The following is a 144,179-nucleotide window of genomic DNA, read 5'->3' on the forward strand; positions in this document are numbered from 1 at the left end:
TTTCACTAGCAGTGCTACATGCTCCAAAAACACTAGCCAATACTACATTTTAGTCATTTTAGCAGACGCTCTTATCCAGAGCGACTTACAGTTAGTGAGTGCATACATTTTCATACTGGTCCCCCTGGCCCCCCCCGTGGGAATCGAACCCACAACCCTGGCGTTGCAAAGCGCCATGCTCTACCATCTGAGCCACAGGGGGCCAGGAGATGCTGGACCATGTTAAATTACTAAAAGGTTTGTACAAAAAATTGAAGATAAGCCAAAGCTTAATAAATTAAGTCATTAATTAAATTACTATCCCTCTAGAGCAGGGCTCCTGAACCCTGTTCCTGGAGAACTAACCTACTGTAGGTTTTCGCTAACCCCAGTGATACCTAACCTGAATCAGTTTATCAACCAGCCGATTATTAGAATTAGGTTCGCTAGAGTAGGGTTGGAGCAAAAACCTACAGGACGCTAGCTCTCCAGGAAGAGGGTTGGAGCAAAAACCTACAGGACGGTAGCTCTCCAGGAACAGGGTTGGAGCAAAAACCTACAGGACGGTAGCTCTCCAGGAACAGGGTTGGAGCAAAAACCTACAGGACGGTAGCTCTCCAGGAACAGGGTTGGAGCAAAAACCTACAGGACGGTAGCTCTCCAGGAACAGGGTTGGAGCAAAAACCTACAGGACGGTAGCTCTCCAGGAAGAGGGTTAGAGACCCCTGCTTTTGGGAATGACGTCACCATTACTGTACATAAAAATCCATGTTGGCATTCCTATCATGATCACCTCTACATGTGTATGTTTTTCAGGAATAATCTGAACTGCAATATGCTCAGTCCATAGGGCTGACTGATCTGACGTTGGAATGTCAATCTCTTTTTCCATAAATATCCAGGGCACGTAAGAGAAGCCTTTATCTTGAATAAGCTGGAAAACCTCACTCAATTGCACAAAGCCTTTTGACTTCTCCTTGATCACTAGGAGTCAACTCATTTTCAGGAACACAAATCTCAGATGGCATCCAATATGTAAGACATTGACCAACAACATAGGCCCTTTTGGCCCGACAACATACTAATATCTGAGCTCTAGTTGGATAGCTGCCCCGACAACATACTAATATCTGAGCTCTAGTTGGATATCTGCGCTCTGGTTGGATAGCTGCCCCGGCAACATACTAATATCTGCGCTCTGGTTGGATAGCTGCCCCGGCAACATACTAATATCTGCGCTCTGGTTGGATAGCTGCCCCGGCAACATACTAATATCTGCGCTCTGGTTGGATAGCTGCCCCGGCAACATACTAATATCTGAGCTCTCATTGGATAGCTGCCTCTTGCATCCACCTCCTTTATTAGGTGCCAATCTTACGAACCAGGAAGTTTCTTCAAAATAAATGTTTCTTCTTAAAAATTCAAGTGATGCTCAAAGTATGACATTGCTTAAGGGTAGGGTTAAGGTTCGGGAAAGTGGTTAAATCGTTTGTCATGTTTTGGCCCACAGAAATTTGGGGGCCTGTGTCACGCCTCGCATCTAACAACTTGGGAAAATGCCTTTGCTGGATAGGTTGAGTGTTGGTGCAAGGACACTATGTTATGAGTAGGGTCGCAAAATTCCAGTAACAATATTCCCTGGTTTTCCAGAAAACCTGGTTGAAAGACTTGGTTCCTGCTTATTCCCTTCTGATTCCGTGAATCTTCCAACCGGGATTTTCTAGAAAACCTTTGAAAGTTACCAGAATTTTGCAACCCTAGTTATTGGTACACTGTTTAGTGAGGACACTGGAGTAAATACTTCTATTCAACAGGGTGTCATTGTGACCATTGCTAGAATTCAATCAAATACTGTATGCTTTACCGTAAAGGTGTGTCGTTGAGAAATAGGGTTGATTCTGAGCTAAGAAATACTCCTTTAATTTCATTCACTTATACGGCACATTATAAAGCATTCCCATTCCCCAGGTTTGAATCTTCCTTGCCACATTATAAAGCATTCCCATTCCCCAGGTTTGAATCTTCCTTGACACATTATAAAGCATTCCCATTCCCCAGGTTTGAATCTTCCTTGACACATTATAAAGCATTCCCATTCCCCAGGTTTGAATCTTCCTTGACACATTATAAAGCATTCCCATTCCCCAGGTTTGAATCTTCCTTGACACATTATAAAGCATTCCCATTCCCCAGGTTTGAATATTCCTTGTCACATTATAAAGCATTCCCATTCCCCAGGTTTGAATCTTCCTTGTCACATTATAAAGCATTCCCATTCCCCAGGTTTGAATCTTCCTTGCCAGTGAGGCGTCAAGAGAAATGAAGTAAAAATCAAGAAAACAGTCATTCAGTAAAAAAGTTGACAGAGAATAAATATAGAGAATTCAGGCCATATAAGTCGTCTCTATGAAAAAGCTTTTAATAGCTTAATATTCTCACACGGCCTCAAATGCTGCTTAGAATTCAGGTGCCAAAAAGGAAAACAGAATAAGTAATATCCTGCTCTATCCTTAGTTTATGATGATTCTTGACTCTACGTTTTGAGCTAGTGAATCAACCAGTTCAAACTTCCATTGCAAGTCTTGAAAAACCAACACGCTAAAATCCCACATAAGCACCATTTCACATGAACAGGAAGTTTTATCATCCCCAAAACTCTTGTTTGTGGGTTGCAATGAGTATAGTATCTGCTTGGAGCCTGCAGTGGTTTGCACTGTTGGAGGACTCAATTGCAACAGAACATTCCCTCACAATGAAACATTTTTATGGTCCCCAATATTTTCTCTCAAATCCCTGAATATGATGCCTCTGCCAGCTGTTTTCCTGTTGCGGTGAGCTCCCAGATATATTTCAGTCAGGCCTTCTCAACAGCCATGTCCTCAACGACTGCATTTCAAATCACTGATCTCTGACTGCTACAAACCAGGAAACACAGGGGACTTGGGGGAAAAAAAGCTAACGATGACTTGCGTTGAACGCAAACAAAACAAAACAGGAAAGATGTTTGTAGTACTACTTACAGTATATTTTTGATGGACTTTGAGTAATCTGAGATTAAAATTGATTTCGGTGTTAGCCAATGAAAATGAGGAGGGTAAGAAACAAAAAAGGTCTTAAGAAACAGTTTTGTGATTCAAAATAAAGAATGCATGAGTAAACATTTTCAACGGTTGATCAAAACAAATTACTAGTGTCTATTAGAATAAATATAAAGCTAAACGTCATCTGCTCATAACCCATAGATGAAACCACTGACACAGCAACACTGGCCTAAGTAGCAGCTAGCAAGACTGAAATTGGTAGATATTTTATACTCCAATGATACTCCAGTGCCCTCATCTGGCAGTACTAAAAAGCCATTTTGACATCATGTAGACCTCACATGGTTGGCATATTTTTTTAAATAATTGCCTCCATTTGAGTGCGGCTTTTACAACAACTTTGCAAGAACGGTGGTGTGCAACAAAGGTTTAATGAACATGTAAATAAAATGCTTTCCCCCATTTCCAAAATACCATCCTATGGCCATACCTAAACAGAAAAACAGTAGTGATCCAACAGTTGGCAAAATATCATCTGATTTTATACTAGCCCAGGCCACGGTACATATATGTACAGTCATAAATTACTAATTTCGGGACCAGAACTGGGCTAGACATTGCCTTTACGACTCATCAATTGTTCCCAAAAATAATATCAGTCTTGGATGGTGTGTGGAATGTACTGGTTATATACATAAACAAGACAAAGCCTTGACATAACTCATAGCATCTGTGTTTGGGAGAATGCCACAGCCCTCGTCAAACTGGGTGCATTCAAATAGCTTTTAAAATAGTTCATCCAGAGCCATATACAGTACCAGTCAAAAGTTTGGAGACACCTACTCATTCAAGGAGTTTCCTTTATTTTTACATTGTAGAATAATAGTGAAGACATCAAAACTATGAAATAACACATATGGAATCATGTAGTAACCAAAAAAGTGTTAAACAAATCAAAATATATTTTATATATGAGATTCTTCAAATAGCCACCCTTTGCCTTGATGACAGCTTTGCACACTCTTGGCATTCTCTCAACCAGCTTCATGAGGTAGTCATCTGGAATGCATTTCAATTAACAGCTGTGCCTTCTTAAAAGTTAATTTGTGGAATTTATTTCCTTCTTAATGCGTTTCAGCCAATCAGTTGTGTTGTGAGAAGGTAGGAGTGGTATACAGAAGATAGCCCTATTTGGTAAAAGACCATGTCCATATTATGGCAAGAACAGCTCAAATAAGCAAAGAGAAACGACAGTCCATCATTACTTTAAGACATGAAGGTCAGTCAATACTGAACATTTCAAGAACTTTGAACATGCAGTCGCAAAAACCATCAAGCGCTATGATGAAACTGGCTCTCATGAGGACCGCCACAGGAATGGAAGACGCAGAGTTACTTCTGCTGCAGAGGATAAGTTCATTAGAGTTACCAGCCTCAGAAATTGCAGCCCAAATAAATGCTTCACAGAGCTCAAGTAACAGACTCAACATCAACTGTTCAGAGGAGACTGTGTGAATCAGGCCTTCATGGTCGAATTGCTGCAAAGAAACCACTACAAAAGGACACCAATAATAAGAAGAGACCTGCTTGGGCCAAGAAACAGGAGCAATGGACATTAGACCGGTGGAAATGTGTCCTTTGGTCTGGAGTCCAAATTTGAGATTTTTTCAAACCGCCGTCTCTTTGTGAGACGCGGTGTGGGTGAACGGATGATCTCTGCATGTGTAGCTCCCACCGTAAAGCATGGAGGAGTAGGTGTTATGGTGTGGGGGTGCTTTGCTGGTGACACGGTCTGTAATTTATTTAGAATTCAAGGCACACTTAACCAGCATGGCTACCACAGCATTCTGCAGCGATACGCCATCCCACCTGGTTTGGGCTTAGTGGGACTATCATTTGTTTTTCAACAGGACAATGACCAAACACACCTCCAGGCTGTGTATGGGCTATTTTACCAAGAAGGAGAGTGATGGAGTGCTGCAGCAGATGACCTGGCCTCCAATCCCCCGACCTTAACCCAATTGAGATGGTTTGGGATGAGTCGGACGGCAGAGTGAAGGAAAAGCAGCCAACAAGTGCTCAGCATATGTGGGAACTCCTTCAAGACTGTTGGAAAAGCATTCCAGGTGAAGCTGGTTGCGAGAATGCCAAGAGTGTGCAAAGCTGTCATCAAGGCAAAGGGTGGCTATTTGAAGAGTCTCAAATATAAAATATATTTTGATTTGTTTAACACTTTTTTGGTTACTACACGATTCCACATGTGTTATTTCATAGTTTTGATGTCTTCACTATTATTCTACAATGTAGAAAATAGTAAAAATTAAGAAAAACCCTTGAATGAGTAGGTGTGTCCAAACTTTTGACTGGTACTGTGTATACTGTACATTAATTATGTGTTCATGGCTCTGATTTAAGCTAAGTCAATAGTCAGTAACACTTTACTTAAAGCCTACAGGTATAATGTGAAGGACTCTGGGTAATCAATAATGAAGAGAGATCAGGATGGCTCAGTATTAGATGCTTTATTGACAAAGACAAGCGCAGACACGACCGGGCGCCCGGGAGAAAACTCCAGCACAGATCTCAAGTACATTTTCTCGAAGCCTTACTTCCATTACATCAGTGTTGTTGACATGAAACCACAGATACTATTAGCTTGTTAGTGGCTGGAGTGTACAGCAGGGCCTTCTCTCTTGACCTTGGGAGCAAACCCTCCCTAACTTAGACTCAATGGACTAATTACAAAGATGGAATCATTTTCAGAATCCACCTGTAGGATGACCCCACATTCTATGATAACAGAGAAAGTATTGTTTTTTTTTTCCTCTTTCTGAAGGCCAGTTGGACATCACTGCTCACTGTCCATTTGAGTTTACAAACAAAAACACACAGAGGCATATTTATATATGTTGAGAATGACAAATCCTTATGGTCTATTGGAAGTCACTATGACCCCGCCTCTAGGTCTAAGCCTTTATTGCATCCAATGGCAGCGAGGGCACCGAACTCTGACCTATGACTTTTCCAGACCCTTCAAATGCACTATGTAGCAGTTATAATGCATTGTAAGACTAATTTTTACAATGTCTTAAAATAATTTAATAATGATGCCGGACATTTTCAGTCAGTTTAAACGTTAATACATAGCGACATCCCATATTATAAGCCTTATTATATGAACTACAAGCTCATACACGCTTGGAACAAGTTATAACACTTTATTCCTGCACAGTTCTTGATTCACAGAAATCTATCAATCGTCCCCTAGCCTCTCTTTGGCTCAAAGATCTGATGCTGTTCCTAAAATGTTATATTTCATTCATTTGTGAAACAGCATATTGCTATGTTTAGTACAGTGAGGGAAAAAAGTATTTGATCCCCTGCTGATTTTGTACATTTGCACACTGACAAAGAAATGATCAGTCTAGAATTTTAATGATAGGTTTATTTGAACAGTGAGAGACAGAATAACAACAAACAATCCAGAAAAAACGCATGTCAAAAATTTTATACATTTATTTGCATTTTAATGAGGGAAATAAGTATTTGACCCCCTCTCAATCAGAAAGATTTCTGGCTCCCAGGTGTCTTTTATACAGGTAACGAGCTGAGATTAAGAGTATGCTCCTAAAGGGAGTGCTCCTAATCTCAGTTTGTTACCTGTATAAAAGACACCTGTCCACAGAAGCAATCAATCAATCAGATTCCAAACTCTCCACCATGGCCAAGACCAAAGAGCTCTCCAAGGATGTCAGGGACAAGATTGTAGACCTACACAAGGCTGGAATGGGCTACAAGACCATCGCCAAGCAGCTTGGTGAGAAGGTGACAACAGTTGGTGCGATTATTCGCAAATGGAGGAAACGCAAAAGAACTGCCAATCTCCCTCCGCCTGGGGCCCCATGCAAGATCTCACCTCGTGGAGTTGCAATGATCATGAGAACGGTGAGGAATCAGCCCAGAACTACACGGGAGGATCTTGTCAATGATCTCAAGGCAGCTGGGACCATAGTCACCAAGAAAACAATTGGTAACACACTATGCCGTGAAGGACTGAAATCCTCCAGCGCCCGCAAGGTCCCCCTGCTCAAGAAAGCACATATACATGCCCGTCTGAAGTTTGCCAATGAACATCTGAATGATTCAGAGGAGAACTGGGTGAAAGTGTTGTGGTCAGATGAGACCAACATTGAGCTCTTTGGCATCAACTCAACTCGCCATGTTTGGAGGAGGAGGAATGCTGCCTATGACCCCAAGAACACCATCCCCACAGTCAAACATGGAGGTGGAAACATTATGCTTTGGGGGTGTTTTTCTGCAAAGGGGACAGGACAACTTCACCGCATCAAAGGGACGATGGACAGGGGCATGTACTGTCAAATCTTGGGTGAGAACCTCCTTCCCTCAGCCAGGGCATTGAAAATGGGTCGTGGATGGGTATTCCAGCATGACAATGACCCAAAACACACGGCCAAGGCAACAAAGGAGTGGCTCAAGAAGAAGCACATTAAGGTCCTAGAGTGGCCTAGCCAGTCTCCAGACCTTAATCCCATAGAAAATCTGTGGAGGGAGCTGAAGGTTCGAGCTGCCAAACGTCAGCCTCGAAACCTTAATGACTTGGAGAAGATCTGCAAAGAGGAGTGGGACAAAATCCCTCCTGAGATGTGTGCAAACCTGGTGGCCAACTACAAGAAACGTCTGACCTCTGAGATTGCCAACAAGGGTTTTGCCACCAAGTACTAAGTCATGTTTTGCAGAGGGGTCAAATACTTATTTTCCTAATTAAAATGCAAATCAATTTATAACATTTTTGACATGTGTTTTTCTGTTTTTTTGTTGTTGTTATTCTGTCTCTCACTGTTCAAATAAACCTACCATTAAAATTATAGACTGATCATTTCTTTGTCAGTGGGCAAACGTACAAAATCAGCAGGGGATCAAATACTTTTTTCCCTCACTGTATATTGTAAAAAAGATAGAGGATTGTTAGTGTTTCCAATGACATCATACAGAGACACTGATGACATCAACTGGTGTGCATCATGTGTTTTTTCTAACCTTTGCCGGCTCATAGGTTGTTGTTGTTTTTAATCACATGATGCACACCAGATTATTAATTGAAAAAGGGTGCAAAAAATTGCAACAAGAGAAAATATTAAAAATTCTGAAAACAAATGAAAGCTACCATTCCATATTAGCTTGTAGCAGGAGAAGCCTTAACTTGGTCAAGACAAATAGCTCGATATAAGATATTGAGAGGAAGAAAGATATTTAAAAAGGAGTTGTTGATACTCCAAAAGGGAGCTGGACAATTGTCCAAAGAGACAACAGGTGGGCTAATAAGAGAGCACATGCAGTAGTAGTGGTTGCAAACATTTATTCATGTGATCAGCCAATACAACATAAGGGTGTTTTATACAGCAGTAGTTTACAAATCTATAATCTGTGTTAACACAGAACTAAAATCTTGCATAATTTGTTCAGCTGCGTGATTAACTTCTGTGTTCATGCATGTTAGAAATTGAGAGTTCAGGCAAAAACATCTGCACCCTCGCAAAAGCCTCTGAGAATAATATAGACGAATACGCTGATTCAGTGAGTGGGTTCATTTGGAAATGTATAGGAGATGTCCTACCCACTGTGACTATTAAAACCTACCCTAACCAGAAACCGTGGATAGATGGCAGCATTCGCGAAAAACTGAAAGCACGAACCACCGCATTTAACCATGGCAAGGTGACGGGGAATATGGCAGAATACAAACAGAGTGGTGGTTCCCTCCGCAAGGCAATCAAACAGGCAAAACGTCAATATCGAGACAAAGTGGAGTCGCAATTCAACGGCTCAGACACAAGATGTATGTGGCAGGGTCTACAGACAATCTGTCACGGTTTCTGCCGAGGCTGCTCCTTCTCCTTGTTCGGGCAGGCTTCGGCGGTCGTCGTCCCCGGAGTACTAGCTGCCACCGTTCGTTGTTTCTGTGTGTGTTTGGTTTGGTCTGTTTTGGTACACCTGTTGCTCATTTTGTCTTGATTGTGTCCTTTAAGTTCTTGTTGTTTCTGTCTTGTGGTTGTGTGTAGTTGTTCTATGTCAGCAGGTGTTGCCAGTCAGTTTGTGCTCTATTTTTATAGAGAGTCCGCACTGTTGTGCGTTTGTTGTATTTTTACGCTGAGTGCGTTATTTTCCTTGTTCTTCCGGCTCTGATTGTAGCCGTTCATTCTGTGGACTTTATTAAAGTATTTTGGACTTGCATCTGCATCCTGCATTTGATTCCACACCACACCTACGCCCGGCTCTGACATAACTACACACCATTCATGGAATCAGCAGGAGCAGCAGCAGCAACCGAGTCATGGGAGGAGCGCGTCCGCGGACAGGATGACAGGATAGCCCAGATCACCAACGCTCTACAGGGAGTAATGAATACCCTGCATCGCCTGGAGACCAGTTGGGCATCCACGCCTCCTCCCACAGGACCACCAGCACCGGTCAGTCCCTTAGTCCACGCTCCGGAACCCAATGGGATTCGGCTCTCGCTCCCGAGGGCGTATGATGGTACTGCTGCCGGGTGTCAAGGTTTCCTCCTACAAGTAGAACTCTACCTCGCCACCGTACACCCGGTGCCCTCGGGACACGAGAGCGTTTCCGCCCTCATCTCCTGTCTCACCGGCAAGGCGTTGGAGTGGGCCAACGCCGAATGGAGGAGAATAGACCCCGCGACGATCACCTATGCGGAGTTCTCCCGTCGCTTCAGGGCTGTATTCGACCATCCACCTGAGGGGAAGGTGGCGGGAGAACGTCTATTCTACCTCCGACAGGGGAAAGGAGCGCCCAGGAGTTTGCACTGGAGTTCCGGACTCTAGCGGCAGACGCAGGGTGGAATGAGCGGGCCCTCATAGACCACTTCCGCTGCAGCCTACGGGAGGACGTCCGTCATGAGTTGGCCTGCAGGGACACCACCCTCACGTTTGACCAGTTGGTAGACATGGCCATTCGCCTCGACACCCTGTTGGCCACCCGCGGACGTCCTGAGTGGGGGTCGTCCATTCCACCCTCCAGCACCTCCGAGCCTAGTCCTATGGAGCTCGGGGGTGCTGGCGCTAGAGAGGAGAGGAAAAGGAGCCCCAGGGGGACCAACCCCTGTACCTACTGTGGCCGTGGAGGACACACTGCGGCCAGGTGCTGGGGGGGGTCTCCTAGGGGGAGAGACGGCAGGCCACGCAGTGTGTCCTCAACGGCTCAGACACGAGACGTATGTGGCAGGGTCTACAGACAATCACGGACTACAATAGGAAAACCAGTGTCAAGTTGCGTCAATTCAAATCTGGTATAGGAACAAAAAGAGGTGAACACACGTCTTCTAAAATAGACTAGTATTTTAATTAATGCAAACACTTGAAATGGTAAATATGATGTTCGTATATACGGGCCCACTGAAAAACCATGCAGGGCAGACAGAGAACTGAGCTTTTGTTATAAGTTCTTCTTTAAATACTCTGACAGAGATAGTTCCCGCTCCCTGCTGGGCCTGTCAGAGTAGAGGCTGGGTGTGGTTTAAACTTACCCAACCTATCGATGGCGCACAGGCTGGTCCCAGCACCTTGGCGCTTCACTGTTGCCAGGCATTAGTTGTTATCTTTACAACTTGTCTCGAGTCAGCAACCTCAGACATAGTTTGTCCTTCTTTGTAGCAGAACACATGTCCTTGAGCGGTTTAACAAAGAGGCTGTGTGTGTGAGTCACAAGCCTGTCTCAGCCTACCCCCTAACGGTTCCTCACATTAATCACAGCTTGTTATGTTAAACAATCTATATCAGTACAGCACAAACCTATTATGTTTAATCATTAATGTATTCTTTCTAAGCTAGGCATCACATCTAGTTGTAAGAAAATAGATCCCCACACCAGCCACGTCGCGGTCACCGACGTCTTGCTGCCAGACAAGTTAAACAAGTTATTTGACCGCTTTGAGGATAACACAGTGCCACCGCCGCAGCCAGCTACCAAGAACTGTGGGCTCTCTTCTCCATGGCCGACGTGAGTAACACATTTAAACGTGTTAACCCTCGCAAGGCTGCTGGTCCAGACGGCATTCCTAACCGCGTCCTCAGAGCATGCGCAGACCAGCTGGCTGGTGTGTTTATGGACATATTCAATCTCGCCCTATCCCAGTCTGCTGTCCCCACTTGCTTCAAGATGTCCACCATTGTTCCTGTACCCAAGAAAGCAAAGGTAAAAGAAAGCAAAGGTAACTGAACTAAATGACTATCACCCCATAGCACTCACTTCTGTCATCATGAAGTGCTTTTTAGAGACTAGTCAAGGATCATATCACCTCCACCTTACCTGTCACCCTAGAACCACTTCAATCTGCTTACCGCCCCAATAGGTCCAATAGGTCCACAGATGATGCAATCGCCATCACACTGCACACTGCCCTATCCCATCTGGACAAGAGGAATACCTATGTAAGAATGCTGTTCATTGACTATAGCTCAGCATAGTACCCTCCAAGCTCATCATTAAGCTTGAGGTCCTGGGTCTCAACCCCGCTCTGTGCAATTGGGTCCTGGACTTCCTGACGGGCCACCCCCAGGTGGTGAAGGTAGGAAACAACATCTCCACTTCACTGATCCTCAACACTGGGGCCCCACAAGGGTGTGTGCTCAGCCCCCTCCTGTACTCCCTGTTCACCCATGACTGCGTAGCCATGCACGCCTCCAACTCAATCATCAAATTTGCAGACGACACAACAGTAGTAGGCTTGATTACCAACAACGATGAGACCGCCTACAGGGAGGAGGTGAGGGCTCTGGGAGTGTGGTGCCAGGAAAATAACCTCTCACTCAACGTCAACAAATCAAAGGAGATGATTGTGGACTTCAGGAAACAGCAGAGGGAGTACCCCCCTATCCACATCGACGGGACAGCAGTGGAGAAGGTGGAAAGTTTTAAGTTCCTTGGCGTACATATCACTGACAAACTGAAATGGTCCACCCACGCAGACAGTGTGGTGAAGAAGGTGCAACGGCGCCTCTTCAACCTCAGGAGGCTGAAGGAATTTGACTTGGCCCATAAGACCCTCACAAACTTTTACAGATGCACAATTGAGAGCATCGTGTCGGGCTGTATCACCGCCTGGTACCACAACTGCACCGCCCGCAACCGCAGGGCTCTCCAGAGGGTGGTCCTGTCTGCACAACGCATCACCGGGGGCAAACTACCCGCCCTCCAGGACACCTACAGCACCCGATGTCACAGGAAGGACAAAAATATAATCAAGGACAACTAACACCCGAGCCACTGCCTGTTCACCCAGCTATCATCCAGAAGGCGAGGTCAGTACAGGTGCATCAAAGCTGGGACCGAGAGACTGAAAAACAGCTTCTATCTCAAGGCCATCAGACTGTTAAACAGCCATCATTTTACATTTTAGTCATTTAGCAGACGCTCTTATCCAGAGCGACTTACAGTTAGTGAGTGCATACAATTTATTTTATTTTATTTTTTATACTGGCCCCCCGTGGGAAACGAACCCACAACCCTGGCGTTGCAAGCGCCATGCTCTACCAACTGAGCTACACGGGGCACAGAGGCGCTGCTGCCTACATACAGACTTGAAAATCACTGGCCACTTTAATAAATGGAACACTAGTCACTTTAATAATGCCACTTTAATAAGGTTTACATATCTTGCATTACTCGTCTCATATGTATATACTGTATTCTATACTATTGTAATAATGTTTACATATCTTGCATTATCTCATATGTACAGTGGGGAGAACAAGTATTTGATACACTGCCGATTTTGCAGGTTTTCCTACTTACAAAGCATGTAGAGGTCTGTAATTTTTATCATAGGTACACTTCAACTGTGAGAGACGGAATCTAAAACAAAAATCCAGAAAATCACATTGTATGATTTTTAAGTAATTAATTTGCATTTTATTGCATGACATAAGTATTTGATCACCTACCAACCAGTAAGAATTCCGGTTCTCACAGACCTGTTAGTTTTTCTTTAAGAAGCCCTCCTGTTCTCCACTCATTACCTGTATTAACTGCACCTGTTTGAACTCGTTACCTGTATAAAAGACACCTGTCCACACACTCAATCAAACAAACTCCAACCTCTCCACAATGGCCAAGACCAGAGAGCTGTGTGTGGACATCAGGGATACAATTGTAGACCTGCACAAGGCTGGGATGGGCTACAGGACAATAGGCAAGCAGCTTGGTGAGAAGGCAACAACTGTTGGCGCAATTATTAGAAAATGGAAGAAGTTCAAGATGACGGTCAATCGCCCTCTGTCTGGGGCTCCATGCAAGAACTCACCTCGTGGGGCATCAATGATCGTGAGGAAGGTGAGGGATAAGCCCAGAACTACACGGCAGGACCTGGTCAATGACCTGAAGAGAGCTGGGACCACAGTCTCAAAGAAAACCATTAGTAACACACTACGCCGTCATGGATTAAAATCCTGCAGCGCACGCAAGGTCCCCCTGCTCAAGCCAGCGCATGTTCAGGCCCGTCTGAAGTTTGCCAATGACCATCTGGATGATCCAGAGGAGGAATGGGAGAAGGTAATGTGGTCTGATGAGACAAAAATAGAGCTTTTTGTTCTAAACTCCACTCGCCGTGTTTGGAGGAAGAAGAAGGATGAGTACAACCCCAAGAACACCATCCCAACCGTGAAGCTTGGAGGTGGAAACATCATTCTTTGGCGATGCTTTTCTGCAAAGGGGACAGGACGACTGCACCGTATTGAGGGGAGGATGGATGGGGCCATGTATCGCGAGATCTTGGCCAACAACCTCCTTCCCTCAGTAAGAGCATTGAAGATGGGTCGTGGCTGGGTCTTCCAGCATGACAACGACCTGAAACACACAGCCAGGGCAACTAAGGAGTGGCTCCGTAAGAAGCATCTCAAGGTCCTGGAGTGGCCTAGCCAGTCTCCAGACCTGAACCCAATAGAAAATCTTTAGAGGGAGCTGAAAGTCCGTATTGCCCAGCGACAGCCCCGAAACCTGAAGGATCTGGAGAAGGTCTGTATGGCGGAGTGGGCCAAAATCCCTGCTGCAGTGTGTGCAAACCTGGTCAAGACCTACAGGAAACGTATGATCTCTGTAATTGCAATCAAAGGTTTCTGTACCAAATATTAAGTTCTGCTTTTCTGATGTATCAAATACTTATGTCATGCAATAAAATGCAAATTAATTACTTTAAAATCATACAATGTGATTTTCTGGATTTTTGTTTTAGATTCCGTCTCTCACAGTTGAAGTGTACCTATGATAAAAATTACAGACCTCTACATGCTTTGTAAGTAAGAAAACCTGCAAAATCGGCAGTGTATCAAATCCTTGTTCTCCCCACTGTATATACTGTATTCTATACTATCTATTGCATCTTAGCCTATGCCGCTCTGACAATGACATTGCTCATCCATATATTTATATATTCTTATTCCATTCCTTTACTTAGATTTGTGTGTATTAGATATTTGTTGTGGAACTGTTAGATATTACTTGCTAGATATTACTGCACTGTCAGAACTAGAAGCACAAGCATTTCGCTGCACTCGCAATAACATCTACTAACCATGTGTATGTGACCAATACATTTGATTTGATTTGATTTGAAAAGGAAACTCTCAGCCAATGCCCTGCCCCCCCCAGCCAGCCCGCCCACCCCAGCCAAAGCCCCGCCTCCAAGAGCTGTCGTACATTCAATTTGTACAGTGAATATATATACAGTGGGTATCATAAGTATTCACCCCACTGGGATCCTTTCACATTTTGTTGCATTACAAAGTGGGATTGAAATAGATTTGTTAATGATTGTTTATCATTTATCTACACAAAATACCATAAATGTCAAAGTGAAAAGAAAACTCTACTAATTTTTGCAAATTAAATAAATAACTAAAATATAGTTGTTGCGTAAATAATCATCCCCTTTGTTTAGGCAAACCTAAATTAGTTCAGGAGTAACATTTGGCTTAACAAATCACAAAAATTACATGGATTCACTCTGTGTGAAGTAATATGGGTTGACATGATGTTTTAACGACTACCCCTTCCGCTGTCCCCCATACATACAACTGTAAGGTTCCTCAGTCAAGTACTGAATTTCAAGCACAGACTAAAGACCAGGGAGCTTTTCGAAAGCCTCATAAATGAAGGGCAGTGATTGGTAGATGGGTAACAATAACAAATCAGACATTGAATCTCTCTTTAACCTCTACGGGATAGGTGACCCTTATACGGGACAGTTGTTGCTCAATATGCGATATGTGACTAGAATGGTGTTGTAAACAACAGCCAACTTTCCGGGACATAGACATGTCTTATATTGGCAGAAAGCTTACATTCTTGTTAATCTAACTGCAGTGTCCAATTTACAGTAGCTATTACAGCAAGAAAATACCATGCTATTGTTTGAGGATAGTGCACAACAACAAAACACTTTTATCACGGCAACTGGTTTGGTACATTCACCTCTGAAGGTAAATGATGTACTTACTTACATTCAGTAAACTTGCTCTGATTTGTCATCCTGAGGGTCCCAGAGATAAAATGTAGTGTAGTTTTGTTTGAAAAATCTATTTTTATATTCAAATGTAGGAACTGGGTTCTACAGTTTGACCTCTGACTCCACACCCACCTCGCCCAGCCATCTAGATGTGTGAGGGTTAGTGTCTTTGTAGTGATGTCATGTCATAGGATTGTGAGGACAGGGAAAGAGTTAAGAGATGAGTGGTTTGGGGCCATGAAGTCTACATTCCTTATGTCAAGGTAGATTACTGATGTTTAGAATAGCATGAGTGATGGGCAGGATACTGAATTGGGGTAAAGAGTGATGAACATCAAAGACAGGGAGCGCCCATGGAGACTTGCCAGATGTATGCCAGCAGAAAGGTAATAAAGGCTATATAAGGTAGAGTGTCTTCTTTGTTCAAGTTAGTTCGTAGCATCAAGGGCAAAGCTCTGGTCATTGTTGTCACGAACCCGGTACCGATCATTAAATAATTGCATGAACTTTCTACAAAGTGTCTCAGTATATCCTTGCATCCTTGATTCTTTGAAAACCCGAGAAACTCATCATAACAGTCTTTCCTGTAGGGAAGCTAATGGTCCATTATTTATGACATTCCTGGGAGTGTGCAAACTAAAATGTTGTATTACCATGGCATTTTTGTATGTTCTCTATAGTTATGTACTTGAAAACCAATTCGGCACATTTGGGAAAACTCATGGCAGACTTGATACAAAACATTGTGTAGTGAAGTAATTCTTCACTGGATCAGTCTGAAACTTTGCACACACACTGCTGCCATCTGGTGGACAACATCTAAATTACTTCTAGAATCCTACATCACTGTCTGGCCTTTCTCTTGCATTTTTTAAAATAGAAAACACGTTTATTATCTTTTACCAGATCTAATGTGTTATATTCTCCTACATTAATTTCACATTTCCAAGAGTGTGCATATCCTTGCTTCAGGTCCTGAGCTACAGTATGTCATTTTAGGTGAAAATGGAAAAAAAAGGGTCCGATCCTTAAGGGGTTTTAAGCATGGTCAAGTTAATAATGATGATGTATTGAACCACCCAGACACATCAAAGATACAGTCGTCCTTCTGAACTGAGCTGCAGGACAGGAAGGAAACTGGGTGAATACTTAAGATAGGTGCTGTAAACACCAGATAATCAGATAGGTACTGTAGACTCCAGATAGTCGGATAGGTACTGTAGACTCCAGATAGTCGGATAGGTACTGTAGACTCCAGATAGTCGGATAGGTACTGTAGACTCCAGATAGTCGGATAGGTACTGTAGACTCCAGATAGTCAGATAGGTACTGTAGACTCCAGATAGTCAGATAGGTACTGTAGACTCCAGATAGTCAGATAGGTACTGTAGACTCCAGATAGGATAGGTACTGTAGACTCCAGATAGTCAGATAGGTACTGTAGACTCCAGATAGTCAGATAGGTACTGTAGACTCCAGATAGTCAGATAGGTACTGTAGACTCCAGATAGTCAGATAGGTACTGTAGACTCCAGATAGTCAGATAGGTACTGTAGACTCCAGATAGTCAGATAGGTACTGTAGACTCCAGATAGTCAGATAGGTACTGTAGACTCCAGATAGTCAGATAGGTACTGTAGACTCCAGATAGTCAGATAGGTACTGTAGACTCCAGATAGTCAGATAGGTACTGTAGACTCCAGATAGTCGGATAGGTACTGTAGACTCCAGATAGTCGGATAGGTACTGTAGACTCCAGATAGTCGGATAGGTACTGTAGACTCCAGATAGTCAGATAGGTACTGTAGACTCCAGATAGTCAGATAGGTACTGTAGACTCCAGATAGTCAGATAGGTACTGTAGACTCCAGATAGTCGGATAGGTACTGTAGACTCCAGATAGTCAGATAGGTACTGTAGACTCCAGATAGTCAGATAGGTACTGTAGACTCCAGATAGTCAGATAGGTACTGTAGACTCCAGATAGTCAGATAGGTACTGTAGACTCCAGATAGTCAGATAGGTACTGTAGACTCCAGATAGTCAGATAGGTACTGTAGACTCCAGATAGTCAGATAGGTACTGTAGACTCCAGATAGTCAGATAGGTACTGTAGACTCCAGATAGTCAGATAGGTACTGTAGACTCCAGATAGTCAGATAGGTACTGTAGACTCCAGATAGTCAGATAGGTACTGTAGACTCCAGATAGTGAGATAGGTACTGTAGACTCCAGATAATCAGATAGGTACTGTAGACTCCAGATAATCAGATAGGTACTGTAGACTCCAGATAGTCAGATAGGTACTGTAGACATGTCTCAACAATTTTTTATATTTATTTCCCCCTTTTCATTACAGGCAGATATGAGAATACGGCACGCCACTGAACACACAATACAAATAGAGGAAGTATCATTCTTAATTACTGTCATACTGTGAGCCGTTGACAAAAATGGAAACAACAGGAAATATACATTAGGAAATATATACTGTTTATTCATTTTTCTACATCGTACCCTGACTCACACACAATATAATAGTCACATGAAGCACTTTTTCACCCACGTACTCAGGCAGGCTAGAAAGCACAGTGCATAAATGTAACTGGAACCAAAATAAGCCCAGCCCAGGTTTCCCCGATCCTAGTCTGAGACCCAGTGTATATGTTTATCAACCAACAGGAAACTGGTCAGTGATAATGTAGTGGTCCCATGACATCACCTCAATGTGCACTTCCAGTTCAAGTCAAGTCCATGCCTAAAACAAAGTTTTATTTTCACAATATCTAATCCAGCTGGAGTAAAATGCTGCATACACAATGGGCTTCCCAGACCAGGACTGAAGGAGAACTGGTCCATCCCCACAATGGGCTTCCCAGACCAGGACTGAAGGAGAACTGGTCCATCCCCACAATGGGCTTCCCAGACCAGGACTGAAGGAGAACTGGTCCATCGCCAATTCACCTTAAAGTTGCAATCAGCAGGAAAAAGATGAGGGACGGGGCTGGAGAAATGTAACCACTCAAATTCATAGACAGAGCTATGGACGCAATATATACGAGGCTACTTTGTTTACAAACATTGGGAGTGAAACAAGTTTATATTTTGGATTCTGATGGGATACGAAAGTTGAACTAAGCTCGTGAGGCATTTATAAGTTATATTCTTTAAGAATCAATGGGTTCATATCATTAATTTATAAGTCCTTAAATAGATGTAGCAACTGCTGATTGCCCCTTTAAACCTCTTGACCCCTGTTGGTTCTCTGTCATTGCTTGACGATAGAAGTTGTCCCTAACTTATATCCTTAACCAATACGAGAATATAAACCCATATCTGATCTGGGATCAGAGGATAAGGACAAATTCTACCTTCTCCTTATTGACCCTGTGTGGCCTAGTCTAGACCTTGGAGAGCAAGCCAGACTCGGGGGCGCTGGCCTTGATGATATTCTGGATCTCCTTGAATTTTGGGTGCTCCTTGTCGCCTACCAGCTGGAGGAGGACAGACTCACTGGTGGTGACAATGATCCCGGTGCGAGCCATTCGCTGAGAGAGATAGAAAGAGAGATAGATAGAGAGAGAGACAGATAGAAAGAGATAGAACGAGAGAGAAAGAGAGAGAGAGAGAGAGAGAGAGAGAGAGAGAAAGAGAGCGATAGAGAGAGAGAGAGAGAGAGAGAGAGAGAGAGAGAGAGAGAGAGAGAGAGAGAGAGAGAGAGACAGAGAGAAAGAAAGAAAGAGAGAGATAGAGAAAGAAAGAGAGAGAGATAGAAAGAGTGAAAGAGAGATAGAAGGAGTGAAAGAGAGACATAAAAAGCAAGAGAGAGATAGAAAGAGAAAGATAGAAAGAGAGAAAGAGAGAGATAGAAAGAGAGAGAGAGAAAGATAGAGAGATAGAAATAGAGAGAGATAGAAAGAGAAAGAGAGATAGAAAGAGAGATAGAAAGAGAGAGAGAGAAAGAGAGAGAGAGAGAAAGAGAGAGAGATAGAAAGAGAGAAAGAGAGAGAGAGAGAGAGATAGAAAGAGAGAGATAGAGAGAGAGATAGAAAGAGAGAGAGAGATAGAAAGAGAGAGATAGAAAGAGAGAGATAGAAAGAGAGAGATAGAAAGAGAGAGAGAAAATGAAGAGGAGGTGGGTCAGGTGAGGAATGTTATTTCGTGGCAAGTACCCACTAGCACTTCCTGAATTGACCGGAATTGAAATGGAATTGTTTAAATGGATTGCTGTTAGAAGCACCGTCTTTCACCATATAAATGTTGAAAATAACTTGTTGAAAATGTTTCAGCAGCATATATATTTGATGGAAATAGAGTCAAATAGCTTATTCACCCAATATCCCTTAGCTAACCTAGCAGAGCCGTCTTATCGCGATACCAATACCCTGTTGCTTTTTAATTTGCCGCATTCTTTGTTCACAAATGAAATCATGTAATATCACTGATTCATTCTCATTGACAGCCTGCGAGCTACCGGTCGCCTGCGAGCTAACATGTTGGAGACCCCCGCCCCCGTGCTAGTGTAATGTTTTCATATTACACTTGTATGATATTATGTAAATAATATGAACATGTGATAATATATGAACATATACATTTAAATAAAATACATGGAAATATGATACTTACCTCCAGTGCAAACATTCTGTCCATCATGCTGCGGGATGAGGTGGAGTCAGCCACGATGTGCACCTCGAAACCCCTCGCTTGCAGGTCCAGGGCTGTCTGCTGGATGCACACATGGGTCTGAGACAGACACACAGGTCGTCTGGGTTACTTATAGGAAGAGCTATGTTCAAAGTCCTGATGACAAAATGGCTACTAATAAGGACACATATTTGGTTATTAAGTGCATAGGTTCTAAAGTGTACTGTACTGGGATTTCACACTCTGTAGGCCAATCGGCTGCACCACTCAACTACACCCTTAGATGGCGGCAACATGTAAGAAGACAGTCTCCACCCCTGTACAATTTGAGTAGATTTTTGCAGATTGGATATACATTTACATTACATTTTAGTCATTTAGCAGACACTCTTATCCAGAGCGACTTACAGGAGCAATTAGGGTTAAAGTGCCTTGCTCAAGGGCACATCGACAGATTTTTCACCTGGTCGGCTCGGGGATCAGAACCAGCGACCTTTCGGTTACTGGCACAACGCTCTTAGCTACCTGCCGCCCTACTGTAAACCAGTGGTTTTTAACACAGGTGTGTCGCAAAACTTTTCCTAATCTTGATCTTTTTTCTTGGAACACTCACTTATAAAAAGTGTGGAATGCACCTGGAATTTTATTTGGGAGCACTAGTGGAGGTCAGATAAAACATTACATGGTACATGGTTACATCTGTGTGGTTGTTTCCAGTGTCCAGTGTGCTGAGGCTGTTGTTACATTTGTATCATTTAAGGGGTGTGCATCACAAGTCATTTGTATCATTTTTATGTTGCCTGTGGAAACCGTTAGCACCAGGCAAGTCTGATTAGGCTTAGCTGTCCTCACAGCCTCTGCTACAGAAACAAACGGAGCATGGCTTTGTGTCCGTGGTCGCATCTTTACCATGCAGAAAACCGCTCGTCTCTAGCACCACAAACCGTTCAAAACTAAACACCTACTTTACCGGAGCTAAAAAAAAAAATCTTGCTGGGGCGTGGATTCGCGGAACACTCTTAAAGGGTTACACACAAATTAATAATGAGTAAAGAACTATACTGAACAAAAACATAAACGCAACAATTTTACTGAGTTACAGTTCATATAAGGAAATCAGTCAATTGAAATACATTCATTAGGCCCTAATCTATGGATTGCACGTGACTGGGCAGGGGTGTAGCCATGGGTGGGCCTGGGAGGGTTTAGGTCCACCCACTGGGGAGCCAGGCCCAGCCAATCAGAATGAGTTTTTCCCCACAAAAGGGCTTTATTACAGACAGAAATACTCCTCAGTTTCATTAGCTGTCCGGGTGGCTGGTCTCAGACGATTCTGCAGGTGAAACCGCCGGATGTGGAGGTCCTGGGCTGGTGTGGTTACACGTGGTCTGCGGTTGAGAGGCCAATTGGCCAAATTCTCTAAAACGACGTTGGAGGCGGCTTATAGTAGAGAAATCAACATAAAATTATCTTGCAACAGCTCTGGTGGACATTCTTGCAGTCAGCATGCCAATTGCATGCTCCCTCAAAACTTGAGACATCTGTGGCATTGTGTTGTGTGACAGAACTGCACATTTTATTGTCCCCAGCACAAGGTGCACCTGTGTAACGATCATGCTGTTTAATCAGCTTTTTGATATGCCACACCTGTCAGGTGTATGGATTATCTTGGCAAAGGAGAAATGCTCAATAACAGGGATGTAAACAAATTTGTGCACAACATTTGAGAGAAATACGCTTTTTGTGCGTATGGAACATTTCTGGGATATTTTATTTCAGCTCTTGAAACATGGGACCAATACTTTACATGTTGCACTTATATCTTTGTTCAGTATATGAAAACTATGAAAATATTTCAAACAAACACTATTTAATTTATAAAAAAACGTATGGATCAGATGAGATGGAGGTCAATATCACTTAATAAATGAATAGGGAAATGTTAGGTGTTTTATCCCTTCAAGGTGTTTTACGGTTCAAAAAAAGGTTGGGAACCACTGGTGTTGGTTCACATCCTCTCAGATCTCCACAAGTGCAAATGGCGTACGGTCTGGGAGTCGATTTGGGATTCAAGGACAGTCTCCCTCTCTCTAAACCTTACCTCCACCCCGAACAGCACAACACTGCGGACCCCCGGCAGGGCGGCCAGGGCTGCCTCGGCCTCAGGCAGCACCATGGAGAACTTGGTCTTGGGGAACACCAGCCTGGCTCCAGTGATGTCCATCTCCTGCACCGTGCTGCCCAGGCCTTTGGGGTACTGCTCCGACACGATAACGGGAATCCCCAGGATACGAGCCCCCTGGAGCTACACAGTCGAGGGGATGGAGGGAGAGAGGGGAATATATACATGTCATATACAGATCTATGATCTTAATTTGAGCCAGTTTTCAACAGCAGGAAAATAATCCTGCAGCAACAGGAAATGTGAATTATTATGTGGATTATAATGAATGGACATTTTTTGTAGGGGCCGATAAATTTTTCGTAAGGGAAAATCGAGTCAAATTTCAAAGTGAAAATTACAAACTTCAGAAGCCTTTTTAAACCTCAAATACACAAGTTTTAAATGTCCTGTTTTACTTGCAACAGGGTGATTAAATTAAGATTCTACATCTGTATAATAATATATGCCATTCCGCAGACGTTTTTCTCCAAAGCCATTTACAGTAGTGCATGCATACGTTTTCGTAATGTAAAAGAGAGATGGAGAAGGAGAGAGAAAGGGAGATGGAGAAAGAGTATGGAAAAGGAGGAAAAGGGAGAGAGAGAGAGAGAGAGAGAGAGAGAGAGAGAGAGAGAGAGAGAGAGAGAGAGAGAGAGAGAGAGAGAGAGAGAGATACTGAACAAAAATATAAACACAACATGTAAAGTGTTCCTCTGTAGCTCAATTGGTAGAGCAATTGCGCTTGTAACGCCAGGGTAGTGGGTTCGATCCCCGGGACCACCCATACGTAAACATGTATGCGCACACGACTGTAAGTCCCTTTGGATAAAAGCGTCTGCTAAATGGCATATTATTAATTATTATTTTAAGTGTTGGTCCCATGTGTCATGAGCTGAAATAATCATAGTCACAAAAAGCCAGCCCAGGAGTGTGCAAAGCTGTCATCAAGGCAAAGGGTGGCTACTTTGAAGAATCTCACATATAAAATATATTTTGATTTGTTTAACACTTTTTTGGGGTTACTACATGATTCCATATGTGTTATTTCATAGTTTTGATGTCTTCACTATTATTCTACAATGTAGAAAATAGTAAAAAATAAAGAAAAACCCTTGAATGAGTAGGTGTGTCCAAACGTTTGACTGGTACTGTATGTATACACACACACACACACACACACACACACACACACACACACACACACACACACACACACACACACACACACAGTTCATGAACATGGGGCACACTGTCCTCTCTACCCTTCCCTCTCACTCTAACCTCCAGAGAAACATGGTTATGGGAACGTCAGAGGCTGACCCTGTATCTGGTCAGTTTCTCAACAGTAGACAGCCCAGTAACATGACCACGCGTCCTGCCCTCCCTCTCTGGTTGTGTCGCAAATGGCACCCTATTCCCTATATAGTGCACTACTTTTGACCAGAGTCCTATGTGGTGCACTATATAGGGAATAGGGTACCATTTGGGACAGTCTCCCTGTGTTTTCAAACAGGAAGAGACAGACAGTATGTATCATCATGTTAATGTGTGGGTGAGACCTGAGACAGACAGCGTGTATCATCATGTTAATGTGTGGGTGAGACCTGAGACAGACAGTATGTATCATCATGTTAAATAGTATGTTTAGCTAATTTGTAACATATTGTACGTTTAGCAAATTTGTAACATTTAATACGAATTGTAATTTGTAACATAGCCTACGATACGAAACGGATGATGGACATCCACAAATTAATACACACCATACGAAATGTAAAATATCATACTAAATGGAGTGTCTCGGATTTACATACAGAGTAATACGTAATGCTCTGAGACCTGGTTGTAGCCAATATGTAATTGGCAAATTTTTCATGCCTCTGACATGCGGTAATGATAAATAAGGGTGTAATAGCCTACAGTTTTCTTGACATTTTGTTTTCATTTTTGTGATAGGCTCACTATTTATTTTGCCAGGACGCCGGACCGCCTTGCCTGGAGGTAGGTATTAAAGAGGCTGTACAGTTATATTGACCCAAAGCGGTTTTGAGAGAAAAGAGTCCCCTTAATGGACAGAAAATAATGTATCATTTACATACAATATAATATAAATACACATATTGTTTAAATGTAAATTAACAACAGTGTATGAAAAGGGGGTCAATTTACCAGTCTCTGTCCCACACTGATGATGTCACCGAAGTATTTGATAGCTGGGCGGAATCTTTCCTGCATGTCACAGCAGAAGAAGGCCGTGGTGGCAGGGATCAGGTTCCCCAATATTGTCACCTGCATATAAAACAAATAGATGATTTATGGTTTTGCCATCATATTTTTATATTTAGCATACATTATCAATGACTGAGCTTTAATTGACTGCTTTGTCTTTGAGGAGAAATAAGTATTTATGGTATATTAACTATGTGTGTCTTTCAGTGGGGTTGGGATAAAGTGGAAGACGGATTTCCGTTGGACCTTGTGTAAAATTGGACAATAAAAGGAATCTTAATCGTAATATTTGACGTACTATGAAGTATAGTATCTACAGTATAATAGAAATGATAGAATTGAACGTTTTGGTTTGGTTCAGCTCCGTGGTGTATTCAGTAGATTACGGCTTAATGACAAGCACAACAAAAGAATCAGCGACATGCTTCTGATCCTTTTATACCAGCTCATCCCAGTACTGGTCAGGCATTTCACTTATTCTCTTTTTAATATCTCAATGCCACGGCAGAGTATTAATTTACTGAACATATCTTTAATATCACTATTGCTATTATAGACCAAAAATTAATAAGGAAGGGAGAAATAGTATTGTGACATCTCGACAAAGAAATACATTTGTCAGAGTTGAGTGATTCATTTGCCACTGTCTCTCCGTAACTTGGTTGTAATCGTACGATAAGATTTGAAAGATCTAGGTCCGGTTTACCAGACACGTTAAGCCCTGGATTAAAAAGCACTTTTAAACGGAGACTCTCCATTGATCATGCTTTTAGTCCAAGACTTACAGCTAGAATCCTTAAATTGGAACAATATCAAAGCATCCATGATATCAAAAGTATTGTTTTAATCATGTTTTGAGGATATACAGTGTTTGTTTACAAATATTGGAGTAAAACAAGCTTATATTTTGGGTTGTGATGGGGTACTACAGTTGAACTGGGAACATGAGGTATTTATAAGTTATATTCTTCAAGAATTGTAGTGTATCATAATGTATTTATGACCATCTTTTAACAGACATTGGACAGTAAGACTAGCCAATGGTTACAATAGGGGTTCAATTGATATCATTTTAAAAATATTGGTGTAAAGTACTTAAGTAAAAATACTTCAAAGTACTACTTAAGTATTTTTTTTTTGGTATCTGTACTTCATTACTCAACTACATTCCTAAAGAAAATAATGTACTTTTTACTCCATACATTTTCCCTGACACCCAAAAGTACTTGTTACATTTTGAATGCTTAGCAGACAGACAAATGGTCTAATTCACACCCTTATCAAGACAGACTCGCTAAACACAAATGCTTCATTTGTAAATGATGTCTTGAGTGTAGGTGTGCCCCTGGCTATCCATAAATTAAAAACAATTTAAAAGAAAATTGTGCCGTCTGGTTTGCTTAATAAAAGGACTTTGAAATGGTTTATACTTTTACTTTTGATACTTAAGTATATTTAAAACGAAATACTTTTAGACTTTTACTTAAGCATCATTTTACTGGGTGACTTTCACTTGAGTCATTTTCTATCAAGGTATCTTTACTTTTACTCAAGTATGACAATGGGGTACTTTTTCCACCACTCTAAAAAACAAGAGTGGTTATGGTAGTTTCATTGAACATATAATTGGTATTAGTTGAACGGTCCATCTACTTTTTTTGTTGAAAAGTGCCACTGCGAAAGACACAGACTGTCACAATTCTGACATGATTAGCATAAATTACTCAAAATCAGTACACCAAATATGGCCGTCATAGAGCATTGCTTTGGAATGGGTAGAGCATTGCTTTGAATGGGTAGAGCATTGCTTTGAAATGGGTAGAGCATTGCTTTGAAATGGGTAGAGCATTGCTTTGAAATGGGTAGGGCATTGCTTTGAAATGGGTAGAGCATTGCTTTGAATGGGTAGAGCATTGCTTTGAAATGGGTAGAGCATTGCTTTGAAATGGGTAGAGCATTGCTTTGAAATGGGTAGAGCATTGCTTTGAAATGGGTAGAGCATTGCTTTGAATGGGTAGAGCATTGCTTTGAATGGGTAGAGCATTGCTTTGGAATGGATAAAGCATTGCTTTGGAATGGGTAGAGCATTGTTTTGAAATGGGTAGAGCATTGCTTTGAATGGGTAGAGCATTGCTTTGAAATTGGTAGAGCATTGCTTTGAAATGGGTAAAGCATTGCTTTGGAATGGGTAGAGCATTGCTTTGAAATGGGTAGAGCATTGCTTTGGAATGGGTAGAGCATTGCTTTGAAATGGGTAGAGCATTGCTTTGAAATGGGTAGAGCATTGCTTTGAAATGGGTAGAGCATTGCTTTGGAATGGGTAGAGCATTGCTTTGAAATGGGTAGAGCATTGCTTTGGAATGGGTAGAGCATTGCTTTGAAATGGGTAGAGCATTGCTTTGGAATGGGTAGAGCATTGCTTTGGAATGGGTAGAGCATTGCTTTGAAATGGGTAGAGCATTGCTTTGAAATGGGTAGAGCATTGCTTTGAAATGGGTAGAGCATTGCTTTGAAATGGTTATGCCCACTTTTGTCATTCTATTTCTATGTTACTAAAGGTTCAATGGCGTTGTCATCTCTAGTGGTGCCAGTGGTTCCTTTGGGGGGGTTCTATTGACAGCTGCCATAGGAATCAGTAGTAAACCTCCCAAGGATTACACAAGGGTCGTTCTTGAATTGTAGTTGCATTTGCGTCCCTTTCCTTTGCAACCATGAAAAACACTTTAAATGACAAATAGTTACACATCAAACATGTTTTTGTTCATTTTGAACTCCCAATGGGCACACCGTGGTCGAATCAATGTTGTTTCCACTTCATTTCAATGAAATTACTTTGAACCAATGTGGAACAGACGTTGAATTGAAGTCTGTGGCCAGTGGGCTGTTTATTCATGATCAAACATTAGTCCTTTATGCTGTAAAACGTATGCATTGTTTAAAGTACTTAGGGTAAGCAAATTGGCTTGTCCCAGTAGTGATGTGTAGAGTTGTAGTGACATGTTTTGGGGATTTAGCAATATCTTTCAATTGTTTGTAATGCTAGAAAGTGAAAAGTATTTAATATATTGTATAGATGAATAAAAACAAAGAAGGCTATTAAAATACCACTAGTATAATATCTGTCCCTCAGTTTTATGACATTTGGTGTTAGCGCCTTGAAAATCACGCATTACAAAGATATACAAGAACCTTAAGCATTCCCTCCAGTGGCAAACTTATCGGGGGAGGGGTCTATTTTAAATAATACAATTATTAGCTAATCGCCCCTTTAGTATGTCATACATTTGAGGATTCCATTGACAATTTGGTGAATCTAAATCCAAAGTGTCACTTGGTGTTAGTCAATTTAAATGAAGGGAAAAAACATTGTGAGCAAAATTATAATTCACTTTATACAATTATGTTTAAGGGTTACTGACCTTACATTTCAGCATCTGTGGCCTCCATTTAGGAAAATACTCAATAACCAAAAATAATTAATTGGTGTTACCATCATTGGTGTTCCTACTGCTACTGCTGGCACAATGTTATCATAATGGTAAAAATCATTTAAAGTCATTAAGCTGCCATATTAGTTGATTTAGAATGGGACGATGTACCCAAACACATTCAAATAAATACAAATATAGAAGAAAAAAAAAGTTTTTCCCCCAGAATGCCATGCCCAAATGCCACCGCAATTCAAGAACGACCCACATTCCCATTCTTGTTAGATCAGTCACACTACAATTACAGCTTTGATGTTTTTTAAATGCCAACTTCTGCACGCCATGTTTAGGCAATACTGTTGGTGTTTGTAGCCCTTACTAATCAAAAGCAAATATGATGCATTTTTAAAAATGATTATTTAGCTCAGGCTACTGTATTAGTGAGACACAAATACAAGAGACATAGGGATACTGATACAAGTCTACGTTTGTTTTGGCCAGTTCACACTAAATAGGGTGTATTGGTAAAATAGCCTACTGTAGCAAAATAAAATGATTAATTTCCCTTCTACGGTAGTGTATGTAGAAAGTGATATCAGTAGGCTCGAAGGGCTTCGATTTTACAGTAGAAACATGACGTTAAATAAATAAATAATGACACCAAGTTGACAGATCATTTCCATGCATCTCTCTTCACTACCACCTACAGTACAGTAAAGACAGTCTAGATTCTAAACTAATTCAATATAAATGTAATAAATATGAAATATGACAAATTAAATACTATAATGAATGTTGGATGATAGCTAGTATTTCTAATTAACATTTGTAACGTTCGCCTACAACAAATTGTGTTTTTGTGACAGCGACCTTGCAGACAAGTAGGCCAAGCTACAAAACTCAGCCTCTATGAAACGTATTCAATTTGTCAAAGTACTGTAGCAGGTGTTGACTTTATGGGGATAATGTGCATCATTACATACAACATTTGCAATGAAAAAACGAAACGGTACAATCTTACATCCGTTTCCAAAGGTACAAATCGTAGCTTGCATTTCTCAGATATGATGAATCCTTTCGGCAAATCAATGTACTGTGCCCACTCGTCCGAATACAATTGAATCATGAATTTACGATGGAGGTCTATTTGGCGTCCGTAGATTGACAAAAACTTTTGAATGAGCACTTCATATCCAGAACCAACAGGCACAGAGGACGGCCGCGAGAACGCTGAAAATGAAAGTAAAACAGGGACATGATTGTTGTTGCTGTGACCATCCGCCATGATTCCAGTAGCTGTGTGTGTGCTGTGGATGCGTACAGAAGCGTGAGGCATGAGGCATTCAGGGAGGGCGCAATTGTACAGAATCTAGAAATGCGTTCGGTAGAACAGATAGGACTGTATAGTAGAGGGAAAGAGTAGCCTAGTGTTAGGCCTATACATTCGATTTCTATGGCTCAAACTTCTGAACATTAAACTATAGACTTACCGAATGTTTTTCCTTGAAATATAGTATTTTTTTTCCTTCTTCAAAATTAGGAGTTGAATTTGATCTCAATTTGCATGTGACATTATTGTTGGCTAACAGTAATATCTAACTATTTCTCAAGAGTATAATTTCACTTAACACAATTAATTGTATTTTTAATCCAATGTTGTGTGGTCTATATCAGTTTTTCCCAAATCCAGTCCTTGTGTTACACCCTGACAAACTCACCTGATTCAGCTCATTGAGGGCTGATGATTAGTTGACAAGTTGAATCAAGTGTGCTTGTCCAGGGTTACAACAAACATGTGTAATGGAAGATGGAGGACTGGAGTTGGGAAACACTGTCCTACATAATGTGTGCTGTTGGGGTTACTGGAGGACTGGAGTTGGGAAACACTGTCCTACATAATGTGTGCTGTTGGGGTTACTGGAAGACTGGAGTTGGGAAACACTGTCCTACATAATGTGTGCTGTTGGGGTTACTGGAGGGCTGGAGTTGGGAAACACTGTCCTACATAATGTGTGCTGTTTGGGTTACTGGAAGACTGGAGTTGGGAAACACTGTCCTACATAATGTGTGCTGTTGGGGTTACTGGAAGACTGGAGTTGGGAAACACTGCCCTACATAATGTGTGCTGTTTGGGTTACTGGAAGACTGGAGTTGGGAAACACTGTCCTACATAATGTGTGCTGTTGGGGTTACTGGAGGGCTGGAGTTGGGAAACACTGTCCTACATAATGTGTGCTGTTGGGGTTACTGGAGGGCTGGAGTTGGGAAACACTGTCCTACATAATGTGTGCTGTTGGGGTTACTGGAGGACTGGAGTTGGGAAACACTGGTCAATAGGATAAAGATTTACACTTTATGCAGTGTTCTAAAAAAACAACATCAAATGAAGAAGTGCCATTCTGTCTTCTATTACTGTGATAATAACTGACCGTTCCTAACTCTAATCTGGGTTGATGAAAGTGTATTGTCTGCATGCTTATCTGCTGTCTGTCTGCCACCTCTAATATCCAACCAATCAGTGAATAGACTAGCCCATATCAAGACGCTTCGGTACAGATTGTCATACTTGAGAGCACTTGGTCATTTTCTATAGTCTGAGTGCCAGTCTGTTTGTGCTGTCATGCCAAACAATGACAGCAATGTAATCGGCAAGAGCACATCTGGGACCAGGCTACATTTAGTTAACTGTGTCTGATTCAATGGAGACTAACAAACTGAAAAGAGATTAAATAGTTATTGTGAGCCCTCAAATTATTTAATCCGTTTCTAAATAAATTATGTGCTAACCAAAGTTCTATACAAATGAATTAAGAAGCGTTACTAATAACTAAGGTTGCAAAATTCCTGGAACTTTCAATACATTCGCTGGTTTTCCTGAAATCTTGGTTTGGAGGAATGCAGGATTTCTGGAAAAACAGGGAATTTATTGAAAGTTCCTGGAATTTTGCAACCCTACTAATCACACAGTACAGGTAAAACCACACACTCATCACTTTTTTAAAACATTTAATCATTCTTCCATGTCATGTTCACAATGGCACAGACTATTCCCATAATCAGCAAGGCTAAATATGTGTTCTAACAGTGTTAATCAAGGCTTCAATGATGACAACGGAAAACACAAATACAGCATATACGCCGCTGTTGGACCTCAATGGGTTAAAAACCCTGTGACAGCAGCTTGCAAGGTCCTCCCAGTGCACACAGTAAAAGTACCCTGAGAGAATCAACGCAACAGGTGGAATAGCTCGTAACATTTAAGCAGCTATAACGCTTTATTACTTGTTTGTAAGCATGCATCAGTCTTGTTATAAGGCCTGTAATATGTCTCTCTATGTATCATGTTTTCAACTGACAAAAATTTGAGATGATCATTATGAGATAAGACTTTATCACGGGGGGTCATACATGCTTATAACATGTTTTACGATGCATTATAACCACATCGTAATGCATTATACTTAACTGTCGGCGTTAAGTAAAGTGATACTGAACAGCTTTTACACAGCGAGACGTTAACAGACTGTCAGATCCCTCTGTTTGACTATTTACTGTTGTGTCCCTAAGACCCTAGCTGTTAATGGAAAATGAGCCGTCATATTTTCCATTTTGGAAAGATGGGTTTCGGGTAAAAGCAAAGATGACAAATGACAATAATATGGAGTGATATTAGTGCCACCAGAAATTGAATCTGAATTGAATAATTTTGAATTCGTATAAGGAAATTGAATCTGGTGGCACTAATATCACTCCATACTATTTATTAGTGACTATTAAGCCTAATCGCATGCTTCCCAGTCGAAAACAGTTTGCGCACATATTATGAGGAAATTTTTTGACTTTTTTGTTAGTTTTGGTGTTCGGCAGGTTTCTTTTTTGGCTGTTTGCGCACACAAAATATTTTATCGAGGCATTTCAGTAGCCGAAGTCTTGCCCCTTTTGTCGGTGATTGGTCAACAGTAGGGGTGTGAACTATGGAGGGGATTCTTCAATGAAGCGTTTACTGCCTTTCAATGAGAGAGACGAGAGCGCTCAGCAGCTAGGCCCCTACTGTCTCCAGTGCACTATTAGGTTTCATGCACATTTTTCCAATTCATACATCTTAGATGTAAAATTGCGCAACTAAGAACTCCTCAGCAAAAACGTCTAAATTAATGAAACATCTCTTGATTTATCTTAGATTAATTCAGACTATTTTGAGGAAGTGTTTCTGGCTATGTTGTTGCTACAGTGGCTCAAGAGGGACAAACAGCAGTAATATTGCCACTTTTTTTTTCAAATGTTTTAAGCAAAGGTCTCTAGGGAGTATGCGAGCACAGATGTTCACTTCACCTAGCTGAGTTCTGCTAGAAGCAAACAGAACCTATGTATACGGACACCTTTAGTGTCTGAACGATGAGTTGAAAATTGTGGTCCACATAACTCTGAAATGTGTTTTTGAAATTGTATTGACGTATCTGACATACACATATCGGACACACATTCACCCAAATTAAATAGTATCAAATTAAATGATAAACATAAATGCTGTTAAAAACCATTTTACAAAATGTTTAACATTTGTAATAATCAAAGTGTAATTAAACGTTACAGGACAGTAAAACAAGAGGTATTAGTGAAGCTAAAAATATTTTTTGCCCAGCTTTCTGCACAATGTGCGAATTGACTTCATTGCTATCATTCAATGTGCTTAAATTATCTGGAAATTATATTATAATCCTAGCTAGACTAATCATAAGTAGTGTTGTCACGATACCAGTATCGCGATAATACACTGAACAAAAATATAAACGCAACATGTAAAGTGCTGGTCCCATGTTTCATGAGCTGAAATACAAGATGCCAGAAATGTTCCATACACACAAAAAGCTTATTTCTTAAAAATGTTGTGCACAAATGTGTTTACAGCCCTGTTAGTGAGCATTTCTCCTTTGCCAAGATAATCCATCCACCTGACAGGTGTGGCATATCAATAAACTGATTAAACAGCATGATCATTACACTGGTGCACCTTGTGCTGGGGCAGCACTTAAAGGTCAAATGCCACGTGTCGAGGTGGGCGCTGGCAGCTGAGCAGAGAGAAAAGCCACCTCAGGTTTGAGAGAAGTGGGGCGGCGGTGCCAAGAGGAGGGGCGGCATAAGCTAATATGCTTATCGGGCAATTTGAATGCACAGAAATAGCGTGACGAGATCCTGAGGCCCATTGTGAGGCCCATTTCTTTTAAGGTGTCTGTGACCAACAGATTAATATCTGTATTCCCAGTCATGTGAAATCAATAGATTAGGGCCTATCCATTTCAATTGACTGATTTCGTTGAATTTATATGAACTCTAACTCAGTAAAATCTTTGAAATTTTTGCATGTTGAGTTTATATTTTTGTTCAGTATATTTTTGTTCAGTATATTTTTCTTCAGTATATTTTTCTTCAGTATATTTTTCTTCAGTACAGGAAGTAAGAAATCAAAGGAAACAAAACATGAAGCAGACTAAATGTCTTGAGGAAAACAGTCCTAATGTTGGAAAAAACTGCCTTGTGTTGTCACCCAGTCACATTTGTTTATTTTGCAAGCTATAGCACACAATATCTTACAGAAGTAGGTTTTAAAAGGACCATAGAGTTGAAATCTGCTTCGTGTTTTCTTTTTTTTCCAAGGAAAATCTGGTATCGTAGTATCGCGATGATGGTATCGTGACAACACTGATCATAAGGACTTGATATTCACAGTGAACGTCTGACATTGTAAACTATATTCTTCCTTACTTCCTCTGTAGCTCAGCTGGTAGAGCACGGCGCTTGTAACGCCAGGGTAGTGGGTTCGATCCCCGGCACCACCCATACGTAAAAATGTATGCGCACATGACTGTAAGTCGCTTTGGATAAAAGCGTCTGCTAAATGGCATATTATTACCAGACACATAACTGTAAGCGTTAAGTAAAGTGTTAATGAACAGCTTTTACACAGCGAGACGTTAACAGACTGTCCGATCCCTCTGTTTGACTATTTACTGTTGTGTCCCTAAGACCCTAGCTGTTAATGGAAAATGAGCCGTCATATTTTCCATTTTGGAAAGATGGGTTTCGGGTAAAAGCAAAGATGACAATCTGGTGGCACTAATATCACTCCATACTACAAGTGTCTGAAGGAAAAGTTGAAAATGGTGGTCCATATAACTCTGAAATCTGCATTTGAAGTGTTGACATATCTGACATACACATATTGGACACAAATTCACCCAAATTAAATAGTATCAAATGAAATGAAAAACAAACAAATTCTGTTAAACACCATTTGACCAAGTATTCAACATTTTAAATAATCAAAGTGAAATAAATGTTTGGCTGTCCAAACAGGAAAGTAAAACAAGAGGTCAGTGAAGCTAAAAATCACTTAATTCAGCTTTCAGTTCATGATTTTCACACACTGCACAAATTAACTTAATTGCGATCATTCATTGTGCTTAAATTATCTTAAAATTATATTATAATCCTAGCTGGACTAATCATAAGGACTTGATATTCACAATTAATTCAACATTTCGGACATTGTAAACTATATTCTTCTTCACCAAAACATAGTTCAAATAGCTGTACAAATTAACACTATTTATACTTAGAAAACTCTTAATATCAGTCCCCATTTTAAGTACGCAAAGGGCTGAATTCAGTCAAACCTGCCTTAGCCTCAAAACTGCCTTAGCCTCGTTTATGCAGTATCTCTATTTACCCAGATGCCTAATTACAAAGCTAGGAGCATCTACTTATAAGAGGGGGCCTGCCTGGTATTTTACTAGCCTGGTCCCAGACCTGTTTGTGCTCTTGCCAACTCCATTGCAAGTCAAATATGAGAAACACTGATAGCACAAACAGGATGGCACCCAGGCTAGTATTTTACAGTACCAAAACCATGTTATGTTGTTTGACTGAGGGGATAAGGTATGTTGATAAGGCATTAACAGTGCAAGGTAGGTTTGACTGAATTGGACCCTTAATGAAGCTTCTCAGCAATCAGCTGACATAGTAAATATAATCACTTTGCGTCACATTCAGACCTGGGTTCAAATAGTATTTGTTTTCTTGAGCTGGGCTTACAATGGAACCACTGGAACAGATCCCAAAAGTTCCAAACCCCGCCCATCTGGCACTCCGGACAGGCTCAATCAGTGTGAGTAAAAAAAGAAAGACTACTTGGACCTGGGTTACATTTCAGAGTAACACAAGATGGTAAACACTAACTGGCAAACTGTTGAAGGAGCATGGTGCTTGCAACGCCAGGGTTGTGGGTTAGATTCCCACGGGGGGCCAGTATGAAAAAAATAAAAAAATTAATGTATGCACTCACTAACTGTAAGTCGCTCTGGATAAGAGCATCTGCTAAATGACTAAAATGTAAATGTAAAATAATGCATGGTTCCGTTACTGAACTACAGCTGTGCCAGTGGACTGTACTCTCTCTAGTTACTGGAGGACACCTAACAAACATACTTTTGCGAAGCACACCTACTTTCGTTTAAATCATGAGCCTTAACTATTTGTATTTAAAAAAAACTCATAATTACTACTATTTCTAGCAAAGCATATGGACATTTTACTGATATTAAAACTTCGTATCTACGTTGGTTAGTGTAGTAGTTCGGAAGGAAGAATGTTGGGTGACCAGAGGCGTCATTGGCTATTGAAACTGTGGGGTTAGTGCCTCCTGAATTTTATCAATTTGTTGTGTTTATACAAAATGACTTGAAAGTTATTGAATTTGGTCATCAGTGCCTCAAACACATGATGAAGCACATAACGCCTCTATCTACTATTCGTCTTTATATCAAGGAGGAACTAGTGACACTTTAGGACACCCCATCCGCAAATTAAATGGCACAGACGGACAGTGGAAGTGCTGATTGTCGAGGTTCACTGGTCTCAAGTCAATTTAGCCTTCTCAGCTGAACCGTCTTGACAATAGATCTAGAAACCGAGGAGGAGCAGGGAGGGAAACCGACACCCCACAAGAACTCAGAGTTTTACCCCCCCGATCAAGGTCAACAATATAAGTGACCCTTCCCTTTATTCATTATTAACCCGGATACTCATACCAGAAAACATTATTCAATGAGAATTTGTTTTGGGGTTCTCAGTTCTTGGTTCCCATCAAATATATAACACTACAAAGGAGTGGACCCCAATTGACGGTCCCTCGGTCCCTCTTCGAAACAGCACAACTACGCTGCCGTCGTCTCGGTGAACCAAAACTATTGGTGGTTTTAGCTACGGTTAAGAGCTATAGCTTCCGCTCGCCAGCCAAAATGCTGCTGTACAGCGTGTCTGTGAGGGGAACGTAGCTCTTCTCTGAGTAATCCAGGAAATAGAGCGGGTCGCAGATTGTTGAAGGGTTGAATCCGCTCTCCACCAGATTGAATTTCTGCTGCTTGAAGGTTCCCGTCATTTCCATTGATTCCTACAACGTACAAGAATAAGATGTGATGGTACTCTTTCATTATTCTGTATCCTGATCTGTATTCTCTGTGTGCATGGCTGTCGGATTATTTTTCAATGACACAAACAGAAGTTAACTTTCACAATCTATATTGTACCATAGAGAGAGAATTTGACACTTTAGGCTAAAATAATTAATTTGACAACTTGGCAAGCAATATTCAAACTCTTGACATATTAATCTGTTGATAATCAAATGCAGAATGTTCGAATAGATTACACAAACCAAATCGCTGCATAATATTTACATAAAAGCTTAACTATACAACCCGTCAAAACTTTGCTTTTCAATGACAAAACAATATGACTGTAATCAGAATTTCTGTTTACTTCCTGAATGGAAACGGAATTGACCCCGGCCCTGGTAAGAACTGTATGGAATGTTCTCTACAATGACATTGACCTGTCAGTGCTGTAGTGTACACATGTGACCAGAAGAGGCCACCACCATGCCAAAGTATTTCTTAGAGCTGTTACAATCATTGACATCCCTTTGCTGGTAGGCTAATGATGACCTATTCATTCCTGTCTAATTACTGACCTACCCTTTGTAAGAGAAGCTTAAGCAAACAATTTACAAACATTTTATAAAGATAGTCCACAAATCAAAACACTGGCAAAAGTGAACATTTGAAAATTGCCTCTACTTTATCACAACATATCAAGGAAGTCAGTATGTCAAATGTTCCTTACCTGAAGCCTTATGAAGAGAGGACGAGAATAGCCTGGTAGTTCATTGAGGACGTGGTCAAATAGCTTCTTCCCGCTAAACTCACATTCAGGCCTCACAATGATGGCGGCCATTCCGGCTCTTCCCTCATTTCCTGTGAATACAATGGTGCCCCATTAGTCACTTCGTGTTACTCCAGTTTCAACCCCTTTCATTACCTAGTGGCTCATTAAAGATGGACGTGACAAAAGGCCTTTAACTTCAGTTCTAGGCAGGGAGCACAGTGAGACCCAAATGGCACCCTATTCCCTACATAGTGCACTACTTTACCCCTGGGCCCACAGGGCTTTGATCACATGTAGTGCACTATGTAGGGAATAGGGTGCCGTTTGAGGGTGCCGTTGGGACTCAGACCATGACATCTTCCACTGGGTGGTCTAATCGAAACATTACATCAATCATTCATCTCAAATGGGGACAATTACTCTGCAAACACTCCAAGGTCTTTCATGCCACCACAGTGTGTTTGCCAAAGCAGAAGCATAGCAATGGGATCGCAGTATTTTACTAAATGGAATCACACACAGACAGACACGTACACCACACATAGACACAAACATGTACACACACAGAGAGACAGACAGACAGACAGACAGACAGACAGACAGACAGACAGACAGCTGTACCTGGAATTTCCACCCCATAGACATTGGCCTCCTGGATAAAGTCCACCATTCCAAGCACCTCTGTCACTTCTGTTGTTGCCACATTTTCACCCTTCCATCTGATATCATAAATAAGGACATCGAAGAGGCCATGAACTTTTGTCATGAGCTATGTTGAAGAACTGAGCAGTCATGAGCTATGTTGAAGAACTGAGCAGTCATGAGCTATGTTGAAGAACTGAGCAGTCATGAGCTATGTTGAAGAACTGAGCAGTCATGAGCTATGTTGAAGAACTGAGCAGTCATGAGCTATGTTGAAGAACTGAGCAGTCATGAGCTATGTTGAAGAACTGAGCAGTCATGAGCTATGTTGAAGAACTTCACAGTCATGAGCTATGTTGAAGAACAACACAGTCATGAGCTATGTTAAAGAACTGCACAGTCATGAGTTATGTTGAAGAACTGAGCAGTCATGAGCTATGTTGAAGAACTGAGCAGTCATGAGCTATGTTGAAGAACTGCGCAGTCATGAGCTATGTTGAAAAACTGAGCAGTCATGAGCTATGCCTTGACAGTATGCAAATCCAGTCATTATGACATACAGTACTGTAATTCTGCAAAGAGTGACTTAATATCTTTACCATTTCCTTCATCACACATGTCAGTTGACATGCCTGTCTTAACTCAATGTGAAAGATGACGTCAACCTTCCCAGTGGGCAAAACTGGTTGAAATGACATACTGTAATTTCAATAACAAAACTGTTTGAAATTACATCATTTCAACCTATTTTGCCCACTGGGTCACGAGGTGAGTTACTCATTACAATAACCCAGATAAACATTGTCATGTCAATTCAGATTCTCTACCTGAAAGTGTCCCCAACTCTGTCCTTGAAACAGATAAAGTCTTCAGCATCTTCAGCCATGAGATCTCCAGTGTTGAAGTACGCATCTCCCTTCACAAACACGTTCCTCATCAACTTCTTCTCGGTCAGCTGTTTGCTCCCTGCATAGCCAAAGAATGGACTGGAGGCGCTAACCTTGGACAAGAGAAGGCCCGTCTCACCTAGGGAGAAGACACACAAAGGGGAAAGTCTAAAAGTCTGAATCGTTTGGTCAGAAACGTTTTCTGAACGTCTGCTTTCATTCACAGATAAAGTTGTTCCTAACCATGTGACCTGACCATTAAAAAGTCCTGGCCCTAATGCGTGTAATGTACAGTGAAAATAATATACCATTGAGTTGTAATATTAACCTATTAACGAAACAGAGCGATTTTAGAGAACGTAAACTAGAGTGGACAATGCAGTTCAACATTGGCCTATAGCACAGCATGAATGTTCTATAAACAATATCCTTCATCTTTAGAAAAGAGTGCTTGAGAAGGAGGCTATTTGATCTGTTGACATATATTTTTCCATATGGGTGTAACTATCAAAAGCACCAAAAAAGCAGCCAAGAGCCAAACCCAACGTCTTTCAATGACAGCAACGCATGGTGGAAATATCAATTGGTTTTGTTACATTTTTGATGCGCAGTCCAACAGAAAAGTCAGAACATCCTGACAGGGTCCGTCAAACAATTTACTACTAGAAACAAAATTTCTCCCGTCTCAGTTCCGTCCAATCTACCACCACACCCTAACCATTCTCTGGCAACAACAATGCCTTCACACATGCGTTTCATGCATTTTGGCCTGATGTGATCCAATGTTGTTATGTTTGTCTTGTCTTTTTCTAAACTGCGGCAAACCAATTTCCCATTATGGGATAATAATCTACGATTGTAAAAAGTACAATTCGGTATACAACTGTGAACAACCAATAAACGGTACTACATAATAATAATAATAATAATAATAATAATAATAGATAATAATATTAAAGTGAACTACTACTACTTGAGTACTTACCCTTGTTAACGTGTTGACAGAAGCCCTGCTTGTTCCTGACAGGCTCATCTCGGACCATGTCATACCTTACCAGGTCATACTTGAAGAGGAGCTACAAGAAAGAAAAAACATGCGAAGGACTACATTATAATTCATTTGAGTGGTGGGTATAGGGCATTACTAAGATTATTTCAAAAAAACTTTTCAGCCATTGGTCTCTGGTCACATGACATAATGCATTCAAGCTATTAGGGTTTGCTCTAAGCAGGGGTTGGAACTGCAATTCTTTTCCAATCATTTAGTTCTGAACAGAACCTTTATTTTTTTCATTCCGTTCCAGTGTTCCGACCAGCAAAATAAAGTTCTGAACTGGTTCGAACCCCCAAAAAAGTAATGATTTATATCATTTTTAAACCTACAGTTGAAGTCGGAAGTTTACATACACCTTAGCCAAATACATTTAAACTCAGTTTCTCACAAGTCCTGACATTTAATCCTAGTAAAAATCCCTGTCTTAGGTCAGTTAGGATCACCACTTTATTTTAAGAATGTGAAATGTCAGAATAATTGTAGAGAGAATGATTTATTTAAGCTTTTATTTCTTTCATCGCATTCCCGGTGGGTCAGAAGTTTACATACACTCAATTAGTATTTGGTAGCATTGCCTTTAAATTGTTTAACTTTGGTCAAACGATTTGGGTAGCCTTCCACAAGCTTCCCACAATAAGTTGGGTGAATTTTGGCCCATTCCTCCTGACAGAGCTGGTGTAACTGAGTCAGGTTTGTATGCCTCCTTGCGCGCACACACTTTTTCAGTTCTGCCCACAAATATTCTATAGGATTGAGGTCAGGGGCTTTGTGATGGCCACTCCAACACTTAAGCCATTTTGCCACAACTTTGGAAGTATGTTTGGGGTAATTGTCCATTTGGAAGACCAATTTGCGATCAAGCTTTAACTTCCTGACTGATGTCTTGAGATGTTGCTTCAATATATCCACATAATTTTCCTTCCTCATGATGCCATCTATTTTGTGAAGTGCACCAGTCCCCCCTGCAGCAAAGCATCCCCACAGCATGATGCTGCCACCCCCGTGCTTCACGGTTTGGATGGTGTTCTTTGGCTTGCAAGCATCCCCCTTTTTCCTCCAAACATAACGATGGTCATTATGGCCAAACAGTTCTATTTTTGTTTCATCAGACCAGAGGACATTTCTCCAAAAAGTAAGATCTTTGTCCTCATGTGCAGTTGCAAACCATAGTCTGGCTTTTTTATGGCGGTTTTGGAGCAGTGGCTTCTTCCTTGCTGAGCGGCCTTTCAGGTTATGTCGATATTCGACTTGTTTTACTGTGGATATAGATACTTTTGTACCTGTTTCCTCCAGCATCTTCACAAGGTCCTTTGCTGTTGTTCTGGGATTGATTTGCACTTTTCGCACCAAAGTACGTTCATCTCTAGGAGACAGAACACGACTCCTTCCTGAGCGGTATGACAGCTGCGTAGTCCCATGGTGTTTATACTTGTGTACTATTGTTTGTACAGATGAACGTGGTACCTTCAGGTGTTTGGAAATTGCTCCCAAGGATGAACCAGACATGTGGAGGTCTACCATTTCTTTCTGAGGTCTTGGCTGATTTATTTTCATTTTCCCATGATGTCAAGCAAAGAGGCACTGAGTTTGAAGGTAGGCCTTGAAATACATCCACAGGTACACATCCAATTGACTCAAATGATGTCAATTAGCCTATCAGAAGCTTCTAAAGCCATGACATCATTTTCTGGAATTTTCCAAGCTGTTTAAAGGCACAGTCAACTTAGTGTATGTAAACTACTGACCCACTGGAATTGTGATATTGTGAATTATAAGTGAAATAATCTGTCTGTAAACAATTGTTGGAAAAATGACTTGTGTCATGCACAAAGTAGATGTCCTAACCGACTTGCCAAAACTATAGTTTGTTAACAAGAAATTTGTGGAGTGGTTGAAAAACAAGTTTTAATGACTCCAACCTAAGTGTATGTAAACTTCCGACTTCAACTGTATGAAATCGACATTAAATTACTTCACCAATGGATAGAGCAGCTTGCTAGGGAGCGGGCAAGCTATGTACATGCATTGGACAGACAAGTGTCGTGTAGGGTGTGACATGCGACTGAAATTTTGCGGGTGAGGAGAGCGCTGGGCATCTTGTTGTTATGACATGCATTATCTGAATTAGGCCCACAGAATTATACCTATGGAGGAGCGGCTTCTATGAAGGAACTTTGAATGTCTTTGAACTTCAGAGAGTTGTCTTAACTAAACATTGGACCAGAGCTAGCCGTTGATCATGACTCTCAGTTCCAATACATTACACATAATGCCGCCTAGAGTTTTCAAGAGCTAAACCAGAGCTAGCTAACAAGCTTGTGTGTTCAGAGCGACACCAGAATTAAAATAAAAAACACGTCTTACCTTTTTGTAATTAATAACTCTAATGTGAAACGTGATAACTATAGTTTCCTTAACTAGCATTGAAAAGGTTAATCCATTGTTCTCCAATTAAAAATCTCTCTCCCTAGTTTCTGAATCATGCCTGTAACTTCAGTAGGCTACTAGTTATGTCAGTAGACTACTAGTAACGTCAGTAGACTACTAGTTATGTCAGTAGACTACTAGTTATGTCAGTAGGCTACTAGTTATGTCAGTAGACTACTAGTTATGTCAGTAGGCTACTGGTAATGTCAGTAGGCTACTGGTAACGTCAGTACGCTACTAGACTATGTTTCGGAGGGAGGGGGAGGGGCAGGTAGCCATACATACTGGTAAATATATGGTGCTTATATGGTGTCGAGTAAAGCTTAAACCATGTATTTAGATTGTAGTTAGGTATTGTAGGTAGTTTATCTAGGTAGTTATCGTTGGTTATTGTAGGTAATTATTGTAGGTAAGTATTGTATTCGGCTGAGCCCGGTGAAGCACGAGGCTAGCTAACCCACTACCTGGACTAGCTAGCGGGTAGCTACTGGTAACTATTAGCAACTGTGGATAGTTGTTAATAGTTACCTGTGGATGTTATTTCACGCTTAAGAGTACCTGTAATTATGCCAGCTAGCTGCCTACCATTCAGCTCTTTTTCTAACATCATTATCTGAAGCGTTAACGTTAGATAGTTAGTAGCTACTGTACTCAAAATGTAGCTAGCTTGTTGCTACCTGGATAGCTAACTAAACAATAGCTGGAACGACCTAGCGAACAGACGCGAACTGGCTGAATCGATTCAGTGGCTAGCTTTGCACTTAACTGGCTAACAGTAGCTACTAAGGGTAAGCTATAACCTACATTTGTGTTTTGTTTTTACATACTGGTAACCAGAGTCGTTCAAGGGAATTAGGGACATGGGTGACTAGTTAACGTTAGCTTGGCTCTCTCTGTGTGTTCGTGCCGTGGAAGGAGGGGTTTTTCGTTGGCAGAGAGCAATGGCTAGCTAGTATGCTAGCAAGCTTGACGCCTTGATAAGTTCCTTTCCTGAGGATGGCTCACCCCTCACAGTTCTGGGTGACTTTAACCTCCCTACATCTACCTTTGACTCATTTCTCTCTGCCTCCTTCTTTCCACTCCTCTCCTCTTTTGACCTCACCTTCTCACCGTCCCCGCTTGACCTCATCTTTACTAGATGCTGTTCTTCTACTAATCTCACTGCAACTCCCCTCCATGTCTCCGACCACTACTTTGTATCCTTTTCTCTCTCGCTCTCCTCCAACACTACTCAGATGGTATTGCGCCGTCGCAACCTTCGCTCTCTCTCTCCCGCTACTCTCTCCTCTTCCATCCTATCATCTCTTCCCATCCCCCCCATTCCTCCCTACCTGTGGATGTTTTCGTCAACCATTTTGAAAAGAAGGTTGACGACATCCGATCCTCGTTTGTTAAGTCAAATGACACCACTGGTCCTGCTCACACTGCCCTACCCTATGCTTTGACTTCTTTCTCCCCTCTCTCTCCAGATGAAATCTTGCGACTTGTGACGGCCGGCCGCCCAACAACCTGCCCGCTTGACCCTATCCCCTCCTCTCTTCACCAGACCATTTCCGGAGACCTTCTCCCTTACCTCACCTCGCTCATCAACTCATCCTTGACCGCTGGCTACGTCCCTTCCGTCTTCAAGAGAGCGAGAGTTGCACCCCTTCTCAAAAAACCTACACTCGATCCCTCCGATGTCAACAACTACAGACCAGTATCCCTTCTTTCTTTTCTCTCCAAAACTCTTGAGCGTGCCGTCTTTAGCTTTAACTCTCTTGCTATCCCTCTCAGAATGACCTTCTTTGATCCAAACCAGTCAGGTTTCAAGACTGGTCATTCAACTGAGACTGCTCTTCTCTGTGTCACGGAGGCTCTCCGCACTGCTAAAGCTAACTCTCTCTCCTCTGTTCTCGTCCTTCTAGACCTATCTGGTGCCTTTGATACTGTGAACCATCAGATCCTCCTCTCCACCCTCTCCGAGTTGGGCATCTCCGGTGCGGCTCACTCTTGGATTGCGTCCTACCTGTCAGGTCGCTCCTACCAGGTGGCGTGGCGAGAATCTGTCTCCGCACCACGTGCTCTCACAACTGGTGTTCCCCAGGGCTCAGTTCTAGGCCCTCTCCTATTCTCGCTATACACCAAGTCACTTGGCTCTGTCATATCCTCACATGGCCTCTCCTATCATTGCTACGCAGACGACACACAATTAATCTTCTCCTTTCCCCCTTCTGATTACCAGGTGGCGAATCGCATCTCTGCATGTCTGGCAGACATATCAGTGTGGATGACGGATCACCACCTCAAGCTGAACCTCGGCAAGACAGAGCTGCTCTTCCTCCCGGGGAAGGACTGCCCGTTCCATGATCTCACCATCACGGTTGACAACTCCGTTGTGTCCTCCTCCCAGAGTGCAAAGAGCCTTGGCGTGACCCTGGACAACACCCTGTCGTTCTCCGCTAACATCAAGGCGGTGACCCGATCCTGTAGGTTCATGCTCTACAACATTCGCAGAGTATGACCCTACCTTACACAGGAAGCAGCACAGGTCCTAATCCAGGCACTTGTCATCTCCCGTCTGGATTACTGCAACTCGCTGTTGGCTGGGCTCCCTGCCTGTGCCATTAAACCCCTACAACTCATCCAGAACGCCGCAGCCCGTCTGGTGTTCAACCTTCCCAAGTTCTCTCACGTCACCCCGCTCCTCCGCACACTCCACTGGCTTCCAGTTGAAGCTCGCATCTGCTACAAGACCATGGTGCTTGCCTACGGAGCTGTGAGGGGAACGGCACCTCCGTACCTTCAGGCTCTGATCAGTCCCTACACCCAAACGAGGGCATTGCGTTCATCCACCTCTGGCCTGCTGGCCCCCCTACCTCTGCGGAAGGACTGGAAAAAAAATGCCCGGAACGTAAAATAACCTTATTAACCGGTTACAGAACCGTATAGATCACCTTCGTTCTCAGTTCTGGTTCTGTTCCTCGAAAAAAAAACTGGTTATTTTCTGGTTTTCTGTTCTGTTCCCTGAGCCGGTTCCAACCCCTGGTTCAAAGCATTCCTTCCTTACATCATTACTGTATGGGCCGTTGCACAAGGCCATTGCCATAGAAAGTCAGAATTCTTGAGAAATACTGTATGTGCTGTGGGAGCTTACGTTCCCATTAAACAGCTACATTGTTTCCCTTATGGAATTAAAAAGAAAAAAGGTAGCAAATGCTTCATTTCTTTCGATATTCCATTTTTAGAATGTGTTCGTTTTTAAGTAGTTCTACAAATCTGATTTAATCAATTATCTTCCTGTTGTTGCATGCCCTCTGCAATACGGTACTTCTGTTTTCAAAGCACATATACACAAAAACACCCACACCATGAATACCTTTAATTCCAGGGAGTCTGTACACACACCACACACACACACACACACACACACACACACACCTTCACACACACCTTCACACACACACAAATCCAGACGTTAGTTTCTTAAGCATTGAAAACCACTCTCTCACACATACCTTCAAACAACTCCTTCACATCACCCCTATTGCAGTGTGTAGCCTATGATATCAAATATGTGGATTAACCCGTAGCATAACCTCTCTCCTGACTCAAATCCAAAAGCTCATTTGGTCAGAAAACCCCTCACTTTGGCAGTGTAACGCAATGGATAATGCTAATTTCTGAGCTTTCCAAGAAATGTTTTCCAGTGCTATTAGTGCGCGCGCTAATTTAAATGGAAAGATTGAGTCTGGCACACAAAGCTCCTCTGTTTAGGGTTAGCAAAACAGGTCGGATTCTGCAACTTCCTTTTAGATAAAACTCAAACCAGACATTCATTCTTAGAGAAAGGCTTACGTCCCAAATGGCACCCTATTCCCTACATAGTGCACTACTTTTGACCAGAGCCCACAGGGAAGTCTCTGAGGGATCAGTAACACATGAATAGTAATGGGATGAAGCAGAGTAAACATGAATACATGGGTAATACTTTAAGGGTAACACTTTACGCTGATGTACTGTTTTATGAATGCATTATGTATTGGTTATGAATGCATTAAAGGCCCTATGTAGGTACCCTGTGTTACTAATAAAAGGTTGTGCATTAAAAACTTCACTTAAAAGAGGACATTCCACAGTCACACATTCTGTAGTCATATTCCACAGTCACACATTCTGTAGTCATATTCCACAGTCCCACATGCTGTAGTCACATTCCACAGTCACACATTCTGTAGTCACATTCCACAGTCACACATTCTGTAGTCACATTCCACAGTAAGGGAGGATAAACAAAACTGTCAGCAAAACTAACATCATTGTCTGTTTTGCAAATGGCACCCTTTCATTATATGGTCCACTCCTTTTGACCACTCCTTTTGACCACTCCTTTTGACTAGGGCCTACAGCGCACTGGTCAACAGAAGTGCACTATATAGGGAATAGGGTGACATTTGGGACGCAAACCTTGTTTACATTTGTGCTTAACTGAATTTAGACAGACGGTACAAATGAATAAAAATTGAAAAGCTGAAATGTCTTGAGTCAATAAAGTATTCAACCACTTTGTTCTGGTAAGCCTGAATGAAACACAGATTCAACCACAAAGACCAGGGAGGTTTTCCAATGCCTCGCAAAGAAGGACAACTATTGGTAAAAGGGTTAAAAAAAAAGCAGACATCGAAAATTCCTTTGAGCATTGTGAAGTTATTAATTCCACTTTGGATGGTGTATCAGTACATCCTGTAACTACAAAGATACAGGCATCCTTCCTAACTCAGTTGCCGGGGAGGGAGGAAACCACTCAGGGATTTCACCATGAGGCCAACGGTGTCTTTAAAACAGTTACAGAGTTTAATGGCTGTGATGGGAGAAAACTGAGGATGGATCAACAACATTGTATTTACTCCACAATACTAACCTAATTGACAGAGAGAAAAGAAGGAAGCCTGTCCAGAAAATATTCCAAAACATGAATCCTGTTTGCAACAAGTCACTCAATACTGCAACAAATGTGACAAAGCAATTCACTTTTTGTCCTGAATACAAAGTGTTATGTTTGGGGCAAATTCAATACAACACATTACTGAGTACCACGCTTCATATTTTCAAGCATAGTGGTGGCTGCATCATGTTATGGGTATACATGTAATCGTTACGAACTGGGGAGTTTTTCAGGATAAAAAATAAACGGAATGGAGCTAAGCACAGGCAAAATCCTAGAGGAAAACCTGGTTCAGTCTGCTTTCCAACAGATCCTGGGAGATGAATTCACCTTTCAGCAGGACAATAACCTAAAACACAAGGCCAATCCTACACTTAACAAGAAGACAGTGAATGTTCCTGAGTGGCCGAGTTACAGTTTTGACTTAAATCTACTTGAAAATCTATGACAAGACCTGAAAATGGTTGTCTAGCAATTATTAATAACCAATTTGACAGAGCTTTGTGGTTGAATCTGTTTGAAATTCACTGCTCGACTGAGGGACCTTACAGATAATTGTATGTGTGGGGTACAGAGATAATGTAGTCATTTAAAAATCATGTTAAACACTATTATTGCACACAGAGTTGTAAACATTTGTAAAAACATATAATTCCATTTTGACATAATGGGGTATTGTGTGTAGGCCAGTGACACAAAAGCTCAATTTAATCAATTTAAATGCAGGATGTAACACAACCAAATGTGGAAAAAGTCAAGGGGTGTGAATTATTTCTGAAGGCACTGTACATCTGGCGAACAAGTCCACCGATTGGCTCATCAAATGACTTAATCATCATTTGGTCTTTATATGAAATTGTAATTTGTTCCTGAGAAATTCCCATCACCACAAACCACCCCAACTTTTCATAAGCCAGCCTGAACTCCCAATGCACTAGCTACACAAGTCGACAGGGATTTGGTGATTTTTTTTATACAATTTGTTCCAATAACTATACTTTTCCAAGGCGAGATAGTTATTTATGGTCACAGCTACTCCCCGAACAAAGTAGCGTTCGGATAAACATTGTGCCGGATTGTGTTGCATTTTCATGGATGTAGGACAACAAGGACTTTTGTTAAACACTATTATTGCACACATGCAACTTACAACGTGACTTGTTAAGCACATTTCAGCTTTTCATCTTTAATACATTTGTAAAATTTTTGAAAAGCATAATTCCACTTTGACATTATGGATGACCAAAGGACCAGGGCAGTAACAACATCTAGTTTAGTTGTAAATGGAGGTCTATCAAATTCACTTCAACATCCACAAATTATAATCCAGACGGATGCCAAATACCCTGCAACAGAATTTCAGTTACTAGACGACTAACTAGAGCATTCACAAGCCGTTAGATAAATCACAATGTGTGCCACCAACTGATTTTTTACCTTGTTTTGTAAACTTAAAAAGGTTTTGTAAGTTGGTTTCTGGGTCAAGAGGCTTGAGTAGTGAGACCAGCCTAAGAATAGTTCATGTAAGATTAAGGTAAGATTAATCCTAAGTAACCTTACCCTACTATACTAGTGCTTATAATGACAGATATACAGAGTTATATATATATATATATATATTATATATATATATATATATATATATATATATATATATATATATATATATATATATATATATATATATATTTATATGTCTCAGTGATACTATATATAGCATTTTGTTGGCATACAGCCCTTACTATGTCGCTGTGCAGGAGGGCACTGTAGCTGCCATGTTGTTTAAATTAGCGTACGTCACAACGTATGTTCCCGATTCTGGTGGCGTAGTCGGTTGAGCGTTGGCCTGGTAAGCACAGGATTGTCGGGTTCAATCCCCGCTCTGGCCAGCAACCCCCTCCTGACTTTGCTATAGATCACTTTAATAATAGGTTCCAGTTACACACACACTGAGCATGTGCAAGGTGTGACATAAATATTCCAATTGAAAGAGCAAAAACCATGTAGGAGACTAGGAGTAAATATTTAATTGAAGTTATGTTTTTACAATGCTGAGGTACAGTAGCAATACAGTACTGCTAAACTCAACTTGCACTGAATCTAAATGCGTATAGGAGATTCCTTTATTTAGAGCTAGTCTCTGCACCAATACATTTACATTTTCAGTAATTTATTGTTTTTATGGACAGCGACAGTGGGACTGTAAAAGGGGGCAGACAGATACAGGAGACAGATACAGGAGACAGATACAGGAGACAGATACAGGAGACAGATACAGGAGACAACTACCACTAGTCCAAAACTCCAGCACTCTGCACCATTCATCTCCTCTCCCTATAGGTTCTCTTTGTCACCCCACATGCCCCCTGAGATGTAACAGTGATTACAATGCCTACCTAATACAGCATTACTTAACCTATTCTTTAAGTCTAAGAGCACTCAGGTGAAGTCAAGTAGCCATGTTTTTCCTTTTTAAGTCGTTTAAAGCTGCAATATGTAACTTTTTGTGCGACCGGACCAAATTCGCATAGAATCTGAGTTGTGTGAGTTATAGATCTGTTATTCTCATTGAAAGCAGGTCTAAGAAGCGGTAGATCTGTTCTATTTCTATGATTCTATGTTCTTAATTTGAGTTTTTTTTACTTTTGGTTTTGTACACCAGCTTCAAACAGCTGAAAATACAATATTTGTGGTTATTGAAAATATATTTCACTGTGGTTTAGATGGTACAATGATTCTCTATACTATACATTGTTTGTTTTGTCACATAAACTGAAATTAGGCAAACTAATATAATGTTTGCAACCAGGAAATGGTGTAGCTATTTATGCACCTTTAAGTCCTTGTCTAACCAGAGTTCTGCGTTACGAGGAGTTCAGGGAACTCACTGACCAGTAAAGATGGGCAGTGCTAGGTAATCTATGTTATGTGCAGTAACCATTGTTATGTGATGTTTAATGGTTTAAAATAGTGGTACATAAGTCTATTCATCGAGGGCTGCAGTGTCTCTTGTTTTCATGCTTTTGAATAAATCAAGTTACAGAAAGGCTTGAGAATCAATTTACCTGGGTTGGTTTGAAATAATTTAATTATTTGCGGACAGTGAAATAACAATGCCCTCAAATACCAGAGTGGTCCATCCTTCCTACCTTGAAGGAACCACTGATCCTCAGCTAAACTACATTGATTTTATTAATTCAATTCAATTCAGTTCAATTAAATTAAATCATGTCTTCAGTGATTACCTTGAAGGAAGGAAGGTAGGACGGCTTTTCTTTTTGTATTTGAACTGAGCCCATGTTTCAGACAACACTGACTCTGCTGTTTCTCTCTCTCTCTCTACAGTGTGGAGGGGAGACAGCATTAAGGCCCATGTTTCAAACAACACTGACTCTGCTGTTTCTCTCTCTCTCTCTACAGTGTGGAGGAGAGAGAGCATTAAGACCGCTTAGGGAGAAGTCAGGCATGTTTTAAACTAATATGGCTCACCTCATAGTAAACCCAGTAATCTTTGATCCTTGTTGGATGAGTGCCAGGAGCACAGCATACACAGACACAGATACAGACAGCACACCACAGACACACACACTGACACAGACAACACACCACAGACACACACACTGACACAGACAACACACCACAGACACACACACTGACACAGACAACACACCACAGACACACACACTGACACAGACAACACACCACAGACAACACACCACAAACACACACACACTGACACAGACAACACACCACAGACACGCACACACACTGACACAGACAGCACACCACAGACACACACACTGACACAGACAACACACCACAGACACACACACACTGACACAGACAACACACCACAGACACACACACACACTGACACAGACAACACACTACAGACACACACACTGACACAGACAACACACCACAGACACGCACACACACTGACAGACAACACACCACAGACACACACACTGACACAGACAACACACCACAGACACACACACACTGACACAGACAACACACCACAGACACACACACACACTGACACAGACAACACACCACAGACACGCACACACACTGACACAGACAACACATCACAGACACACACACACTGACACAGACAACACACCACAGACACGCACACACACTGACAACACACCACAGACTAGCACACACACTGACACAAACAACACACCACAGACACACACACTGACAGAGACAACACACCACAGACATATACACACTGACACAGACAACACACCACAGACACACACACACTGACACAGACAACACACCACAGACACACACACACTGACACAAACAACACACCACAGACACACCCACACTGACACAGACAACACACCACAGACACACACACTGACAGACAACACACCACAGACACACACACTGACAACACACCACAGACACGCACACACACTGACACAAACAACACACCAGACACACACACTGACACAGACAACACACAACAGACACACACACACTGACACAGACAACACACCACAGACACACACACACTGACACAAACAACACACCACAGACACACCCACACTGACACAGACAACACACCACAGACACACACACTGACAGACACAGACAACACACCACAGACACACACACACTGACACAGACAACACACCACAGACACACACACACACACACACACACACACACTGACACAGACAACACACCACAGACACACACACACTGACAACACACCACAGACACACACACACACTGACACAAACAACACACCACAGACACACACACACTGACACAGACAACACACCACAGACACGCACACACTGACACAAACAACACACCACAGACACACACACACACTGACACAGACAACACACCACAGACACGCACACACTGACACAAACAACACACCACACACACACACACACTGGTACAGAGTGAAACAAGCACGACACAGATTCCTTTCCTACTAGTATTTCTAGTGATGTCCATGATGTCATAAACACTGAGGAGGAATAAAGACCATGGCTGCGTCCCAAATGACACCCTATCCCCTATATAGTCCACTACTCTGGTCAAAAGTAGTGCACTATATAGGGAATAGTGTGTCATTTAAGACAGTGTTTCCCATCTCCAGTCCTCCAGTACCCCCCAACAGTACACCGTTTTGTTGTAGCCCTGGACAAGCAAACCTCATTGAGGGCTTGATGATTAGTTGAAAAGTTGAATCAGGTGTGCTTGTCCAGGGTTACAATAAAAATGTGTGCTGTTGAGGGTAATCGAGGACCAGGGTTGGGAAACACTGATTTAGGAGACAGCCCATTATTGAAATTGTGAAGGGACCAGCGTTGGGTTTATAAGGATAAATTAACTTTAAAAAATAACTTTCGGATTTAGAGACCATTCTAATATTCTGGATCCAATGTTCAGTCAAGGGCAGTAATCATTATTTAGAACAATTAAATAGTTCATGTTTTTGTATTATATTTCTTAATTAATTAATTAATTAGTTATATTATCTCTAGGTGTCTGAGTAAGTGAGTTCCTACTAGGATGAATTCCATTGCATCCAATGCCCTTGTTCTGTTCGGGGCCATGTTTGTTAGTACTATCATGTCAAGGGCTAAAGAGATTCTCCATCGAGTTTCTTTTTGTCAAGGGCTAGCCTTAATAGGTGTCTGGGAAACATGCCCCTAGTGGGGGCCGACGTTGGGCATGATACAATCAGTGTTTCCGCTAGGATATTTTTGAACAGCGGTGGCAGATATATATATTTTTATTATAATAAAAAAAATGTTTTGCAGTGGCAGCCACAATTTAGCATCGGTGGTGCGCCGCTGCAAAATGCATAAAGGGGAAACTCTGATAAAAAAAATACATAGTTATCTAGAATTAATTTGTTCAAACATAAGCCAGCTTTTGAATTTCCATACAATGGGTTGCCAGGTTGGAAAAACATATTGTAACCTCTCACCTTGTAGAAGAAGTTGGAGCGGCCCACAGCTCCGATCTTGCCGATGTGGTTCATGAAACACAGGTTGCCCTCTGTGGACCCGTAGAGCTCGCACATGCGGATCTCGCCAAAGCGCCGGTGGAACTCCCGCCACACGTCCTGCCGGAGCCCGTTCCCCACGGCCATGTGCACCTTGTGCTCCTTCTCCCCCTCAGCCTGATGGGAAATGGAGTCAATGGCATGTTAGATACAAGCAGAGCCTCTATTTATAACTAACACCGTAAATAATATAGCATGGTTGGCGATAATATACCGTTAATGGTTCAGTTGGTAGAGCATGGCGCTTGCAACGCCAGAGTTGTGGGTTCGACTTCCACGGGGGACCAGTTTGACAAAGTATGAAAAAATGTATGCACTCACTACTGTAAGTCGCTCTGGATAAGACCGTCTGCTAAATTACTTAAATGTGAAATAATACATATATGGATGCCGATCTACTCCTTTTTTGTAGAAATTGCTTGTGAATATAAAGAATAATTGGTAATAACGTTACAAAATGCTTCAGGAATATTCTCAATACTTGAAGTCATCATCAATGTTGGTTTTTATTTAACCGTGGTGTGTATTCCTTATACTGGCTCGGTTTTGTATTTCATGCCTTTTGGCCAAGTCTCCTCTGGGAAAAAGATAGTTCATCTCAATAAGACTTGTTTAAATAGAGGTTAAATATATAAAAGAATACTGTGGTAACAACTATTTAATTTATGAGCAGAAGGAGGTCGGTTTTGGTGGGAAGAGAGCATGACAGGAAATGGATGAAAAAGATAAATGGGTCCTGGGTGAAGTTTCCCCCTAGATACAGATCTAGGATCAGCCTCCCCTCCCCCAATCCTAACCTTAACCATTAGAGGGGAACATGCTTAACTGACCCTAGATCAGTGTCCAGAGGCAACTTCAGCCTACACCAAGACCAATGCAATAAAACAACTAAACGCTCCACTAGTAAACTAGGACCTGTCTAAAGGGGAAGTTCAGTATTTTAAAACGTAACGTTAGATGGCTCCTCCCCTTCACTACTTTCAGGGTGAGGAACCATAAAGAACAAGTAAAATACTGAACTTCCCCTTTAAGTTGTAAAGCACATGAATGGAGCATGTCTTGGCTGATGTAAGGGGTTGTATCACCTTGCCTGAATAACCTGGTAGTCCTGTTTATGATGACATGCAAAAACACCCATTTACCCACCCAGCATTGTTTGCGCTACAGTGTGTGTGCATGTGTGTGTGTGTGTGTGTGTGTGTGTGTGTGTGCGCGTGTGTGTGTACAGTGCATTCGGACAGTATTCAGACCCCTTGACTTTTTCCACATTTTGTTAAGATTATAGCCTTATTTTAAAATGGATTAAATATTATTTTTTTCTCATCAATCTACACACAATACCCCATAATGACAAAGCGAAAACAGGTTGTTAGATTTTTTTGGCAAAACATTAAGTAATAAAGAAATTATCTTATTTACATAAGTATTCAGACCCTTTGCTATGAGACTCGAAATTGAGCTCAAGTGCATCCTGTTTCCATTGATCATCTTTGAGATGTTTCTACAACTTGATTGGAGTCCACCTGTGGTAAATTCAATTGATTGGACATGATTTGGAAAGGTACACACCTGTCTATATAAGGTCCCACAGTTTACATTGCATGTTAGAGCAAAAACCAAGCCATGATGTCGAAGGAATTATCCGTAGAGCTCAGAGACAAGATTGTGTCAAGGCACAGATCTGGGGAAGGGTACCAAAAAATATCTGCAGCATTGAAGGTCCCCAAGAACACAGTGAGCTGGCCACCCGGCCAAACAGAGAAATCGGGGGAGAAGGTCTTGGTCAGGGAGGTGAACAAGAACCCGATGGTCACTCTAACAGAGCTCCAGAGTTCCTCTGTGGAGATGGGAGAACCTTCCAGAAGGACAACCATCTCTGCAGCACTCCACCAATCAGGCCTTTATGGTAGAGAAGCCACTCCTCAGTAAATGGGCACATGACAGACAGCTAAAGGACTCTCAGAACATGAGAAACAAGATTATCTGGTCTGATGAAACCAAGATTGAACTCTTTGGCCTGAATGCCAAGCGTCACGTCTGGAGGAAACCAGGCACCGCTCATCACCTGGCCAATACCATTCCTACAGTGAAGCATGGTGGTGGCGGCATCATGCTGTGGGGATGTTTTTCAGCGGCAGGGACTGGGAGACTAGTCAGGACAACAACCCTAAGCACACAGCCAAGACAACGCAGGAATGGCTTCGGGACAAGTCTCTGAATGTCCTTCAGTGGCCCAGCCAGAGCCTGGACTTGAACCCAATCGAACATCTCTGGAGAGAACTGAAAATAGCTGTGCAGCGACGCTCCCCATCCAATCTGACAGAGCTTGAGAGGATCTGCAGAGAAGAATGGGAGAAAATCCCCAAATACAGGTGTGCCAAGCTTGTAGCGTCACACCCAAGAAGACTCGAGGCTGTAATCGCTGCCAAAGGCGCTTCAACAAAGTACTGAGTAAAAGGTCTGAATACTTATGTAAATGTGATATTTGAGTTTTGTATTTCTTTATACATTTGTACACAAAAAACTCTTATTTTTTTTGCTTTGTCATTAAGGGGTATTGTGTGTAGATGAGGGATTTTTTATAATTTTTTTAAATCCATTTTAGAATAAGACTGTAACGTAACAAAATGTGGAAAAAGTCAAGGGGTCTGAATACTTTCCGAATGCACTGTACACGTGTATTTATCCTACTGTTTCTACCAATAAAACCTCCACTTTGTCCATGACAACCAACAGAGGCTCATCATAACACACCCCTTCTTTCATGTGTCTCTTGGGGTCAATCTTCTCCAGGTGAACTGGTACCCCGTGTATATAGCCAAGTTAGAGTTACTCATTGTGTATTTTATTATGATTTATTATTACTTTTTATTATTATTATTATTATTATTATTATTATTATTATTACCTGTTATTACTTTTCTATTATTTCTCCATGTTTCTTTCTCTCTGCATTGTTCGTAAGGGCCCATAAGTTTCACTGTAAGTCTCCACATATTGTTTACCAAGCATGAGACAAATAGAAAATGATTTGATTTTGGAAAGTGTGGCGACAACCTGACCCCAGAGCAGCTCTCTAATGCTAATTCATTCAGAGAAGAAGTAAAACATTGTCCATGGCGCTACAGTGTTTAGGGTGAAGTTGCCCCCTAGTGTCCATGGCGCTACAGTGTTTAGGGTGAAGTTGCCCCCCTAGTGTCCATGGCGCTACAGTGTTTAGGGTGAAGTTGCCCCCTAGTGTCCATGGCGCTACAGTGTTTAGGGTGAAGTTGCCCCCCTAGTGTCCATGGCGCTACAGTGTTTAGGGTGAAGTTGCCCCCTAGTGTCCATGGCGCTACAGTGTTTAGGGTGAAGTTGCCCCCTAGTGTCCATGGCGCTACAGTGTTTAGGGTGAAGTTGCCCCCTAGTGTCCATGGCGCTACAGTGTTTAGGGTGAAGTTGCCCCCCTAGTGTCCATGGCGCTACAGTGTTTAGGGTGAAGTTGCCCCCTAGTGTCCATGGCGCTACAGTGTTTAGGGGTGAAGTTGCCCCCTAGTGTCCATGGCGCTACAGTGTTTAGGGGTGAAGTTGCCCCCTAGTGTCCATGGCGCTACAGTGTTTAGGGTGAAGTTGCCCCCTAGTGTCCATGGCGCTACAGTGTTTAGGGTGAAGTTGCCCCCTAGTGTCCATGGCGCTACAGTGTTTAGGGTGAAGTTGCCCCCTAGTGTCCATGGCGCTACAGTGTTTAGGGTGAAGTTGCCCCCTAGTGTCCATGGCGCTACAGTGTTTAGGGTGAAGTTGCCCCCTAGTGTCCATGGCGCTACAGTGTTTAGGGTGAAGTTGCCCCCTAGTGTCCATGGCGCTACAGTGTTTAGGGTGAAGTTGCCCCCTAGTGTCCATGGCGCTACAGTGTTTAGGGTGAAGTTGCCCCCTAGTGTCCATGGCGCTACAGTGTTTAGGGTGAAGTTGCCCCCCTAGTGTCCATGGCGCTACAGTGTTTAGGGTGAAGTTGCCCCCTAGTGTCCATGGCGCTACAGTGTTTAGGGTGAAGTTGCCCCCTAGTGTCCATGGCGCTACAGTGTTTAGGGTGAAGTTGCCCCCTAGTGTCCATGGCGCTACAGTGTTTAGGGTGAAGTTGCCCCCTAGTGTCCATGGCGCTACAGTGTTTAGGGTGAAGTTGCCCCCTAGTGTCCATGGCGCTACAGTGTTTAGGGTGAAGTTGCCCCCTAGTGTCCATGGCGCTACAGTGTTTAGGGTGAAGTTGCCCCCTAGTGTCCATGGCGCTACAGTGTTTAGGGTGAAGTTGCCCCCTAGTGTCCATGGCGCTACAGTGTTTAGGGTGAAGTTGCCCCCTAGTGTCCATGGCGCTACAGTGTTTAGGGTGAAGTTGCCCCCCTAGTGTCCATGGCGCTACAGTGTTTAGGGTGAAGTTGCCCCCCTAGTGTCCATGGCGCTACAGTGTTTAGGGTGAAGTTGCCCCCTAGTGTCCATGGCGCTACAGTGTTTAGGGTGAAGTTGCCCCCTAGTGTCCATGGCGCTACAGTGTTTAGGGTGAAGTTGCCCCCTAGTGTCCATGGCGCTACAGTGTTTAGGGTGAAGTTGCCCCCTAGTGTCCATGGCGCTACAGTGTTTAGGGTGAAGTTGCCCCCTAGTGTCCATGGCGCTACAGTGTTTAGGGTGAAGTTGCCCCCTAGTGTCCATGGCGCTACAGTGTTTAGGGTGAAGTTGCCCCCTAGTGTCCATGGCGCTACAGTGTTTAGGGTGAAGTTGCCCCCTAGTGTCCATGGCGCTACAGTGTTTAGGGTGAAGTTGCCCCCTAGTGTCCATGGCGCTACAGTGTTTAGGGTGAAGTTGCCCCCCTAGTGTCCATGGCGCTACAGTGTTTAGGGTGAAGTTGCCCCCTAGTGTCCATGGCGCTACAGTGTTTAGGGTGAAGTTGCCCCCCTAGTGTCCATGGCGCTACAGTGTTTAGGGTGAAGTTGCCCCCTAGTGTCCATGGCGCTACAGTGTTTAGGGTGAAGTTGCCCCCTAGTGTCCATGGCGCTACAGTGTTTAGGGTGAAGTTGCCCCCTAGTGTCCATGGCGCTACAGTGTTTAGGGTGAAGTTGCCCCCTAGTGTCCATGGCGCTACAGTGTTTAGGGTGAAGTTGCCCCCCTAGTGTCCATGGCGCTACAGTGTTTAGGGTGAAGTTGCCCCCTAGTGTCCATGGCGCTACAGTGTTTAGGGTGAAGTTGCCCCCCTAGTGTCCATGGCGCTACAGTGTTTAGGGTGAAGTTGCCCCCTAGTGTCCATGGCGCTACAGTGTTTAGGGTGAAGTTGCCCCCTAGTGTCCATGGCGCTACAGTGTTTAGGGTGAAGTTGCCCCCTAGTGTCCATGGCGCTACAGTGTTTAGGGTGAAGTTGCCCCCCTAGTGTCCATGGCGCCACAGTGTTTAGGGTGAAGTTGCCCCCTAGTGTCCATGGCGCTACAGTGTTTAGGGTGAAGTTGCCCCCCTAGTGTCCATGGCGCTACAGTGTTTAGGGTGAAGTTGCCCCCTAGTGTCCATGGCGCTACAGTGTTTAGGGTGAAGTTGCCCCCTAGTGTCCATGGCGCTACAGTGTTTAGGGTGAAGTTGCCCCCTAGTGTCCATGGCGCTACAGTGTTTAGGGTGAAGTTGCCCCCTAGTGTCCATGGCGCTACAGTGTTTAGGGTGAAGTTGCCCCCTAGTGTCCATGGCGCTACAGTGTTTAGGGTGAAGTTGCCCCCTAGTGTCCATGGCGCTACAGTGTTTAGGGTGAAGTTGCCCCCCTAGTGTCCATGGCGCTACAGTGTTTAGGGTGAAGTTGCCCCCTAGTGTCCATGGCGCTACAGTGTTTAGGGTGAAGTTGCCCCCCTAGTGTCCATGGCGCTACAGTGTTTAGGGTGAAGTTGCCCCCCTAGTGTCCATGGCGCTACAGTGTTTAGGGTGAAGTTGCCCCCTAGTGTCCATGGCGCTACAGTGTTTAGGGTGAAGTTGCCCCCTAGTGTCCATGGCGCTACAGTGTTTAGGGTGAAGTTGCCCCCTAGTGTCCATGGCGCTACAGTGTTTAGGGTGAAGTTGCCCCCTAGTGTCCATGGCGCTACAGTGTTTAGGGTGAAGTTGCCCCCTAGTGTCCATGGCGCTACAGTGTTTAGGGTGAAGTTGCCCCCTAGTGTCCATGGCGCTACAGTGTTTAGGGTGAAGTTGCCCCCTAGTGTCCATGGCGCTACAGTGTTTAGGGTGAAGTTGCCCCCTAGTGTCCATGGCGCTACAGTGTTTAGGGTGAAGTTGCCCCCTAGTGTCCATGGCGCTACAGTGTTTAGGTGAAGTTGCCCCCTAGTGTCCATGGCGCTACAGTGTTTAGGGTGAAGTTGCCCCCCAGTGTCCATGGCGCTACAGTGTTTAGGGTGAAGTTGCCCCCCTAGTGTCCATGGCGCTACAGTGTTTAGGGTGAAGTTGCCCCCTAGTGTCCATGGCGCTACAGTGTTTAGGGTGAAGTTGCCCCCTAGTGTCCATGGCGCTACAGTGTTTAGGGTGAAGTTGCCCCCTGGACACTGATCTTGGATCAGTTTTGCATTTTCCCTACTAATGATTAAGGTTAGGATTGGGGCACCCCTTCAATCTCACTTCAATGGACACTTCTTCATCGTACAGCATCACTCGGATTAAAAGGGAACAACCGATAAAAGTGCTAAAGTAGGAGACAGACAACACACCCCTTTTTCACTAATACAGGGGCTACGTCCCAAACGGCTCCCTTTTTCACTAATACAGGGGCTACGTCCCAAACTGCACCCCTTTTTCACTAATACAGGGGCTACGTCCCAAACTGCACCCCTTTTTCACTAATACAGGGGCTACGTCCCAAACTGCACCCCTTTTTCACTAATACAGGGGCTACGTCCCAAACTGCACCCCTTTTTCACTAATACAGGGGCTACGTCCCAAACTGCACCCCTTTTTCACTAATACAGGGGCTACGTCCCAAACTGCACCCCTTTTTCACTAATACAGGGGCTACGTCCCAAACTGCACCCCTTTTTCACTAATACAGGGGCTACGTCCCAAACTGCACCCTGTGCCCTACATAGTGCACTACTGGACAAAAGTTGTGCAATATTTAGGGGATTTGGGACGCATCTTGAGGCACAAGTTTGTTGAGCTCGCTCATAAGACCTTGTACAACTATCTCATCATGGGATTAATTGCTAATCAGGAATGTGTTCAGTTCGCTTGAACGTTTGCTATGTTGCGGAACAGTTTGTACTGAACTACACGTTTTCCCAAAACATTCTTGTACGTTCTTGAACAGACTTTGAGATACGTTTGCGCCGTTCGGTGGGTGTGTCGGGGAGTGGCTTGAAGCAACGAGTGACATATTTAAAGGGCAGTGGTGCATTTTGAACCCACAACCCCAAACCCCACAGTTTTTCAATAACCACATGTTGAACCCCAACCCCACTCCGTTTTTCAACTGGTCATTCAGTACAGCACCGTTTCCGCTCAATTTAACGTTCTATTACGTTTTTATGTACTGAACGCAGCCTGGGTGATTTTCTGGGGTAAAGTACCACTGGCCATCAGCTGGGCATCGTTAAGTTTCAGATTGACTGTGTGGACACCATACCTGGGTTCAAATACTATTTGAAAAATTTCAAATACTTTGAGAGTTTGCTCTGGCCTGCCTGGAGTCCCAGATGAGCAGGACTTACAGTGTTGAGACTATTCAATTGTCCATTGAGTCAGGCAAACTCAACCAAGCACAGATAAAGTGTTTGAAATGATTTCAAATAGTATTTGAACCCAGGTCTGGTGGACACATAGTTCTCCATTCAGCACATGACAGTAAAGTACGCCATCTCATGACTTCTGGTCTTTCTGAATACTGTAATTCACCAAGCAACCAAAACTGTGACATTTTTGGAAAGATCACCTTCTTCTTTTCCAGACATGCAAAACTACAGCTACGCAGGGTATTGGTCCAGATATACACTGAGTGGACAAAACATTAAGAACACCTTCCTAATATTGAGTTGCACCCCCCTTTGCCCTCAGAACAGCCTCAATTCGTCGGGCGTGGACTCTACAAGGTGTTGAAAGCATTCCACAGGGATGCTGGCCCATGTTCACTCCAATGCTTCTCAGTTGTGTTAAATTGGCTGGATGCCCTTTGAGTGGTGGACCATTCTTGATACACACGTGAAACTGTTGAGCGTGGAAAAACCCAGCAGCGTTGCAGTTCTTGACACAAACCAATGCGCCTGGTACCTACTACCATACCCCATTCAAAGGCACTTAAATATTTTTTCTTGCCCATTCACCCTCTGAATGGCACACATACACAATCCATGTCTCAACTGTCTCAAGGCTTAAAATCCTTCTTTAGGCCTCCCGAGTGGTGCAAAGGTCAGAGGCACTTGAGGTGTCACTACAGACCCAGGTTCGATCCCTGGCTGTGTCGCAGCCGGCCGCGACCGGGAGACCTCAAAAAGGTGGCGCACAATTGGCCCAGCATCATGAGGGTTTGGCTGGCCGGGATGTCCTTGTCCAATCGCACTCTAGCGACTCCTGTGGCGGGCCGGGTGCATGCACGCTGACGTGGTCGCCAGTTGTAGTGTTTTCTCCAACACATTGGTGTGGCTGGCTTCCGGGTTAAGCAAGCAGTGCAGCTTGGACCAATAGCCATGCGTCCTCCGTGTTTCAGAGGACACATGGCTCTCTTCTGAATAGGTATGGGAGTTGCAGCGATAGTACAAGACTGTAACTACCAATTGGATATCATAAATGTGATATTTCAGTTTTTTATGTAATACATTTGCAAAAATCTCTAGAAACCTGTTTTACTTTGTCATTATGGGGTATTGTGTGTAGATTGATGAGGGGGAAAAAACAATTTAATTAATTTTTAAATAAGGCTGTAACGTGACAAAATGTGGAAAAGGTGAAGGGGTCCGAATACTTTCCAAATGCACTGTATATCTCTCTCTGCGGAGGCTAACACAGCGAACCAGTCACACCAGCACATTCTGAAGCTGGCTGTGTCACAACGCTTTTCTATGAGAGACATCAACCCCACGTTTGAGACATCAACCCCACGTTTGAGACATCAACCCCACGTTTGAGACATCAACCCCACGTTTGAGACATCAACCCCACGTTTGAGACATCAACCCCACGTTTGAGACATCAACCCCACGTTTGAGACATCAACCCCACGTTTGCTCATCCGTTCACGCGTTCTGTTTTCCAATAATTACCGCCAGACAGGAGAAGCACAAGGACAGACTGAATAATATCATCTTCATCCATTCATATCTGTTTGGACCCTTTACAGAATAATGAGGCCCGCTGTTGGCACATGATCACTACACCCTGCCGTTCCATGCTTGAGTGTGCATGCCTTGTATTCTTTTTTGTTTGTGGTTAATTTTCCTCTGTGCTGTTGTGAGACAGTTGTGCTTTAGGTCACTATGGCCTCACGGCCTGTGTGTACAGTATATACGGCCTGTGTGTATGCACCAAGAGCACATGTAATGAATGTGACTGAGTGTGTGTGTGTGGGTGGGTGTGTGTGTTTGTGTGCGCATTGAATGGGTCAACTTTTGTCCATCAGTGGAGAGGCCTGTGCCACTGCCAGCCTTCCACCCACGTGCATTAGGATGACAGAGACAGAGAGGCCGAGACAGAAACAGAGAGAGAGAGAGAGAGAGAGAGAGAGAGAGAGAGAGAGAGAGAGAGAGAGAGAGAGAGAGAGAGAGAGAGAGAGAGAGAGAGAGAAAGAGAGAGAGAGAGTGAGAGAGTGTGTGTGAGAGAGAGAGAGAGAGAGAGAGAGAGAGAGAGAGAGAGAGAGAGAGAGAGAGAGAGAGAGGTAAAGAGAAAGAGAGAGAGAGAGAGAGAGGTAAAGAGAAAGAGAAAGAGAGAGAGAGAGAGAGAGAGAGAGAGAGAGAGAGAGAGAGAGAGAGAGAGAGAGAAAGAGAGAGAGGGATAAAGAGAAAGAGATAGAAAGAGAGAGAGAGAGAAAGAGAGAGAAAGAGATAGAGAAAGAGAAAGAGAGAGAGAGAGAGAGGACAAAGAGTTCTTTGAGCTCTCTGTACTCTTGTTCGGCCTGGTCAGCCACTGGAACTGTTCTGTCCTGATAGGGAGGAGAGGGGAAACAGATACAGATTTGGAACACGGACAACATAACAAAAGTCCCGTTGTCCTACAGCCACGAAAATGCAACACAATCGGGCACAATGTTTTCCGAACACTACTTTGTTCGGGGAGTAGTAACTATCTTGCCTTGGAAAAGTAGAGTTATTGGAACAAATTGTATTTAAAAAATCACCAAATCCCCGTCAGCTTGTGATGCTATTGCATTGGGAGTTCAGGATGGTTTTTGAAAAGTTGGGGGGGGGGGGTTTTGTGGTGATGGGAATTTCTCAGGAACAAATGAGAAAAAAGTAAAAGTTGTACACCTCTCTGAAAGAAAAAAATTAACTAGCATAAAGACTGTACTGAGCAAAAGGGGCAAACCATGCTAAAATTAATAATTATTACCTTAGGCTGGTTGCACAGATATCGACAGAGCTCGCCGATATACTGGAAGATGGTCACGTCGTATTTTCTACAGTCATTCCAGAACTGTGAGGCCGAGAACTTCTTCTTCAAGACACAGGTAGCACCTGGGTGAGAGAAAACACAACAACACACACGTTTAATCACAAGAGAAATATAAAAAATGTCAGAGTTAGAAAGCTGTCACGATCCATATCTGTGCTGAGTGAATATGGAGGGTGAAAGAATGGAGGGTGAAAACTCAGCTGACTATTCCCTAGTAGGAAAATGTTACGGATTTAAGATTTACTATACATACATGAAGAAGTAGTTAGGTTGCCTCAAATACAGGTAAATCCTTCGATCTAATGCATCTTATTGCTTATAAGCTGTAAATAAATGCTTGACAAATACTTTATAAATGCCTTTAAACGCTTTATACAGCGACATTAAGATAAACTGCCCCTACCACTCCCATTGGTTTTTTTGCTAGCGGTGCCTACAGTTAACTGAAGTTTGTAGTGGCTGTTTAAAGTAAACCGAAGTACGGATTAGAGTTTATGTTGGCCCATAGTCTACTAGAGTCGATTGATCACATGGTGACGCCATTTTGAATATTGAATAGCTCCCTGTGTGTTTATACTAGAGAGACCCACCGTTGGCTGCAGCTAAATCCCCTCTTTCCACCGACATAAAGTTTGCGCCTGTTCCATAACATGGGGCTTGTAAAAGCGAGAGGATCCAGACAAGAAAATCTTCACTAAATTATTATTTTCTTAGTTTTCTATATCTCTCAGATAGATATAGGACAGACACTTCCAAACCTTATTCCTAATGATGTACAAATGGGTTATTCAATGAGTTTCTATGGGCTATAGCAGTAAAGGCCAAATTCAATGTTTCATCAAATCATTTTGTAATAAAATTAATTATACCTAAAATTCACAATTCAAAATCAAATAGCTAAAAGATCCATTTTATGACCATCTTAAAACAATTATATATGTTGGCTTAGTAGATATTGCAATCTAAAGGCTTAGACTTACAGGGTTAAGATCTGACATTAAGTTGTAAAATACAGAACTTACCCTTTAATTGTACAGCCCTTACAATGAGTTACGACAGCGTTTAACATTAGAACCGCTAAAGCAGTCAGGTTAGGACAGCGTTTAACATTAGAACCGCTAAAGCAGTCAGGTTACGACAGCGTTTAACATTAGAACCGCTAAAGCAGTCAGGTTAGGACAGAGTTTAACATTCGAACCGCTAAAGCAGTCAGGTTAGGACAGAGTTTAACATTCGAACCGCTAAAGCAGTCAAATTAGGACAGAGTTTAACATTAGAACCGCTAAAGCAGTCATTTTGACTGCTCATAATGATTTTTATTTACATTTTAGTCATTTAGCAGACGCTCTTATCCAGAGCGACTAACAGTTAGTGAGTGTATACATTTTTAAAAAATCATACTGGTCCCCTGTGGGAAACGAACCCACAACCCTGGCGTTGCAAACACCATGCTCTACCAACTGAGCTACACGGAACTATAATTTATTACTCTTATATTTTTTAAGTAATGGTTTTCCCCCGTTGCCCCTCCTTCTCCCAACAGTAGGGCCTGCTCCCCTCCTTCTCCCAACAGTAGGGCCTGCTCCCCTCCTTCTCCCAACAGTAGGGCCTGCTCCCCTCCTTCTCCCAACAGTAGGGCCTGCTCCCCTCCTTCTCCCAACAGTAGGGCCTGCTCCCCTCCTTCTCCCAACAGTAGGGCCTGCTCCCCTCCTTCTCCCAACAATAGGGCCTGCTCCGCTCCTTCTTCCAACAGTTGAAAGTGCAGTGCCCAGCTGATAATCACCCCGGTAATTGCCTCGAAACTGAACCTAAACTATACCAAAACTAATTTCACACATAAAGTATAACAGATGAAATAAATGAAGTAAAGTATGATGGGAGAGAATGGGTGAGTTGATGAGCGACGGGGAAACGAACGACGCATAATTATGTAATCACCAGGGTGGACTATTCTATTGTATTGATCCATTCTAATTATATAATCTTAAAATGGTACATATCCTATATCAGTCCACCAAATCCAACCAGTCGTATCGGTACTCTGACCTACTTGGAGTCGGCTACCCAGTGAGATTGTGTGTAATTGTACATGCTGAATGGCTTTCAATATCTGGGAAAATATCCACATGGGGCAGCAGGTGAGCGAGTGTCGGAGAATGTGGTGATGAGGCTTCTGGAACCTTCCGTTGGTAAGGGGAGAAAATGTCACCGTGGACAACTTCTAAACTTCACTGTCATTGGAGAACAAGTTGCTGTCAAAGAAAACAAGTCTGGCCGGCACCATGAACAAAGTCAGACGGGAGCTCCCTCCCTCTGCGCAAAATAAGGCACCCACACAACCAACGCAGTGGCCTTGTGGTTAGGGTGTCTGCCCTGAGATTGAAAGGTTGTGTGTTCGATCCCCGACTTTAGTAAACCCTCACTATCCACATAGACTATAGTAAACCCTCACTCTCCACATAGACTATATTAAACCCTCACTCAGAACAACAAGCGGTGCCTAATCGAAGGTCCTTCAGAGATAGTCAGAGGTAACAAAGTACCAAGTGTTGTGTTCTTGTTGCCACTAAGTAAATATGCTACAAAAGTGGACTGAGTGTTATGGACTGAGGTCCTTGACCTGTCCAAGGTTTTCCAGGCAGCAAATGTGCGTTATGAGAAAGTTGTATTGTCAATGTGCACCAATCATAAAGAAAAATAGGTCTGAAGCCACAGCTGCCGTGGTATAAAAAAAAAAAACATTTTGTCTTTTGTGTTTGCATATTCTGCTTTAAGTTACCAAATTGTACTCCAAAATCAGGGAAATCATTCACATCTGACAAATCATTTCTAACCAGCAACACTGTATCCTCAGCCTTGTACTGTCGGTCTTCCTACAACCGCAAAGGGCCCGAAACCTTCACTGAGTGGACGTCATCATAGTGACCGGCTATTCGGTAGCAACTTGCTAGTTTACACGACGTGCCTGTTTGCTCGTCCTGCTCCGAAAGCACTAATTGAGACGCTAATTGAGGAGAAATTAAGGATCAGCTGGGGTCGGCCAGCGATGGTTGGCCAGTGATTGCAGAGGCATTAGAAACACACAGAGACCGGATGAGTAGCAAATGGCACCCTATTCCCTATGTAGTGCACTACTTTTTAACAGGGTTCATAGGGCTCTGGTCAAAAGTAGTGCACTATATAAGGAAAAGGGTGCCATTTGGGACGCAACCAGGGAAGCACTCTTGAAACAGGACTAGGTAGAGTGACAACACTGACGCAGGAAAGACAAAATGATGGTTTCTACCTTATGTATGTAATCAGAATTCATAACGAGTGTGGGAACAAAAGCCCACTTTGATCCAGACTGAACGGTTTCATGTTGCCCTGGCTGTTACTGTCTATATTTAAATATATTGACTGTGAGGACTGTGCACGTCTCTAGATAACACATCAGTTGAGTCGTTTAATGTAGTCAATGTACATCATTGTAGCCGTGTGTCCTAAAACTGCCTTAATTCAGACAACTTTTCCTTAAGAAACAAACCTACTGTATCATGTATTTGTTATGGAAGAATTGAACAGGAAAAAATGTAATGCCTAGTCTCAACACACCATTTTACACTGAGTGGACAAAACATTAAGGACACCTTCCTAATATTGACATTAGAACCACTAAAGCAGTCATTTTGACTGCTCATAATGATTTTTTATTTACATTTTAGTCATTGCTGGCCCATGTTGACTCCAATGCATCCCACAGTCGTGTCAAGTTGGCTGATACACACGGGAAACTGTTGAGCGTGAAAAACCCAGCAGCGTTGCAGTTCTTGACACAAACCGGTGTGCCTGGCACCTACTACCATACCCCGTTCAAAGGCACTTGTCTCAAGGCTTAACAATATTTCTTTAACCTGTCTCCTCCCCTTCATCTACACTGACTGAAGTGGATTTAACAAGTGACATCAATAAGATCATAGCTTTCACCTGGATTCACCTGGTCAGTCTATTTCATGGAAAGAGCAGGTGTTCTTAATGTTTTGTACACTCAGTGTATATCTACTATACAGACCTGGGTTCAAATAGTATGTGTTCTTTCAAATACATAAGCTGAGTTTGATTAAGCTTGACTCGTACAAAGGAACCAATAGAATAGTCCTAAAAGTGCAAACATCACCCATGGGGTCTTTAGTGACCACAGAGAGTCAGGAAACCCGTTTTAACATCCCATCCGAAAGACGCACCCTATACAGGGCAATGTCCCCTTCAGTGCCCTGAGGCATTGGGATCTCCTTAGACCAGAGGGAAGAGGGCCCCCGACTGGCCCTCCAACACCACTTCCAGCTACAGCTGGTCCCCCATCCAGGGACCGACCAGGACTGACCCTGCTTAGCTTCAGCGGCAAGCCAGCAGTGGGATGCAGGGTTGTATGCTGCTGGCGGAAGGAAGGAAATATGAAAGGAAGGAAGGAAGGAAATATGAAAGGAAGGAAATATGAAAGGAAGGAAGGAAGGAAGGAAATATGAAAGGAAGGAAGGAAGGAAGGAAATATGAAAGGAAGGAAGGAAATATGAAACGAAGGAAGGAAGGAAGGAAGGAAGGAAGGAAGGAAGGAAGGAAGGAAGGAAATATGAAAGGAAGGAAGGAAGGAAGGATGCATCTTTAAAGTATTGGAACAGAGCCAATAGAGTGTTCTAAAGCCGTACTGCTGTCCTTACCCATCTCAATGGTTCCCCCGATGCCGATGAGAGAGGCTGCACTGTGGTAGAGAGGCAAGGGGATGTAGATCACGTCATCTTCCGACCCCCCATAGGCCCAGAACCCTGCTGCAGCCTTCAGGGCCTGGAGATGTGTGATTACAGCAGCCTTAGGCAGACCTGCAACAACACCGACACAACCATCAACCAACATTACGACAACCACGGGAAAATGTTATTCAAACTGAATCAGGCAGTGTAGCGTAGTCCAGTACATTGTACGTTTTCACACAAGGCTTTTCACTCTTAGCCCCTCTTTACTGTGTTACTGTAGGCTGAAGTTGCCCCTAGACACTGATCTAGGGTCAGTTAAGCATTTTCCCCACTAATGGTTAAGGTTAGGATTGGGGGAGGGGAAGCTGATCCTAGATCTGTACCTAGGGGAAACTTCACCCCGGTGTGTGGTGGCTGTTCACGGCAAAATGGCTCCTGTGTGCAACACATTTCAATATGAAAGCTCAAAGCGGAGTTCGATCGTCCTCTTGGGAACATGCCATAACATAGACCTACACGTCATATAAAAATACCTACCCCGACCTATTTGATTTCTAAATGTCATGCAGACTGCAATATCCATATCCAACTTTGAAAATGTCTCTTATAATTCCAGAGCGGCTGTAATATCCACCACATCCTATCTGGATTGACCTGAATGGCCACAATGAAAGGAGATGGGAGTAAATCAATACAACACATTATATAAAAGTGATCAGAGGTCAGATATCATTGTATCGTTCCACTGTGGTAAAGGATGATCAGATATCATTGTATCGTTCCACTGTGGTAAAGGACGGTCAGATATCATTGTATCGTTCCAATGTGGTAAAGGCTGGTCAGATACCATTGTATCATTCCACTGTGGTAAAGGATGGTCAGATATCATTGTATCGTTCCACTGTGGTAAAAGATAGACAGATATAATTGTATCATTCCACTGTGGTAAAGGACGGTCAGCCCCCATCTAAACACCATGTTAGTTGAGGACGGTCAGCCCCCATCTAAACACCATGTTAGTTGAGTCTCACTAACCAGGTTTCCATCCAAGCTTTTTATTCAGTGAAGTACATGTTGGAGAAAAAATGTCACAACAGGCCTGATGAAAACAGCAAATTTGTCGGTAAACTTTCCAAATGTCAACATAACAAAACACGCTAGACAAGGTGGGATCTTTTTGTGTCTGTAAAATAAACGTTTTTATGCGCAAATATTGATATAATAACCATCATATCGAAGCAAACTTGGAGTCACGCAATGATACGTTGTGTGGTCCTCCCACTACGACTCGGGAAACCGTGCAGTTTATTAGGCTACAGATGAAATAAGTTATATTCTTCACAGGGTGGTGAAAGTGCACGGTGATGAGCTTGATGCTCCTTTCCAATAAATATCGAGGGTCTTATTCTGGTGACGTGATCATCGATGCTAAGGCTGCCATTTGACAAATACAAATAATCTCGCTCTTTTGTCCATAATAATCTCATCATGAAGGCTCTACCCGCACTGTATATGTGAGCTGTTGGCTAGAGAGCACCTGCCAAGACCAGAGTGGGAATATTCGCTATATAATGCAATAATTTTTAGTGACCAAGATATCAGTGGAATACATTTTTTATGGAAACCCAGTTAACTTGTATTTTTTATTCGGTACATTGGAATTGAACCACAAAACACATTTTTATGTGCACAACATCATCAAGCACAGCCTTTTATCTGCAACAAGTCAATTTGATAGAAACACATATCTGATGGGGAAATGCGCGTATAATTTTTATGTGGATTTTTCAATATTTGAATCAAAGTCTGTCGCCAATTGGATGGAAACCTGACTGAGAAACTAATTCAGTCACGAGAGTTGAGTCTGACCTCCCTCGAGGACAATCAGCTGTTTAGCAGGGGTGAAAAGTTGGTTTTCCACCAAAAAACTAAAACAACTCAACATGATTTAGGGTGATGGCATACTAACAATCATGTACTTACTAATGGGCCTCCTCGGATGAAAACACTCATATTAAGTGCTAACTAATGAGTCATTAATTCAATTAACATGCAACTAATAAATAATTAACATGGAACTAATGAGTAATTAAAGGGGAAGTTCAGCTTGAAATTAAAGGTGATTTTGCCACCCTCACTTCCATTGATTGTTAGCTAGTGGTGGCTAAAGATAGCTGAAGTTTGTAGTGGCTGTTTAGAAAACCAAACCATGATTTACAGTTTCTCCTGGCCCATAGCCTACCTTCGGGGTGAGGAACCGTCTAACATCAAGTTGTAAAATCCCGAACTTCCCCTTTAACGTGTAACTAATGAGAAATGAACATGTAATAGACGTACCAGTGGTTCCTGAGGTAAAGATGTAGAGGGTGGCGGCCTTGAGGGAGGTGGCAGCCCTCAGGGCAGGCGGGGTGGGCTTGTCCGAGGCCTGGTGCATCTTATCCAGTAGAGTGTGGACCTCCGTGTGGCTGCTCTCGTTCTTCATGGCCCACACCGAGATGCCGTCCTCCTGGAGTCCGGGCAAGATGTCCTCCAAGGAGTCCAACAGGTCTGAGAGGAATAATTGTAAGTGAATGAGTGATTCAATAAGGCAAATCACTCAATAATTGCCTTGTCCATGCACCAAATAGATCTGGGACTGGGACCAGGTTCAATAAATGGAAGGGTTTGCTTGTGCACACTGATAACGCTGTACCAGTATATTCAAAGCATATTGTCTCCTCCGTTGACATCAATCCATTATCTTGTGTGTGAAATGCATGACAATCTCAAATGAGGATTGTATACTGTCAAAGTACGTTAAATGACATATTGTCACTGATGATGAAGGACATCAACTGTATCAGAATAGTCCTCTGAGTAAACCCAGAGGCATTGGAAAGAGTAGTACAGGGAGGAGAGATATTCCCAGCAGGTTTAGGATGTTGTCATCCTAATATGGTCATTTGGTCTTTAGCCAAGGGGATTTACACTTAACACATTTCTAATGAGTGGCCCATGAGGTATCAAACCCACAACCTGAGCCGTCAACACCATGACCAACCACAATTACCTGAGTCCATCAGAGCAGAGCAGCACCAACTCAGTGGCCTAGCGGGTAGATTGTCTGCCCTGAGATTTGAAGGTTGGGAGATTGATTCCCCGGCCAATTCATAACAAAGACTCTTAAAATTGGACCGGGCACTCAAGCAAGTGTCCAGGGAGTGTACTTGTGCATCAAGCTGCCTCACGCCCTAGGCTATGAAGTACTGCTGCCTCACATCCTAGGCTATGAAGTACTGCTGCCTCACATCCTAGGCTATGAAGTACTGCTGCCTCACACCCTAGGCTATGAAGTACTGCTGCCTCACACCCTACAGTGAGGGAAAAAAAGTATTTGATCCCCTGCTGATTTTGTACATTTGCCCACTGACAAAGACATGATCAGTCTATAATTGTAATGGTAGGTTTATTTGAACAGTGAGAGACAGAATAACGACAAAAAAATCCAGAAAAACGCATGTAAAAAATGTTATAAATTGATTTGCATTTTAATGAGGGAAATAAGTATTTGACCCCTCTGCAAAACATGACTTAGTACTTGGTGTTAAAACCCTTGTTGGCAATCACAGAGATCAGACGTTTCTTGTAGTTGGCCACCAGGTTTGCACACATCTCAGGAGGGATTTTGTCCCACTCCTCTTTGCAGATCTTCTCCAAGTCATTAAGGTTTCGAGCCTGATGTTTGGCAACTCGAACCTTCAGCTCCCTCCACAGATTTTCTATGGGATTAAGGTCTGGAGACTGGCTAGGCCACTCCAGGACCTTAATGTGCTTCTTCTTGAGCCACTCCTTTGTTGCCTTGGCCGTGTGTTTTAGGTCATTGTCATGCTGGAATACCCATCCACGACCCATTTTCAATGCCCTGGCTGAGGGAAGGAGGTTTTCACCCAAGATTTGATGGTACATGGCCCCGTCCATCGTCCCTTTGATGCGGTGAAGTTGTCCTGTCCCCTTAGCAGAAAAACACCCCCAAAGCATAATGTTTCCACCTCCATGTTTGACGGTGGGGATGGTGTTCTTGGGGTCATAGGCAGCATTCCTCCTCCTCCAAACACGGCAAGTTGAGTTGATGCCAAAGAGCTGGATTTTGGTCTCATCTGACCACAACACTTTCACCCAGTTCTCCTCTGAATCATTCAGATGTTCATTGGCAAACTTCAGATGGCCCTGTATATGTGCTTTCTTGAGCAGGGGGACCTTGTGGGCGCTGCAGGATTTCAGTCCTTCACGGAGTAGTGTGTTACCAATTGTTTTCTTGGTGACTATGGTCCCAGCTGCCTTGAGATCATTGACAAGATCCTCCTGTGTAGTTCTGGGCTGATTCCTCACCGTTCTCATGATCATTGCAACTCCACGAGGTGAGATCTTGCATGGAGCCCCAGGCCGAGGGAGATTGACAGTTATTTTGTGTTTCTTCCATTTGCGAATAATCGCACCAACTGTTGTCACCTTCTCACCAAGCTGCTTGGCGATGGTCTTGTAGCCCATTCCAGCCTTGTGTAGGTCTACAATCTTGTCCCTGACATCCTTGGAGAGCTCTTTGGTCTTGGCCATGGTGGAGAGTTTGGAATCTGATTGATTTATTGCTTCTGTGGACAGGTGTCTTTTATACAGGTAACAAGCTGAGATTAGTAGCACTCCCTTTAAGAGTGTGCTCCTAATCTCAGCTCGTTACCTGTATAAAAGACACCGGGGAGCCAGAAATCTTTCTGATTGAGAGGGGGTCAAATACTTATTTCCCTCATTAAAATGCAAATCAATTTAAAAAAAAATTTACATGCGTTTTTCTGGATTGTTTTGTTGTTATTCTGTCTCTCACTGTTCAAATAAACCTACCATTAAAAATTATAGACTGATAATTTCTTTGTCAGTGGGCAAACGTACAAAATCAGCAGGGGATCAAATACTTTTTTCCCTCACTGTAGGCTATGAAGTACTGCTGCCTTATGCCCTGGCCCCACTCCGTAACACTTTATTTAAAGTCTGCCAGTATAATGCTTTAAGACTAATGTCTGAGCCTTTATAATGCCTTAAAGTAAGGCTCGTTATGCCTCTTGGGGCTCCCGAGTGGTGCAGTGGTCTAAGGCACTGCATCTCAGTGCTAGAGGTGTCACTACAGACCCTGGTTCCATTCCAGGCTGTACCACAATCCAGGCTGTGATTTGGAGTCCCATAGAGCGGCGGACAAATGGCCCAGCGTCGTCCGGGGTAGGCCGTCACTGTAAGTAAGAATTTGTTCTTAACTGACTTGCCTAGTTAAATAAAGATCAAATAAAAAAATATTGAACTCGCTTGACAATCGCTGGACCTTGGATCGAGTCCCGGTCAGGGCTACACCCCCCAATTTTGCTAAAACATACTTCCATGGTTGGTTTCATTGTATTGACCCATTTTTAGCTACAACTTCTGAGTCTGTTGGAGAGGATCAGCTGGAGCAAAGTGAGGTGCAGCGTCACTGATCTAAAAATAGTATTCCCTGCCAAATAATAGGCTTTGTGCAATTAAAGATTCATATAGCTCCGCCTCCCCTGGCTTAGGCCACCCCAAACCAAACACTCACAACCACACATTGATTGATTGATTGTCAATTAAATAAAATGTCCTAGGATTTTCTACCTGCAGCATACCTAGTGGATAATGCTGGAAATACCAGTAAAAAAAATAAAAAATAAAAAACACCCCTACACATCACTCTACATGACAGTTTGATTAAACTTATGAGTGTACTGCAATTTCCCAAACGGATCATCAACTACCGCTGAATTAGGGAAGTGAACAGCTTCGAGCAGTTACATTAATACATCTTTAAGACAGAGCATTGCGCCTGATGTCCGATGTTCAAATTTAGCTGATAGTGATCAACTTTACACAACTCATTTAATATTTTCTGATACAAAAAAAAAAAACGTCTTAATAGGCTTCATTTTCGACTTCATTCCTTCCAGGATTCTGGTGTGTCTTTCACAGTAAACTGTGTCTTTCACAGTTTTCACCAATATCCAAGCTGAGACATGACTTGTCTCCATAGCAACCGTGCTGTATACCAGCCAGAATAAAAACTACCACACATTCACCTGTGGGAAATTCACTATCAATGTCCCAAATGAGATGCTGAATTGGTATCCAAACAGTTAGCAGATACTGGACACTACTAAGGAAAGATTTGAGGAGACTGAGACAGAGTCGAGTGACAGGCAACAGCAGCACCATAGATATGTTGGAAAAAGTCAATACTCTGCTATATTACTAAACCCTATCTGAATTATGGTCCTGTGTGGATCAGTTGGTAGAGGATGACGCTTGCAACGTCAGGGGTTGTGGGTTCAATTCCCACGTGGGACCAGTATAAAAATGTATGCAACAGATAAGAGCGTCTACTAAAATGTTCGGCGTCTATGATGAAGACATTCATTGCTGATCAAACAAAGTGTATGGGCCATTTAGAATTATAGCACACATGGTAATAACATTATTATGAACCGGACTGCTTTACACACGGTTCGATGAGACCACAAAGTCCTGGACTAAAAATATTGCTCAATGGAGAATCTCCAATGAAGTGCTTTTTGGTCCATTATTTTTTTTGTGTGTGTCTGGGAAACCGGCCCATAACGTATAGGAATCATTTACAGTGACTGTGCATTTGACCCAGTCACCTTAATAAGCTTAATCCTTGGTGACATGGCCATATGGCATATGGACTTAACAAGCTCACTCATGTCGGGTATGTCTGGTGGTCAATGGTGGCAAAATTCGCATCACCAACTGGACTTCGTAGAATTGGACTTCAGTTCATGACTATCCATCATGATTTTGGGGGGAGTAAACACAAGGATATTTGATAGAGCATCCCTGTTTCACAACACTCGGGAGGCTACCGTATGGAATGACAGATGGGTGGAGCATTCCAGGCGCTCAAAACATATTGGGTCTGGCCTACAACTATTGGGAACAATTGTTGCTTTTCCATTCAATTTCTAACTAACAAATTTTATTTAAAAAAAAAATCTAAAACAATACGGCGGTCGTGTGGTAGGCTAATAGCATGCATTATCTAATTATTATGTCACACTACCGATTGGCCGAAACAGCGTAAGCGACACTCATCGACTGCATGTAGACTATATAATGTTTACCTGCACCAACAACAAGAGTCTGTAGACTATATAATGTTTACCTGCACCAACAACAAGAGTCTTGGCCCCACAGCAGTTGAAACAATGTAGCAACGATCTTGACTTAATGTTTGTGTTTAGAAAAGCCACTGAACATCCGAGTTTGATCAATCCGAACCAAACACAAATGAAGTCGGGCTCATTGTTCATCAGAAGCGCAACGGAGTCCCCTTTCTTCAACGTGCCCTGTTCGAGGAAGATATTGGCCAATTTGTTGCTCCGCTCGTTAATGTCTTGATAGGTGTACGTTATTCCCTCGTATATAAGGAAAGGTTTTGTGGGAATTCGCTCTGCCTGTTGGACGAATCTGTCAATGATAGTGTCAACTTTTGAAGTAATTTTGAATATCTCCAGACGTGCGCCGTATCGGATGACTTTCACTAAATAAAAAACATCTTTCCAAAAGTAAGGGAAACACAGTTTCTGTACAAAGTGCAGGGAGAAAATGCCAGCCACTAGAGCTGTCACCCATCCCAACGAGAAAAACATCGCGCCAGCTCCAAGCCAATTATTTTTAAATTTCGAAAAAAAATACGATGAAGGACGGTCGCGAGCTGTGCATTGTCACAAAATGCTGTAGAGGAGAGCAGCGAGGAGGAGAGCAGCGGACTCACTTCAAGTCGTCGCTGGCTCGCTGACCTTATGAAACGCACATGGAATCATGTGACTCTTGTTGTACAACTAACCCCTAAAGGGGGAGTGTCCTTACAAGAGTACGTAATGCAGTCTGACAGAGTGTAGCAAAATGTATATAGACCTACATCAACATTATTGCCTTCGCCGTTGTCAAGAATATCAACCACGCCTTGGATATTGTTTATGCAAAACCGAGATAGGTCCATAGAGATAGATAGAGGACTCATCTTTGTTTCTGCGCCTATGACAGTAAGGGCATCGCCATTGAGGTTATCTCAGTGGCGACCCGTCATTCCGAGCAGGTGCCACCTTGTTTTGAGCCCCACATTTTTGCAAATAAATAAATAAATGGGGGTTGCCTGTTTTGCATCTTGTTTTGGCATTAATACGTGTCACATATCAGTTTGCAAACAATGTTAAAAAAAATAATATATATATATATACAGTGGGGAGAACAAGTATTTGATACACTGCCGATTTTGCAGGTTTTCCTACTTACAAAGCATGTAGAGGTCTGTAATTTTTATCATAGGTACACTTCAACTGTGAGAGACGGAATCTAAAACAAAAATCCAGAAAATCACATTGTATGATTTTTAAGTAATGAATTTGCATTTTATTGCATGACATAAGTATTTGATACATCAGAAAAGCAGAACTTAATATTTGGTACAGAAACCTTTGTTTGCAATTACAGAAATCATAAGTTTCCTGTAGGTCTTGACCAGGTTTGCACACACTGCAGCAGGGATTTTGGCCCACTCCTCCATACAGACCTTCTCCAGATCCTTCAGGTTTCAGGGCTGTCGCTGGGCAATACGGACTTTCAGCTCCCTCCAAAGATGTTCTATTGGGTTCAGGTCTGGAGACTGGCTAGGCCATTCCAGGACCTTGAGATGCTTCTTACGGAGCCACTCCTTAGTTGCCCTGGCTGTGTGTTTCGGGTCGTTGTCATACTGGAAGACCCAGCCACGACCCATCTTCAATGCTCTTACTGAGGGAAGGAGGTTGTTGGCCAAGATCTCGCGATACATGGCCCCATCCATCCTCCCCTCAATACGGTGCAGTCGTCCTGTCCCCTTTGCAGAAAAGCATCCCCAAAGAATGATGTTTCCACCTTCATGCTTCACGGTTGGGATGGTGTTCTTGGGGTTGTACTCATCCTTCTTCTTCCTCCAAACACAGCGAGTGGAGTTTAGACCAAAAGCTCTATTTTTGTCTCATCAGACCACATGACCTTCTCCCATTCCTCCTCTGGATCATCCAGATGGTCATTGGCAAACTTCAGACGGGCCTGGACATGTGCTGGCTTGAGCAGAGGGACCTTGCGTGCGCTGCAGGATTTTAATCCATGACGCCGTAGTGTGTTACTAATGGTTTTCTTTGAGACTGTGGTCCCAGCTCTCTTCAGGTCATTGACCAGGTCCTGCCGTGTAGTTCTGGGCTGATCCCTCACCTTCCTCATGATCATTGATGCCCCACGAGGTGAGATCTTGCATGGAGCCCCAGACCGAGGGTGATTGACCATCATCTTGAACTTCTTCCATTTTCTAATAATTGCGCCAACAGTTGTTGCCTTCTCACCAAGCTGCTTGCCTATTGTCCTGTAGCCCATCCCAGCCTTGTGCAGGTCTACAATTTTATCCCTGATGTCCTTACACAGGTCTCTGGTCTTGGCCATTGTGGAGAGATTGGAGTCTGTTTGATTGAGTGTGTGGACAGGTGTCTTTTATACAGGTAACGAGTTCAAACAGGTGCAGTTAAAAGGTAATGAGTGGAGAACAGGAGGGCTTCTTAAAGAAAAAGTAACAGGTCTGTGAGAGCCGGAATTCTTACTGGTTGGTAGGTGATCAAATACTTATGTCATGCAATAAAATGCAAATTAATTACTTAAAAATCATACAATGTGATTTTCTGGATTTTTGTTTTAGATTCCGTCTCTCACAGTTGAAGTGTACCTATGATAAAAATTACAGACCTCTACATGCTTTGTAAGTAGGAAAACCTGCAAAATCGGCAGTGTATCAAATACTTGTTCTCCCCACTGTATCTTTGAGTTAATAAAGCCTCCATACAAACATGGTCTCTTTTTTGCTTTCTTGAGTAAGGCAGCTCCAAAATGCAGGTGTTTCAGCCTAGCTCAGTGCTTTCTGTGGTGGTGGGGCAGCCAGCGGAAAATAAGGAGGGTAGGGTTTGGTAATGTTCTCTAGTAGAGCGGTGATTGGCTCAGTGTTCTGTCACTCATGGGGACACTAGGTCACTGCCAAATCTAAGGGTAGAGCTCGAAAATTCAAGCCCCTTGGGTGCTGCCATAGAGTTACATTAGAAGTGCCCATCCAAGAAGCCTCAAGGTCATTGGCCACAGATAAAATGACAAATCTTGTTGTATCTACATTAGCTTTGATTGGACTGATCATGTCAACATCATACTTTCAAAATCTTAGCTAGCAGTCATCATGAATCAAGTCGACAATCTACTAGCAAATCCTTTTTAATCCTTGTCATATGAAGAGAAATTATAGATAAAACGTATTGGTGCTCATCGGCCATAAACATTACACAACAAGTTGGAAATCGCAAATTCAACAATGAGTGGTTTGGAAGGAATCAGTGGCTAACTGCAAGCATTGCAAAGCAATCACTAGCCTGCTATTCAGTGGAATGGGTGTGTGGTCCCAATTCTCGGTTTAAGGGTCTCTTTTCCAAGCTTAAAATAATAAACATTAAACATTGGCCATGCTGTCAATCCAGCATGATTTCTGCCGCACTCAAAACAACTGTTAACTCAGAACTGGGAAAACTCACTGAAGTCAGATCAAGACAACTGGGAACTCAGGAAGAAATTAGCTCCGACTAGGAAAATACGTTTTGATTGGTCATCCAACTCGGAATTGTAAGTCGGGAACTCTGGCCTCTTTCTAGAGCTACGACCGACGTCATCATGATTCTACCTTGTTTTTTCCAGAGTTCCCAGTTGTCCTGAAAGCACCATAAATCCAGAGAATGCCAGACTTTGATGACAAAGTTTGATGACAATTTGCCAATGAAAGGACCGCCGCGCCACCTTCCTATTCAAGTGAGCACAGCACAACAAGGTGTCACGATTTAACTAGATATGAACCCAAATGCAGACAACTACACCGAGCCAGAGAAGGTTTAACAGGTTTATTTACAACGTGCAATTGTCCAGGTTTCCAAAAATAGGGGAAGAGCAAGTCCCGGTTTACAGGGAGGGTAACAGATCCAGGTTCTGAGCAGGAGTGGTACCGTAACGTCCTAGTGTCCGTGGTGAGTCCAAAAGGGAGGTCCGGTAGTGGAAAGCAGGATGGTGGTGGCAGGAGTGAAGCGGAGGCAGGAGTCAGGTTCCAATAATCTGTGGCACAGGAGAAAAGCAAATAGAACAGGCCAAAAACACAAAGAGCGAAAACAAGCAGGTTGAGTCGGCAGCGAGACTAACATGGTCGTCTTGACTATGATCTGACGATGAGTGGCAAGTTTGACCGGGTCTTTAAGGCTGAGGTGATTATGGTGAATGAGCTGCAGCTGGAACCCTGACTCCCGCACACCAGACTTCACTCCTGCAATCAAACAGACAGAGGGGAGGGGGAGAGCAGAGAGAGCTACCTAGCAGCAGTAGGCCTAACACAAGGTGAGTCCAAAAAGGTATTGTATGCGGCTGCATAAATTATGTAATATGCCAGGGAGATATGTATACTGTAGCTAAGAAAGTAATACTAAATGTATGTTGTGTAGTAAACTGTTAGTAGCCCATGTTCCTCACCCTAATAATTTGGTCTATTTTCCCTCTTAATTTCGCCTACTGTTCTGACTTGGTGGTGCACATGTAGCCTATAACCTGTTTTAGAGAAATGTATTCATCGAATGTTGTAAGAGCTTTCATTGTCTGCTTATATTCCCCCTTTATTTATCCTAGGGTTCTGACTTGGTGTACAGGGAGAACACTGTAAGAACGGCCCATGTTTTGAATTCTGTCGCTGTACATTTCAAAAGTTCTGGACAAATAGTTATATTGACTACGTCCGTCCTAGCTTGCTCATTAATGTCTTAACCCCTTATGCCATAGTTTGTACATCTCAATTGTCAGTAGAAACCACATTTGTTTAAGCAAGTCAGCCATATCAGCTATGTTTTTTTAAAAGGCAGTAAATGAGGCTGAATGATCTGTTTCTCTGCCAGACAAGGCTCCGCTGATAGCCAGGTGTAGTAGTGGTAAGATGTTGGGACTGCTGTTGGGACTCTGCTGTTGGGACAGCTTTATGGAGGCCCTAACAGTGTGTGGGCACCGTTTGTCACCGTTATAGTGCAAATATTCTATTGTTTAGTGTTGTGTTGTGTAGGGGGTTTGCTGGCATGCTTCCCCCCAATTTGTTTTTGTTTGCCCCACCAAGATTTACATACTAAAATCGCCACTTGGCTATCTCCAGTTTAAAGTAGTCACTTTTGTTCTTCACATTTGGCTGATCCCTCCCGTTGACCCGGTTGGACATGACTCCAACAGGGTCAGCAGGAAGGATCAGCCAATGAAGTTGGAAGTCCCACCCAGTTGACTACATTAAAATGGTGGAAGCCCTCAATGCTACTGCCCATGCTAATATGGGCATTTTGGTCCCTCTATGGATAGGTCAAGATGTATTGCTTTATTACCTATTGCTACCCTATCTTTCCTAAAATGCGGTCAGGAGGACATTGTTTCAGGCCAGCGACAGTAGGCTATACCCGACTCAGAATTAATATTGTGAAATCTTTTATTCACAATTTCATTTGCAGAAATTTTCAGTTTCATTTTAAAGGTCCAATGCAGACGTTGTTTTTTATTTCAATATCAAATCATTTCTGGGTAACAATTAAGTACCTTACGGTGATTGTTGTCAATTAAAAATGGTTAAAAAAAAATAAACAAAAATAGCTTCTTAGCAAAGAGCAATTTCTCAAGCAAAAATGCAGCTAGGACTGTCTGGGAGTGGTCTGAGTGGAGACCACTCTTTTCAAAAAAGCTCTTACACTAAAAGGGCATCATCATAATTTTCACAATTTCACAGTATTATTCCAACCTCCTAGTGTGGAAATATTTATAAAACACAGGACTGCCCTGGGCCTTTAACAATATAATCTTTCTGAATGTAACATCATCAAGGTTATCATCATCAGTTTTGCCACAGACAATACTGCCAGAGCTACTTCGCAAACCTTCTCCTGCGTGATCGACAAGGACTGGTTTAAAACGAGGCCTGTTGTTTCAGCAACAACACATGTGCTGGTCACATTGCATCAGTTGCAAATGATGTATCAATACCAGCTATTTATGCAACTCTTCCCAGCCGGCAGTGTGAAATTGAATTTACCGGCTCACAGAATGAAAACACAGACGCTGATTGTTTTGAAAAAGTTTGAGGTCACTGACTGACTGACCGTAATATGCCCTAGACGGTCAGTCAGTGCCCTGAACCTTTGGACCTTTTATGGATGTTAGCCTACGTATGTCTTTGACAATGCTCTACCACGAATCAACATTTTCATGAATTATTACGTAGACACCAGTGTTTATTCATTGTAACTTTTTAGTAGGCTACGAGGAACATTCATATAAAGGCATCAATGGACTTTGGATGGGCTCCGAATTATTCTCAGTTCATATGAGCATTTTGGTTCTTTCAAAACAGTCATTAGGATTCTGGTGAAGAAACTGTACCCCTCCCTGGAGGAAGGTCTCTGGGTCTTTTTAGTTGAACCTTTATCAATCCAGGAAGTCCTATGGAGGGTCAGGACACATCTTTTACGATGAAGACCTGTCTCATGTCCTGAGAAACTTCACTTCTATGTACTTTTAGTCCTTATCATTATTCCAACACAAGGGCTTTGTCAAGAACATCAGAGATAAGCAGTTTTGGGTTACTTCACTTCTATTTAGGCAAAACCCCACTGGGCCCAGGCAAGAACTGTTGATTGTCAAGGTGTGTTATTTTGTCAGTGAGAACTGAAAAATTCTAGTCCTACTTCCAATTCAAAGTAATTCAGTGATTCATGTAATCTGGGAACCTAGCAAATGTTGATTTTGGAGTCAACTATCACTGTAACTGTCAGTTGCTTTGAATAAAGCGTTTGATGAATCACATTGTGAGGGGTAAATTGTGATTAATCAAACAGCAGGTAGTCTAGAGGTTAAGAGTGTTGGGCCAGTAACCGAAAGGTTGCTGGTTCCAATCCCTGAGCTAACTAGGTGAAAAATCTGTCGATGTGCCCTTGAGCAAGGCACTTAATCCTAATTGCTCCTATAAATCGCTCTGGATAAGATTGTCTGTCAAATGTAATCTCATGGTTTTACTCATCGGGTTAGGGTATATATGAAGCAAGAGCCAAGTCCACCTGAGGAACCAGTAAAAGAGGTCTGAGAATAAAAGGTTGTTTGCCTTCCCCTTTCTCTGAATGAAACTCAGACGACACTCTGCAACTGGACTTCCAGACAGATTCTCTTGTACTATAGCACCACCACCTGGTGAAACAGAGGGACTTCTGAAACTAGAGTTCCTATCAATGACCTCTGATGATGGGCCCGTAACTGAAGGGTTGCCAGTTCAGACATCTGATGACGCCCGTAACTTAAGGGTTGCCAGTTCGGATCCCAGGGCTGAGGGGAAAATCTGGCGGGAGTGAGCTGGCAACCAGAAGGTTGCTAGCAGAAGAATCTCAGGTGCCACCTACTGCTGTTGTGCACTTGACCCATGGGGGGGGCGGGTATTGTATTGGTATTAGTTTTGTAAATACTTTAAATCCTGCAAGTCACTGCCATAATCATAAAACTGCAATTTAACAATTATTGAACTCCAAAAATGTTTGGAATCTGTCCTATGTTTTAAAGGAAAGCTTATGGTTAATAACATATATAGCGAAGTGAACTTTGGATCTGTAATTTCCTGCACCACAAACAGATGGCATGGTTGCCCGCTTATAATAATAATAATAATAATAATATGCCATTTAGCAGACGCTTTTATCCAAAGCGACTTACAGTCATGCGTGCATACATTTTTGTGTATGGGTGGTCCCGGGGATCGAACCCACTACCTTGGCGTTACATTGAAACCTTATGGTTGCCAGTAAAATACAGGAAATTCGAAATTTGACATTTGTTAGGATCACAACCCTAGACTTGACCTTTGCCCTAAAAAGGTTAATTAAAAGAGAGTAAGTGTTTAACAAGTGCCTGACAGAAAATCCTGCTCTATCTATTGGTTTAAAGTCCACAACTCAGTTTAACGCGCCTCGTCAAATGTGGACTTCATTTTCCTTTCAGCATATAGAATCATTTATAAAGCATTTATAAGCATCTAGAAACATTTATAAGAATTTACAAAGGGTTATTCATTAAAGTTATTATACAGTGTTACCCAAAAAATAACCTCTCCACTCCAGATTGTTCTTGTTGTTTTGTAGTGGACCGTTAACCTTTTGATTAATGTAAACCCATCTTTGATTTGTTGATCAGCCATTTTTTGAAAGCAATAATTATGAGGTTACATTGGTTTGGAAAAAAGAAATTGAGAAATAGTTCTCCATGTGTCACTGATGGAATAATTGATTTAACGATTTCAACATATTCCTCAATGGGATATCGTAATTCACTCAAAAAGGATTAAAATGTAATTTTTGTGGCGCTAATGCCAAACCACTGTACGATATGACGCAAATTAAAGATTTCTATTTCACAGTGAAAAGTATCACTATACTTGGGCTATCCTTGGGGGTTGGTGTGCCGAATGGCACCGTGTTGTGGATTCTACAGTGTACAGAAGGACTGCCCAACCCTGTTCCTAGAGAGCTACCACCCTGTAGGTTTTCACTCCAACCCTGTTCCCGGAGAGCTACCACCCTGTAGGTTTTCACTCCAACCCTGTTCCCGGAGAGCTACCACCCTGTAGGTTTTCGCTCCAACCCTGTTCCCGGAGAGCTACCACCCTGTAGGTTTTTGCTGCAACCCTAATCTAGCACACCTGATTCTAATAGTTAGCAGGTTGATAAGATGAATCAGGTTAGTAACACCTGGGGTTGGAGCGAAAACCTACAGGAGGGTAGCTCTCCAGGAACAGGGTTGGAGCGAAAACCTACAGGAGGGTAGCTCTCCAGGAACAGGGTTGGAGCGAAAACCTACAGGAGGGTAGCTCTCCAGGAACAGGGTTGGAGCGAAAAACCTACAGGAGGGTAGCTCTCCAGGAACAGGGTTGGGCAAACCTGGGGTACAGTATAGCTATATTAGTAGCTGTAGTAAGAGTTTAATGTATAGCACCAGTATAGCCTTGACATGAAAACTGCAGAATATGACTACAAGCATTAATATGTTCATGTGCATAGAATACACATGTTCGGAAGCACAAATAAAATATTGTTGACGTTTGCAGTCATTCAAGCTGATTACAATGTTTTGTTTCACCCCAAAAAAGGTATCAGCCTCTGCTTTGTACATTATCACTAAGTTTAGTGCATTTTTTTAAAGAGAAAGGGCACCAAAAAATTACATGTTGAGTAATTACATGCATTGAGGGGATGGACATTGATTCAATGTTAAAACACACTACATTAATGTCTAACAACTCAATGCTGTCAACTTGATCTTTGACACGGGAACCTGCGAAGCGTAGTGTAGGTACATTGTGTATTGATTTTGTGTCATCCAATCTTTTATGACGTGGGGATGTATAGATAGACTTCTTTGTCTTTCAAGTTATAGATTGACAAAGCAGTTGTTGTTGTCTGCCTTGCTGAAGGGCAGATTTTCCCACTTTGCCGGCTTGAACCAGCGACCTTTCGGTTACTGGCCCAACACTCTTAAGCACCAGGGCCAACTGCCTTATCCCTATAGGTCCTGGATCAGTATTAACTGTTCTTATCTACAATTTGGATATCTACAATTACCCCATGTTTCCCTGACATACTGTCCCTGACTTGTATTGTATTTATAAGAGCTATAACACATACAATATGCATATAATAAACCTTGCCATAACCAATTTAGAAAACCAAAACGTGCACCCAGGGGGGGGGGGCCCAGGACCGAGTTTGGGAAACCCTGTTGTCGGCTACATGTTTTGCGCAATGGGGAATGTGATTTCCTTGGGCATGCGCGGTAGCATGTGAATACTAGAGGCATTTAAATCTTAGGGTAAACATCTCCGAACGTTTACAAGCTGACATTCTTTGGAGATGATGGTATGGATAACATGGACGTTTACTACAGTCGCCGCAGGACTTTTTGCAATTCTGGTATTCCAAAGGATGACTTACCCATTCTTTTGGGAGGATTTTATTTATTACCTAAACCTTCGGAAGGTTGGAAAGGCGTTGAAGTCTCGTATGCAGAGAGGAGTCATCACTTACCTCGACAGCTTTCTTTATCAGGCAAAGAAGACGCCTGACAAGGCTTTCATAGTGTTTGACAGTCAAACGCTCACTTACCAGGACGTTGATAAAAGAAGCAACCAATTCGCGAAAGTATTCAGAACAGAAGGTGGCTTGAAGAAGGGTGATATTGTAGCGCTACTGATGAGCAACGAGCCTGATTTTATTTGTGTGTGGTTTGGACTCAGTAAACTGGGCTGCGAGGTCGCCTTCCTTAATTTCAATATCAAATCCAAATCGCTCCTATATTGTTTTGAAAGTTGTGGAGCGAAATCACTCGTCGTAGGCGCAGGTATTTATTGCTGTCAATTAAGAATGTTACGTATTTGACTTTATGTCTTCTTGCATATTCAGAATATGTAACAAGCTCAAACCTGTGCACGACTTTGACATGTTGAATCACGTTCACATTTGAGTGCCATAACTTCATATTAGGAGAGGAAACGTTGTAATAAAGCTGCATGGTTTTATGTAGGGTACATTTCGCAACTGCGTTGTCACTGGTGGTTGTAAATAGATTGTTTTATAATAATGAGGGTGATACTGGATTCCGATGGTCAACGTAGGCTGTTATCAAACACCTGTAGACATGTAGGGACACCGTTAGTATACATACCCCCATCTCCTGAATGTGAAACGGATCTAAATAGCATTTAATGGACAATGATTTATATTGAATAAAACCTTTATTCCCAATTGAGCACATAGTAACTTAAAATATTATTATTTTACTCCGACAAATTTAGATGTACAGATTTACAGTTAGTTAATTGCGAGAGGCCAAAGTTCTTCTGAGCATTGCAAAGGATAGCTAGGTTAAGAAGAAACGCATGCCTCTTCTATGCACGTGTTTCTACTCACAGTATCAAAACACTTACAAGTGTAAACTGTGCTTTAAAAAATCAGCCACCATAGCATGATGTCATGCACGTTATTGCTCAAATAAGAGATTGAGCAACTTATCCTTACTCTCTCAGCTTTGCTTAAATGTACTATAGTCGATATTCTAGTCTTCTTGTTCAATGGAGGCTTTTCACATCGTGCACATTACATTGTAGAGGACAGTCTCTGTGTACTATAGCCTCACAGTAGGAATGAAATATTTCAAGTGCATGCACAACTAAGGCCCTTACTCAATTAAACTGGCTTTAAGTTTGGTTTTCATAATGTCTTATGTGAAAGAGCTTAGGTCTTTGTTTTAGTTGTAACGCCTTATGTGAACGAGGGTAGGTCTCTGTATCTTACTTTTGAGTTCATATGTTTTTGATTGTCGCAGCAGGGGATGTACTGTATATTTCCAAATAGTGCCTTACATACAAGTAATCCCCAGCTAGGGGGTTGCAACATTTTGGTAACATTCCCAGGCTCTCCAGAAATCCTGGTTGGAGGATTCTGGATTTTCCTGCTTATTCCCTCTGATTCCGGGAACCTTCTGACCAGGATTTCTGAAAACATGGGAATTTTGGTAAACGTTACTGGTATTTTGCAACCCTACCCCCCAAACATTCACTATTTATTTTCTCTCTCACACACACAGATTTGGTGAGTTCACTGGGCGAGGTGTTACCCTCCCTTAAGGAGAATGCCATTGAGGTGTGGGTCACGGACATTGGCTGCCCTCACGAAGGGGTCAACACGTTACTGGACAAGGTGGAGCAGGCCTCAGACCTGGCCTTACCTGACTCTCCTAGAGCTGACCTCATGTCCAACTTCCTGTTCATCTTCACATCAGGAACAACCGGTAGTACTCTATTCTTACATTTAAAAAAAATATATATTTTTTTAAGGTATTTGTTGATTTTTTTTTAACCGATAGAGAGAGGATGTGTCAAAGGGCAGTAGGCCGGATTCAAACCTATGCTGAAACGGTAGCCGCATTACCACAAGACCAACCAGGCCCACAGTAGTACAGTCAACTTCATATCAGGAAGAACAGGTATACAGTCAACTCCAAAATATGCTGTCAATGCTTACACTAAACTATAGCGCTGGCAGACTAAAAATGATGTAGAGAATGTATTTCATTTATATAGCTTGGAGTTGGCGTCCAGAGGTGACAGTAACCATTATAAAAAAAACTTGAATTGCTGCGAGGTCATTACTCCATATCTAAAACATTGGTCTCAAGGCAAAAGGTGAATGGATAGGGATTTGCATAGATACGGAAACATAGTATCTAAAACAAAATCATTTGCGTGGATATCAATGCAACCGTTTGCATAAAGACGGAAACTAGCCTACAAATATTGTCAGAGAACATAAGGTGAGATAACCTAAATGTCTATCTGCCAGTACCCTCCAAAAGAGAACTGAGAAGAGAAAATAGCTACCCTATTGCACTAGGTTGAAAACACAGTTCTTCCACACTTAAGTCAGCAGCACATCCATTAGGCCGGACGGATTTCTCTCATTTATTCCAAGCTGGCACCACACGCTCACTTTTAACAGCTCTGTTCAACACCAATATAAGGAGGGGTTTTCCTAGCCAACCGGGTTCCCAAGGAGAGTTGTAATTCACAGTGTCTGAAACAACTTCATTTTACTGAGAAGGAAATGTGTTTCAGATTGATATCAAGCTAGCTGTTTCTTCGGCGTCTAGTCCTGGTGAATTTGTGCTAAATGTGTATAAATGGCTGCCAATGCCCCTCCTTTACCAGGGCTTTACCATTACCAGGGCTCTGTGCAGTAGTAAAACAAGACCCACACCCTGTTAAAAGAGACGTTGCTGAACCTTGACCTTTACTGTAGACTTCATAAAAGAGACATCATAGTCCTTAAGGTAAATTGTATTTTGGTGTGGACCTAGAAGTCCGAGCGGGACTACCTGGACTTGTACAATAAGAAATGCTCATTTTAGTTTTCCGTTGCAAAAAGCTTTTTTTTTTTTTTTTTTAAACACGACAGTTTTTTTGCAGCTTGCAGCTTTGCCACATTGGATGAAGCCAATCTCTTCTGTTCCTGTCCAGATCATTATCATTTCAGTGTGCTATAACTGATTGAGCTACAGTGTGCACGGCAGCTAGCATAGAGGGTCTGCAGCTAGCATAGAGGGCCTGCAGCTAGCATAGAGGGCCTGCAGCTAGCATAGAGGGCCTGCAGCTAGCATAGAGGGCCTGCAGCTAGCATAGAGGGCCTGCAGCTGGCATAGAGGGCCTGCAGCTAGCATAGAGGGCCTGCAGCTAGCATAGAGGGCCTGCAGCTAGCATAGAGGGCCTGCAGCTGGCATAGTTGGCCTGCAGCTGGCATAGTTGGCCTGCAGCTGGCATAGTTGGCCTGCAGCTAGCATAGAGGGCCTGCAGCTAGCATAGAGGGCCTGCAGCTAGCATAGAGGGCCTGCAGCTAGCATAGAGGGCCTGCAGCTAGCATAGAGGGCCTGCAGCTAGCATAGAGGGCCTGCAGCTAGCATAGAGGGCCTGCAGCTAGCATAGAGGGCCTGCAGCTAGCATAGAGGGCCTGCAGCTAGCATAGAGGGCCTGCAGCTAGCATAGTGGTTAGAGCGTTGGGCCTGTAACCGAAAGGTTGCTAGGTCAAATCCCTGAGCCAAAAGGTGAACAACGCACTTAACTCTAATTGCTCCAGGGTTGCTGTCAATAATGGCTGATCCCTGGCTGTGACCCCCACTCTCTGAGTGTCTCAGGGGGACTTGGGATACGCAGTGAAACAGGACAGACACATAAGCACCTCCTATTTGACCTTTGTTCAACCAATGCTGCACTCTATTCTCATACTTTCAGTCAAGTTTTGTTCATGCAGATACAATAAAAATAGCTGTTGGTGCTGTGTGCCTCTGGCAGTTAATAATAATAATATGCCATTTAGCAGACGCTTTTATCCAAAGCAACTTACAGTCATGTGTGCATAAATGTTTATGTATGGGTGGTCCCGGGGATCGAACCCACTACCCTGGCGTTACAAGCGCCATGCTCTACCGATTGAGCTACAGAGGACCACAGTTCGAGGGAAAGCTTTACAACTCTTTAGTAGAAATCAGTGACAATGTTTAATGTCACGTGGCTTATGAGTGATGTAGTTTCCCATTGGTACAGATCTAGGATCAACTTCCCCTCCCTCAATCCTATCCTTAACCATTATTGGGGAGAATGCAAAACTGACCCGAGATCAGCGTCTAGGAGGCACCTTCACTGTACTCTGTCTTCCAGGACTTCCTAAGGCAGCCCGGGTGGGACATCTCAAAGCCGTCATGTGCATGGCCTTCCTTGGGCTATGCGGAGCCCGTTCGGATGACAACATTTACATCACTCTGCCCCTATACCACATGACCGCCTCTCTGCTGGGTATTGGTGGATGCATACAGCTTGGTGAGGCATGCTTTTCAATACGTTATTTCTCCTGATACAGGATGCGACAGCTTGGGGTTGTCGTGACAATTCACACTAAACAGGACTGAAAATAATTGAATTGAATTGAGACCGGGAAACTGTACTGCACTTAAATAGAGGTCCCTTAGCAGAGGTTGACTGTACCCGAAGCAGAGGTTGTGTCACTAATTCAGTAGACTACAGTGCATACGCAGAGTAACAAACTGCACCTATTATAGCTTCCATAACAGACATGGGTTCAGATACTGAACTTTTTCAACTGTTTGCTTTAGCCTGCCTGAATTGCCAGGTGGATGGGGTTTGTACTTTTGAGACTTTTCTATTGGTTCCATTGCAGTCGACAAGTTCAATCAGTCACATATATATATTTTTAAATAGTATTTTAACCCAGGTCGGCTCCCCATATCTGTTGCCACATACACATTAGCGTACAGAGCAGTGGCTACCAAATTACAGGCCTCTTCCTGCTGTTCCTTCCTACTGTTTTGCTGGGTTGCCTGCTAGCTCCTCCCATGTCATGACTTCAAAACAATGTTTTCTGTTTTGTCAGGAGGGTCACAAGAGAGCGCAGTCCAAAAAAGTTCTGAGTTCTAGAACCAAAGGAAGTCAGGAACTACCCCGGTCAAGGTTTCCAATGTGTTACTGGATTCCTATTTTTTTTCAACGGGATTCGTTCGACTGGTTCCCAGCTAGCTAACTAGATTCCCCACAGTGTCATTTTAGCATGGAGGGAAAAGATGTGGCAGTGGGAGAATCTGACTAAAGTCTCACAATTCCTGGAAGTGCAACCATACATACCCATGTGCTGTAGATTCCGGGGTTAGGATGTGGTAGCAGGAAACCAAAAGGATCATGGGTGTCCGTATTGTTAGGATTAGGCATTTCAACATAATGTCATAGTCTCATTTCAACAATACGAGATGCAGTGTAGGAATACTATATGTACCATCCAACTGCCCACCCAAAACAAAGGTCCTATCAAAGGTAAAGAGATTTAATATGTTAAAACACATGATTTAAGATGTTAAAACACATGATTTAAGATGTTAAAACACATGATTTAAGATGTTAAAACACATGATTTAAGATGTTAAAATACAGTCAATCAGTGTTAGTGGGGAAGTAATGTCATCTAATGTACAAAACTTAAAGTTAAATAAATCAACTTTTATTTTATTTGTGTTGTCATAGTGACTGTGATGTTACTCTAACGGGTATTTTCTTGGGGTTCTAGGGGCAACGTGCATATTGAAAAATAAGTTTTCTGCCAGTCAATTTTGGAAAGACTGCGTGAAATATAATGTGACCGTATTTCAATACGTCGGCGAGCTCTGTCGCTACCTGGTCAACCAGCCTGTGGTAAGACCTTGTATTCATCACTCTGGTTCGTCTTGGGGGGGGTTTTCGGGTCACTTTTCAGACGTTATTCAGTTAAATGAGTCTCTTGAGTAGGGCCCGAGTGAGAATGGAATTGACTCTAGCCGTGAACACCACCATCTGCTAGCCCAGTGCTCTTCAATCCTGGTCATGGAGACACCGCTGTGTTTAGTGCTGGGCTAGGACAAAAGCCTGCACACCCTGTGGGTCTTCAGGACAATGATTAAAGAACGCCTCAGATAAAGAGACTACCACTATAATATCACAGCGCACTACTAGTATATTGTAGGTCCTACAGGGTAAAACCTCAAGTTGCCTTTACATTTAAGTAACTACACAGGAATAACCCGTGTAAAAACATTTTGTAGTTACATAACAGCTTTGTAATTACTCAGTAATAGATTGTATGTTTGCGTAATAATATGTTTTCTGTAGGTCCCTGAGGAAAGGGTCCACAAAGTGCGTGTTGCAGCAGGGAGTGGTCTGAGGGCAGATGTCTGGAGGGAGTTTGCCAGACGCTTTGGGAAGATCAATGTCCGGGAGGCCTACGGTTTAACTGAGGCCAGCATTGGCTTTGTCAACTACACCAATGAAATAGGACCTATCGGAAGGGCGGGCTATTTCAACAAGGTCAGGCATGGTGCACTTTGCTTTGTAGTTAACTATGTGAAGTTCACAAGGATAGAAACTATAAAACTCACAGGCCTGCTACACTAGACGCAGAACTTTTGCAGCGCGTGAGATGCTCCTATTCATGTAGCCCTTTCCTGCAGTCAATGACCGAAAGCACCCTCTTTGGCCTCATGAGTGGAATGTTATTCATATTTTTCAAAATGTCATCATAACAAAATATTATTTAAAAAAATACGACAAATCCGGTGTTTCTATGTCAAACAGTTTTGTTATATTTCAGTCTTCTGTGATTTATATAAAGTGTAATATTGGGATGCATACTCAAAATTGAATACATTTCAACTCTATATATGACATGGTACAGGTGTCTTCTTTTTTTTAAGCCCATAACCATGTGTGTGAGGTGTACACTTCTGTTTCAAAGTCGATTTGTTTTAGACTACCAATAATCCCTCTGTGTGACCCTGATTTAGCCCACTGCAGTAAAAGGTTAAATTAAACCTGGGCGTAAGCAGCAGCTCTATGAGAGCTGCAGGCTACTCTGTGTAAAATTACTCGGGTTATATTTTTTTAATCTACGTGGCTTGCGCACTGCTCTCGCCGGAGAAAAGCTCTGCGGCCAGTTTTGCAGCTAAAAACCTACCCCAGGGTCCTACTGTTTACCCCGGGGCCCTACACAGACCTTTTGGGGGACAGGTGCTCAAACTAAAAAAAAGGGCACAAACTCATTCAGCAATTATAATTTAGATTATTTAGTTACATAAAAGCAATAGATGGCCCCATGTTAATTAAATTACACATATTACAGTGGGTTCAGAACAACGACAAAAACGATATACTTCAGCGAATGGAAGGGCAAAGGGGCATGTGCTCTGCCCCGGGGGGCTGGTTTTCCACACGCCCCAGTGTAGCTCCCCTGTCATTCTGTCTGAAAGGTCATATCTGACCAGATGTCGACCCCAAGTAGATGTGTCTTTGTGTTTCCATAAAAGGCAGGGCCAAAGTATTGTAAAGTATATTAATCCAGAATGTCTTGTTGGTTTTTAGTTGTAGAGACACCAAGAGAGCAGTTGAAGGAACAGCTTCAATTATTGATTTAAGTGCTGCTAAATGGAACAGAAGCATGACACATAGAGATCGATACGCTGTTGATTCATGTTTCTCCAACTAAAAACCAACAACATAATCTGGATTATCAACAGTGTATCGGTCTCTGTGTGTATCGGTCTCTGTGTGTATCGGTCTCTGTGTGTATCGGTCTCTGTGTGTGTGTGTATCGGTCTCTGTGTGTGTGTGTATCGGTCTCTGTGTGTGTGTGTATCGGTCTCTCTGTGTGTGTGTGTGTGTGTGTGTGTGTGTGTGTGTATAGGTCTCTGTGTGTGTGTGTGTGTGTGTATAGGTCTCTGTGTGTGTATAGGTCTGTGTGTGTGTGTGTGTGTATAGGTCTGTGTGTGTGTGTGTGTGTGTGTGTGTATAGGTCTCTGTGTGTGTGTGTATAGGTCTCGTGTGTGTGTGTGTGTGTGTGTGTGTGTATAGGTCTCTGTGTGTGTGTATAGGTATCTGTGTGTGTGTGTGTGTATAGGTCTCTCTGTGTGTGTATAGGTCTGTGTGTGTGTGTGTGTGTGTATAGGTGTGTGTGTGTGTATAGGTCTCTGTGTGTGTGTGTATAGGTCTCTGTGTGTGTGTGTTTATAGGTCTCTGTGTGTGTGTGTGTGTGTGTGTGTTTATAGGTGTGTGTGTGTGTGTGTGTGTGTGTGTGTGTATAGGTCTGTGTGTGTGTGTATAGGTCTCTGTGTGTGTGTGTGTATAGGTCTGTGTGTGTGTGTGAATAGGTCTCTGTGTGTATCGGTCTCCTATTCTATTTAGCTGCACTTTAATCAAAAAATTAAGCCTTTCTTTTATTTAACTGAAATGGATTCTTTCTATCTCCATCTTCTCCACTTTGTCTCGTTGTCCTGCAGCTTAATATGCCCTTTGAGTTCTTGAGTTGTGATCCCCAAACATATGAGCCCATACGGACCGCCGCAGGACGATGTGTCAAAGCAAATAAAGGTAAGCAAAGGTTTATAAAATAGGATAATTTCCGATGATGGCTGTCATGCACTATTTGACTTACAGCGTCATAGAATTGCATTGATGTTTGTGTGTGTGTGTCTGCATAAATGCATGTCTGATTGACTGGGTTTGAACCAAGATCTCCTGCACTCCGCTATACTGTGTTATCCCACTGAGCTAAAGGCTCGGGATGAGTTCGGGGAGTCTTCAGATCTTAGGCAGGCTTACTCATTCACCAACCAAACCACCTACATAAAGTGCATTCCATTTCTAAACAGTTAAACAGATATGTATGAAAATACCCTCAAATAAAAGGTTACGTTCTGTACTGTCGCCTCATATAAAACCTGCCTGTTTGTGTCTGCAGGAGAGACGGGCATCCTGGTGGCCCCGGTGTCGGCCATGAATCCTTTCCTGGGGTACGCTGGGAATAAGATTCAGTCAGAGAAGAAGCTCCTCAGGGACGTGTTCAAGGAGGGAGACGTGTACTTTAACACAGGAGACCTCATGCTCCAGGACCACAGAGACTTTGTCTACTTCCGTGACCGTATCGGAGATACCTTCAGGTAAAGTGGAAGTAGCCTATGCAGTATTTCTCAACTGATTTTAAAGGGATAGTTCAGTGCTTATCAGACCTGGATTCAAAGTACTTGTTTTCTTTCAAATATTTTGAATGTTGGATTGACCTTTTGGTAATATTATTATGATTTATTGCATTAATTCCATTGCGCCAGTATTTGAAAGAAAACAAAACTGTGTGATTGCTGGTGCTTACACTCCCCTTATGTACACTGTGTGAACAATTATTAGGCAAGTCAATATTTTGACCATATCATCATTATTATGTATATTTCCCAACTCCAAGCTGTATAAACTGGAACGCTTATTGGATTTAAGCATATCAGGTGATGTGTATTTGTGTAATGAGGGAGGGTGTGGCCTAAGGAGATCAACACCCTATATCAAGGTGTGCATAATAATTAGGCAGCTTCTTTTCCTCATGCAAAATGTGCCAAAAATGAGATTTAACTGACTCTGAAAAGTCAGAAATTGTAAAAAGTATTTCAGAGGGATGCAGCACTCTTGAAATTGCTAGGATATTGGGGCGTGATCACAGAACCATCAAACGTTTTGTTGCAAATAGTCAACAGGGTCACAAGAACCGTGTTGAGAAAAAAATATGCAAATTAACTGCCAAAGATTTGAGAAGAATCAAACGTGAAGCAACCAGGAACACATTATCCTCCAGTGCTGTCATATTCCAGAACTGCAACCTACCTGGAGTGCCCAGAAGTACAAGGTGTTCAGTGCTCAGAGACAGGGCCAAGGTAAGGAAGGCTGAAACCCGACCACCACTGAACAAGACACATAAGTTGAAACGTCAAGACTGGGCCAAGAAATATCTGAAGACAGATTTTTCAAAGGTTTTATGGACTGATGAGATGAGAGTGACTCTTGACGGACCAGATGGATGGGCCCGTGGCTGGATCAGTAACGGGCACGGAGCTCCACTTCGACTCATACGCCAGCAAGATGGAGGTGGGGTACTGGTATGGGCTGGTATTATTAAAGATGAGCTAGTTGGACCTTTTCGGGTTGAAGATGGACTCAAACTCAACTACCAAACCTACTGCCAGTTTTTAGAAGACACTTTCTTCAGGCAGTGGTACAGGAAAAAGTCTGCGTCTTTCAAGAAGACCATGATTTTTATGCAGGACAATGCTCCATCGCATGCATCTAAGTACTCCACTGCGTGGCTAGCCAGTAAAGGCCTTAAAGATGAAAGAATAATGACATGGCCCCCTTCCTCACCTGACCTAAACCCTATTGAGAACTTGTGGTCCCTTCTTAAACGGTCAATTTACGGTGAAGGAAAACATTACACCTCTCTGACCAGTGTCTGGGAGGCTGTGTTTGCTGCTGCATAAAACGTTGATCGTCAACAGATCCATGGATGGAAGGCTTATGACTGTTATTGAAAAGAAGGGTGGCTATATTGGTCACTGATTCTTTTTTGAAATGTCAGAAATGTTTATTTGTAAATTTTGAGTTGTTTGTTTATTATTCTCACTTTAACAGATGAAAATAAACAAGTGAGATGGGGGAACTTTTCGTTTTTCATTTAGTTGCATAATAATTCTGCACACTAATAGTTGCCCAATAATTGTGCACACATAGATATTCTCCAAAGAAAGACAAAACCTCGCATTTACTTTCTTAAATATTCAGGTTTGAGGTTTATTAACATTTTGGATTGACTGAGAGCACTGCAGTTGTTCAATAATACAATTAATCCTCAAACATACAATTTGCCTAATAATTGTGCGCACAGTGTATTTATTTGGTTAGTGAAGCTAAAACTTTTAATTTGACTCTATACTCCAGCATTTTGGATTTGAGATCAAATGTTTTATATGAGGCGACAGTACAGAATGTCACCTTTTTTTATTTGAGGGTATTTTCATATACATCTGTTTTACCGTTTAGAAATGAATGCACTTTATGTATCTAGTCCCCCCATTTGAAGGTGTCATAAGTATTTGGACAAGTTCACTTACGTATTAAATGTAGTCAAAAGTGTAGTATTTGGTCCCATATTCCTAGTACGCAATGACTACATCAAGCTTGTGACTCTACAAACGGATGCATTTGCAGTTTGTTTTGGTTGTATTTCATATTATTTTGTGCCCAATCAAAATGAATGGTAAGTAATGTCATGTGTAACTTTCTCACTCATCATTATTCACGATTCATTCGTGATTATCCGTAATCATGGTAGCATCCACATTAATGTAGAAGTGTTTAGAAAGATATTCTATTCTTATTTACAACAAAAGTGACTCCAAAATGACACAATACATTATTTACCATTCATTTCTATTGGACACAATATAATCTGAAACACAACCAAAACAAACAGCAAATGCATCCAACATATTTGTGACTAGATACTGTCACGATCGTCTGAAGAAGCGGACCAATACGCAGCGCGTTGAGTGAACATGACTTTATTAGATAAAAGTCTAAACACGAAAACAACAAAACAATTGACGATAATGAAGTCCTCTGTGACACCGACAGAACATGGAACAAAAACCCACAACCACAAAGTGAAACCCCACAGTATAAATATGGCTCCCAATCAGAGATAACGAGCCGACAGCTGACACTCGTTACCTCCGATTGGGAGTCATTGACCAAACCTAGAAATCAACCCCACAGAAAAGCAAACATAGAAATACACCCAACAGAAAATGAACAACCCTGGCTCAATAATCAAAGTCCCGGAGCCAGAGTGTCACAGTACCCCCCCCTAAAGGTGCGAACTCCGGGCGCACCAGCATACAGTCTAGGAGAGGGTCTGGGTGGGCGTCTGTCCACGGTGGCGGCTCTGGCACTGGTCGTGGTCCCCACCCCACCATAGTCACTCCCCGCTTTAGTAACCTCCTCCACATGACCACCCCCCAACTACACCCCACAGGGCTAAGGGGCAGTACCGGACTAAATGGCGGATCCTGGCTGGCTGGCTCTGGCAGATCCTGGCTGGCTGGCGGATCCTGGCTGGACGGCTCTGGCGGATCCTGGCTGGACGGCTCTGGCGGATCCTGTCTGGCGGAAGGCTCTGGCTGATCCTGTCTGGCAGAAGGCTCTGGCTGATCCTGTCTGGCAGAAGGCTCTGGCTGATCCTGTCTGGCGGAAGGCTCTGGCTGATCCTGTCTGGCGGAAGGCTCTGGCTGATCCTGTCTGGCGGAAGGCTCTGGCTGATCCTGTCTGGCGGAAGGCTCTGGCTGATCCTGTCTGGCGGAGAGCTCTAGCGGCTCCGGTCTGGCGGACGGCTCTGAAGGCTCATGGCAGACGGGCGGCTTTGCAGGCTCAGTACAGACGGGCAGTTCAGACGGCGTTGGGCAGACGGGCAGTTCAGACGGCGTTGGGCAGACGGACAGTTCAGGCGCCGTTGGGCAGACGGGCCGTTCAGACGGCGTTGGGCAGACGGACAGTTCAGGCCCCGTTGGGCAGACGGCAGACTCTGGCCGTCTGAGGCGCACCGTAGGCCTGGTGCGTGGTGCCGGAACTGGAGTTACCAGGCTGAGGACACGCATCTCAGGGCTAGTGCGGGGAGAAGCAACAGGGCATGCTTGGCCCTGGGGACGCACCGTAGGCCTGATGCGTGGTGCCGGAACTGGAGGTACCGGGCTGAGGACACGCATCTCAGGGCTAGTGCGGGAAGCAGCAACAGGGCATGCTTGGCCCTGGGGACGCACATAAGGCCTAGTGCGGAGAGCAGGAACAGGCCGGGCTGGGCTGGCGACGCGCACCGTCTCCCTGGTGCGGGTGGCCGGAACAGGCCGGGCCGGGCTGGCGAAGCGCACCGTATCCCTGGTGCGTGGAGCAGGAACAGGCCGGGCTGGGCTGGCGACGCGCACCGTATCCCTGGTGCGAGTGGCCGGAACAGGCCGGGCCGGACTGGCGAAGCGCACCGTATCCCTGGTGCGTGGAGTAGGAACAGGCCGGGCTGGGCTGGCGACGCGCACCGTATCCCTGGTGCGAGTGGCCGGAACAGGCCGGGCCGGGCTGGCGAAGCGCACCGTATCCCTGGTGCGTGGAGTAGGAACAGGCCGGGCTGGGCTGGCGACGCGCACCGTATCCCTGGTGCGAGTGGCCGGAACAGGCCGGGCCGGGCTGGCGAAGCGCACCTTATCCCTGGTGCGTGGAGTAGGAACAGGCCGGTCCGTACCGGGAACACACACCACTGGCCTCAACCGAGGATCAGGAACGGGCCGGACCGGACTGGCAACACACATCAGTCTTTCACGCCGTGCCACAAACACTTCCCTCCCTCTACTCGCCAATGGCTCCCGTACTCCGTTAGCCTTCTCTCCTTTTCTCCCTGTGGCAGCCTCCTGCTGCCCAGCCGCCCAAGCCATGTGCCCCCCCCAAAAATTTTTTTGGGGTTGCCTCTCGTCCTTCCAACGATGGCCCTGCTGACGCCGTTGCTCCTCTCTCGCCAGGGCCTTGATTCTCCCCCAAGGTCCCTTGCCCCCGAGCATGTCCTCCCAGGACCACGATTTGCCCACCTGGGCCATCGCCAGCCTCTCGATCTCCTTACCAGGCGCTTCCTCCCATGTCCAGCTGTCTTGCTCCTGGACACGCTGCTTGGTCCTTTTATGGTGGGTTTTTCTGTCACGATCGTCTGAAGAAGCGGACCAATACGCAGCGCGTTGAGTGAACATGACTTTATTAGATAAAAGTCTAAACACGAAAACAACAAAACAATTGACGATAATGAAGTCCTCTGTGACACCGACAGAACATGGAACAAAAACCCACAACCACAAAGTGAAACCCCACAGTATAAATATGGCTCCCAATCAGAGATAACGAGCCAACAGCTGACACTCGTTACCTCCGATTGGGAGTCATTGACCAAACCTAGAAATCAACCCCACAGAAAAGCAAACATAGAAATACACCCAACAGAAAATGAACAACCCTGGCTCAATAATCAAAGTCCCGGAGCCAGAGTGTCACAGATACATCAAGTGCATTCATTTCTAAACGGTAAAACAGGTGACAGCACAGAAGGTGACATTCTGTGCTGTCACCTCATATGAAACATTTGATCTAAAATCCGAAATGCTGGAGTATAGAGCCAAATTAAAAGTTGTAGTTTCACTGTCCAAATAAATACGTAGGGGGACTGTGTATCTTCTCAATACATTTTGGGGTTGAGGTGTAAACAGTATATCTAGGCAACCAATGGTGTGGGATGTGGCCACATCTCCAACATAAGATCATGTACGAGTTTCCCAATTTTTTTTGGGGACAAACATTACTTTAAACATTTTGTTTGCAAATCATTTACTGAGCTCTGTCTACCAGTAGTCATACTGCATAATCAACAGGTAATATTGTATCTCTTTGTAGGACCCCTTTGCATTAGGAATACAGAAGTTGTTGCAGATTGCCAGGAGTTTTAATGAGTAGTTAGGATATTTGCCTTGAATGATGAAGGAATCTAGCCCGGGTATCAGACTGTTCAACAAAGCTACATTGTTGCTATGGCAAGACATTGACTCGTTCGCTAAAGCAGAAACAGACTGGTAACCAGGGGGCCTCCCTAGTGACGCAGCGGTCTAAGGCACTGCATCGCAGTGCTTGAGGCGTCACTACAGACCCAGGTTCGATCCCAGGCTGTGTCGCAGCCGGCCGCGACCGGGAGACACATGAGGCGGTGGACAATTGGCCCAACGTCGTCCAGGTTAGGGGAGGGTTTGGCCGGCCGGGACGTCCTTGTCCCATCACGTTCTAGCGACTCCTGTGGCGGGCCGGGCGCATGCACGCTGACTTCGGTCGCCAGTTGTACAGTGTTTCCTCCGACACATTGGTGCGGCTGGCTTCCGGGTTAAGCGAGCAGTGTGGCTTGGCAGGGTCGCGTTTCGGAGGACGCATGGCTCTCGACCTTCTCCTCTCCCGAGTCCATACGGGAGTTGCAGCGATGGGACAAGACTGTAACTACCAAATTGGATATCACGAAAAAGGGGTAAAAAAAATGCAAGTAACCCGGCTTAAAAGAGTCCGACTATTACAGTATCTGTCATTTACCTTTTTACATATGTGACATCCCCATGAGTCATTCCTCATTTGGTTTTCCTTTCCCATGCGGTCAGCACGGGCCATCCCCCTCTGCTGTTTCTCTCCATTTAAGCCTTCAATTGCTCAGGCATTCATCACAATGGCAGCACGATGTCCCTGTTGTTCCTAGCAGCAGTCGTTGAGCTCCTGAAGAGAACCAGGCACCCTTTCTCCCCTCCCTACTTTCCAGACTGGGTTCAAATACTATTTGAAATCATTTAAAATACGAAAGCCAGGCTTAATTGAGCTTGCCTGACCCAATGGAACCAATAGACTAACCGCAAAGTGCAAACTCCGATCATCTGGCTCTCAAGGCAGTCGAAGGCAAACGCTTCAAAGTATTTTTAAAGATTCCTAATGGTTTTTTAACCCAGGTCTGTCCCTCTACTCCTACGCTTTAACTCTTTGCCATTTTGGCGGACGCTCCGGCTTGACCCTAATCCAAGTTGGCAGAATAGTGGCCAAGGGAAAGGCCCCTCTTCCCCCTTTCCACGTCCAACTACCCCTACCATTCCACGGTCCATTCACAAAATCTAGCAGAGTGACGCAAGGCCCTCCTCCAAGAGCGGACGAGGGGGAATGCCTTTCAACCAGACCTGGATTCAAATGCTATTTGAGATCTTTCAAATACTTTGAGCATTTGCTTTAGCCTGCCTGGAGGGCCAGGTGGGAGGGGTTTGCAGTTTGGGGGAATTTTCTATTGATTCCATTGCAGTCTGCAAGCTCAATCAAGCACATATACAGTATTTTAAATTATTTCAAATAGTCTTTGAACCCCGGTCTGCTGTAAAGTTCAGAGTGCTACACTCCACTTAAAATCAAGTGCCCCCACCTCCCTCATCCCCCACCTCCCTCATCCCCCATTCCTGATGCCACATTTCCCGGAGGGGGTCCGACCCAGGGGCTTCATGGGAAGTGGTTACCATGGTTAGAGGGACAAGAGGCTTGTTAGGGGGCAGGTCAAAAGCTTCTGCCGGGTGAAGTGTTTCGGGGAGCGTCCCCGTGTCACAATGCCATCGCTTGTCTCCCCGTCCCTCAGCGCATTGGCAGGGTTTGGAGTACTGCCCGAGTACCCAAGTATGACGCAGGACTGGGCAATGGTCCACATAACTGCTTTGTTGCGCTACCTTGAAGACTGCAAGTCTTTTGGGATTGTGGTGTACTGCATGTGTGTACGTTTGTGCCTGCTCTCTCCCCCCAAGCAATTGCATAGTATTTGTCTGTCAAAATAATGCAGAGAATTGGGACGTTAAGTTTCTTAACCTCTAAAATAATAATTTACAATCAGAATATTTTAAAGTGAATAGCGTGGTAATATGAATAGCTGGAATCTTTAAATGTATTTAAGAAGGCATACAGTATTACGGACTTTACTCAGTTAAATTGTATTAAAGGGATAGTCCACAAATGTTTCCATACCTTGAAGGTAATCATTTAACTTAGTGACAATATTTCCAATATATTTGAGATTGAGGCCTGATAGATGTCATGGAATATGGACTTAATGAAGGTATGAAGAACTTTAGATGATTATTATTTAAACTTTTTTACTTTTTTACCCCCAATTGGTAGTTACAGTCTTGTCCCATTGCTGCAGCTCCTGTACAGACTCGGGAGAGGCGAAGGTCGAGAGCCACGCGTCCTCCGAAACACGGCCCTGCCAAGCCGCACTGCTTCTTGACACACTGCTCGCTTAACCTGGAAGCCAGCCGCACCAATGTGTCGGAGGAAACACTGTACAACTGGCGACCGTGTCAGCTTGCAGGCGACCGGCCCGCCACAAGAGTCGCTAGAGCGCGATGGGACAAGGACATCCCGGCCCGGCCAAACCCTCCCCTAACCCGGACGACGCTGGGCCAATTGTGCGCCACCTCATGGGTCTCCCGGTCGCGGCTGGCTGCGACACAGCCCGGGATCGAACCCGGATCTGTAGTGACGCCTCAAGCACTGCCTTAGATTCAGTGCCTTAGACCGCTGTGCCACTCGGGAGGCCATTTTTGATTCTTCTAAAATCAGGTGAATTCTCTGTTAGTTCATCATAACTGGAGATTTGCGTTTAAATGGGAGGTACAGCTCACCCTGTGGAAGATCATTTAAATGGGAGGTACAGCTCACCCTGTGGAAGATCATGCTTTGGCATACAGTATGGTACAGTGGAAGGTGAATTATGGGTAACACCTTTTGATTCACCTTTTTATAACGCATTATGAATGCACTTTTAGTAAAACACTTTTAGTGCATTGTAAGACCTTGCTATAAACATTCATAACAGCTCACAGCTCATTTTAGCAGCCTTTATAAATGGCTAAAGGCTACAGGTCCATGCGTAATGCATTAAACACAGGTGGTGATATGAATAAAACATGCTATAAGCATTCATTTATAGCTCATGGTTCTTTTATAAGAGATTCATACATTTCTGTCATGTGTTTATAATGCATGGCAAAAATGTGGCTCTAAGAACGTGTTACTGAATTATTTTGATATTTTTTGATAATGCAAAATCTGCATGGATGTCTAATGGTCTTACTCTTAGCTAGCTGAAATCACTTACATGCTTTCAGGGTGAGGTTTGCTTTCACCTCAACTCCTGTCTCTGACTGAGCACTCGTGTGTCTCTGACTGAGCATTCGTGTGTCTCTGACTGAGCACTCGTGTGTCTCTGACTGAGCACTCGTGTGTCTCTGACTGAGCACTCGTGTGTCTCTGACTGAGCACTCGTGTGTCTCTGACTGAGCACTCGTGTGTCTCTGACTGAGCACTCGTGTGTCTCTGACTGAGCACTCGTGTGTCTCTCTGACTGAGCACTCGTGTCTCTCTGACTGAGCACTCGTGTGTCTCTGACTGAGCATTCGTGTGTCTCTGACTGAGCACTCGTGTCTCTCTGACTGAGCACTCGTGTCTCTCTGACTGAGCACTCGTGTGTCTCTGACTGAGCACTCGTGTGTCTCTGACTGAGCACTCGTGTGTCTCTGACTGAGCACTCGTGTGTCTCTGACTGAGCACTCGTGTGTCTCTGACTGAGCACTCGTGTGTCTCTGACTGAGCACTCGTGTGTCTCTGACTGAGCACTCGTGTGTCTCTGACTGAGCACTCGTGTGTCTCTGACTGAGCACTCGTGTGTCTCTGACTGAGCACTCGTGTGTCTCTGACTGAGCACTCGTGTGTCTCTGACTGAGCACTCGTGTCTCTCTGACTGAGCACTCGTGTGTCTCTGACTGAGCACTCGTGTGTCTCTGACTGAGCACTCGTGTGTCTTTCAGTTGAGGCTGCTTGCAGTTGAACCTAGTATCTACTTACACGTTTCTGCCATCTAGTGTTTAACATAGGACAGGCTGAAAGGACTATGACTTGTAAATATGTTATTTGATTAAATGTATTGTTGCACAAATCTAGGTAAATAATTCAATCTATTCATTAGATTAATATATAAAATGTCCTTATTGTCACCTCCCCAAAAGGTTAGATGAATAAATGTCGACCCCTAACTAAAAAATAATTATGCTAGCACTCTCACTCACTCATTCCCATCATGCTGTCTGTTGCATAGCTAGCATTCAAGACACCAACAAAAATGTGCTGAATATTTCTGCATATCGTAAATTAAACAACATATTTCTTCCTCCTAGGTGGAAAGGAGAGAATGTGGCCACCACAGAAGTTTCAGAGATTCTCGGAAGTCTGGAGTTCCTGCAGGAAGTGAACGTCTATGGTGTCACTGTGCCAGGTCATCAACGTCCTTTCTGACATCATTAATACGTATATGGTGTCACTGTGCCAAATCATCATAGTATTTGCTGACATCTTTAATACAAATAAATGGATTATGGTAATTCATTATTTTATGGGGCAGAGCAATATTGGATCCAATTTGTAAGTCGCTCTGGATAAGAGCGTCTGCTAAATGACGTAAATGTAAAAAAAATGTAAATGTTGAAAATATTTGCCTATATAACTTCAGTTTAGTATAATCATTATTATAGAACCATTTTAGCACCTTTTTTGGCAAATGAATATGCAGGCCAAAATGTCTTACTACAAAATATTATACGGCAGCAGCTAGCCTAGCGGCTAATAGCATTGGGCCAGTAACCGAAAGGTTGCTAGTTTGAATCCCAGAGCTGACTAGGTAAAACAATCTGTCAACGTGCCCTTAAGCAAAGCACTTAACCCTGGTTCCTCCTGGAAGTTGCTAAATTATGTAAATGTTTATCTGACTCTCGGGTTCATAATTTTTTTTTTAACCTTTATTTAACTAGGCAAGTCAGTTAAGAACAAATTCTTATTTACAATGACGGCCTACACCGGCCAAACCCGGACGACGCCAATTGTGCGCCGCCCTATGGGACTCCCAATCACGGCCGGTTGTGATACAGCCTGGAATCGAACCAGGGTCTGTAGTGATGCCTCAAGCACTGAGATGCAGTGCCTTAGACCGCTGCGCCACTCGGGAACTTTACATGCTTAGTACCCCTGTCTTTCAATGCAATGCAAACCGCATTATATGCGTTATACTTGCATATAACGTTACCTAATTAGTTTTGTAAAATTGCCTCGGCCCACACTGTGTCAACTGTACTGATTTGGTGAAGATAGGATCACATTACATTTTGGTGAAATACATTAAAACAACATGTATGTGACATTAGAAGTAGCCTTGCACGACCTCATAGGAGCAGGAGGAAGCTTGATGTACAGGTACACCCCCAGGACTCCAGTCTATCACAGGGCCTTACCCACAATCCATCTCCTTAATGCTGAGTGCCAAGCAGAGACACAGGTCCCATTTTTAGTCTTTGGTATGACTCGGTCAGGGCTCAAGCTCCCAATCTCAGGGCAGACACCCTAACCACAAGTCCACTGAGTTGGCATGTAACATCATCCTTACTGTTTCTATACAGGTTATGAAGGCAGAGCGGGTATGGCAGCCGTCGTCTTAAAGATAGACAAACATCTGGATGGTAAAAAACTCTACAACCATTTGGTCCAAAGTCTCCCCACCTACTCATGGCCCTGGTTTCTACGGATCCAGGTGAGACAATCCTGAAACCACACGTGTCCGTTCAGGGTAAAATTCACCCAAGCAAAACTGAAACGTATTTTTAAAAGTAATGAGTGACTACTTATAATGAATTGTGTGTGATTTATACATAATGTAAATATACGGCGGTACTGGAGTGTAGTGCTGTATATTAATAAATCAATGAAATAGTTTGTTCTTGTCTTTGCAGAAACCTTATTAAAACTATGCTATGCATACATGCATTCAATACAATAACCTTTTAAAGGGATAGTTTAAAACATTCACAATAAAAAGAAAGATCCATTCAACTCCCTTTGTATATCACGTAGAGCATTTACAATTTAACCCCCCTGACCCTTTTCAACATAAACTCTGTCCTTTGTCTTCCGAAGACATCCATAGATGTGACCGAGACCTTCAAGCAGCAGAAGAAGAAGTTGGTGCAGGAGGGCTTCAGCCCTGAGGCCGTCCAGGAGTCCCTGTATTTCTTGGACCTATCCCAGAGAGACTACGTCCCACTTACTCAGTCTCTGCATGATGACATTGTCTCCGGAAAGATACGCCTCTAGACTGTTGAGTCAATGGACTGCAACAGTTTGACAGTGAATTCAGCAGGACTAAACAGAAAAGTGTATTTCTGATATAACAGGTTTATATATTGAATTTTAGTTTCCATTAAGGGATTATACAATATGGTCATTTTTAGCAGATGCTTTTATCCAAAGCAACTTACAATTCGCACCTGAGCCAGCAAAACCACATAGTTCACCCAAACATTAATACCTCAAAAGTGGTCCAAAAAGAGTCCATATTTTGCACCGTCCATTGTGTACTATGTAATGCTAGATAGTACATTAGGAGAATATGCAGGCCTCAATCCAAAATGTAATGAAAAGATTGGCTACATCTAATTGAATTTAAATGTAATTTCATTTTATGTCCTATGTGGCATCACATGCTGATCAGCATACCATGTTTCAGTCAGGCTAACCCCTAAAGCTTGACCTGCAGTTGTCTTTTCCTGTCCACAACTCTGGGCCTTAATTATATCCCCTAATTAGGACTTGGAGTTTTTCCTGGTCAAGTCACATGGTCAGGAGCAACTTCAAGCCATAAGTATTTTTTACAAAGCTATTAAGTTATGGTAATTAGTTAATGATTTTAGGACTTGCAGCTGGTTTTATCAAGAGTGACCACACAGTGGTTTAGTTCTTATCAAAGCCAAACGGCAAATGTTATTTAACCTTTTACTTAACCAGGAAAAGACCCTTGAGGTTAGAAACCTCTTTTGCGAGCGGGACCTGAGCAGGAAATAGGAAACAAACCCAGTTAATCCCACCATTTTAATCCATAGCTGCTTTCTATAAATTTAGACCTTTCAGAAACTAGAGCTACTTTTGCTTGACTACTAGGTGGCATTTGAATAATGACCGTGCATATTGTATGTAGGCCCAGTTTTTTTTACAGAGACTAGATAACGTTGAGAACGACTTTCTTCCGTGGTTATTTTTTGTGTTTATGATTAGGTATTAGATTATTGCATAGGTTTTATGTGAATATATTGAGTGTGTGTATATGTATATGTATATGTGTGTGTATATATATATATATATATATATATATATATATGACATTTATAGACATAATTTGTTTTGTGGTTATGATGACTATGTTATAATAACAGCACACTGGTGACTCACTTTAGTGAAACGTACATATCTGCATCCTGACATTCTGGAAGGAAAACTTAAGTTTAGGCATAAGGGTCAAAATTAATTAAGGTTAAATTGATTAAGGTTAGGTTTAGGAAGAGGGTTAGGTTAAGGTTAGGTATTGTTTCAGTGAGGTTATGGTAAGGGTTAGGGAAAGGGATAAAAGTTGACATGGGGTTAGCGTACCACCGTCCGCCACCATTCATTTTCTGATGGATGTAAATATATACAGCCTTTTTTCTGGCCTTTTTACATGTTTTGATAGCATTCCAACGCTAATAGCTCCAGTCATCCTAAACGTTGTGTTATAACATGTACTCTTGTCAACCACCATTACGTTCCCAGTCCCTTTGTTTTTGAGACAGTGCTAGGACATAATCTGCTTATTATCATTACAAAAATTACATCCTGTTTAAAGTGATGTCATGAAACACTGATAAATACTGTCTGACATTGATTGATAAAAAATAAAAAAGTATGTACATTATAACATTCCTTTCACTGGATGTAAACCATATTTCCATTGCTGTGTGTGTGTGTGTGTCTTGCTATTTCACCTCACTGTAAGTGTGGTTATTCCCTGATAATACATACGTTTGCATTATTGCTAACATGGACTGTAATGCCCTGTAGTCAAGACGACAATAGAACAAGTTGTTCTAACACGTTTGTCATTAGAATTATAAGTTATATCACCTATTTAATATCTGTTATTTTTGTCACTGTATTTCTCTACCACAGAATAACAAAAAATATTTTACAAAATGTAGTTCCAGTGTGATGATGTTTTGCTAAATTATATTTGGGACCTGTGACCCACTTTGAGGATATATGCCACGAGTGTCAAACCCAATACCTGGAGGGCCATGTGTCCGTAGGTTTTCGCTCCTCTCTTGTACTTGATTGATAAATTACGGTCATTGATTAATTAGGAACTCTTAATTGTACGCGAATTGAACGGAAATAACTAAAAACAAGACACTAGGCCCTCCTCCAGGAAATGAGTTTGAGAACCCTTGATATATGCAAAGTAGCTTAACCACCTCGCCAGGATTGGGACGAGATTATATTCAAATCACCAGGCTGGGGACGAGATTATATTCAAATCGCCAGGCTGGGGACGAGATTGTATGCAAAGTATATATTTCTAAAATAATGTACTTTCCTATATGTAGTTGTGCACCGCCACCGCTAAGGGGCACTAAAACACACCATTCTCTACCTGTGTCGTATTTGAAAACATCACTGAACGTCACTTCTATACACTGACATATACTGACAACCATATCGCTAATTTGTGTTAAATATAGCCAGAGCGCATGTAAAATAAAACATTAAATCATGTCCAAACTAATAGCGGAGTCATTAATTAACATGTCTTCCGGATTGCCACACAGGAAATACCGAGGTATACCGGTACTTAAATTTCAAATGCCGGGGGGGACCAAACAACCTGCATGAGAGATGAGGAAATTACAGATTACACTACGGAAGAGCATGTAAAGAGCTGCTCATGAAAAATACTGTGCACCGCAAGTCTATCTATTTGTCCAATAACACTATGTTTAAATGCACAGAACTGAGAATACTGTATGTTTAAACTGTCATTAACTTAATTTAAACCAATTACATTTACAACTCATTATTTATAAACTATAGGCTAAATTGTAACGTCAAAGCATTACTATTTATGCTGCAAATGAAACACATTTTCAAGCTACTTGGATAGTACTTAGTAGAAATGACAGGTTGTCTTTACTAGCCAACGAATAACAGGCTGTTACAACACAGAAACAAATCTGTGAAAATGTTTTCTCTGTTTATTTTTTTCTGCATATCAACAACTTTATTTGTGTTGGTGTCTTTTCTCCAAATGCTCTGTCAACTTGTGGCGTTTGAATGCAACAGCTCGTAGCTGTCAGCATGTAAACAGTCGTTAGGCAAGTGAACGGTACTCTCAGGAGAGAGTGTCTCTTGGGCTGTGGAGACAGTGGCGTATCTCAATACACCTCCGTTGAAATCTGTGGGTGCTTCTCAGTCAGACCTCCTCTGTGTCTTTCCCGCTGTGACGTTACAGGACCGTCTTTGAAACTCGAGAGGCAACACGACATTTTTCTTTCTTAACTGTATTTGTGTCAGTGACGTTTTTATTGAACTTAATGTATTTGCAGGTATAGGCGATAGCGGAAAATGCGCTCTTTGTAGCCATTCTTGAGATTCATTCCCCCGGATTAAATAACAACACATTTACATTGGAAAATTAGACAAGAAGTTTGTTAAGGATGTGGACCAAGAGGACTTTTTCGTGCTTGGTTGGACTGGTGGTGTTGACGGGTTTTCTGATGGTAAAAGTTACAGGACAAGACCCTCCAACGCTCGGGGGGAGAACGCTTATCAAGGTGGATGGAGATCAGACGGCTGCCTCAAATCGAGTGAGGAGAAGAGGAAAGCAAGAATCCCTACGAGGGTAAGAATAACAGAATTTGAAGTTGAAAGAAATTATGATACCTCTACACCGAATCTGCTCACCTCAAAGTAACGTTAGTTGACAATACAAAAAACAAATTATCTAATTAGCAGCATAGACTGTTTGTTGATGTCATACACTGAAGGTATAAATCCTACCCACCATAATAACCCCATACCAATTTCAAATGTTTGTCAAAATACCAATGTTAGACAAACATAACATCAGTAGAATTGCATGTTTAATATTAATCTCTTCATCTGAGATGAATATACTATATGAGTGGGGAATAGTTGAGGAAATCAATTAATAAAATGTATGTATCTCTTCTTCGACATCTCTATTTATCTAAATAGAGAAGATTAAAATGTGTCGCTCTGTGTCAACCATTTACTCTCAACGATCACCAGATGCGTTTCACATAAAAAAAAGCTGGTGTGAAATTGATTCGTAACTAACCATTGTTAATTTCCCTCTCCAGACGTTTCTTAATGGCAGTTCTTAATCAAGTATGATTATTTACAACAGTGTTGCTTCTATCTCCTTCCCTATAGGCCCAATGTGTGTGGAACTCGTTTCCACTCCTACTGTTGTCCAGGCTGGAAAACCTTGCCCGGGGGCAACCAGTGTATCGTGCGTAAGTAGTGCACCAGATGTTGCAGAAAATAAAGTATCTCTGTGTTGAGATGGTCAGTGGGTTTTGCGTATGGCTCAGTTGACCATTGACCAGTGGGAGGCGCTAATTCACAGTGAAGGAGTGCTTCTGGGTTATTGCATGTGTATTACACAATCATTTTACAAATTCATAACAAAAGCCAAAGAACTAATGCATTGAATGATTTTCAGAATATTGATTCTACATTTAGGAAAAGTTCTCTATGGAAACAAGACTCCTCCCATGCAATACATGTTCCGATGTTGGGCCTGCATTAATTAAATACCAATCCTTACATTATTGGTGTGTCATTATTGCCCAAAAGCCTTTGCACCTGTAAAGATGCCAAAGAATTGTTAGATAATAAACTATTTTCACTATACTAATAAGTAACATGGAATGAGAGCAGAAACATCCCTAACAACAACCAGTAAACTCCTCATCTAACCACATAATAGGTCTTATTATCATACCCCTTCCCTGGGACTTCCACCAGCTCCTCCCGGGGCTCAACTTGGCCCGGTAACTGGGCCAGTCACAACAGCAGGAGCCCGGTAACTGGGCCAGTCACAACAGCAGGAGCCCGGTAACTGGGCCAGTCACAACAGCAGGAGCCCGGTAACTGGGCCAGTCACAACAGCAAGAGCAGGGCTGTTGACTCTGGAGAGGGGCCAGAGGGAAGTATCAGAGTTCAGGCTCACCCATTATTAAGATATCAATATTAGACATCAGCTTCAATTATGATTCATGCTAGTTGTGTGTCTCCTCTGCCATATACACTGAGTGTACCAAACATTAGGAACACCTTCCTAATATTGAGTTGCGCCCCCCTTTTGCCCTGAGAACAGCCTCAATTCGTCGGGGCGTGGACGCTACAATGTGTCGAAAGCGTTCCACAGGTATCCTGGCCCATGTTGACTCCAATGCTTTACACAGTTGTGTCAAGTTGGCTGGATGTCCTTTGGGTGGGTGGACCATTCTTGATACACACGGGAAACTGTTGAGCGTGAAAAACCCAGCAGTGTTGCAGTTCTTGACACAAACTGGTGCGCCTGGCACCTACTACCATACCCCGTTCAAAGGCACTTAAATATTTTGTCTTGCCCAGTCACCCTCTGAATGGCACACATACACAATCCATGTCTCAATTGTCTCAATGCTTGAAGTGGATTTAACAAGTGACATCAGTAAGGGATCATAGCTTTCACATGGATTCACCTGGTCAGTCTATGTCATGGAAAGAGCAGGTGTTCTTAATGTTTTGTACACTCAGTGTATATTCTAGTTAAATTCCTTGGGCACACATAGCATAGCATTATTATTCAATGCTATCGGGGTAAAAACAGGATTCTCAAAATCAGACACACAAGCTGCTTTCTTGTGACCCTCAGAGGTCTTTACGATTACTATTGTATATTACAGTGCCGTTTAAGATTAGGGAGGACAATTTATTTTTCCATGAGCATGGCGTTATTTCTATTACAGCATATTGGATGACTGTCATTCATATTCCATTCACCCAGTTCAATGTAACATCGATAGGTTTAGGCTACTACATGATACTCTAATTTTCCCTATACCCTCATTATGAGGTTGCTACAACCGAGCCTATGAATGAAAGTTTACAACATAGGTGCACATAGGTCATAGGTCAACATAGGTTATACCAATACTGCCTTGTCTGCATCTAGCTGATCTAGTGCTTAATCATTAGTTGCAAACAAGAGTTTCTATTGGACAAATTCAGGTATGTTTATCCCCGTTTCGTTCCATTAGCTTCTGTTTAAGAAACGTTTTTCAACGGAGTCGGCGGAATGAATACACCCCTGATTACGCATAAAAACACAGTTCCCTTTGATCCTTGTATAATTACTTCTCACATCTACGCGCTCTCCTCCTCTCACCTTTTCCCTTCACTTGTGGACTTCAGTGCACAACACATCAGCTGTCCAGGCGAAAAAACCTTTCCAAGCCAAACCTTCATATCATAACTGCTAACCGCTACACCCAGCCTGCATTGTTGTCACCATATTAACGTCGTAGTCAACATAGCTACTAGAATTAACGTTAGTAAACCTGCTACAATCATGCAGTACAGTGTACAGTCAGCAGCAAGCAGTTTAGCAGTTACACTGGTGGGCAATAAATTAATAAAACCAAAAGCTTACCTTGACTTGGAAGAGTTCCAGTGTTGGATAGCAATAGCCAGCTAGCTAACATAGCAGCCCTCTCTCGGAAGAACCATGAGCCTTCTAGGTTTTGTATTGAAGTCAATGTACCCAGAGATTCCGAGATTCCGAGTGTTTAATGGTCACATGTACAGGGTTGCAGGTGTGATTGCACGGTACAGTGTAAATCTTAGGCTCCGAGCTCCAACATGCAGGACTATGTGAAATAAAACAATGAAAATGATCATAAACAACAATAGAAATAGCACTATATACATTTTAACAACCGTAGCAGTGATGAATAAATCAAAGTCCATTGGGGAGGAGGCAGAGTAAAGACTGATGAGGGGGTGGGGGGGGACAATAGGGGGAGCAGCAGGACCATTGAGGGGGTGTGGGGGGGTGGGTGTGGGGGTGGGGACCAAGTGAAATAAGAACAATAAAAACAATAAAAAATAATATACATATTGACAACAGAGGAGGACGGAAGTTAGCTGTCCTCTGGCTACACCATGGTGCTACCCTACAGAGTGCTGTTGAGGCTACTGTAGACCTTCATTGTGTTTTAATTAACTATTTGGTGACGTGAGTATATTTAGTATATCGTTTTATCTAAAAAGGATAACTTTTAAAAATGTTTTACTATTTTTATGAAATTCACTGAGGAGGATGCGCCTCCCCTTCCTCCTCTGAGGAACCTCTACTGCTATAGACCACCTAAACCTAATCTGGCACAGCAATGTTACTATAGACCACCTAAACCTAATCTGGCACAGCAATGTTACTATAGACCACCTAAACCTAATCTGGCACAGCAATGTTACTATAGACCACCTAAACCTAATCTGGCACAGCAATGTTACTATAGACCACCTAAACCTAATCTGGCACAGCAATGTTACTATAGACCACCTAAACCTAATCTGGCACAGCAATGTTACTATAGACAACCTAAACCTAATCTGGCACAGCAATGTTACTATAGACCACCTAAACCTAATCTGGCACAGCAATGTTACTATAGACCACCTAAACCTAATCTGGCACAGCAATGTTACTGTAGACCACCTAAACCTAATCTGGCACAGCAATGTTACTGTAGACCACCTAAACCTAATCTGGCACAGCAATGTTACTATAGACCACCTAAACCTAATCTGGCACAGCAATGTTACTATAGACCACCTAAACCTAATCTGGCACAGCAATGTTACTATAGACCACCTAAACCTAATCTGTCACAGCAATGTTACTATAGACCACCTAAACCTAATCTGGCACAGCAATGTTACTATAGACCACCTAAACCTAATCTGGCACAGCAATGTTACTATAGACCACCTAAACCTAATCTGGCACAGCAATGTTACTGTAGACCACCTAAACCTAATCTGGCACAGCAATGTTACTGTAGACCACCTAAACCTAATCTGGCACAGCAATGTTACTATAGACCACCTAAACCTAATCTGGCACAGCAATGTTACTATAGACCACCTAAACCTAATCTGGCACAGCAATGTTACTATAGACCACCTAAACCTAATCTGTCACAGCAATGTTACTATAGACCACCTAAACCTAATCTGGCACAGCAATGTTACTATAGACCACCTAAACCTAATCTGGCACAGCAATGTTACTATAGACCACCTAAACCTAATCTGTCACAGCAATGTTACTATAGACCACCTAAACCTAATCTGGCACAGCAATGTTACTATAGACCACCTAAACCTAATCTGTCACAGCAATGTTACTATAGACCACCTAAACCTAATCTGGCACAGCAATGTTACTATAGACCACCTAAACCTAATCTGGCACAGCAATGTTACTATAGACCACCTAAACCTAATCTGGCACAGCAATGTTACTATAGACCACCTAAACCTAATCTGGCACAGCAATGTTACTGTAGACCACCTAAACCTAATCTGGCACAGCAATGTTACTATAGACCACCTAAACCTAATCTGGCACAGCAATGTTACTATAGACCACCTAAACCTAATCTGGCACAGCAATGTTACTATAGACCACCTAAACCTAATCTGGCACAGCAATGTTACTATAGACCACCTAAACCTAATCTGGCACAGCAATGTTACTATAGACCACCTAAACCTAATCTGGCACAGCAATGTTACTATAGACCACCTAAACCTAATCTGGCACAGCAATGTTACTGTAGACCACCTAAACCTAATCTGGCACAGCAATGTTACTGTAGACCACCTAAACCTAATCTGGCACAGCAATGTTACTATAGACCACCTAAACCTAATCTGGCACAGCAATGTTACTATAGACCACCTAAACCTAATCTGGCACAGCAATGTTACTATAGACCACCTAAACCTAATCTGTCACAGCAATGTTACTATAGACCACCTAAACCTAATCTGGCACAGCAATGTTACTATAGACCACCTAAACCTAATCTGGCACAGCAATGTTACTATAGACCACCTAAACCTAATCTGGCACAGCAATGTTACTATAGACCACCTAAACCTAATCTGGCACAGCAATGTTACTATAGACCACCTAAACCTAATCTGTCACAGCAATGTTACTATAGACCACCTAAACCTAATCTGGCACAGCAATGTTACTATAGACCACCTAAACCTAATCTGTCACAGCAATGTTACTATAGACCACCTAAACCTAATCTGGCACAGCAATGTTACTATAGACCACCTAAACCTAATCTGGCACAGCAATGTTACTATAGACCACCTAAACCTAATCTGGCACAGCAATGTTACTATAGACCACCTAAACCTAATCTGGCACAGCAATGTTACTATAGACCACCTAAACCTAATCTGGCACAGCAATGTTACTATAGACCACCTAAACCTAATCTGGCACAGCAATGTTACTATAGACCACCTAAACCTAATCTGGCACAGCAATGTTACTATAGACCACCTAAACCTAATCTGGCACAGCAATGTTACTGTAGACCACCTAAACCTAATCTGGCACAGCAATGTTACTATAGACCACCTAAACCTAATCTGGCACAGCAATGTTACTATAGACCACCTAAACCTAATCTGGCACAGCAATGTTACTGTAGACCACCTAAACCTAATCTGGCACAGCAATGTTACTATAGACCACCTAAACCTAATCTGTCACAGCAATGTTACTATAGACCACCTAAACCTAATCTGGCACAGCAATGTTACTATAGACCACCTAAACCTAATCTGGCACAGCAATGTTACTATAGACCACCTAAACCTAATCTGGCACAGCAATGTTACTGTAGACCACCTAAACCTAATCTGGCACAGCAATGTTACTATAGACCACCTAAACCTAATCTGGCACAGCAATGTTACTATAGACCACCTAAACCTAATCTGGCACAGCAATGTTACTGTAGACCACCTAAACCTAATCTGGCACAGCAATGTTACTATAGACCACCTAAACCTAATCTGGCACAGCAATGTTACTATAGACCACCTAAACCTAATCTGGCACAGCAATGTTACTATAGACCACCTAAACCTAATCTGGCACAGCAATGTTACTGTAGACCACCTAAACCTAATCTGGCACAGCAATGTTACTGTAGACCACCTAAACCTAATCTGGCACAGCAATGTTACTGTAGACCACCTAAACCTAATCTGGCACAGCAATGTTACTATAGACCACCTAAACCTAATCTGGCACAGCAATGTTACTATAGACCACCTAAACCTAATCTGGCACAGCAATGTTACTATAGACCACCTAAACCTAATCTGTCACAGCAATGTTACTATAGACCACCTAAACCTAATCTGGCACAGCAATGTTACTATAGACCACCTAAACCTAATCTGGCACAGCAATGTTACTATAGACCACATAAACCTAATCTGGCACAGCAATGTTACTATAGACCACCTAAACCTAATCTGGCACAGCAATGTTACTGTAGACCACCTAAACCTAATCTGGCACAGCAATGTTACTGTAGACCACCTAAACCTAATCTGGCACAGCAATGTTACTGTAGACCACCTAAACCTAATCTGGCACAGCAATGTTACTGTAGACCACCTAAACCTAATCTGGCACAGCAATGTTACTGTAGACCACCTAAACCTAATATGGCACAGCAATGTTACTATAGACCACCTAAACCTAATCTGGCACAGCAATGTTACTGTAGACCACCTAAACCTAATCTGGCACAGCAATGTTACTATAGACCACCTAAACCTAATCTGGCACAGCAATGTTACTATAGACCATCTAAACCTAATCTGGCACAGCAATGTTACTATAGACCACCTAAACCTAATCGGGCACAGCAATGTTACTATAGACCACCTAAACCTAATCTGGCACAGCAATGTTACTGTAGACCACCTAAACCTAATCTGGCACAGCAATGTTACTGTAGACCACCTAAACCTAATCTGGCACAGCAATGTTACTATAGACCACCTAAACCTAATCTGGCACAGCAATGTTACTGTAGACCACCTAAACCTAATCTGGCACAGCAATGTTACTATAGACCACCTAAACCTAATCTGGCACAGCAATGTTACTATAGACCACCTAAACCTAATCTGGCACAGCAATGTTACTATAGACCACCTAAACCTAATCGGGCACAGCAATGTTACTATAGACCACCTAAACCTAATCTGGCACAGCAATGTTACTATAGACCACCTAAACCTAATCTGGCACAGCAATGTTACTATAGACCACCTAAACCTAATCTGGCACAGCAATGTTACTGTAGACCACCTAAACCTAATCTGTCACAGCAATGTTACTATAGACCACCTAAACCTAATCTGGCACAGCAATGTTACTATAGACCACCTAAACCTAATCTGGCACAGCAATGTTACTATAGACCACCTAAACCTAATCGGGCACAGCAATGTTACTATAGACCACCTAAACCTAATCTGGCACAGCAATGTTACTATAGACCACCTAAACCTAATCTGGCACAGCAATGTTACTATAGACCACCTAAACCTAATCTGGCACAGCAATGTTACTATAGACCACCTAAACCTAATCTGGCACAGCAATGTTACTATAGACCACCTAAACCTAATCTGGCACAGCAATGTTACTGTAGACCACCTAAACCTAATCTGGCACAGCAATGTTACTATAGACCACCTAAACCTAATCTGGCACAGCAATGTTACTGTAGACCACCTAAACCTAATCTGGCACAACAATGTTACTGTAGACCACCTAAACCTAATCTGGCACAGCAATGTTACTGTAGACCACCTAAACCTAATCTGGCACAGCAATGTTACTATAGACCACCTAAACCTAATCTGGCACAGCAATGTTACTATAGACCACCTAATAACGGGTGTAATAACTCTAACCACTAACAGAGAATGCCAGGAAATATGTTAATGTCACCCTGACACGATTTTGCTCAATATTGGCCGATACCAATACATTGGGTTTTGTATATAATATAATATAATAATATGCCATTTAGCAGACGCTTTTATCCAAAGCGACTTACAGTCATGCGTGCATAATTTTTTTTTTTTGGTGTATGGGTGGTCCCGGGGATCGAACCCACTACCTTGGGGTTACAAGCGCCGTGCTCTACAGGCTGAGCTACAGAGGACCACATGGATATGGATTGTAACTTCAACATTTTTGAACATCTTGGCATGGTTCTGTTATAATCTTCACCCGGCACAGCCAGAAGAGGACTGGCCACCCCTCATAGCCTGGTTCCTCTCTAGGTTTCTTCCTAGGTTTTCGCCTTTCTAGGGAGTTTTTCCTAGCCACCGTGCTTCTACACCTGCATTACTAGCTGTTTGGGGTTTTAGGCTGGGTTTCTGTACAGCACTTCGAGATATTAGCTGATGTAAGAAGGGCTATATAAAATAAAATTGAATTGAAAAATTGAATTGAACATTTCTGTTTTGCACTGCTTGCAAGGTCTATGTGATTTTTTTCATGGATTTGAACTTCGTTTGCACTGTATTTAGCAAAGGCTAGGACAAGCTCTTAGTCTGGTCCATGTATTAGTTCTCAAATAGGGTCTGACGGACAATGTTTGTTTGCGCTCCACTCCTGTGTCCTCTTCCCCACAGCCATATGCCGGAGCAGCTGTGGAGATGGATTTTGCTCACGTCCCAACATGTGCACATGTCCCAGTGGCCAAATTGCACCAAACTGTGGGACAAAGTCCAGTAAGTGTTCCCCCATGCTACATGGACATTTTTTTTAATGGTTCCTCTCCAGTATAAAATTGCAAAAGTAAACCGCAGATGCTTTATGAACTTGTTTTGCATATGTTTAATTTATTTCACCTATAGTATAAAAAGAGGCTGTCTGCCAGTCGCTATGGAAACATGTAGTTTATTTCATACAGCCCTCGTCTGCTCTCTCGATTCACGTGAAAGTTGTGAACGGATGTTGACCAATATGCCTTGGTCCTGTGCTGTTTGTCCTCTAGCCCAGCAGTGTAACATCAGGTGTATGAACGGTGGCCTCTGTGCCGAGGACCACTGTCAGTGTCAGAAGGGCTACTCAGGCCCCTACTGTGGACAACGTGAGTATACATGAGTTATAGTGGAGGGTATATGTAGGCCGTTTTACACAGCTTTGTATTTTGTGAGTAGTACACTACCGTTCAAAAGTTTGGGGTCACTTAGAAATGCCGTTGTTTTCGAAAAGAAAAGCACTTTTTTTTGTCCATTTTAAATAACATCAAATTGATCAGAAATACAGTGTAGACATTGTTAATGTTGTAAATGGCTATTGTAGCTGGAAACGGCTGATTTTTAATGGAATATCTACATAGGCGTACAGAGGCCCATTATCAGCAACCATCAGTCCTGTGTTCCAATGGCACGTTGTGTTTGCTAATCCAAGTTTATCATTTTAAAAGGCTAATTGATCATTAGAACACCCTTTTGCAATTATGTTAGCACAGCTGAAAACTGTTGTGCTGATTAAAGAAGCAATAAAACTGGCCTTCTTGAGACTAGTTGAGTATCTGGAGCATCAGCAATTGTGGGTTTCATTACAGGATCAAAATGGCCAGAAACAAATAACTTTCTTCTGAAACTCATCAGTCTATTCTTGTTCTGAGAAATGAAGGCTATTCCATGCGAGAAATTGCCAAGAAACTGAAGATCTCGTACAACGCTGTGTACTACTCCATTCACAGAACAGCGCAAACTGTCTCTAACCAGAATAGAAAGAGGAGTGGGAGGCCTCGGTGCACAACTGAGCAAGAGGACAAATACATTAGAGTGTCTAGTTTGAGAAACAGATGCCTCACAGGTCATCAACTGGCAGCTTCATTAAATAGTACCGGCAAAACACCAGTCTCAACGTCAACAGTGAAGAGGCGACTCCGGGATGCTGACCTAGGCAGAGTTGCAAAGAAAAAGTCCAGTGTCTGTTTTCTTTTGCCCATCTTAATCTTTTCTTTTCATTGGCCAGTCTCAGATATGGCGTTTTCTTTGCAACTCTGCCTAAGTCAGCATCCCGGAGTCGCCTCTTCACTGTTGACGTTGAGACTGGTGTTTTGCCGGTACTATTTAATGAAGCTGCCAGTTGAGGACCTGTGAGACTGTAGCCTGCAGGCGCCCGGCCCGCCATAAGGAGTCACTAGAGCGCGATGAGCCAAGCAAAGCCCCCCCCAGCCAGCGTCACCTAACCCGGGTAACGCTGGGCCAACAGTGATACATTTGGGGGAAGCCCTTAGTTCTCCCATGGAGTCTAAACAGGGACTATAGGCAAAAAAGACTTAATGGTAAAAAAAAAATTGGTGAGCCTCCCGAGTGGCGCAGCGGTCTAAGGCACTGCATCGCAGTGCTTGAGACGTCACTACAGACCCAGGTTCGATCCCAGGCTATGTCACAACGGTTATGACCACATTTTTTTACCATTAAGTCTTTTTTGCCTATAGTCCCTGTATAGACTCCATGGGCTTCCCCCAAGTTTATCACTGTGTAGACTGTAGCCCATGTGACAAACCGCAGCAAAAACAGTTGTCATAGATAAATTAGTAGATGTATTTTTACATATATACTATTACTATCAAACAATGTTATGGTTATGGAGGATAAGACATTTCTTAAGGACTTCACGTTAACATGTCCCTCCAGATCCCAAAAATCTCCTAATAAGCATGATATTTGGTTAGTACACTTTCTAATATCCGCGATATATGGTTAGGACACCTCCTAATAACCACGATATATGGTTAGGACACCTCCTAATAACCACGATATATGGTTAGGACACCTCCTAATAACCACGATATATGGTTAGGACACCTCCTAATAACCATGATATATGGTTAGGACACCTCCTAATAACCACGATATATGGTTAGGACACCTCCTAATAACCATGATATATGGTTAGGACACCTCCTAATAACCACGATATATGGTTAGGACACCTCCTAATAACCACGATATATGGTTAGGACACCTCCTAATAACCATGATATATGGTTAGGACACCTCCTAATAACCATGATATATGGTTAGGACACCTCCTAATAACCATGATATATGGTTAGTACACATCCTAATAACCATGATATATGGTTAGGACACCTCCTAATAACCATGATATATGGTTAGTACACATCCTAATAACCATGATATATGGTTAGGACACCTCCTAATAACCATGATATATGGTTAGGACACCTCCTAATAACCATGATATATGGTTAGTGTTATGATTTAACTGGATAGAACCCAAATGCAGACAAGTACACCAAGCCAGAGAAGTTTTAACAGGTTTATTATAATGTTCAATAGTCCAGGTTTCCAATAAATGGGGAAGAGCAAGTCCAGGTTACAGTGAGGGTACAGATCCAGGTCAGGGCAGGTGTGGTACCGTAATGTCCTAGTGTCCGTGGGGAGTCCAAAGGAGAGGTCCGATAGTGGAGAGCAGGATGGTGGTGGCAGGAGTGAAGCGGAGGCAGGAGTCAGGTTCCAAATATATGGTTGTCTTGACTATGATCTGACGATGAGTGGCAAGTTTGACCGGGTCTTAAAGGGCTGAGGTGATTATGGTGAATGAGCTGCAGCTGGAACCCTGACTCCCGCACACCAGACTTCACTCCTGCAATCAAGGACAAACAGAGGGGAGGGGAAGAGCAGAGAGAGAGCTACCTAGCAGCAGTAGGCCTAACAGTTAGGACACCTCCTAATAACCATGATATATGGTTAGGACACCTCCTAATAACCACGATATATGGTTAGGACACCTCCTAATAACCATGATATATGGTTAGGACACCTCTTAATAACCACGATATATGGTTAGGACACCTCCTAATAACCACGATATATGGTTAGGACACCTCCTAATAACCATGATATATGGTTAGGACACCTCCTAATAACCATGATATATGGTTAGGACACCTCCTAATAACCATGATATATGGTTAGGACACCTCCTAATAACCATGATATATGGTTAGGACACGTGAGTTGAAATCCTTGACAAGCCATGGGCCAATGCCTTTATGTATAGTTCAGCTCCAGGATGTATAGTTCAGCTCCAGGATGTATAGTTCAGCTCCAGGATGTATAGTTCAGCTCCAGGATGTATAGTTCAGCTCCAGGATGTATAGTTCAGCTCCAGGATGTATAGTTCAGCTCCAGGATGTATAGTTCAGCTCCAGGATGTATAGTTCAGCTCCAGGATGTATAGTTCAGCTCCAGGATGTATAGTTCAGCTCCAGGATGGATTGACACCGAAAGGGCCTGAAAGGTTCTTGCCCTGCCATGAAGCAGGGCCCCTGTCACCGGGGCGTAACCGGGGCGTTAAGTCGCCATTAGGGCACCAGCCCCTCGCAGGGTGACCAGAGGGTAAGAGGGCCATGGCTGACATTTGACCCCGAAGCAGCTGTCGTCACCTGGAAGCCTTATAATCCAGCAAATTCTGGGCTTGCTCGAGTGGATGCGTAAATCACAGAACAGTCAGCAGCACCGCATGATGGAATGGTAGGAGGAGAGGAGGGAGAGAGGGATAGTAGTAGATAGAAAGAGAGAGGCAAGGGATAGAGGGATAGAGGGATAGAGGAATAGTGGGATAGTGGAATAGAGGGATAGTGGGATAGAGGGATAGAGGGATAGAGCAATAGTGGGATAGAGGGATAGTGGGATAGAGGGATAGGGGGATAGAGGCATAGAGGGATAGTGGGATAGAGGGATAGAGGTATAGATGGATAGGGGGATAGAGGGATAGTGGGATAGAGGGATAGTGGGATAGAGGGATAGTGGGATAGAGGGATAGAGGGATAGTGGGATAGAGGGATAGAGGGATAGGGGGATAGAGGGATAGAGGGATAGTGGGATAGAGGGATAGTGGGATAGAGGGATAGAGGGATAGAGGGATAGAGGGATAGTGGGATAGTGGGATAGAGGGATAGAGGGATAGAGGGATAGTGGGATGAGGGATAGTGGGATAGAGGGATAGAGGGATAGATGGATAGAGAGATAGTGGAATAGAGGGATAGAGGTATAGATGGATAGGGGGATAGAGGGATAGAGATATAGTGGGATAGAGGGATAGTGGGATAGTGGGATAGAGGGATAGATGGATAGTGGGATAGAGGGATAGTGGGATAGAGGGATAAAGGGATAGTGGGATAGAGGGATAGAGGTATAGAGGGATAGTGGGATAGTGGGATAGAGGGATAGAGTGATAGAGGGATAGTGGGATAGAGGAATCGAGTGATAGAGGGATAGTGGGATAGGGGGATAGAGGGATAGAGGGATAGTGGTATATAGAAAGAGAGAGGTAAGGGATAGTGGGATAGAGGCATAGTGGGATAGTGGGATAGAGGGATAGTGGGATAGAGGGATAGAGGGATAGAGGGATAGTGGGATAAAGGAATAGTGGGATGGAGGGATAGAGGGATAGTGGGATAGTGGGATAGAGGGATAGTGGTAGATAGAAAGAGGGATAGAGGGTTAGTGGGATAGAGGGATAGAGGGTTAGTGGGATAGTGGGATAGAGGGATAGTGGTAGATAGAAAGAGGGATAGAGGGATAGTGGGATAGAGGGATAGAGGGATAGTGGGATAGAGGGATAGAGGGATAGTGGGATAGAGGGATAGAGTGATAGAGGGATAGAGGGATAGAGGGATAGAGGGATAGTGGTAGATAGAAAGAGAGAGGTAAGGGATAGAGTTATAGTGGGATAGAGGGATAGAGGAATAGTGGGATAAAGGAATAGTGGGATGGAGGGATAGAGGGATAGTGGGATAGTGGGATAGAGGGATAGTGGTAGATAGAAAGAGGGATAGAGGGTTAGTGGGATAGAGGGATAGAGGGTTAGTGGGATAGTGGGATAGAGGGATAGTGGTAGATAGAAAGAGGGATAGAGGGATAGTGGGATAGAGGGATAGAGGGATAGTGGGATAGAGGGATAGAGTGATAGAGGGATAGAGGGATAGAGGGATAGAGGGATAGTGGTAGATAGAAAGAGAGTGGTAAGGGATAGTGGGATAGAGGGATAGAGGGAGAGATGGATAGAGGGATAGTGGGATAGAGGGATAGTGGGATAGAGGGATAGTGGGATAGTGGGATAGAGGGATAGAGGGATAGAGGGATAGTGGGATAGAGGTATAGAGGTATAGAGGTATAGAGTGATAGAGGGATAGTGGGATAGAGGGATAGAGGGATAGAGGGATAGAGGGATAGAGGGATAGTGGTAGATAGAAAGAGAGAGGTAAGGGATAGAGGGATAGAGGGATAGTGGGATAGTGGGATAGAGGGATAGCGGAATAGTGGGATAGAGGGATAGGGGGATAGTGGGATAGAGGGATAGTGGTAGATAGAAAGAGGGATAGAGGTGCAGTGGTCTAAGGCACTGCACCGCAGTGCTAACTGTGCCACTAGAGATCCTGGTTCGAATCCAGGCTCTGGCGCAGCCGGCCGCGACCGGGAGACTCATGGGCGGCGCACAATTGGCCCAGCGTCGTCCAGGGTAGGGGAGGGAATGGCCGGCAGGGATGTAGCTCAGTTGATAGAGCATGGCGTTTGCAACGCCAGGGTTGTGGGTTTGATTCCCACGGGGGGCCAGTATAAAAAAAAATATGTAAGTCGCTCTGGATAAGAGCGTCTGCTAAATGACTAAAATGTAAAAATGTAAATGTAGATAGAGGGATAGTGGTATAGTGGGATAGAGGGATAGATGGATAGTGGGATAGAGGGATAGAGGTATAGATGGATAGAGGGATAGAGGGATAGTGGGATCGAGGGATAGAGGGATAGAGGTAGATAGAAAGAGAGAGGTAAGGGATAGAGGGATAGAGGGATAGTGGGATAGAGGGGTAGTGGGATAGAGGGATAGAGGGATAGAGGAATAGTGGGATAGAGGGATAGTGGGATAGAGGGATCGAGGGATAGAGGGATAGAGGTAGATAGAAAGAGAGAGGTAAGGGATAGAGGGATAGAGGGATAGAGGGATAGAGGGATAGTGGGATAGAGGGGTAGTGGGATAGAGGAATAGTGGGATAGAGGGATAGTGGGATAGAGGGATAGTGGGATAGAGGGATAGTGGTATAGTGGGATAGAGGGATAGATGGATAGTGGGATAGAGGGATAGAGGTATAGATGGATAGTGGGATAGAGGGATAGTGGGATAGAGGGATAGTGGGATAGAGGGATCGAGGGATAGTGGGATAGAGGGATAGAGGGATAGTGGGATCGAGGGATAGAGGGATAGAGGTAGATAGAAAGAGAGAGGTAAGGGATGGAGGGATAGAGGGATAGTGGGATAGAGGGATAGTGGGATAGAGGGATAGAGGGATAGTGGGATAGTGGTAGATAGAAAGAGAGTGGTAAGGGATAGTGGGATAGAGGGATAGTGGGATAGAGGGAGAGATGGATAGAGGGATAGTGGTAGATAGAGGGATAGTGGGATAGAGGAATAGAGGGATAGTGGGATAGAGGAATAGTGGGATAGAGGGATAGTGGGATAGTGGGATAGAGGGATAGTGGGATAGAGGGATAGAGGGATAGTGGGATAGTGGGAGAGATGGATAGAGGGATAGTGGTAGATAGATGGATAGAGGGATAGATGGATAGTGGGATAGAGGGAGAGATGGATAGAGTGATAGAGGGATAGAGGGATAGAGGGATAGAGGGATAGTGGGATAGAGGGATAGAGGGATAGAGGGATAGAAGGATAGTGGGATCGAGGGATAGAGGTAGATAGAAAGAGAGAGGTAAGGGATCGAGGGATAGCGGGATAGTGGGATAGAGGGATAGTGGGATAGAGGGATAGAGGGATAGTGGTAGATAAAAAGAGAGTGGTAAGGGATAGTGGGATAGAGGGATAGAGGGATAGAGGGAGAGATGGATAGAGGGATAGTGGGATAGAGGGATAGTGGGATAGTGGGATAGAGGGATAGTGGTAGATAGAAAGAGAGAGGTAAGGGATAGAGGGATAGAGGAATAGTGGGATAGAGGGAGAGATGGATAGAGGGATAGTGGGATAGAGGGATAGAGGGATAGTGGGATAGAGGGATAGTGGGATAGAGGGATAGAGGGATAGAGGGATAGAGTGATAGTGGGATAGAGGGATAGTGGGATAGTGGGATAGAGGGATAGTGGAATAGAGGTATAGAGGTATAGAGTGATAGAGGGATAGAGGGATAGTGGGATAGTGGGATAGAGGGATAGTGGTAGATAGAAAGAGAGAGGTAAGGGATAGAGGGATAGAGGAATAGTGGGATAGAGGGAGAGATGGATAGAGGAATAGTGGGATAGAGGGATAGGGGGATAGAGGGATAGGGGGATAGTAGGTTAGAGGGATAGTGGTAGATAGAAAGAGGGATAGTGGTGTAGTGGTCTAAGGCACTGCACCGCAGTGCTAACTGTGCCACTAGAGATCCTGGTTCGAATCCAGGCTCTGGCGCAGCCGGCCGCGACCGGGAGACTCATGGGCGGCGCACAATTGGCCCAGCGTCATCCAGGGTAGGGGAGGGAATGGCCGGCAGGGATGTAGCTCAGTTGATAGAGCCATGGCGTTTGCAACGCCAGGGTGGTGGGTTTGATTCCCACGGGGGGCCAGTATAAAAAAATATATGTAAGTCGCTCTGGATAAGAGCGTCTGCTAAATGACTAAAATGTAAAAATGTAAATGTAGATAGAGGGAAAGTGGTATAGTGGGATAGAGGGATAGATGGATAGTGGGATAGAGGGATAGAGGTATAGATGGATAGTGGGATAGAGGGATAGAGGTATAGATGGATAGTGGGATAGAGGGATAGATGGATAGTGGGATAGAGGTATAGATGGATAGTGGGATAGAGGTATAGATGGATAGTGGGATAGAGGGATAGATGGATAGTGGGATAGAGGGATAGAGGTAGATAGAGGGATAGATGGATAGATGGATAGTGGGATAGAGGGATAGTGGTAGATAGAAAGAGAGTGGTAAGGGATAGTGGGATAGTGGGATAGTGGGATAGTGGGATAGTGGGATAGTGGGATAGAGGGATAGAGGGATAGAGGGATAGTGGGATAGAGGGATAGTGGGATAGAGGGATAGAGGGATAGAGGGATAGTGGGATAGAGGGATAGTGGGATAGTGGGATTGTGGGATATAAGATAGTGGGATAGAGGGATAGTGGGATAGTGGGATAGAGGAATAGAGGGATAGAGTGATAGTGGTATATAGAAAGAGAGAGGTAAGGGATAGTGGTAGATAGAGAGGTAAGGGGTAGAGGGATAGAGGGATAGAGGGATAGTGGGATAGAGGGATAGAGGGATAGTGGGATAGAGGGATAGTGGTAGATAGAAAGAGGGATAGAGGCATAGAGGGATAGAGGGATAGTGGGATAGAGGGATAGTGGGATAGAGGGATAGTGGGATAGTGGGATTGTGGGATATAAGATAGTGGGATAGAGGGATAGTGGGATAGTGGGATAGAGGAATAGTGGGATAGAGGGATAGAGTGATAGTGGTATATAGAAAGAGAGAGGTAAGGGATAGTGGGATAGAGGGATATAGGGATAGTGGGATAGAGGGATAGTGGTAGATAGAAAGCGGGATAGAGGAGTAGTGGGATAGAGGGATAGAGGGATAGTGGGATAGAGGGATAGAGGTAGATAGAAAGAGAGCGGTAAGGGATAGAGGATAGTGAGATAGAGGGATAGAGAAATAGCGGGATAGAGGGATAGAGGGATAGTGGTAGATAGAAAGAGAGTGGTAAGGGATAGAGGGATAGTGGGATAGAGGGATAGTGGTAGATAGAAAGAGGGATAGAGGCATAGAGGGATAGAGGGATAGTGGGATAGAGGGATAGTGGGATAGAGGGATAGTGGGATAGTGGGATAGTGGGATATAAGATAGTGGGATAGAGGGATATAGGGATAGTGGGATAGAGGGATAGTGGTAGATAGAAAGAGGGATAGAGGAGTAGTGGGATAGAGGGATAGAGGGATAGTGGGATAGAGGGATAATGGGATAGTGGGATAGAGGGATAATGGGATAGTGGGATAGAGGGATAGAGGTAGATAGAAAGAGAGCGGTAAGGGATAGAGGATAGTGAGATAGAGGGATAGAGAAATAGAGGGATAGAGGGATAGTGGTAGATAGAAAGAGAGTGGTAAGGGATAGAGGGATAGTGGGATAGAGGATAGAGGGATAGAGGGATAGTGGTATATAGAAAGAGAGAGGTAAGGGATAGAGGGATAGAGGGATAGAGGTATAGAGGGATAGTGGGATAGAAGGATAGTGGGATAGAGGAGGGATAGTGGGATAGAGGGATAGAGGGATAGTGGGATAGTGGGATAGAGGGATAGAGGGATAGAGGGATAGAGGGATAGAGGGATAGTGGGATAGAGGGATAGAGGTATAGAGGGATAGTGGGATAGAGGGATAGAGGTATAGAGGGATAGTGGGATAGAGGGATAGAGGGATAGTGGGATAGAGGGATAGAGGTAGATAGAAAGAGAGAGGTAAGGGATAGAGGGATAGTGGGATAGATGGATAGAGGGATAGTGGTAGATAGAGGGATAGTGGTAGATAGAGGGATAGTGGGATAGAGGGATAGTGGGATAGAGGGATAGAGGGATAGAGGGATAGTGGGATAGTGGGATAGTGGTATAGTGGGATAGAGGGATAGAGGGATAGTGGGATAGTGGGAAAGAGGGATAGAGGGATAACGGGATAGAGGGATAGAGGTATAGAGGGATAGTGGGATAGTGGGAAAGAGGGATAGAGGGATAGTGGTAGATAGAAAGAGAGAGGTAAGGGATAGAGGTATAGAGGGATAGTGGGATAGAGGAATAGAGGGATAGAGGGATAGTGGGATAGAGGGATAGAGGGATAGAGGGATAGAGGGATAGAGGGATAGTGGGATAGAGGTATAGTGGGATAGAGGGATAGAGGTATAGTGGTAGATAGAGAGGTAAGGGGTAGAGGGATAGTGGGATAGAGGGATAGAGGGATAGTGGGATAGAGGGATAGTGGTAGATAGAAAGAGGGATAGAGGCATAGAGGGATAGAGGGATAGTGGGATAGAATATAGTGGGATAGAGGGATAGTGGGATAGAGGTATAGTGCGATAGAGGGATAGTGGTAGATAGAAAGTGGGATAGAGGGATAGTGGGATAGAGGGATAGTGGGATAGAGGAATAGTGGGATAGAGGGATAGTGGGATAGTGGGATAGTGGGATATAAGATAGTGGGATAGAGGGATAGAGGGATAGTGGGATAGTGGGATAGAGGGATAGTGGGATAGAGGGATAGAGTGATAGTGGTATATAGAAAGAGAGAGGTAAGGGATAGTGGGATAGAGGGATATAGGGATAGTGGGATAGAGGGATAGTGGTAGATAGAAAGAGGGATAGAGGGATAGTGGGATAGAGGAGTAGTGGGATAGAGGGATAGAGGGATAGTGGGATAGAGGGATAGTGGGATAGAGGGATAGAGGGATAGAGGTAGATAGAAAGAGAGCGGTAAGGGATAGAGGATAGTGAGATAGAGGGATAGAGAAATAGCGGGATAGAGGGATAGAGGGATAGTGGTAGATAGAAAGAGAGTGGTAAGGGATAGAGGGATAGTGGGATAGAGGATAGAGGGATAGAGGGATAGTGGTATATAGAAAGAGAGAGGTAAGGGATAGAGGGATAGAGGTATAGAGGGATAGTGGGATAGAGGGATAGTGGGATAGAGGGATAGAGGGATTGTGGGATAGAGGGATAGAGGGATAGAGGGATAGTGGGATAGAGGGATAGAGGGATAGTGGGATAGAGGGATAGAGGGATAGAGGGATAGAGGGATAGTGGGATAGAGGGATAGATGTATAGAGGGATAGTGGGATAGAGGGATAGAGGGATAGAGGGATAGTGGGATAGAGGGATAGTGGGATAGAGGGATAGTGGGATAGAGGGATAGAGGGATAGAGGGATAGAGGGATAGTGGGATAGAGGGATAGTGGTATATAGAAAGAGAGCGGTAAGGGATAGAGGGATAGTGGGATAGAGGTATAGAGGGATAGTGGGATAGAGGGATAGAGGGATAGTGGGATAGAGGGATAGAGGGATAGCGGTAGATAGAAAGAGAGAGGTAAGGGATAGAGGGATAGAGGGATAGAGGGATAGTTGGATAGAGGGATAGAGGGATAGTGGGATAGAGGGATAGTGGGATAGAGGGATAGAGGGATAGAGGGATAGAGGGATAGTGGGATAGAGGGATAGTGGTATATAGAAAGAGAGCGGTAAGGGATAGAGGGATAGTGGGATAGAGAGATAGAGGGATTGTGGGATAGAGGGATAGAGGGATAGTGGTATATAGAAAGAGAGAGGTAAGGGATAGAGAAATAGTGGGATAGAGGGATAGAGGGATAGTGGTATATAGAAAGAGAGAGGTAAGGGATAGAGGGATAGTGGGATAGAGGGATTGAGGGATAGAGGGATAGAGGGATAGTGGTATATAGAAAGAGAGAGGTAAGGGATAGAGGGATAGTGGGATAGTGGTAGATAGTAGATAGAACTTGGCAGAGGGTTGCATGTTGACCTAGCCTGGCTCTGCTGGGAGACTGTTACAAAGTGTTGAGGGGATGAAGGGAGAAACTCTCAGAATGTGCTGGGTAATGTTTGACTTCCATCTTCAAAGCAGAGGCCCCCTTGGCACCGCATACAGCGAGTTTGGGTAGATGGGTGGAGGTGGGGGGGGGGCATCGTTGCCTGGGTTCTGTTAAAACAACTCGCACAGTCGTAGCGTAAACCAAGGAAGCAGAGGAAATGTGTCGCAAGCAGTTTGACAGCTTGAAGTCCTCTCCCTACATCTTGGCTGGCTCAACTCTTCTTGCTCAAGTCTTCTGGCTAACCGAGATATGGATATTTTTGAAAATCCCATTGAATCTAATGAGGATTCTAGCGTCTACGCTAATTAGCCTTCAATTAGGAAGACCACTTCCCCCAAACCCCATTGCTCAAAGTGCCAACATAAATAACCTGGCATCTGTTTCAAAGGGAAAATACAGAGACAATTGGAAACCAGTGGAATTTGACCCACTTCTGTAATCATGGCTTGACAAAGAGCACGGAAAAATAAGGCCCTTAGATGTGCAGTTGTGTGTGTGTGTGTGTGTGTGTGTGACTAACTGAAACTGTGTGTGTGTGTCTCTGTTTTAGCTGTCTGCGATAGTAAGTGCCAAAACGGCGGGCGATGCATTGGACCCAACCGGTGTGCCTGCGTCTATGGGTTCACTGGGCCCCAGTGTGAGAGAGGTAAGAGCCCAAGCCTATTGAAACTCTTGGTCACCTCACTTGTTTTTCATTTTATTTTTTGGGATGGAGGAGAGGAAGAGTCTGATGTCGCCTGGCAAGTCTCACATCTACACTACAAAAAGGGTTCTGCTCTGTCTCGCTCTCTCTCGCTCTCTCTCTCTCTCTCTCTCTCTCTCTCTCTCGCTCGCTCTCTCTCTTTATGTCTCTCTCTCTCTCTCTCTCGATCTCAAATTCAAATTCAAGCTGTTTTATTGAATAAAAAACATATTGCCAAAGCATAAAATTTTTTCATAATTTTATTTTTCATAAAATTATGAAAAATAATAATATAAAATGGTAGTAAATAATAATAATAATAAATAACATCAATAAAACAGTCAATAGTAAAAATATAATAAATAATAAGGAAGATAAAAGGCTAAAGATGGAAGATGAACATGCTACAACTATTACTACTACTACCATTACCACTAGTAGCATTTCTACCTCTAATATCTCTACTACTACCATTACCACTAGTAGCATTTCTCCCTCTAATATCTCTACTACTACCATTACCACTAGTAGCATTTCTACCTCTAATATCTCTACTACTACCATTACCACTAGTAGCATTTCTACCTCTAATATCTCTACTACTACCATTACCACTAGTAGCATTTCTACCTCTAATATCTCTACTACTACCATTACCACTAGTAGCATTTCTACCTCTAATATCTCTACTACTACCATTACCACTAGTAGCATTTCTACCTCTAATATCTCTACTACTACCATTACCACTAGTAGCATTTCTACCTCTAATATCTCTACTACTACCATTACCACTAGTAGCATTTCTACCTCTAATATCTCTACTACTACCATTACCACTAGTAGCATTTCTCCCTCTAATATCTCTACTACCATTACCACTAGTAGCATTTCTACCTCTAATATCTCTACTACCATTACCACTAGTAGCATTTCTACCTCTAATATCTCTACTACCATTACCACTAGTAGCATTTCTACCTCTAATATCTCTACCTACTAACACTATAACTAACTTACAACATACTAAATGTCATCCTCACCATTACATCAGTACTACAACTACCATCATAGTAGTGGTCCTCTGTAGCTCAGCTGGTAGAGCACGGCGCTTGTAACGCCAAGGTAGTGGGTTCGATCCCCGGGACCACCCATACACAAAAATGTATGCATGCATGACTGTAAGTCTGCTCAATTATGGTGTTGTTCAAGGTGAATTTATATTTGTGTTCCTAACCTTGTTTTTTTTCTCAGGAAATCATGATTATTTTTTAAAATTTGTTTTACTGCCAGGGCCCAATTATGGCAATATTTCTCTAGAATGTTAAGGTTCTGTTGAAGACCTTTCTGTATGGACCTCGCTTTGTGCACGGGGGTATTGTCATGCTGAAACAGGAAAGGGCCTTACCCAAACTGTTGCCACAAAGTTGGAAGCACAGAATCGTCTAGAATGCCATTGTATGCTGTAGTGTTAAGACTTCCCATCACTGAAACTAAGGGGCCTAGCCCAAACCATGAAAAACAGCCCCAGACCATTATTCCTCCTCCACCTAACTTTACAGTTGGCGCTATGCATTGGGGCAGGTAGTGTTCTCCTGGCACTCGCCAAACCCAGATTTAAACCGTTGGACTGCCAGATGGTGAAGCGTGATTCATCACTCCAGAGAATGTGTTTCCTGACAAACAGTTATTGTGCTGACGTTGCTTCCAGAGGCAGTTTGGAACTCAGTAGTGAGTGTCGCAACCGAGGACAGACGATTTTTATGCGCTACGTGCTTCAGCACTCAGCGGTCCCGTTCTGTGAGCTTGTGTGTCCTACCACTTCCCGGCTGAGCCGTTGTTGCTCCTAGACGTTTCCACTTCACAATAACAGCCCTTACAGTTGACCGGGGCAGCTCTAGCAGGGCAGACATTTGACGAACTGACTTGTTGGAAAGGTGGCATCCTTTGACAGTGCCACGTTGAAAGTCGAGCTCTTCAGTAAGTCCATTCTACTGACAATGTTTGTCTATGGAGATTGCATGGCTGTGTGCTCGATTTTATACACCTGTCAGCAACGGGTGTGGCTGAAAGAGCCCAAGCCATTCATTTGAAGGGGTGACCACATATTTTGGGATATATGGTGTACATTTTATTACGTCATACACCTTATCACCAAGCCCACTGTGGAGAATTTTGAAGAATAGACCTTGGTGCCAAATAGAATCGAATGCTTTTTTAAAGTCAATAAAGCAAGCAATGATTTTGCCCTCTTTTTTTGGGTGGACGTGTTTATTAATTAGTGTGTGTAAGGTGTATATATGGTCAGTAGTGTGATGGTCAGGGAGAAAGCCAATTTGACATTTACTTATTACATTTTTTTCTTGAAGAAAGGTTTGGATTCTTGAATTCAAAATGCTACAGAAAACCTTTTCCAAGTTGCTGTTTTTATGCAAATTCCCCTGTAATTATTGGGGTTTGATTTGTCTCCACTTTTGTGGATAGGGGAGATGAGCCCCTGGTTCCAGACATCAGGAAAGCAGCCAGAAGTTAGTACCACATTGAACAATTTAAGCATTTTGCAACTCAGGTGTGCTGTTTTTCAGCATCTCATTCCTGATGGTTTTATAGATTTTAGCTTTTCATTTAGTTCTTGTTGGGTTATTGGGTAATCTTATGGATTTTGGTTGTTTTTAATGACTGATTCAAGGATGATCCATTTTTCTTAAATTTCTAATTGGTTATTTTGTAAGTCTTTTTGGGGGGTATTTTTGTATAGATTATCAAAACAATTATTCCAAATTTCTCCATCTTGTGTGTCCCAGAACTGATTTTGGTCAATTGCGTTTTCAATTTCATTAAGTGTCTTATTGGTACAGTTGAAGTCAGAGGTTTATATACACCTTAGCCAAATACATTTAAACTCAGTTTTTCACAATTCCTGACATTTAATCCTAGTAAAAATTCCCTGTCTTAGGTCAGTTAGGATCACCACTTTATTTTAAGAATGTGAAATGTCAGAATAATAGTAGAGAGAATGATTTATTTCAGCTTTTATTTCTTTCATCACATGCCCAGTGGGTCAGAAGTTTACATATACTCAATTAGTATTTGGTAGCATTGCCTTTAAATTGTTTAACTTGGGTCAAACGTTTTGGGTAGCCTTCCACAAGCTTCCCACAATAAGTTGGGTGAATTTTGGCCCATTCCTCCTGACAGAGCTGGTGTAACTGAGTCAGGTTTGTAGGCCTCCTTGCTCGCACACGCTTTTTCAGTTCTGCCCACAAATGTTCTATAGGATTGAGGTAAGGGCTTTGAGATTACCATTTCCCACCCGTTCATGAACGTTTATATGAATAAGGTGAGATGTTTACCTCAAGCAACCAGACAAGTCATTACCACATTACCACAGTGATTTGGCCCACATTCTCTCTTCTGGACCTCTTTTTCACTATTTTGTTCTGGCCAACCGTTTGAACCCCTCAGCCCCCTAGTGGTGCTGTGCTGGGTGTGCTGTAGGGTGAAGTTGCCCCCCACACACTAATCTAGAGTCCGTTTTGCATTTCCCCCACTAATGGTTTTGGGGGAGGGGAAGCTGAATCCTAGATCTGTTCCTAGGGTGGATGTCATAGAGAAAGGTGTATCCACGGTGGAGTGTGATTCACAGGGTCTGTCGTTGACTCAGCAGTGGGCCAGCTCCTCACATCCCAGGGTTATTTACACCACCTCTATGGGAAAGACATTAGGGCTGTGTGTGTGTGTGTGTGTGTGTGTGTGTGTGTGTGTGTCATGGAGCACTAGGGGATTTTTGTTTTAGAGTGTTTATAGTAAATAGTGTTAAGCCACATGTGGCACAAGATCCTAACTAAAACAAACAGACATGAGAAATCATTAGAAATACACTTTCATCCTGTTTCTCAATGTCTTCCATTCGCTCCTCTCTAACACGTCATTCTCTCTCTCTCGCTCTTTCTCCATTCCTGCAAACGTACTCTCATCCATTCTCATTCTTCACACCCCCCTCACACCCCCCTCACACCTCCCTCACCCCCCTCTACTTAGACCAATGGACAGTCAGACAGTCGCTTGTCAACTTGTTACGTACCGCCCTTTTTATTTGTATTTTTACTTTTTACACCTTTTCCTCCCCAGTTGGTAGTTTACAGTCTTGTCCCATCGCTGCAAATCCTGTACGGACTCGGGAGAGGCGAAGGTCGAGAGCCACGCGTCCTCCGAAACATGACCCTGCCAAGCCACACCGCTTCTTGACACACTGCTCGCTTAACCCAGAAGCCAGCCGCACCAATGTGTCGGAGGAAACGCTGTACAACTGCCAACCGAAGTCAGCGTGCATGCGCCCGGACCGCCAGAAGGAGTCGCTAGAGCGCGATGGGACAAGGACATCCCGGCCGGCCAAACCCTCCCCTAACCCGGACGACGCTGGGCCAATTGTGCGCCGCCTCATGGGTCTCCCAGTCGCGGCCGACTGCGACACAGCCTGGGATCGAACCCGGGTCTGTAGTGACGCCTCAAGCACTGCGATGATGTGCCTTAGACCGCTGCGTCACTCGGGAGGCCGTACCGTCCTTTTTTAAAAGGACCCTAACCCTAACCTCTGTAGCTCAGCTGGTAGAGCACGGCGCTTGTAACGCCAAGGTAGTGGGTTCGATCCCCGGGACCACCCATACACAAAAATGTATGCACGCATGACTGTAAGTCACTTTGGATAAAAGCGTCTTCTAAATGGCATATTATTATTATTATTATAAAGGGTCGGATTGACAGGCTGATTTAGGGTCCCAGGTTGGTCTCGACTAGACACTTTGAACAGGCAGACAGGCGTTGAATGGCTGAACCTGGACCTCTGTCTTCAGTCCCTTTCATCAAGACGAGTCAAGGAATGGGGTTTAAGTCTGTGTCTGTGCTCTCAGCTGATTAAAACTGACTAGACTGTATCTAAGGCTGGTGTAGTGGGTAACTGACTAGGCTGTGTCAGGATGGTGTAGTGGGTAACTGACTAGGCTGTGTCAGGATGGTGTAGTGGGTAACTGACTAGGCTGTGTCAGGATGGTGTAGTGGGTAACTGACTAGGCTGTGTCTAAGGCTGCTGTAGTGGGTAACTGACTAGGCTGTGTCAGGATGGTGTAGTGGGTAACTGACTAGGCTGTGTCAGGATGGTGTAGTGGGTAACTGACTAGGCTGCATCTAAGGATGGTGTAGTGGGTAACTGACTAGGCTGTCTAAGGCTGGTGTAGTGGGTAACTGACTAGGCTGTGTCAGGATGGTGTAGTGGGTAACTGACTAGGCTGTGTCAGGATGGTGTAGTGGGTAACTGACTAGGCTGTGTCAGGATGGTGTAGTGGGTAACTGACTAGGCTGTGTCAGGATGGTGTAGTGGGTAACTGACTAGGCTGCATCTAAGGCTGGTGTAGTGGGTAACTGACTTGGCTGTAACTGAGGATGGTGTAGTGGGTAACGGCACTGCCTGAAGCACACCCCAGCGTGGGTACAATCTATTTTGCATCTCCCTCTCTCTTTGGCTCCCCTCTCATTTCATGCTATCCCTGTCTGAATAAAATTAAAATATCCCAAAAATGTTTTTCTTTTTTAAAGACTAGGTTGCAGCCAGACTTTTGTTTTCACTCATACCATAATATACCATAATATACCATAATATCATACCATAATGCCCCTGGTCAAAAGTAGCGCAAAGTTCCCAGAACATTGGTTAGGTCGCGGCAAATGTTCTCATAACACAAAAACTGTCCAGTCGTGATGATGATTATAGAATGTTTGCATAAAACATTCGTCTGATGTTGCAAGAAGGTTCCTAGGACACATTTAAACTGTTCTTTAAAGGTTCCCAGGTACAAATCTAGGATCAGCTTCCCCTCCCCCAATCCTAACCTTAACGATTAGTGGGGAAAACGCCAAACTGATCCACGTGTCACAAGGTAGGGGTGTGTCCGTTTTCTGGGAGTCTGTTCTGGGTACAGCTGTAGCCTGTCCCCCAACAGCTGCCTTGGCAGTAATCACTGACTAACTGTTAAGAAATGAATTGCTCACACAATGGATGGTGGTCAAGTAAGTACACCGTTTTACTGGCTAGTTATGTGCCTTTGGCAAGTGACTTTGACTGCTAGCTGGATCTTCTCAAGATAATTTGTGTTCACAAATGACACTGGTCATACTCATGTACACTGAGTGTACAAAACATTAAGGACACCCGCTCTTTCCATGACATAGACTGACCAGGTGAATCCAGGTGAAAGCCATGATCCCTTATTGATGTCACTTGTTAAATCCACTTCAATCAGTGTAGATCAGGGTTCTTCAATTCCGGTCCTGGAGGGCCCGAAACACTTCTGTTTTTTATTTCTACCTGGTAGTTAATTGCACTCACCTGGTGTCCCAGGTCTGAATTAGCCCCTGACTAGAAGGAGAGGATGAAAAACAGAGGTGTTTCGGCCCTCCAGGACCGGAATGGAAGAACCCTGGTGTAGATGAAGGGGAGGAGACAGGTTAAAGAAGGATTTTTAAGCCTTGAGAAAATTGAGACATGGATTGTGTATGTATGCCATTTAGAAGGTGAATGGGCAAGACAAAATATTTAAGTGCCTTTGAACGGGGTATGGTAATAGGTGCCAGGCACGCCGGTTTGTGTCAAGAACTGCAACGCTGCTGGGTTTTTCACACTCAACAGTTTCCTGTGTGTATCAAGAAAGTTCCACCACCCAAAGGACATCCAGTCATCCAGTCAACTTGACACAGCTGTGGGAAGCATTGGAGTTAACATGGGCCAGCGTCCCTGTGGAATGTTTTCGACACCTTGTAGTGCCCTGACGAATTGAGGCTGTTCTGAGGGCAATTCATTATTAGGAAGGTGTTCCTAATGTTTGGTATACTCAGTGTATTTGTATATTGAAGTAGCATGCTGTACTACCCTACAGTACCCATAATGCTCTGCAACTGGTGTCTCCTTATTAATAAAATGTTGATAAACCCAACAATTGATGGTTGGATTTACAGAGAAAACTTTGAGGAAATGGAATAGGTTGTGTTGATGCAGACTTGGGTTCAAATAGTATTTGTTATCTTTCAATTATAAAGATTACCTTGCTCTATGGAACCAATGGAATTGGGCCAAAAGTGCAACCCACCCCTCCGAGCGACCAGGCAGGCTCAATCAAATGTTTGAGCGATTAACCAAAATGTAGATAATTTGTTGTTTTTAAACAAGGAATTGACCGGCATCGGTTCAATTATTTGAAATCCATTTAGTTCGTAAACAATTTTTATGTGAGCTCAATGCGCACATTGCACAGTTTCTCTAGAGATAAATCAGATCCAGCCTGAACTGTGCGATGTAGTATGGAGTTGTAGTTTCCAACAGGCCAATGTTCTACATAGTTTAGCGCAGAAAATGTGGTAATTAACTACAATTACCATAATCCATTGTGCACCTACTTGTCCGGTCTGTGTGTTTCTTTTACACCTGCTACAGAAGAGAGAAGAATGCGTGATCGTCAGGTGATATAGAGACCAGCTGTTGCTTCGCAAGGTGTCTCTTCCTGAAAATACATGATCTAAGTGATTGATAGTTGGTATTCAGAAGTCATAATAGTATGCCTTATTTACTTTGAAGAACTACTAAAATAGTGATTTTTGTCAGACAGCATAGTCAACAGCTCTATAGAGATGAGATGATGACTTGGAATGAAATAATAAAGTCATCAAATAAAAGAAATGTAATATACACAACTGAAATATTTTATTAAAGTAAAGTCATGTGAATAAATGATGGTTAATAAGTGATAAGCAGTAATGGGGCGGTCACTACAATCATGGGACTTTTCTTTTCTTAATTTATTTATTCTGTGTTGTTACAGCATTCAACCCACATAATGCATAGTGCATTTAATGTTTTAAAAAATTAGCAAAATCGAAAACCGTGATTATCTTTTAATAATCTAACCGAAACCGAACCAACCTCAAAAAGCACTAATCGCTCAGCACTACTGGTAACCCACTCATCCTTCTTGATACCTAAAACACAAGGAACTCCTCGGTTGAGAAAAGGTCTGTAGGACACTACATCAATATTGTGAGATATCATTTGGTCAGAGGTTAAATCAAGAGGTAACATTTATTATTGGTTTAGTTTAAGATCAAATCCTCTGTTTGTTATCCCACCAAGAACTAAGATCATGATTTTGGTCCAGCTGGATCCGATGAGGGTTTCTGCTTGCACCTGACATTTTTTCTGTGTCATTTCGTATGAGGCCTACAAAACCCAAAACCAATTGCTACATTGATTTCAGTCTCTTACTATATTAAACAAATCCCTAGATCATCAAAACATGACCAAGTGAGTATAGGGGAAATTACGAAATGCAATTGTATTCGTCTGAGTAGGTGGATCAGGGGAGTTTTTGGGAGAATGCTTTGTGTTGGCGGAAAGAATGCACTTGCTGCACTGTGAGCTGAACTGCAAGGCGTATTGTTAGCTGAACTGCAAGGCGTATTGTTAGCTGAACTGCAAGGCGTATGGTTAGCTGAACTGCAAGGCGTATGGTTAGCTGAACTGCAAGGCGTATTGTTAGCTGAACTGCAAGGCGTATTGTTAGCTGAACTGCAAGGCGTATGGTTAGCTGAACTGCAAGGTGTATTGTTAGCTGAACTGCAAGGTGTATTGTTAGCTGAACTGCAAGGCGTATTGTTAGCTGAACTGCAAGGCGTATTGTTAGCTGAACTGCAAGGCGTATGGTTAGCTGAACTGCAAGGCGTATGGTTAGCTGAACTGCAAGGCGTATTGTTAGCTGAACTGCAAGGCATATTGTGCCCTAATGTAGAACACGTTTGCTGAGGCCGGACAGTAACGGACAGTGGGGGGACGGAGGGAAAGGCAGGAGCGGGGGATCCAGTAAGCCCACTCTAGCTTCATTTCCTTTCTCCCGTGTCAGCTGACTGGGTATACTGAAAGCCAGTCCGACCCAGACAGGTGGTGCGTTCTGATTCTCAAGCTTTTTATTTTCTCTAGAAGATCAGATCAGAGAGTTTTGGACTGGTGTCAGCAAGATGTCTAGCCAATCAAAAGGCTAGGTAGAGCTTTTCCATTTTTACCATCAATCAACAGGTGCATAAGGAGAGGATTAGGTTAGAGAATTGGAACGCACCATGAATTCCATTCTGAAAACACCTTTCTCTGAGTGCCAGCCTGTTTGTTCTATCACGCCAACTCCTTGTCACTCATTGCCATGCCAAACATGCTTGACAATGGGCACAAACAGATCAGGGACCAAGCTACGTTTCTCTGTACCCTTCGCTGACTTGTCCCTACTGATGGGTGTGAGTCACATCACAACTCAGACCGAAGATCTCCTTCCAGAGGGACGAACTCAGACCGAAGATCTCCTTCCAGAGGGACATCAGATTCTGCAACACACTTGTTTTTCAGAAACCTAGCTTTCCTCCGACATCCAAACGGCTTATATACAACCAATGGGTTTTACAGTTCACCGAGCGGATAGGAAGTGGGCTCTCTCTGGCAAGAACAAAGGCGGTGGTGTCTGCTTCCTGACCAATAACAAGTGGTGCGATGGGGGAATGCTTCCTGACCAATAACAGGTGGTGCGACGGCTGTGTACATCCCGTCCTAAGCCGACACCAAAAATGCTCTCAAAGATCTTCATTGGACCCTGAACAAACTAGGGACAGCGTACCCGGAGGCGCAGCGTTCATTGTCGCGGGGGACGTTGACAAAAGTAATTTGAGGTCCATGCTCCAGAGTTACTATCAACACATTCACTGTCCAACTCGCAGAAATTCCACTCTTGACCACTGCTACACGCCTTTTCGACAAGGGTATAAGGCCCTCTCCCGTCCTACTTTTGGCAAATCTGTCCACGACTCCATTTTGCTCCTCCCCGCCTACAAACAAAGACTCAAGAGGGAAGTTCCGCAACGCTGGTCTGACCAATCAGAATCCACGCTCCAAGACTGTTTTGATCACGTGGACTGGAATACGTTCCGGGGCGCCTCTGGGGATAACATGAATGAATACCCTGACTCAGTCACCGGATTCATAAAAAACGCATAGATGATGTGATACCGATGGTGTCTTTCAAAACTTACCCGAATCAAATACCGTGATTTGATGGGAGCCTTTCAGGAAACTGAAGGAGAGAGATGCTGCTTATAAACATGGCAAGGTGACTGGAGACAATTGTAATGTTAAACAGTACAAATACGACTTACACAGATCGATCAAGATGGCGAGACACAAGTATAGGGACAAAGAGGAGGAGCAATTCAGCGGGTCGGACACAAGGCGTATGTGGCACGGGCTTCTAACCATCACGAATCACAAAAAGAAAGCCAGTCACGTTGCAGACACCAATGCCGACCTACCGGACAAGCTAAACACCTTTTCTCACGCTTTGAGCATAACGACTCTGAGCTGCCGAGGAGAGCCACTGAGGACAATGAGGGCTACGTGCTTACGGCTTTCACGGAGAACGTATGTAAGTCATTCAAGTGTGTTAACCCTCGCAAGGCTGCCGGCCCAGATGGCATCCCTAGCCGCGCCCTCAGAGCATGCGCAGACCAGCTAGCTGTTGTGTTTTCTGACATTTTTTATCTCTCTCTAGCTCGGTCGTTATCCCCACCTGCTTCAAGATGTCCACTATCTCCGGCCCAAGAAACGGAAAGTAACTGAACTGAATGACTAGCACTCACTTCTGTCATCATGAAGTGGTTCGAGAGGCCAGTCACCTCCTCCTCATCACCTCCTCCTCATCACCTCCTCCCTCCCCGACACACTCCACCCTCTCCAATTCACCTACCGCCCAACAGATCCAGAGACGACGCAATCGCCATTGCACTGCACACTGCCCTCACCCACCTGGACAAAATAAATGCATATGTAACAATGCTGTTCATTGACTACAGCTCGGCTTTCAATAACATAGTGCCCTCTAAGCTCACCACAAAGCTCACGGCCCTGGGACTGAACTTCTCCCAATGCAACTGGGTCCTGGACTTCCTGACGGGCCGTCCCCAGGTGGTGAAGGTAGGCATCATTACCTCCTCCACACTGATTCTCAACACGGGGCCCCACAAGGGTTCGTCCTCAGTCCCCTCCTGTATACCCACGACTGCGTGGCCTCACACAGTTCCAACTCCATCATCAAGTTCGCTGACGACATGACAGTAGTAGATCTGATTACCAACAATGACGAGACGGCCTACAGAGAGGAGGTAGGCACTGTGACGGCGTGGTGCCAGGTAAACAACCTCTCCCCTCAACGTCAGAAAAACAAAGGAGCTGATTGTGGACCTCAGGAGGAACCAGGCTGGGAATGCCCCCATCCTCAGAAACCAGGCTGGGAAAGCCCCCATCCTCAGGAACCAGGCTGGGAAAGCCCCCATCCTCAGGAACCAGGCTGGGAATGTCCCCATCCTCAGGAACCAGGCTGGGAAAGCCCCCATCCTCATCAACAGGGTGGAGCCGTTAAAAAACACATCTCTGAGCAGTTGAAATGGTCAAACCAAACGGACACCGTGGTGAAGAAGGCACGACAGCGACTCTTCAACCTCAGGATGTTAAAGAAATTTGGCCTGTCCCCGAATGGCCCTCACAGTGTTCTACAGGAGCACCATCGAGAGCATACTGTCGGGCTGCATCACAGCCTGGTACGGCTACTCCACCGCCGCGGACCGCAAGGCGCTACAGAGGGTGGTACGCTCAGCCCAACGCACCTTTGGGTGCACACTGCCTGCCCTCCAGGACACCTACAACACCAGGTATCGCAGGAAGGCCAAGAAGATCATCAAGAACCTCAGCCAACTGAACCACGACCTGTTCTCCCCGCTTCACTCATATGCCGGCAGTATAGGAGCATCATGGCAAAAACTGTCAGACTAGCCAATAGCTTCTACCCCCAGACCATCAGGCTGCTGAATCGCCACCACTAGTGAGCTATCTGCTCCCTGGATGTCCTACCCCTCCCCCAACATACATTTACCCCGCCCCCAATGGACATTTACCCTGCCCCCAATGGACATTTACCCCGCCCCCAACATACATTTACCCCGCCCCCAACATACATTTACCCCACCCCCAATGGACATTTACCCCTCCCCCAACTGACATTTATCATTGTTAGTTGTAAATATGATTTACTTCTCTTTTTGACCTGCACTGTTGGAGCTCGGCACTGAACAATTTCACTATACCCTGCGAGCCTGTGCATGTGACTAATAAACAGTAGGAGTTCAACCTTGCAGTAGTGAGGGCATACATTTTTAATACTGGTCCCCCATGGGAATCAAACTCTCAACCTTGGCTTTGAAAGCACCAACTGAGCCACACGGAATCCTAGATCAACGTACTCTGAGACGCTTTATGAGTAGGAGCCCAGTATTCTACTAATGGGTTGACCAAAGCAACTGATTTCAACTCACCTTACTTGACTTTCATCTTGTTTCTATCTTTCACCAAGAATGTCTGGCTATATCTGATGGTCAGTTGGTTGACAAT

The 144,179-nt window shown here is 43.3% G+C and overlaps 4 protein-coding genes across 4 annotated transcripts in view; 2 read left to right on the top strand and 2 right to left on the bottom strand.

The window, feature by feature from the left end:
* Positions 1-18,030: 18,030 nt before the first annotated feature.
* Positions 18,031-29,512, bottom strand: isoc1 (isochorismatase domain containing 1). Its single transcript, XM_041897340.2, has 5 exons — positions 29,048-29,512; positions 24,539-24,658; positions 22,307-22,510; positions 20,188-20,304; positions 18,031-19,106 (listed from the first exon to the last, which is right to left on the bottom strand). The coding sequence occupies exons 1-5, from the start codon at positions 29,360-29,362 to the stop codon at positions 18,960-18,962; spliced, it is 903 nt and encodes a 300-aa protein (XP_041753274.1). The 5' UTR covers positions 29,363-29,512; the 3' UTR covers positions 18,031-18,959.
* Positions 29,513-35,356: 5,844 nt separating this feature from the next.
* On the bottom strand, positions 35,357-76,402 carry slc27a6 (solute carrier family 27 member 6). The gene is made up of 10 exons (XM_041897339.2): positions 75,759-76,402; positions 70,880-71,089; positions 68,510-68,668; positions 63,750-63,874; positions 53,154-53,348; positions 39,763-39,853; positions 38,718-38,916; positions 37,870-37,967; positions 37,207-37,337; positions 35,357-36,475 (listed from the first exon to the last, which is right to left on the bottom strand). The coding sequence occupies exons 1-10, from the start codon at positions 76,243-76,245 to the stop codon at positions 36,299-36,301; spliced, it is 1,872 nt and encodes a 623-aa protein (XP_041753273.2). The 5' UTR covers positions 76,246-76,402; the 3' UTR covers positions 35,357-36,298.
* A 9,142-nt stretch (positions 76,403-85,544) lies between these two features.
* On the top strand, positions 85,545-108,066 carry LOC121581931 (long-chain fatty acid transport protein 6). Its single transcript, XM_041897338.2, has 10 exons — positions 85,545-86,095; positions 87,341-87,544; positions 89,964-90,122; positions 91,378-91,502; positions 91,956-92,150; positions 94,115-94,205; positions 94,576-94,774; positions 104,471-104,568; positions 105,743-105,873; positions 106,257-108,066. Exons 1-10 carry the CDS (start codon positions 85,609-85,611, stop codon positions 106,431-106,433), a joined length of 1,866 nt encoding a protein of 621 aa, XP_041753272.1. The 5' UTR covers positions 85,545-85,608; the 3' UTR covers positions 106,434-108,066.
* Positions 108,067-109,697: 1,631 nt separating this feature from the next.
* The window catches only part of LOC121583098 (fibrillin-2), a 272,325-nt gene continuing 237,843 nt past the window's right edge, over positions 109,698-144,179 (top strand). Inside the window, exons 1-5 of the mRNA XM_041899311.2 lie at positions 109,698-110,043; positions 110,598-110,680; positions 118,980-119,078; positions 119,345-119,440; positions 131,528-131,623. Of these exons, the coding sequence (XP_041755245.2) occupies positions 109,859-110,043; positions 110,598-110,680; positions 118,980-119,078; positions 119,345-119,440; positions 131,528-131,623 (559 nt within the window). The 5' untranslated portion in view covers positions 109,698-109,858. The remainder of the gene's footprint in view (positions 110,044-110,597; positions 110,681-118,979; positions 119,079-119,344; positions 119,441-131,527; positions 131,624-144,179) is intronic.

This window comes from Coregonus clupeaformis, chromosome 15 (genome assembly GCF_020615455.1).
Source record: "Coregonus clupeaformis isolate EN_2021a chromosome 15, ASM2061545v1, whole genome shotgun sequence".
Classification (NCBI taxonomy): domain Eukaryota; kingdom Metazoa; phylum Chordata; class Actinopteri; order Salmoniformes; family Salmonidae; genus Coregonus; species Coregonus clupeaformis.

Bases quoted from the DNA above. Each gene is read 5' to 3' on its own strand.
- isoc1 (XM_041897340.2), bottom strand. From the start codon at position 29,362: ATGCCTCACGCTTCTGTACGCATCCACAGCACACACACAGCTACTGGA. The intron at 22,511-24,538 runs GTAAATTGACCC...TCGACTGTGTAG, and splicing joins TCAGTGTGGGACAGAGACTG to CTCCAGGGGGCTCGTATCCT. The intron at 19,107-20,187 runs GTAAGTATCATA...TATCTCTCTCAG, and splicing joins ACAGAATGTTTGCACTGGAG to CGAATGGCTCGCACCGGGAT.
- slc27a6 (XM_041897339.2), bottom strand. From the start codon at position 76,245: ATGTTTTTCTCGTTGGGATGGGTGACAGCTCTAGTGGCTGGCATTTTC. The intron at 39,854-53,153 runs GTGAGAGGTTAC...TCTTTCTTGTAG, and splicing joins GCTCCAACTTCTTCTACAAG to CTCCTCTTCAAGTATGACCT. The intron at 38,917-39,762 runs GTAAGTACTCAA...TCTTCTCCCTAG, and splicing joins CTGTCAACACGTTAACAAGG to GTGAGACGGGCCTTCTCTTG.
- LOC121581931 (XM_041897338.2), top strand. From the start codon at position 85,609: ATGATGGTATGGATAACATGGACGTTTACTACAGTCGCCGCAGGACTT. The intron at 87,545-89,963 runs GTAGTACTCTAT...TCTGTCTTCCAG, and splicing joins CTTCACATCAGGAACAACCG to GACTTCCTAAGGCAGCCCGG. The intron at 94,775-104,470 runs GTAAAGTGGAAG...TCTTCCTCCTAG, and splicing joins CGTATCGGAGATACCTTCAG to GTGGAAAGGAGAGAATGTGG.